Source organism: Mytilus trossulus, chromosome 4 (assembly GCF_036588685.1).
Source record: "Mytilus trossulus isolate FHL-02 chromosome 4, PNRI_Mtr1.1.1.hap1, whole genome shotgun sequence".
NCBI lineage: Eukaryota > Metazoa > Mollusca > Bivalvia > Mytilida > Mytilidae > Mytilus > Mytilus trossulus.
In genome coordinates, this window is record NC_086376.1 from 93,926,519 (window position 1) to 94,070,697 (window position 144,179).

Genomic DNA, 144,179 nt, shown 5'->3' on the forward strand with positions numbered 1-144,179 from the left:
TTGTCTCATTGGCAATCATACCACATCTTCTTTTTTATATTTACATTGATTGGTAATAAGGCATTAGCTAGGCGCTTTAAACAAAATTTTAAAATATGAATCATTTTTGTATCTAGAATGAGTAAACGAGGAATTTTAAAATAAAATTCGTTATGTTAGTTAGTTGGGCCCAAAGTTTGTCAAAATGATATTTTAAAAAAACACAGGGCTGATGTATTATGACTTGCAAGTGAATATTTTGACCTTACATAAATCTGTATTCATGTGAGCTTCAATTTAATCCCTTAGCTGTAGATGGATTACTCGTGTACTAGGCGTGTGCAAAGGGAAAGAATGTCAACAAGGAAGTGAGCCAAGAGTAAACTTTTCTGTTGGCTGGTTCGATCCACGAAAAGTTATTATTACACAAATAAAAACGATAATTAATTTCTTTTTTTTTAACCTGTAACATGAAATCAAGCAGACCATGAAAAATCGAACTGCACGAGGTCGCAACCTATTTATATTTATATATTTTTTTTATTTATGCTTATATGACCGTCAGCAGTCTTTGGTGGTCATATCGATGGTTAAGTAGATTGCATCTAGACTAAAATACACAAGAACTGCTATTATATATTATCGAGTCCACGTATTGTTATTTCTTTATGTTAGACTTATTTTAATTTGGATAGTTTATTCAACTCGCGCCATGTATACAATGTACATAATATAATTTCCATTACACATTTTATAAAATGCAAAAAAGTAAATGAAAAGTCCATGCATGAACCATATATTTAGCTCAATAATAGGGCACTCTCTATCCCATCCTCAAAATAAGCTTCTGTTAGCAACTAATTACAATCTTATATTATCAAGCTATTAAAAAAGAAGGATGATGGATACCAAAGGAACATTCAAACTCATAGATCAAAACTACAACGCTATGTCATAAAAAGAAAAAGTTAACAGATAAATAATGGTACACAAGACACAACACAGAAAACTAAAGACTAAGCAACACGAACCCTATTAAGTTATACATAAAATTTTCTTTTAGTAAATATTATTACCACATTTTGTACTTGAGTAAATTCAAAATCACATGTAGAGAACCATTTTCATATATTATCTAGTCTTGTATCTTTTCTGTAAAAACTGCATGTATGAATATGATATTCTTTTAGCACCATCATCTGTAAATTGTGAAATAACAAAAAAAATGCATTGGTTATAATCTTCTCTAAGCACAATCAAACTCATCAGCCGATGACAAGCTGGTAACGCAATAGAAAAAATACAACGACCAAAAGACAAATGTATAAAGAAAACAACACAGAAAACTGGGGATCTCTAATGTTCTGGAATGGTAATCAGATCATGCTTCACATAAGACACAAATTATTGCAGCTTTTGAAATCAAATCTGAAGTTAAGGAATGGTCTTTTCATGTATAAGAGAATAAATTTCATGAGAAAAAAGAGTAGTTACCATTTTAGCTACATCTTTGTGTTGTTCTATTTTTTTAAACTTTTTTTCTGAAAAAAAAAGCGAATCAAAGTCATCAAAAAGGGTATAACTTTGAATTAATTTCTTAACAAAAATAATAGTAGTATAATTTGTCATTTTTTTGTCACATATGCTGTTTTTCATCAAAAAGACATGGCGTGTTTCGCAAAAATTATAAGCAACCCCTGTAAATAGAACATATTTATCTATTTGGAAAAGGATAGTGAAAGAAAGTATAACTTTTTTTAAATATGTGTTTTATTAGATCATTGTTTTTTTTTATTTTCTCAGTCTTTTATTGGCCATCGTATTTTCTGTGTTTATATTGTGGTTGGCACATATGTATTGTCGTTGTCAATAATGTTTTCTCTCTGGTTATTAGACTTTCTATCAAACATTTCTGTATAAGTATTAGTGTCAGCGAGAACTGATTAAAGTTTCAATATGAGTTCCACTATTTTCGACAAAATTTTGATGAAATTACAAAATAAAGCATGGTATACTCTCGCTACATTGAAGACCTGTTGGTGACCTTCTGCTGTTGTTTTTTTATTTGGTCGGGTTGTTGTCTCTTTGACACATTCCCCATTTCCATTCTCAATTTTATCTAAATGCAACTTTTATTTTCCTAAATACAAATATGGTATTTATTTTAAGGGTTCAAATGATTTACAAAAGCTTCCAACCAAAGATAAAAACAAAACTTAGACAATTTAAAAAGTCTTATAAGAATAATACTCTTCAAAGCGGATGAGTTTTTTTTTAACATCAATTCTATCCTATTTATTGAAAAAGATTTTTAATATGATTTACGAAAATCTTTTGATTTTTTAAGGGATTAAACGATTGCAGATGATTAATTCTCATCTGACATATTATATATTTTCTTCAGATTTATTCAATTAATTACTCATGATATTATCACGTAGACTGGAAAGGGTTACACAGGCAAACTCATTTTCTGAATTAGGTTTTGGTTCAGAGTCCGGCATGCAGTTATTGCAAATCCTGATTAGTATATATCGTTGTCCAGTTGTCCGTCAATGTCCACACATCGTACACTTAAAAATACTTCAAGTTAGTAGATACTGCTTTGATCGGATTTCATAACACTTTTACGGAATATCTGAATCTGTCGACGAAGCTGTCTCTCTATTGCAAAATTATTTCTGTTTATCGTTTCAGGTGGCACGGTAGTATTTGCATTCCAGAATTTAGGTTGCTCTTTTGTGTACCCTACTTAGGTTAATGTATTTAGACAGTGTGATTGGAAAAAAATACAGTATCAACTGATAATAAAATTGAGAATGGAAATGGGGAATGTGTCAAAGAGACAACAACCCGACCAAAATAAAAAAAAACACAACAGCAGAAGGTCACCAACAGGTCTTCAATGTAGCGAGAAATTCCCGCACCCGGAGGCGTCCTTCAGCTGGCCCCTAAACAAATATATACTAGTTCAGTGATAATGAACGCCATACTAATTTCCAAATTGTACACAAGAAACTAAAATTTAAATAATACAAGACTAACAAAGGCCAGAGGCTCCTGACTTGGGACAGGCGCAAAAATGCGGCGGGGTTAAACATGTTTGTGAGATCTCAACCCTCCCCCTATACCTCTAACCAGTGTAGAAAAGTAAAAGCATAACAATACGCACATTAAAATTCAGTTCAAGAGAAGTCCGAGTCTGATGTCAGAAGATGTAACCAAAGAAAATAAACAAAATGACAATAATACATAAATAACAACAGACTACTAGCAGTTAACTGACATGCCAGCTCCAGACTTCAATTAAACTGACTGAAAGATTATGATTTCATCATATGAACATCAGGCACAATCCTTCCCGTAAGGGGTTTAGTATCATACCATCATAACATATATGAGAAGAACATAACCCGTGTCATGCCAACAACTGTTTTTAGAATAAATGTGTTTAGTTCCGACGCAAAGACCTTATCAGTGACTCAATATTAACGCCAAAATATGCAATCTTTAATGACTTGACAACAGTATCGTAATTATATCCCTTCTTAATAAGTCTATTCAAAGTTTTTGTAAGTTTATGAGGTGAATACTGACACCTTTGTGCTTTATAAAGAATATTTCCATAAAAAATTGGATGTGAAATACCTGAACGTATAAAAAGTCTGCATGTTGAGCTATATTTACGAATGATGTCTTTATACCGATGATAAAATTTAGTAAATGTTTTGACTAGTTTGTGATATCGAAAACCCTGGTGTAATAATTTTTCAGTAATACATAAATTTCTCTCGTTAAAATCTAAAACATTGTTACATACACGAGCGAATCGTACAAGTTGAGATATATAAACACCGTAAGATGGTGACAAGGGAACGTCACCATCTAAAAACGGATAATTAACGATAGGAAATGAAAAATCATCCCTTTTATCATAAATTTTAGTATTCAGCTTTCCGTTAGTGATATAGATATCAAGATCGAGGAAAGGGCAGTGGTCATTGTTAGTATTAGCTTTATTTAAAGTGAGTTCACCAGGATAAATTTCATTAATATACATACTGAAGTCGTCATTATTGAGAGCCAAAATATCATCCAAATATCTAAAAGTATTATTAAATTTGTTTATCAGATGTTGTTTTGATGGGTCTTTGCTTATTTTTGTCATAAATTGTAACTCGTAACAATACAAAAAGAGGTCCGCAATAAGTGGTGCACAGTTAGTCCCCATTGGAATTCCGATAATCTGACGATATATGGAATCCCCAAAGCGAACAAAAATGTTATCTAGTAAAAATTCAAGGGCATATATAGTATCAAAGCATGTCCAATTAACATAGTTTTTTTGTTTATTGCTACTAAAAAATGACCTAAAAGAGTTTGAACATATATATTCACATTCTGATTTTTTGAATGCCCATTTAATTAGATGTGTGAATTTTTTCTTAATGAGAATGTGAGGCAATGTGGTATACAGGGTAGAAAAATCAAAACTTTGAACAGATTCAAAATCACCAATATAAGCATGCAATTTATCAAGTACTTCCAACGAGTTCTTGACACTCCAAAAGTAATTTATTCCACTATTTTCGAAGGCCTTATTTGAACAATTTATTATAAGGTTTTTAATTGTACCAAGTGTGCTGGTAAGAATAATAGACAATTTAGTAGTTGAACAATGGCTTGAAGACGAAATAAATCTATATTTGTAAGGGGTTTTGTGTAGCTTCGGAAGCCAATACATAGTTGGAACTTTCATTGTATTTGGCTCTGCTTGTAAAGCGGTGGCTAAAAGTTTATGTTTGTTACAGATTTCGTTTTCTGAAAATGGAGTCAGTTGGAATGTTGGTGAATTGGTGATTTCCTTTTTCAGAACCTCGATGTAAAATTTACGTCAAACAATAATAATATTATTAGCAGCTTTATCGGCCGGGACAAAAACAAATTCCTTGGCTAGTTCTTTTAGTTTATGTTTGATACGAGAAATAGGTTTATTGTGGTTATTGTTAATAGTAAAATGTTCTTTAAAATGTTGAATACGTATATCAACTATCTTCATTACTGAATTAAAAAAAGAGTCCAAAGATTTTTTGTCAGCTTTTTCCCGTTTTATCCATTTCACACAGTAAGTAAGGAGTGAGTCGTGGATGATATTACGACACTCATTCCAATTAATAATTGACGGGGGACGATATTTAGGTCCTTTTAGTCCAGTCGATTTGTGCAGATTTTTGACAAAATTGCTCAGATTGTGGTAAAAGCATGAAATTTGGAATAGTGGTAGTATATGTCATGGACAACATTTTAAGCTATGGACCCACTCTGAAAGTCAAAATTTGCGGAAGAGGCGGCCATTTTAAAATGGCGGCCGTTTGATCTCTATAGATTAATAAAAAAAAATCTAAAAAAATATTAGAGAAGATATTGACATGAAACCTTGGTAATATAATAACAGTGCTGATTCCAATTGTCTTGTTGAACAAAGTTTTTGGAAATATTACCCAAATTGAATGGCGGGCATCTTGAAAAATCTTTGTTTTTTAAGCCAAAAAATGTGTCATTATTCGATGAAAATTTAAAAAGAAAAAACAATGTCGAAGATATACAAATTTATTTGTTTGAGCTATATAAACAAGACGAAAAGCGAGCCTTTGAACCCCCTGTCCGAGTCTTTCTTCTGTTTCGTAGAGGGTACAAATGACTTTATATTTTCCAACAATGTACATGTCTCTAATGTTCAAAAGTAATCGACATAGTTAAAACGCGACCACGAAGAAGATCATAAAATGAACAATTACTCTCAAAGCAATATTCCTGCCACCGCTTGTTTACCATAAAATAACAGGAGAATTTTATATTACAAGTATAAATAAAGAAAGAAAATATTTGTATACCTGTCATTGATAATAGTTGGCTGATTACAGGATAATTCGTTTTGTTGATATTGTTCATTTGAAACAACTTTCAAAAACCTTGATTGCAGACATAATGAATTTCATATCATACAAGTAATTAATGTTATAGGAAGACCAACTGCTCAAATGTTCTGAATTATATTTAACAAAAATGAAATTTACATGATTTGTCAAACCTTACTCTGTCTATCATGTTCTATCACATTGTCCTCCACATTTACATACGTAATACTGCCTTTACACATTTGCATTTCCTTAGTAACCGTGTTCACTTTGACTTATCAGTTAAGCGCTTGCTGCAGGAAGTTATTATAAAGTCATATGGTATATTCATCCCAGATGACAAGGACTGTCATCTGAGGACTTCATATGTATTGATGTTTTGGTAGCCATTTTGATTGATGGCCATTTTGAAAACATGAATTTCCAGTATAACATTATTCGCTAATCTTATTTATTCACTGTTTGCATTCACACTTTTTTTTACTAATATGCATTAGATATTTATAAAATGGTCAGATATGGCATGCACACGTATACAAAACAAAGATATCAGTATAAGAAAATCTAACTGTTACTTACACGTTTGCCTAAGTAACTTTGTAAAACAGAAATAACGAATATAACATAGTTCATGACTGAACGTTGTTGTTGGAAAATATCAAAATTGTAGATTTCCAAAACACTGGAGCTAGATATCAGAAGAAATTAATGAGCGTTTAGACTAGAAGGAATGTGTGAATCGGCAAGAGAGGATATGTGAGGGTTTGCATGCAATGGCAAGCAGATCCAAACAGAACAGACATAGACATTTGAGCTGGCAATCACTCTTTTTGATGCAGGCATACAACAATGTTGGGTCTTGAATTTGTTTTTCTTCCGCTCAATTTGAAACAGTTGAATGAGGGTTATGGAACTGCAGAAGCACTCCAGACGGCACAAATCCTGTCAAACTAATTTTCAGACCTCAAAATATTTCATCAGTAAAAGGGAAAACATACTTCTGATGTTGAAGATAAATTGCCAGTTGAAAGAAAACAAGAAGTAACTAGACACTGTTAAGTGATACTGAATCAACACAAACAATGACTGCAATGTATTTTTTCTGTGGTGATGTATCTGAAGATCTCCATGATACTTCGAAATTTAAAAATCGACAAAAATGGGACATGACTGTGCACCTGTACTACAAGACATATTTCCTTAGCCAAAGTAAGAGCTGGAGATGTCAAATCAACAGTATCCTGCTTAATGATTGATAAAACTTGACATAGCAAATAGGCAGAATAAAAGACATAGAAAGAAAGCCAAGAATCTTTTATCCTTGGAGTTGTGCTTTTCAAAATAATAAAATAGATTGACGACACACGGTCTGGCAGAGGTATTGCACCAATCTCCAAGCTTGCAGATCGCGCTAAATTGTACAATAAACGCCTGAAACAACTTGTAGTTATCATGGAAGGAAGGACTGATGCAACGCATCTAACAAAATAGGAATGTAACTAACAAAGGATATCTGCAAGCATACAAGGTTCCTTAGTATGAATGATACTGGATGGCCAACCATCGAGACACAATCCAGTAATATCGATGAGTGGAAGACAACACTCACCATTTCTCAGCTATAATAGTTAAATTGTGCAACTCGTCATCGAAGGGATGCAACTGCAACTGATCAGTCCTCCGATAGCGAGGAAGATGTCTCAAAGATTGTGGAACGGATTCATTTTGAAAGCCTACAAAGAATGTCCCTGTAAACCTTTCTATAGTAGCAAGCCTAACCCTTCAAACTATTCTAGTTACTTTGACTATTAAGAGGAATTCCCCATCACGACTTAAACATTTTGTAAATGCATGGCCTGTTTCAGAACTTCCCCAACATATTCATTGAGAATCCAGAGAAAGACGCAACCTTTCGTGTGTGCTTCCACATCATCTATGGTAGCTAGTATTCTATTTTTCATAAATGTTCTAATAATCATTCCTTCCATGACAACTAATATTTATTAAGGACGTTTAATGTACAATTTTTCCATATCATCAATTTCAAATATTAAAAACAATATCTGTTCCAGACTGTGAGCCGTCACTGTTTTACATTATTTTGGCAAGCCCCATTGCAATGGATAACAGATTTTTGACTTTCTTTCTGTGTCTCGAATTCTGTCTTATTGACTTGTTGTGCAGTTTTAACACACATTTAGCATGAGATCGGCTCCTGAAATATTAATCTTCAGCACTGTATCTGGCTAAAAGAACAATGGTTAGTAGTTCAAGTGACAGTCACATACTCTATTGTCAATCACAATTGTTGATGTTTCACGATGATAGTCAGATACCTCATCACAAAGAAATAAAGAAATATCTGCAATCATTGTTCTTGTTGATTCATCACAACTGTGGCTGGTTATTCTACTGTTTTTTTTCAATCCTTGACTCATTTTGTTTTTCCTGACTATATATATTAAGATTTGCTTTGACAGGATTAGTACCGTTTGCCTTGTTATTCTCCCATTGTATGGCCTTCATCAACGTTGAACAGTTGTATGCTTACAAAAAATTACTGATTACCAGCTAAAATGTCTATGTCTGCTCTTTTTGTATATGCTTTGCATTGTAAATCATCACGTGTCCTCTCTTCCCGTCGCGGAATTCTTTATTTATTTATTAGATTTGGTACGAGTCAACTCTAGTGATTTTGATACCTACGTATTTTTCCTGTTCAACATACAGTGCTCATAATTTTATATACGGATTTTTTTAATGGTAAAAAATTACCTAAGCCCTACATACTAAACTGCAATTAAAGAATTTACGTATTTCTTTAAATACATTTATTTGTTCACATAAGCATACCTTATTTGAGCACCTGGTGAATATATCTTATATGAAAAGCAACAGTAATTAATAAATGATTAGCGAAACTAGTTGTAAATGCATATAAAACTAAGTATTAATTCAAAAAACAATTTAGGATAGCGAATAATAATATATTGCAAATTTACGTTTCCAAAATGGCCACCATTCAAGATGGCCACTAAATACTTCAATAGTCCTCAGTTTATATTCTTTGTCATAAGAAATACGAAAGTTTATCAAAATTAGTTAAGTATCATATTTTTCATATTTTTTCTAATAATTTTTATTGACTTTTTGGACATGATTTCAAAATGGCCGCCCAGAGCCGCCATTTTGATTTTCTGAATTGGGTCCATAGCTATAAATGTTAGTAATGACCCCAACTAACACTCTGCAAAGTTTGATGCTTTTACCACCTTCTGAGCAATTGTTTCACATTTCGACTGGACTATTTACTGAGAAATGATTTTAACTCTCGGTCTTGAACGATGTTAAGATCTCCTGTTATAACATGGGAAATGGGTCCATAAATATATTCGGAATTACTGCAATTACATGAAGTAGGTGTATTTTCACTGATATTAACATCTTTACACAATTGACTATAATTAAACACAAATTTCCGGGTAGATTTCTTGTAAATATAACAAATAAGAGGTAGCTCAGTATTGTCAAAATATCCAGGAATTTGTTCTTTAACAGAATGGTCGTTAAATATACCGGCAATATTTACAAAATCAAAGCCTTTGTTGACATACTTAATTTTAATAAAATGTTTTTTATGATCTTCAGGGCGATCAATTTTGGGAAATAATTTAGAATAACAATATGCCATAATAATTTGAACAATTTCATACTTAGGACTGCTATATGAAATTGTGTTGCAATCCTCCAAAATTTTATTTAACTTATTAACCGGTAACGAACAGAGTTTTGTTAACAGATAATGTCTGCCGTTGTTTTTTGAAATAGAAATAAGGTCCGAAATATTGGTATGATTGGCCCGAAATTTTCTTTGATTGCGATTTGTTCTACAACCGTGAGAACGGTTTTTACGAACAGTTTTAGAAACAATATCCAAAATGTTAACGGAATTGGTTCTAGATATATTACCAATTCCCATGATATTATCATTTAGACCGAGAGGGTAAACTGTCTGTAATTTTTTAATCCAATTTAATTCAATTATTTTCCGTGATCGTACAAACTTTGAATGCGATTCACCAGGCTGCTTATTTACTACTTCTAAAGGTTGAACTGCTAAATATTTAAAAGGATGGTTGTGCTTCTTAAGGTGTTGGTAAATGATACTTTTGAATTTATTAGGTCTTTTAAAACGATACAGATGTTCTTGAGTGCGTTTTGATAAATATCTTCCAGTTTCTCCTACGTACTGAATACCACATCCCGGTTTGTTTCATGTGAGTAAATAAATAATACTGTTTGTTTTTCAAGTAATATCAGTTTCAAAATTTAAAGAAAATGTGCGACCATTAAACGTGGACCTTACCGTATTGTTGGTGGAAAGACGGGGACATGTAAGTCATTTTTTGGCATGACACTTATCGATAGAAGGGTAACCACGATTTTTATTGTTAAAAATGTTAGCGATGGTAGTATTTTTAGATAACCGATTTTGAAAATTGAGACGTGTAGATACCCTTTGAACAAGTTTAGTGACTTACTTTCCCAAACTGAGGGATGAATCAGGTGTAGAAAAATATGAAATATTTTTACATACAGATGAAAATGATTTTTTGAGAATTTTTTTAAATTTTGTATTCACTGCACCATAAAAGACCTAAAAGTACCAGTGGCCTTAGGTTTTTAAAAATAGCAAAAAAAGTAAACGGTCATGATACATATTCAAATTCATTTCTGAATAGTAAAATGAAAGTACTTCAGTTACTGTGAATGTAGAATTTTTTGCAATGTTAGAAAGCGGTGAAAATTCTAAAAAGGCTATCATTATCCCCTATGGGCCAGGAAATACTACCGTGCCACCTTCAGCCTTTCATCTCATTCCAAGACAGCACATTAACTGTTAAAAGAACGATAACTCTACAAATATAAGAGACTTGTATATTGCTTAAAAGATTTTTAGAGCAGCGTTTGTTTAATCTTTTCGTTAGGCATCTGTAGTCTACATTTATTTCCGTTTGTGTTTGTTTTTCGGCATCAGATACGAGGAGGATTGTTAGAGCTTTTAAGATCACAATCATAGAGTATCGTCCCTTGAATTGGTGTTTGTTGCATCTAAACAATCATTTATATTTATACATTTCCTGCAAATATTATAAAATTAAGTGAGAAATCTTTTTTTTTTAAATAAGTGAATAAATAAAAAAAATAAAAAAATTGCCACATCTCTGGAGTAGCAACTCTTGAATACTTTTTTTATTAACAAATAATTCCCTATAGACTTTATTTCAATAGTTTATTTTACAATATTATGTAGAATACTGTATGTTGTATCATGGAAGTAATATTTAGAGATCCAATATTACTTCCATGGTTGTATCAACTATATATGTTATGTGTATATGCCCCCCTGGGGACCTAATTTGGAAAATAAAATTTATCTTATCTTTATCTTATTTCGACAATCAACGTCAACGTCATTATAATTTACGGCACAATAGAGGTCGATATAAACGACGTGACGACGGGGTGTGAGGGACAAGGTAAGGTTTATTTTAAGGCGAAATGAAATTTAGTGTAGAAAGTTTACAATTTTACAGAAATAAAAACTTTCATCAAATGAAACCGTCGAATGTATTCATATTTCAAATTCAAACATTAACATACATTTGGGAAGTCTCCGCTTTTTTACTCTAAGAGACTTTCATTGGCAATCTATTTCAAACAGATCGAGAAAAAGAAATCTTCAGCATTTCTGTTATTACGCACTTTCCAATATGAGGTTTTGAAAATTCAAGTTAAGTTCATTGAAAGCTTAGCCTATTTTATGACACTTTTTCCTTTCATTAATTTATAAAACATAAAAAAATTCTCACAACGTTTCATAATCAAGTTATAAATTGCATAACTTGTTATTGGATTAACGTAAGAAGTACCATTAAAATGGTGCTAGAGGGGTATTTAATTTCATATATATCTTAAATAATACTATTGTTAATAGTGTACTCTAGACGATGTAATATTATGTTGTTAAATAAAAATATTATTGTAAGTGTTTTATATACATATATGAATAAAATATCAACTACAAAAGGATATTTATTTGAATCGCAAATGAAAATATTTAAACTTACTTTTATTATCATTGAAACATTAAATTAATGTACCTACGTTTTCAATTCACATAAGTAATTGTCCATTTATTGCGATAAATACTTTACTTATCTCACATATTTACAAGTTGAAATTTCTTTACTATCTAACATGATATGTTCTTTTTAAACTTTCAATTGAAATTAAAGCTTGAAATAGAAGGACCATAGTTTGATCGATATTTGTAAACCACAAAGTTATCCACATATGATTGCAGAGTATGTGACGCATTTGTCGTGTTGGTAATACTCGTGACTGCCAAACTCTAAGATTTGATTCTTTCAAATTATTTGGAAACGATCCTCGCAGAAGTAAGTTTGCCATGTTTTATTTAAATTATTTTCAGTTTTAAAATTTTACCCTTTTAGTGATATTCTTTTAAAACTTTTATTTATATTCAGAGTAATACTAAAATAAAATTCGCGTTTATTTCTACATGCTTACTGATGATGGCAAAAAAATAATAAAAAAATGTTAAATATGTAATAATAAAGCTTGAGAAAAACACCACCAAAGTGGTCTGAAAACAAAATAATAATTGGCATCAGTAAGGTGAAACAGCACAACACCTACATATTAGGCTGTAAATAATATATACATGTAGCTTTGGGTAGAAACCAAGATTTGAATGGTATTGTTTATTATAATGTTTAGGGTTGCAACTCTCTTTGGCGTAAGCCCGGTATCACCCGCCTCCTTCCCCCACCCCCCCCCCCCCCCCTCCCCTTTGTGTTGATCTTTTTTTCTAAATATGCACACGTGTTACCCTGGACGTATCAAGCCTTATATTTCACAAGAAGTGTTAAAGGGACCGGAAAGTTGCCCTTGACTATAGCGTGGATGCTTTCTTTATATATATTTATATATAAGTAAGGATAATTTGATTTGTGGTGCTATATAGGTAGTAGAATTGTGACATTGTCAATTAAAACTTTTACTGGCTGTAACAGTAACATTTTGACTTGAAAAATAGAAAATTTTGACATAGCAAATAAAAGAAAATGATATAACACAAGGGAAATTCGGGGTGTTTTTTTCAATTCAGAGCATGTTCATCGGAGCTATCGAGGGACATATATTTTAAAGTGAAGGAAAGGTAAAACTATTTAAGTATCTATCAATTTTATTTGATTATATAATACAATGTACACACTACATTTGTTAATAAAGTTGATTCAAACTTCAAGTTTTCCTTAGTGTTCAAACAGTATCGAAGTAACGAGTTGATTTCTCAAAACCTTTTTGTCATTAAGACGAAACACATCAAAGTGCATATCAGGCCTCGTGTAAACATTTCACAGAATAAAACATTAACGTGTAAACAAAATGAAGTATACTTCCCACTGTTTCCTGAGATACTTAAATCAATGAGACATCCAGGACTAGTATTGCATGCAAGAAAGCGATTTAATTTTGGAAGTTTTGTAAGTTTTGTCACAGGCACACCTGTGAAAAAATAAAACTATTGCACCTTCAACGATGAACAGAAAGAGCAAATAGATCCATAGAAAATTCAGAAATAGCTCTGTTTATCTATTGTTAATTTTGATATTATTTTCTGCTCATTCATTTCATGATTGATACTGAAATTTATGAATATATGTTTTATTTATATAAATGTATGATTAAATTGTGTTTAGTAAAGATAAGTTGCATTATATTCAAAGTTCTATCTTGCGAGCCTCATTTTGAGATTTGATGATCGTAAATGATTTTTTACTGACCGCTATGGTTATAACCACATTTACATATTTAATCGTATTTTTTTATAGAAAATCTGAATAAATATGCTGTTTTTCAAATTCTAATGCTTTTGAAACCGATGAAATGGTTGCATGACAATTTGTTTTCAGTTCTCTCTTTGAGTTTATTGTGGAACATAAAAACTTATTTATTTAAGAAGATTTTTGTATATAGATAACTTGGGGGTAAGCATTATATTAATCAAAGGAAATTTAATTTCAAATTATTGTTTCAGACTAATGAGACACTAAAACTTAATTTATGGAAACACAATGTTTGTTGGTGGGCATGGCTTGAACGTATTTGGTGCTTCTAAACAACAAAATGTTCCATCAACAGTAACGACTACTCTGCATCGACACAGAGGAAGCATGACAAAACTCCAGTTTCTGGGGAGCTTAGTAGAGGATGCTCAGAAGAGAAAACAAGCAGAATCCAAAAGACAAGTAAAAGGCATTCTGAAAAATGCCATAAGTATGCCAAATCTTGCCGAGAACAGTAATAATCCAAAGATTGATCATAAACAACTGCGAAATGTTATCAAAAGACAAAAGCTGGGGATTAAAGAATTCGGACCAATTAGAGCTGTGAAAAAAACAGTAAAATTCAATGACCCTGTTGGTCGCCTTGGTCAAATAGAATCAAAATATAAATTGTGTTCCGAGATTAATTCAGACGAATGTTCAGTAAGAAAGAACAAAAAAATTCAACAAATTTCTTTGCGAAATGCTCAAAACGACGACAAACAAGACAGTTCTAATTTATTAGTTACTGTTGTGTATGACTTAAAACTGAAGGATAATAAACTAATAACAAACAAAGACAGTACAAAAACCAACAACGATAATGAAAAAGCAGAAACTCATGGCGACACCAATAATGTAGACATTTGCAGTCAGGATGTGACTCGAAACAAACTTTCAGATGAACCCAGCAAGAGGGAATCATTTGATAACGGACATGCTCAAAATGGCGAATCATTTTTATCGCATACTGTTATTGCCCCGTTTCTTCATCCGGGGGAAAAACTCAATAACACCGGTAACCAGTACATAAAACAAACTCCAGTCACAGAAGAATCGTCGAACTTAAAACAAAGTGTCACCAAACCAAAAGACAGTGTTGTTGTCATGCGATCACGTGCTAAACCGGTGATGTTTACTCGTTGTGTTAACAATTCAATCCCAATTGCAGACGATCCGGTTCATAATACAACAAACTTTTGTGACGAAGAAAAGACTTCTCATATCATGCAGTGGCTTAACGACGTTAAAAATGAACAAGAACGAGAGGGGTTTTGTACTCTTTTAATGTCAGACGGTGAAATCAAGTATTAAAATAAAACTATTTATGCTTTGTATGTAGGTGTGTGCTTTTATAATAGGGAACATGAATTTGACACCGCTGTCTTATCTCAAAACATGAATTCCAGAAAAAGACGTTTAACAAAAAACCTCTTCTTTTTAAATCAACATCATCATAGTACGGGGCGCCGAATGGGACTCTTGTGGTTTTGTACAAAATTCAATTCTGTCATAACAAAATCATTTTTGTCTTACAAAACTATGTGCTACAGACTTGTTTTGTGAGAACTTCAATTTTGTGATGACAAAATTCATTTGTGTAGACAAAATTCATTTTTGTCATGACAAAATTCATTTTTGTAGACAAAATTCATATTTGTCATGACAAAAGTCAATTTTGTCTAAAAGGTATGCACATATAAACATATTTGCATACAAAATTGACTTTTGTTACCTGATATGGAAATTAAATCACAAAAGTCAATTGTGTGAGGTAAGATTCAATTTTGTGAGACAAAATTCAATTTTGTCAATTTTGTTGAGACAAAAGTCAATTTTGTTAATTTTGTTGAGACAAAAGTCAATTCTGTCAATTTTGTTGAGACAAAAATCAATTTTGTTAATTTTGTTGAGACAAAAGTCAATTTTGTTGAGACAAAAGTCAATTTTGTTAATTTTGTTGAGACAAAAGTCAATTTTGTCAATTTTGTCAATTTTGTTGAGACAAAAGTCAATTTTGTGACGACAAAATTCATTTTTGTGACGACAAAATTCAATTTTGTAACAACAAAATTGACTTTTATGAGACAAAATTGACTTTCGTGAGACAAAATTGACTTTCGTGAGACAAAAATCAATTTTGTTGAGACAAAATTCAATTTTGTTGAGACAAAAGTCAATTTTGTCAATTTTGTTGAGACAAAAGTCAATTTTGTCAATTTTGTTGAGACAAAATTCATTTTTGTCAATTTTGTGTAACAAAAGTCGATTTTGTATGCAAATTAGTTCACAGAAACCAAACTAAACTAATTTGAATACAAAATTGACTTTTGTCGCCCAATTTATTTATTTTCAAATTAGGTAACAAAATTCAAGTCTGTGTGACAAAAATGAATTTTGTCATGACAAGAGTGACTTTTGTCCGCTGATAGATAATTTTGTATGACAAAATTTTAAATTTGTAGTATGATACAAATTTTGTTAAACTGAACTTACTTTTGTTGAACAAAAGTCACTTTTGTCCGTACAAAATTGAATTTTGAGTACAAAACCACAAGAGTCCCATTCGGCGCCCCGTACATAGGACCTATAGTGTTTTGGTAAATGATTGAACATTACATATGTAACAGGAGAGCACGTATCTTCTCTACAAATTCATATCGTCACCACCGTGATTCGAACCCCGGTCGTCTGGGTGACAGTCAGTGCTTTAACCCACTGAGCCAAAGAATCGATTCCCTAGCTCAGTTGATTAAGACTGGCTATATATGTTCTACCTGTACTAAGGGGAAGCAACCCCGCTACACTATTCCCCCGCCACAAGAGTCATCATATCTTCATATATGACTCTTAACAACACAAACCCTAGCTATACTCCAGATAACCATCGTGGATTTTTTAGTTGGGCGCCAAATGTATCCGGAGAGCACGTATCTACTCTACAAATTCATATCGTCACCACCGGGATTCGAACCCCGGTCGTCTGGGTGACAGTCAGTGCTTTAACCCACTGAGCCAAAGAATCGATTCCCTAGCTCAGATGATTAAGACTGGCTATATATGTTCTACCTGTACTAAGGGGAAGCAACCCCGCTACACATATAAAGAAAACGGATTTGAGACCGTTTTTTTTATGCCGGAGCTTGGGCAAGGTCAAATTTCATTTTCAAATAATTACACCATTACAATAAAAGCTGTGGTTTGAATTGCCACGGGGTAAAATGTTTGATGAAATTGGCTGTTCTGTTTAGAGACTTTGGTTTTTGTGCTTTCCCATACATTTGATAATTTTGGCAATCAGAACGGTTTTTTTCGAGCGTAATTCACGAACCTTTAAACAAAACACGTCTTGTGTACTATTTAAAAAAATGTTGTTTCTTCATTATTAATACTTCAACTGGTTATTTCCTCATGATACATTTTTATTCAGAGTTCATCACAAAACAAAGAGCAGTTGCATGGTTTGTTGCAAAAAAATTGAACGTTCAAAGGTACATTGAATAACAAGGACAATGTTCCTAATTGATTCGAATCCGAATATACTATTATATTATAAAAATCTCTGGTTTTATGTTAATTCAGTCTCTCCATATACAGATTTATTCAACTGACTTTTTGAAATATTTCTTAAGTGAATTTGAAAGTCAAACATCACATTTGCCAATATAAAATAATACTTAAATATTTTTATTAATATTTTTATGAGAGTTAATATGGACAAGAGTACTTTCGTCACAGATAATATCCGTATTTATAGTAAGTCTTATTGACATGACATGTTATGCCCTATGTATTTTAGGATATGTATATATACATACGGTAGACATAATCGATCACATACCAAGTTTATAATATATTTATTTATGCACTGCAGAACAACATTTTATTGTGAAAAGCCAATAATGAAAGCATAATAAAATTACAATAAAAACTCTAATTTATCAGCCCAAAAAAGCTCAAATATCGATTTCAATTACGTCAACCGATTTCGATCAACAAAATAAAGTTATAAGTAAATACATTCTTTAACAATTGAAATTGTATAAATTCTTCAAACTTGATTTCCTGACATTTTTCTATGGTTCAAATAATAAGTAATAAGAATAACGAGAAAAATCATGAAATAACAATGAGAAAATGTATCCATCTAAATGACGTAGATGTTTTACAACTCTAGGTCGCCGTATGAAATAGTGAATTCTGATGCTCTCAGAGCTCTCAGACTCTACCATATGATATATTGTTCACTTATTGTCATTATTAACAATATGCATGATATATTTCACATTTTATACACTTACGCGTATCTTGACACCTTTACATGCAACCTTACAATACATACGAATAATAGTATCCATAATGCTACGTACATTTGCCAATTTTGTAATTTTTGTTTTGTTTTAATTTTCTCTCTCTGTGTCGGATGACAACTCAATTTAATTTAAGCAACATCCTGTTCATCATATTTAGAATCTTCGATGTAGAGTTGCTGGTAACTTGGTAAAGTCCCCCCCCCCCGGGGAGGAACATAAAGACTGAACAACAAATGTCCTTAACTTCTAGTACAAACAGAAAAATGATGTTTGTATGCATGGAATTTAGTTCCATTGCAAAATTATAAACCAAATTTACACCAAACTGATATAACCTGCCACCTTAACGCTTTGTTTGTGAGAAGGGAGTCGGTAATATTACATGTTGGATGTTTGATCAGTGAATCTGTTAAAAAATCTTAATTATTTCATGGATTTTGTAAAATTCCTGATTTCACAAATTTCCTGTAAATAAACTCATCATAGATACCAGGACCAAATTTTGTATATACGCCAGACGCGCGTTTCGTCTACAAAAGACTCATCAGGGACGCTCGAATCCAAAAAATTTAAAGAGGCCAAATAAAGTACGAAGTTGAAGAGCCTTGAGAACCAAAATTCCTAAAAGTTTTGCCAAATACAGCTAAGGTAATCTATGTCTGAGGTAGAAAAGCCTTATTTTTTTCCAAAAATTCGAAAATTTGTAAACAGTAAATTTATAAATATAACCATATCAATGACAATTCATGTCAGCACAAATAGTAACATACATATGATAGGTCAGTTTAATAATCATATCAGATTTTCAATCATACAGGTATATTTTTATTAACGAAAACTTAAAGTGAACGCTATATTCGGTTTGAAAGATATAACTTTTTAATATTTATACGATAAAAGTCTTAGTTAAGTTAATACTTTCATGTTTTCTGGTCTGTGTGTCCGTCCGTCCGTCTGTCTGTTCGTTTGTCCGTTTTTCCATTCGTCCCGCTTCTTGTTAAAGTTTTTGGTCGAAGTAGTTTTGATGAAGTTGAAGTCCAATCATTTTGAAACTTAGTTAACATGTTCCCAATGATATGATCATTCTAATTTGTATGCCAAATTAGAGATTTTATCCCGTTTTTACGGTTCATTGAACATCGAAAATGATAGTGCGGATGGGGCATCCGTGTACTTGGGACACATTCTTGTTAAGTTATATATTTAAACCGATTCTTATAATACAAAATACGAAAAGCGACTAAAGAACGACAATTCCAGTATAAAAACACTACATAGAACACTAAAGACTGAGCAACACGATTCCAATCATAAGCTATAGGAGAGTGTGTAGATTATATTTCAATGTCACAACCGTTTCTTTTTCATGAGAGGTTAAAATTCGGTGACAAGTCTTATTTGGTGGTGTAACAATCAATGGAAAGATGATAGGGTGATTGGAACATTTCAGTGGTCATCTGTAAATCTGGCCAATATGATTGTTATACATAGCGTAAAATATACTTTTAATAATCAATAGGAACTCGTGGTTCAATAACTTCCTTGAAAGAAGTAAATAAAGGCAACAGAAGTATACATCTGTTCAAAACTCATAAATCCATTGGGGAAAAAAATCGGGGTAACAAACTAAAACCGAGGGAAACGCTTTAAATATAAAAGGAAAACAACGACACAACACTAAAATGTAACACACACAGAAACGAACCGAGCATCAGACGAAATCCCACGAGAATAACAAATATAAACATCAAAACCAAATACATGAATTTGGGATAGACAAGTACCGTGACACGTCTTATCGCAATGTGAATTTACACTCAAAAATAAGAGAAAAACAAACGACGCAACAATATCATTCAACTGGAAAATATAATTTTCATGTACATGCATTGCATACATTAACGATACATAAAGAAGAAAAGATCACAAGGGAGATTGAAGATACCAATGGGACATCCAAACTCTTAAGTGACAAAGTCAAAATCGAAAAACGCCATAAGACAAACAACATTCTTCATACCAACATAAAAATCTAAAGACTGTGCAACACGAACCCAATAATGAACCAGGTTTTATTTCGTTTCCCTGACAGGTAATCTGATCTGCTACCTCCACATATGTGTGTTACTTAAAAAAGTTCAACTTTGGTGAAAATTCCCATTCGGTCATGTTACATTCGAGGAAATGTTCGCTTCTCAATCGACCCTCGTTTTGAGATGTAAGTCAAGATGAAAACACAACTGTATACATTATTTTAAGTTTGATAGATATATTGATGTACTAGTCACAACACTATTAAGCAACGCAAATATAAAGGTAGTCCTAACAAACACACAGCAATACACACAGTTATTAAACTTATTAATATAGAAGTCCAAGACCGATGTCTTAATAGCTTAAATCGCGAATTAATTTATACAGAATATTTAACGGGTGAACGTGTTGGCTTGTTGACCGAAAAAAATTGTCTGGGAAAAAATATATTGGGAAATGTATTTTATAACGCTTGAAGTGGATAATGAAATTAAAGATTTGTGGAGATCTATTTTTCTTCTGTGATTATCCTTCAAGAGATTTGTATATAAAAGAGGGACGAAAGATACCAAAGGGACAGTCAAACTCATAAATCTAAAACAAACTGACAAAGCCGTGTAAACTCATCACAGATACCAGGTTTTTAATTCTGTATTTACTACAAACGCGCGTTTCGTCTACAAAAGACTCGTCAGGGACGGTCAAATAAAAAAAAGGTTAAAAAGGTCAAATAAAGTATGATGTCGAAGAGTATTGAGGACCACATATTCCTAAACGATTTGCCATATACAGCTTAGGTAATCTATTTCTAAGGTAGAAAGCTTAGTATTTCAAAAATAAATTCAAAGTTTTGGTAAACAGTTAATTTATATCAATGACAATTTATGTCAACAGAAGTTCTGACTACTGGGTTGTTGATACCCTCGGGGAATTGAAACTCCACGAGCAGTAGCATCGACCCACTGGTTTGAATAAACTCATCATAGATGCCAGGATTCAAATTCTGTATTAACGACAGAATACACACGAATGAGACGAATAAGCCTGGATGAATTGCATACAATACTTTTTTGTTTAAATTAATCAACTTTTATTTCACCTTAATAAATTGCACATTCAAAAAATTATAAGTAATAAAAAGATAACATATCAAACAATTAGTGTTTTTGAGTTGACTTTAAAATAAATAAATAATAATAACATCCACCCTTTAGACGCTATGCAAGTTAGTCTCTGGATGTAATAGATTTTTGGGGTACAAAATAAGATATTGCGCCTTCATATCTGATATCACATCATTTTTATATCACTAAAACTCTAGAACCATTGGGAGCAGGCCTTCTGTTAGAATAATATAAATCACATGCGCAATCAATCTGATGAATGAGACAAAATATAATAATCATAGGTGCTATCAAAAATCATAAGTCGAATTAAAACAAACAAAATCATCAACAAGACAATGTAAAAAAAAACGATTTAAAGAAAGAAAACAATAAAAGAACACTTCACAAAAACTAAAAGTTTAGGAACACGGAGCCTTTTACAACCCAGTAATGACATCATGTGCACCGGAAGGATAAACATTTCTTGTTCCACTAGTTGCTCAATTGATGTTGCAATTGAGGAAAAGGTAAGATGTTACGACAAGTGGAACATGTCAGCTGTACTTAAAGACACAAATATTCCATAAAAGTCAACGAAATCATTATGCTGTCCGAATATTTACCAACAATTTACTCCAACTTAATAATTTGCAATCCTTCATTCGATAGATTCCTTGTGTATAGTAACCTGCTTCAGGAAATGAAACGTGGACCCTGGAATAGCTTATCAACTGGGAGATATATAGAATCATATTCAAAACAGTGTTACCGACAAACGTTCACCTAATCTGTCCCAGTCAATGGGATAAATTAGGTCGTCAATCAATGGCCAGGACCACACTGTTTTGAATATGATTCTAATCCATATCCAGTGCTCCACACAAAAAGAGGAATAAAAAAAGCACACAAGTCTCTTTTGTCGTTAACAAACAAGATTTTTTTTATCATCTGCCGTTTTTCTTTGTTCGTCCTTTTTATTTAAATGAGCTTTTATGTTAAATTTCATGTTCTTTTTTTCAGCTGGCTTTACGAAGTTAAAATGTGCGTATGTTGTTTCCCTCCGTTTTAGTAACTCTAATTTATTTTCTCTCTATTTATTTATGACTTTTGTACAGCGGTGTATTACTTTTGCCTTTCTTAAGCAAGTCTTCAATTTTATAAAGAGAACATAAAGATTCCCCATCGTATAATATGCACATACTGTAAACGTACATCATCATCCTAATCGATGTCGTTCTTTTTTCTGTACGTTTCCTTTTTTTAGTTTACATGTAGTTTAGCTACATTATATAATACATGCTCACCTGCTTATTTGTTTTCTTTCTTCCTAGAAGTTCCTGTAAAAAGTCCGCCTCATAAAGGAACAAGTCGGCAAGAAGAGGGACACAGTTTGTATCCATGGGAATACAGATTAGAAAACCCGTCAATATACCGTTGTTTTTAATGATACTTATACATTTTATGTACTTGTATCCAATACAGTGATGGCTGATTAATTTTTTTTTGTCTTTGGTTGAAATTCTAAAGAGACATGAACTTGATTTATGATTACCAAGGATTTCCTTTTAGTAAGTGTCTTGGGGTTTATGTTGAGTTTGCAAGTGAATTTTCAATATCTTACTCATTTATCAAGCAGTTTATGTAATGTAGTTTTGCACAAAAACGATATTGTTTGTGACTTAATCTGCGATGACAACACCATATTTGGTATGTAGGAAGGACAAGTGTTTTGCAACATTTGGGTGTTTAAAAGAAGGCTGTAGCATGGGTATCAAAACACCCATTCAGTTTCTCAATTCTAATGTGTATCAACCAACTAACAGCTTAATCAATTTGAAAAGAGTATCTATGTCTTTTTTCTCGAATTTAATCCATAGCTTGGGATAATCCTTGATTACGGTGTTTTGAAGTTGTATATAGAATAGATGGATTAAGGTTCAAGATATTTCAGCTATTTGAGATAACTCATTTCGGAGAGAAGTGTTAGTAACAATGTTTAGATCAAGAGTTTTGAAATCGCAGTAAGCTTTCACAGTGTTAATGTCTTGACAAAACGTTTAGGTGTATGAAAAAAGTAAAATCACAAAAATACTGAACTCAGAGGAAAATCAATTCGGAAAGACAATAATCACATGGCGAAATCAAATAACAAAACACGTCAAATCGAATGAACAAGAACTGTCATATTCCTGACTTGGAAAAAACCATTTTCAAATGTAGAAAATGGTGGATTAAACCTGGTTTTGTAGCGATAACCCTCTCACTTTGATGATAGTCTCATCAAATTCTGTTATATTTACAATGATGCGTAAACTAAACAGACCAGACACAATAAATAAAATAGTCAAAATATGGGTACAGCAGTCATCAGTGTGTTACAATTTTAAAAGGAACAATTTAACAGAACACAAAAAAATGTCGATCTATCTACAATAGTTATCAAATGTACCAGGATTATAATCTAGTACGCCAGATGCGCGTTTCGTCTACATAAGACGCATCAGTGACGCTCATATCAAAATATTTGTAAAGCCAAACAAGTACAAAGTTGAAGAGCATTGAAGATCCAAAATTCCAAAAAGTTGTGCAAAAAACTGCTAAGGTAATCTATGGCTGGAATAAGAAAATCCTTAGTTTTTCGAAAATTTCAAAGTTTTATAAACAGGAAATTTATAGAAAAAAAATGACCACATTATTGATATTCATGTCATAACCAAAGTGTTGACTACTGGGCTGGTCATACCCTCGGGACGAAACGTCCACCAGCAGTGGCATCGACCCAGTGGTGTAAATAGTTATCAAAGGTACCAGGATTATAATTTAGTACGTCAGACGCGCGTTTCGTCTACATAAGACTCATCAGTGACGATCATATCAAAATATCCACTAGCAGTGGCATCGACCCAGGAAAACACATTCATTGATTTGCGTGTCTGATGTCAGAAAATTTTATACGTCACATAACTTTGTCGTTAAATGTATATACGAGTAGGGAACTAAAAGGGTTTTAAACATGTTAAATATGTTTTATTGCAAAAGAGGGGCAAAAGAAACCAAAGGGTCATTCAAAATAAGTTGCGAAAAAAAACCTCGTCAACGCCATGACTAAACAACGATATGTACCAAAACCAAACAAAATATTCAAAACAAAACACAGAAAGCTAAAGGTTTAGCAACAATAACCCCACAAAACCATGGTTGTTCTCATGTGTTCCGGATCATGATGCTTATGGGGCACTGATTGAGTTGCTCATGTATTTAAAAAAAGAATAGTGATAAGTCCAGTTTGGTAAGTCACATAAGGAAAAGCGGACAGGATCTAGTTGTTACGACAATTCGAACATATGTGTCGTCGTCTTTGAACCCCATATTTCATAACGTTCATCCAATTTATGTTGGTGCCTTTTGAATTTTGTAAGAATTATTTCAACTTCACCAAATGCAGCTCTTGGTTTCATAGCTATCTTGTGAGCAGTTATTATCTTTCAAGTGAATAAGGATAGTAAAATCAAGTCCTAGGATAAAGTAGCAACTGAGCGATATATACTCCATGTACAAGCGCTGCTTTAATGTATGTTGTTACATAGAAATTAAAAATTCACAATTGGGATGCTCAAATCATTTCTACTGTCTTAAAGTTTTGTTCTCTATCATTTCAATTTTATATGTTTGGCGGATATGAGAATAATTTGCTGTATCTGTTATATCAATTATTTCAAGTTTGATGGGCTAAATAAGTATAAAAGTAGTCACCAAATTATTTAGAGAGAGGACATCATTTATATTGAGAAAAGTAGAGTTAATTTTAAAGATAATGCTAGCTTTATGATTTTCGTAATAAATGTTATGTAATAAAATGTGTTTGGATTCTATGTTGTACTGTAGAGCTTGTATTTAAAGAAATTAGTTCGTTTTGAATTTTCATTTAACATTCAACCTGTAAATTTTGAGTCCACACATTATTTATATTTACTAGAAGTTTTTATGCTTATATTTCAATAGTAAGTCATTATGACCTAGAATGATTAACGATGACCGAGTGACCCAAACAAAAAAAGTAAAAATATAATAACACTGATGAAATTTTACAGTAATCATTACATTGTAATTGGAACATAATAAGTTATTGTTAGTAGTTGTGATAAACTTTCTTTAAATCGCGTGCTTAAACAAAACGTGAATTCATTAGGTCTAGTCAGTCGGAAATACATTCTATCAACTTATTATATAAATGCATATTTCGATACCTCATTGTTAGTTGTTAATTGTATACATAAAACACATAAAGCAATTAAAGGTAAAACAAGATATACAAACAAATAAGCTATAACAACAGACCACGGAGAACAGCATCCACTCCCTACGCACTCAATTAAATGGTGTCTAGCATTTAAAAAAATAATATTCAACACACCATTTTCTGCACAATGCCAGGCATATGTCCATATGAAATATCGTTTCTATGCATGTTGGCATTTACTTTTGTTGCACTTCAGTGTTTCATTTTCCCATTGTTTTCTCTTATAGTTAATGTGTTTAAGGTTGTATTCAGATTTGTTTTCTGTCAATCGATTTATAACTTTTGAACAGCGGTATATTACTGTTGCCTTTATTTAGCGAATGGGTTCAGAAATTAAAAGGAAGTGAAATTTTAAATTAACATATTAGAATAACAAATCAGATTAATGATCTCAAATTATAGACGTCATAGAGTGTTCAAATAATAGTTTCTCCGACTTTCTATGATTTTAGTCGATACCCTTTTCGCTTTTTGAAATAAATTTACATCTAAAATTATACCTTTATATTTACATTTGTTTCAAAAATACAGAATGAATTGGTAAAAACCAAACATTTCTAACATTTTAAACAAACAAATCTGTAAATGTCTGTAATATCAGGCTATAATGAACGTCAAACACTTGGACTAGTGACCATTCAACACAAATAAAGGGAGCGATATCCTTACAGAGAACGTATAATACACATTATCGCTTTTAGATTAATAGTACAGTGATTGCCAAAACGTTTGATAAGCTTGGTTGCTGGGATGAAATCGTACATCTAAAAGAACTTTTCTCGATCTCTGTCTTGAGGTCGTTTTAACATAACTATAAAACGCAAGTCGATCTTTTTATTTTTTGTGATTTATTGACCCGTCCAAAAATGTGTTAAGTTTTCTTATGTAGACGTTTTGATGAGTGAATCTTCAATGCTGTGAGTTCCACTAAACAAGTAAGTATGCATATGTATTATTTATTTATTTTTTGATTGATAGATATAGAAACAGATGCGTTTTAAATACTGATTTGAATATTTAAGAGAATTGAATACATAAAGCAGATTTAATGCATGCAGATAAATAGAATTAACCCATATAAGAATGTCCTCAAAAGTAATGACTCGAAAGAGCAAATGAAAGAAAATATTGAATAAAAGTTCGAAATTGAAAATGGATTTTTATACTTGATCTCATGATCAGATGAGTTAAGGATCAGAAGATCGTCAAGCAAAATAACTTTACGGAATAATTTCAACACATACTTGTTATATTGATCGACAAGTAGTTAACCATTTAAAATTTGAAAAGTAGCAAAAAAAATGCAATTGGAATATAAACTATATATATATTGTACTAGGCTCACGGAATCGTAACATTATGCAAAGAAAGTGAAAACGTCCTAGACAAATAGGTAAATAATAGTGGTATTTTGGTACAAACAGCTATTGTATGGATAAATACTTTTTAATTACCTATCTCTACCTTTAAAATTTGCTGTACACAGTTGAGTAAAAGTGATATTTTGACAGCTTGTATTATATTCTTTACACAATACCTAATATCTTCCTTTGCATAAAGTTCGTTAAAAGTTTTAGACAGTTGTGTGTTTTCTGTGGTTGTTTTACGTTTGAACTGATTAAAGTAACATAGTGCAATATAGTCGCGCAGAGGAATTAAAATTTTCAAAGTTGTAAGTTTAATTTTAGATTTCATAGTTATTATTTTTTTAAATGATAATATGATAAATTGAAATAATGCTGTTCAATAAAGAAAGATTGATACATATTTTTTTAATAGTTTAAAGCTGCTTTAACACGACAAAAACATTTAATTTAAATAATATACTAACAATGTGATTTTTACAATTGAAAAACCGTGAAAGCATTCTCAATTTTAAACGTAAAGAGTTATTCACTAACAAACTTATGTTAATATAATTAACTCGCCATACATTAAGAAAATGACATTTTTTTTTCTGCGTAAATTTGAAGTAGATAAAGACAACAGTAATATGACCGTTGTTCGAAATTAATAAATCGATTGAGAAAAAAAAACAAATCCGGGTTACAAACTAAAACTGAGGAAAACAAATCAAATGTGAGAGGAGAACTACGACACAACAGAAACACAACATTAAAATAAAACACACACTGAAACGAACTATAATATAACAATTGCCATGTTCCTGACATGGTACAGGACATTTTAATAAAAAAAAAATGGTGAGTTGAACCTGGTTTTGTGGCATGCAAAACCTCACGCTTTTATGACAATGTTAGTTATAACATTAAAATGACAACATTACATGATAGGACTACAATACAAATAAATGGGAGATCATAAAGGACAGAGAAAACACACGAATAGTAGTAAGTTACTGCAAATAGACTTTTACATGTAGTTTGTTCGACGAATTATGATGTTACGATTGACTAATTGTTGATTACTTGACGCCCAGTGACAGGTATGTCATGCATATACCATAAACATATATACTATGTAAATTCTCTGAAAAGTTGACCAACCGGAGGTGAAGGACAGAACATCTGGTTGGCTCAGGGTATACTAGATAAGGTGAAGTTATTTACCTTTGCACCAAGCAAACTGCAGACCCTTGTCTAGTTTCTTTAACATGCAAAGAGCGTAGCATTTCATCTATACTATGCATTGATTTAACGACACTATACCGACCGGACGTGGCTGCGTACAAGCCGCTCATCACCTCGGACGTCCTCTTTTAACAAGGGTAAAATGCTAAGCCTTGCTGAAAGAATGCCAAGTTGATCATAGTTCTATGCCCAGCTACTACGAGATGGGTGTTTTGCAGTTATGTTTAATTGTTCATTAAACGATAAACGTTGGAGAAAAACAGATAATGTACAAAAAGAAATGAGAATGGAAATGGGGAACATGTCAAAGAGATGAAACAACCCGACCAAAGTGCAGAAAACAGCCGAAGGCCACCGATGGGTCTTCAACCCAGCGAGAAAAAATCGCACCCGGATGTGGTCCTCACCTCCAAACATATGAAGGAAGTAAATGAAAAAAACAAGACCAATAAATGCCAGAGGCTCTGGCATCGGACAACCCAAAAATGCGGCGAGGTTAAACATGTTTGTGAGATCTCAACTCTTCCCCTATACTTCTAGCTAATGTAGCTATAATATTTCAATAATTAAGAATATTTGCTGCGATCACATTTTATTTTACGTCAGGCAATTTTAAAGACATTCATTTTACATTTTTTCCACATTTGAATACTGAAGAAAGTAATTGGTAACTTGATACGTTAAATATTTGAGAGGCGATCGTTTAAATGAGGATTAAACGAGATTTTCAAACATTTACGAAACTTCATATGCACACTAAACCTAAATAAGATTGTTAGTCTTTTTATCGAAGTGTTTGTATTCTATTTTATATGTTCTTGACAGTTGTATTACTTTTGGAGTGTGTTTGTCAATAAGAACTCATTATTAAACTTTTAGCTAAGATCAAAACTACCAAACTTACTCATTACATTAATTATAAATTACGGATTTAAATGCCACCAAACACAGTTTATCTGACGATAGTTGAATCAGATCTATCAATTGATTGTTGTTTGCCGGGGGAAAAGACTTTATCGCGGCAGTTTAGTCCAGAGAGTGCTGTGACGAATTTCTTCCTTTTCCTTACTATTTTAGGTTTTTCTTATAGGATTTAAATTTTTAAAGAAATTTTATTGGTGTATAAACTCGACCAATTCACTCATAAACAAATAAAGTCCGAACACAGTTTTTTATTTGTATGATGAAATGATAGATCAGACATTCCTATATCTATAAACTTCATTCCCTTGGATTGTAAACAGTTAATGAAAATAAAATAAGAGTATGTCTTAATTAGGACCCGAATGACCCCGCTCTCAAACTAAGAAATTTACTTATTACCTATTTTACGATAAATGATTTGCAGCCCAAATTCCAACTCTTTGCGTTATATACGAGTTTCATAAAATTCTGTTACCTTAAACCAAATACATATATTTCTATTTACATTTTTGTCATGTTTTCTTATTACAGACATGGCAACGTCAGCATCGTGGACTTTATGGAAGAGGCTACCACCAAGATACCAGCTAAGTGTTCGAACATTCGTTGATGAAGACGATCTAATTCGACATTCACCACCAGGATCGCCGAAAACACAGAGACGGGGATCTCCTCGACATCCTCGAAGTGAAAATAAGTCTCCAAGACCACCAATTACTTCGCCCACACCTGCCAATAAACGATCAATTCAAAATATACCTGATATCTCAGAGAATGAAAACCACATTGAAAGACCCGTTAGTCCGTCAGGATCTTATTTTCCATACAGAAAATCTGGATATATTGATCATTTCAAAACTCAACAGAGAGTTAATTCAGCTCGAGCAATGATGGTATCAGACGACCGGTCTCGTTCTCTCTCGCCAAACGGTAGAATGAGTAAGACGTCTGCTGCGGAAGCAAAAATCAATAAAGACAGTTCAATGACAACAACGGAAATCCAGCATTCAATAAAACGTTGTGAGCACCACAACAAAGTGAAAACTGGTGACGAAGATCAAGATACGTATCCCCAGTACTCTAACAAAATAGAACAAAGGAAATACCTGGTGCGAGAAACTGATGAGGGAACTATGTATATTGACAAAGGGAAAATCATCTATTTCAGAAGATATAAATCAAGTCCAGTGTCACAAACGTCCAATTTTACGCGCTATAATGATGGCGGATACCTTGCAAGTATTCGAAGAGAATATCTGACCAAACCGCGATTATTGGCCATGGGACCAAAGCGAAAAACATTTAAAGACGAAACAAAGGTGTTCGAAGAGAGAGAGAATTATAACAGAAAAGTGGCAAATATACTCGACTACTACAGCTACCCGGATGAGGATAGTATTTCGTTAGATGACCTTACTAAGTACACATCATCTGGTAGAAAAGTCAATTCTCCGCGTAAACACGCTAATATGTCGCCAAAAAATGTTAAACGGATATACTTTGCCTATCCTAAATCGGAACATGAAGTTCGTCCTGTACCAATTCCAGATATGCAGACTGATCCCGGGTCGTATTTCAAAGTCAACCAGCAATCAAAACTTCACGACAGAAATTTTTATTTGAAGACTCCCGGTCACAAATCTTCTTTCCGTGAGACAAACATACTAGATTGTGCATGTGGTATGTGTAGAATAGAAATGCAGCTCGCTTTAATGGCTCAAGCAGAGACAGAAAGTCATGCAAAGTTTCAACAATCAAAGATGCTTAAAGCTAAATCTATTAATCAGGAGAATGATGTTGCTAATAAAACTGAGATGACCGAAAGTGAACTTAAACTTGACCTTTCGTCCATGAACACAGAAGCTTCTAAAGCATCTAACATTCAGATACAAACGGACAAAAATACTACCAAACAAGAGCAGTCAGAAGCTGGGAAAGAGGGAAAGGAAAACAAACAAGAGCAAACATTAACTGTTACTATTCCCAAAATGGAAACCAACAGAGAGATAAGCGAGGTGGCGCGAGAAAACGAGGTTAATACTGAAACGGTTTAGCCATTGGAGTAGTGATTAATGCTCATCTTCCATTATGGTGGCAAGCGAAAACGAGGTTATTACTGAAACGGTTCAGTCATTCGTGTAGTGTTCAATGCTCATCTTCCATCTGATATAAGAAATACTCATAGTAACCTATACAAGTGCTATAATTGTATATAAACATTTGCCGTTTTAAAATAGTTTGTGGGAATTCGAATTTTAGTTTTGAATCATACTTGAACTATTTGACATGTGTGGATATTCAAGAAAATGATATTCAGTTAACGCTTTAAAATTCATCAGTTTTTTTACAGTGTGATGCTGCTAAACAAATAAGTAGAATTTGGAATGGTGTTCTTACGTTGTTAAATTTTGTTAGAGCTAGTGCTATTCATTTAACTGTATTAACTGATTTTTGTTATGGCATTGATCATCTTGAAATTGGTAAATAAAAAATAGGTGGAAATTTATAGGGAGAGGAAAATAAGACAGCGTGGATTTTTATTTTTATTTTATGATTTTTGTTTATTGATTTAAGAAAAGAAAAAAAATGTTTTGCCAAATTTTATTATGGTTTATTTTTGTTAGAGGGGAAAGGGGGGGGGTCAAAAATCATGAAACGTATCCGTAAAATGTAAATTACACTGCAATAATTTAACAAAATACAGCTCGTGTTTACATATTTTAAAACAAAAAAGTTATGTATTTCTATCGAATGGAAAAATACGTCCACAAATCTGTATTATGACTCAAAAAGTGGCACATGAAGGTATATTTGTTATTACATCTTTGATTTATTAATCAGGCAAAAAATAGCCATTATGCAAATTGTCAGCAACATTTCAATATGGGATCAACACTGTATAGTATGCTCTTAACGTCCAGTGGCAAATATCAGCTTTATACGTACCAACTTTTCCCTTCACTAGACGATCTGATTTTCCAATAATATTCGAAGAATTATAGAAATTTTTGTTGGTATTCTCTTCTAAGTAGCTATGTGAAAAACTGGCTTGCATATCTAAGCATTAAATCGAAGATTTATTTTGTCATATATTCCTTAAAGTTAATACCATGGCAATTAATTCATTGCTTTTGGTTGTTTTACAAAAGTGAAGATTATACGTCATTTTTATGATTTGAACTCCTACCACTGATTGTTACGATTTCAATCTTAGTTATAAAAGAAATTGAATAAGGGCTGATGGACCACAGACTATGGGCCAGTATGTTTAAGCCATTTGTAGCGAATTATTCTCCGATTCTCTGTGATTCCTTTTTTGCTACCAAATTATTAGTCTTTTTACAATTTCGGTGGTCTTGAACTTTTATATAGTATACTTATTCTGTGTAGATGTTTTTTTTTCTTATTTTGCAACGGTTTGTTATATATTATAAAGAGATTTGGCTTTATGTATTTGTTATAGTGATTTTGATCTCTCAAGAAATGTTTTCAAATGAATTTTAGTTAGTAACAGCACTACGATGCCTGTATAAGCGAAAACAACAGCTGGTACAGTCGTCATAACATTTCTCATATGGTTTAGCAATCAGTCATCTTCTTGTAGTCAACTGATAAAAATATTTAGTTAATCTTAATGGTTCCCTAATATAGATGAATATTTAAGATGGCATATAATCTATAGAAAATGATTCCAAGGTTTTTGAACATGACCTCTAATGGGATGTTTTCATATGATGACAGTACAAGAGAAAGCTGGCAGTCTTGGGAGCGTTAAATATCCATTTGCAAAAACTGTCTTTATAGAAACACTATTCCTACAAAAAAGAGAATTAAAAAGACTGTTTTGACAGAATGCATCTTTTACTGGCCAAGGGTTACGATCCACTCCACTCCTCTCCAGCTAGGAGAAGAGTGGATCGTAACCCTTGGCTAGCGAAGATGGACAGAATGATGACCTTGAAGAGAGAGGGACTTGATAATACAAGGTCAAGTGTTCATACTTGTAAGTCTAGTTACGTTCAACAGACACTAAGATCATTAATGTGAAGTGTTTACGACGTATATATCTATTTCTTCATTTTCCTTTTCCTGGTTTGGCGCATTATAGAATGTATTACAGTCGAACTTTTATCAAGTACATGTATTAATACATGTTATAAACTATGCGTGTTATTTATCTTGTGTACAAGATTTAAGTTTGTACAAATTATAATTTGTAGTATTTTTATCCAAAGCTAGAAATCTGACCTCCAGTGGCTTTCATTGGTCGGTTGATGGCCACACTGTGTGATTGTTCGCATATTTGTCATGATGTCTTTATGGGTAGCTGTTTCATTTGGCAACTATATCACATCTCCTTTTTTTATATGTTGATTGGACAGGTGCCTTGAAATTTGTGATGTTTTTATGTGACGTGGTCTGAATTTTATTTTTTTAATCCTTTCATCTTGTTATTCTCTATAAAAAAAAATTGTAGAAGATATGAATCCACAGCCACAGGTACTTGTTTCAGAATTTATTTTTCCTATATACCTTAATATAACTATGTTTATAGGGGGATCTGAGACAAGTGCCTGTGTTCACGGTCCTGTAGTAGTGGATCCAGAACTTTTTATAAGTGGGAGGGGACATTGACTGCCTTAAGAGGAGGGCCGCTCCAATCATGCTTCTGTTATTCCCTATGTAATCAACCAAAATTTCCCCACAAATGGGGACCAAGCCCCCCGCAACTCCCCTTTGGATTCGCCTTTGTCCTAAACCTTAATAATCCTGACTGCATGGCAGAGATCTATATATTTTGTCAGGTGTGTGTGATGTTCTACATATATGAAATTGAGATAAAATGGTCATATACATTTTCAAATCCATAGCTTATAACCGTACTAGATACCACTAAATCATGCATTGCTTAATTGGTTTTTTTTACCGAATACGTCCGTCTGAAATCCATGATATAATTTAACTTGGCAAATAAATATAAAAAAGAAGATGTGGTATGATTGCCAATGAGACAAATATCCACAACAGACCAAAATGACACAAACATTAACAATTCCAGGTCACCGTACGGCCTTCAACAATGAGCAAAGCCCATACCACATGTAGTCAGCTATGAAAGGCCCCGATAAGACAATGTAAAACAATTCAAACGACATATTTTACATTTCTTTGTTTTTTAATTCTGACAATTATTTTTTTTCATTAAAAGCTCATAGGAGGCTCACATGACAGGGGGTCGTGATATATTTATGCAATATTGATATTTATTGTATCATGATTGCAATATTTTTGTTATCTTCAAGGAAATGCATCTAGTGTGTTCTAATGAAATACATCTAACTGTGTTCTAATGAAATCTTCTGTGTTTGGTTAAAAATTGATTTTATTGTTAAAATAAAGCTTTTTAAGGATTTTCGCTACTTTTTTTTTAAATAACAAAAAGGACTGCTATAAATTGATAGTATATAAATAAAGGAACGATTAAAGTAGAAAAAATGAAGGATCAATGTGCTTTTTTTAAGATAATGGAAATTGTAATTTTGGCGGGAAATGATTCTCTCTATATATGTACAAAATAGCACAAACACTATGTGAAATTCATCTATACCCTTTATTAACTCTCGCACACACAATAATATAGTTTATCCCAATATTATTGACCAATGGCAATGAAATAAATTTGCTTAATCAAACAAGCTGTCTTTCAATTTTGCATTGCTCATTGCTCACATCTTGACCTTCTGAGCATACTTCCCCTAGTCAAAATTCCCTATCTACTACCACGTTCAAGATAGAATTTGTGTCACGCTTGGCTTATATTGGGTCGGTATATTTGGACAGGTTATGGCTAAATTAAACAGTCAATATTTTCATAGATTGTAGTTTTCATAATTTTGGCCAAATTGCTTAACTGCATTTTATCCTTTTACTATTGTTGGCAATGGCGGAGGTGATAGTCATATCATAAAAAATAAGAGTAGATGCCGTAAGGATCTCTTCGGCTGGGTCTGGTTGAAGAGGGTCAAGCAGTTTCAGAGTTGCATAGTCTTCATTTTTACGATGATGGAGTTCGTGTGACGAAAATAGCACCATGTGAGCAAAATGACCTAAATTTTAAAATATAGTATTTCGATTTGTCAAGTTAGCGCCTTTCTTAAATTTTGATGAAGGGTTTCATTAGTAAGAATAAAACATATGTGTTTTATGTATTCAGTTATAATTGAAATAGAGATAACTTTCGGCAGGCGGACATGTAAAAATAAACTCGGTATAATTTCTTGTCTTTGGACTAGCCTCTTCGTTTTTCACCATACCCTTTTCAACAGGTTCAAATTTATATGAAGGTTTCCAGTCTTCAGAACAACAGACATGACAGATGAGCCCTATATTCAGAAATCTCTATATCACGTGAAGATAATCAACATCATTTCCAGTCACCTGTATACACCTTTCAGTATTTGTCGGATTCTCATACCTGAAATGGGCGAGCTTTTTGAGGGGAGGGGGTGAAAAAATAACCAATAGTTTGACCTGACGTGTGTACAGAACGTTCCTTTTCCGTCCGATTTGATACAAATTTGTATGAATTTTTCTATTAATCAATACATTGAAGAACGAGTTCAATAATCAGAAAAACGTATAAAAGAGGGATTGTTTCTCCATGGAAAATGAATTTAAATAACCAATAAAAAAAATTGTCGTCATGATTGAGCCAAAATTTATAATCCGATCAACTTCACATTTTGATGAAGGTTTTCGCTAATCATGTTAAATGGGGTTTCTTACGTTTATTAGTGTATTTAGAGTGTCCTCTTATCATTATATCATCCACTTAGAAAGGGTCAAAATATATCAAGGCCCATTGCAATCCAAAAAACATAATCATGATAATATATATTTGAACAACCAAATTTAAGGCAAATTTGAAATATATGTCGGATCGTCTGAAATTAACGATACCACTTTAGTACTTGTCATAATACATGTAATAGTCTGAAGTTCATGCAATGGTAGTCACCGTATTTGATCAAACAAAAATGACATGCAAATACGAATAAGATGAAATAATATCGATTTAAATTAAAAAATATTTCAGCATATCAACTGGCATGACTGGTCTTCGTCAGTGTCGATATTTTATTTTCAAATAGAAATTAAATAATCAGATTTTGTTTTCTACTTTCACTCACATATTTAATGTTTACTGTAGTTAATACCGCTATCCATATAAGCTACCTTTTATTTTTATCAATAATTTATTCATCACTTTATAATACTGAAATTTGGTGAAAATACTAATAATTGGACAAAGGTTTACTTCGGTTAGTTGTTTCAAAATAATTTTGATCACTTTATCATGCTCATGAATAAATAGTTTGTTTCGTGTTATATAATATAACGGAAGTAACAATACTGCCACCCAGAGATGCACCCAGAACATGGCAATGTTTACAATACAAAACATCAATAAAAAATTAGCAATTTATTAACTTTGAGTTACGACTTCATAAATCATTCACATTTACATACCCGCTTTTCACAAATATATAAAGATAAATATATTATATGCACACATTTATCACATTTAAGACACAATTCAGTCATTAATCACTTCATCTGCTGCTCAGCAAGTAGTTGCCTCCCACCGAAATCAAATAAATGTCCTGGAATTGATAATCTGGAATCGGAACTTGGCGAAAGTTTATGTTTGTCTCTACGTGAACGAGACGGATGTGGCTTTGGCGATGGATGTCTTCTAGGATCATCGTACCATAACGTATCGTCTGGTACCTCCAATTCAACCGTGTCAATGTCTAAAGCGGAAGTGTCTGTCCCTTCCGGAGGACCACATACTTCTATACTTTCTAACCATGTTTGACATTTTTTCGTCGTTTCGTCTATACCGTCCTGGGTCCTCAAGCCTATATCCTGTGGATCAGTGTCTGCTAAACTCAATGTCATATCACAGTCTGGCAGATCCTCGGTCTGAATACAATATTCACTTCTTGTTCTGTGTATTCGCGCTCGCGTTCTTTTCGTTGGACGACTTGAACGTACATATGAACTTGGCTGGGGTCCAACAGGGGAATTTTTCGATCCTCCTTCATCTGATGACGTTTGAACTTTCAGATCTAACCAACATGGAGGTTTAGGTCGTGTGTTGGTCATACCGATTGATATACCTGATCTTGATTTCTGCATTATATTTACATGTTCTTTTGATCATTTACTCCATTTTATTCATTTTTAACAATCCTGTTTACTAAAACATGAAATGATGTAATACTCCTTTTTGTGAAGAGGTTAAATCCTCTAAAATACTTGAATACAGCGGATATGAACTGACATTTGTAATATAAACAATTGTTTATTTCAAAGATAGATGCACCATTTTTAAGCAAATGATAATTCTAAAAATAACACTGTGGATGTGAAAAGTTGCCAGTACATTACTAAAATGTAATTATTCCAGGTTAATCATACACAACGTTGAAACGTTAATCCAATACTCATTCCCAGTGCCTCTGTTAATTAATCCCATAATCTCGATGTGCGAGTGAAGGTGAGCAATTAAACTGTTGTTGTCAGAAATCTGGGTCATTCCCGTTCGTGCATCAATCACATGGGGCGATTAGGGTTACACGTGCGTAAACAACACTGATTTCCATACATCCATTCACAAAGATTAATTAACTACAATCTATTTCTGCAACTTCTGTTCTCATTTAACTTTTATAGTAAGTGTGGTGTTTATAAAAGGTGTGCAGCGGAAGTGCAGACGTTAAAATTGGCACCTCCTCGCCTGAACAATACATGCGTATTAGTTTACACACTTCTGTCTTTATCATTAAGTCTTTGTCTGTTCTAGCGATATATTTTGTTACCACTGCAGAAGTTGATGATTTACCGACTTCTTAGTTATTTATTCTCTCCTTCGCGTCAATTTTTTTCACCTCGATATTTTTTCTTTGTTTTCTTGTGGTTTGTTGTAGACGTGATTTTCGACAAAGTGGATTTAAATTAATTGCATTAGTACATGTTGCAACTGTATTAGATAAACGAATAGGAATCGAAGAACATCGCCAAATGATTCATTATTCTATGGCTAGCCTAATCGTGCACAATGGCTGTGTATGCATATTTTTTTCCTATATTCTCATAATTTGTTGATTGAATTTGTGAGTTTGAATAAAAACAGTCGTAATTCATATCATGGGTCAATAGAAAATTCCTCATTATTGTCATGTTTCAGTTTTGATTTCGGACCTTTCAAATTAAACTATTAAACGTGGAACAACTCTTGATGATGAAATGTGAAGAAGGGCTTCTAGAATATAGACAACAATTTTTGGTCATTTAATATGTATTCGGGTTCAGGCTCGTGAAATCATTTCAAAATCAGGTTGATGATTATAAGGTTATAGATAACTGCCTTTCTTCGTTCCTTTAAAGTAGATGTGCGATTGACGGCTTAACAGAGATAGATGTTTTTGATGGGTGCCAGAATTTATTTAGAACTGAACTTTCATTTTTTTCATTTTTTACAAAAATGTAGTTTTACCCATATGTGTCATTTGAAGTAACAGCAGCAATTTATTGATTGATCGATGGTTGTTGCTTTTAACATCCAGTGGCAAATATTTCATGCATGTTCGGGACGATAGGGCAATGTAAGGTTCACGAATGAACCAGTGACCTACCTTATTGACTAAAGATCTCACAAGGAAATTCACATTAAGGTTGTTTCTAATCTGTTCAGCCGTTTTAAAGGAGAGTATTGTTTAGAACAATAACGCAAACTTATAGAAAAATAAGTAGATGTGCTATAATTGCCAATGATCGAGACAACTCTCCAACAAAGATCAAATAAAATAGATGTTAGTAATTATAGGCTACCGAACGGACTTAAAGAATATATAAACATTCGTACCGTTTATTCGGCTATAAGTATTCCGACTTGAAAAATGTACAACTATTCAATGTCTCGCCTTCTTCACTACTCCTTGATACCATCTTGATAGACCTAAATATAAAGCTTTATTACAACTGTACATAAACTCAACATTAACCAAGAAAATGAAACATTGATCAATGAACCATGAAAATGAGGTCAAGGTCTGATGAACCATGCCAGGCAGACATGTACAGCTAACAATTCTTCAATATTACAAATATAGTTGACTTATTGCTTATAAATAATGAAAAACAGACCAAAACACAAACACTTAAAACTTAGCAATGGACCGTGAAAATGAGGTCAAGATCAAATGAAACCTGCGTAACCGACACATAGATCATAAAATATTTCCATATACCAAATATAGTTGATCTAATGCATAAAGTATTAGAAAAATAGACCAAAACTAAAAAACTTAACTTTGACCACTGAACCATGAAAATGAGGTCAAGGTCAGATGACACCTGTCAGCTAGACACGTACACCTGACAATCATTCCATACACCAAATATAGTAGACCTATTGCATATAATATAAGAAAAACAGACAAAAACACAAAAACTTAACTATAACCACTGAACCATGAAAATGAGGTCAAGGTCAGGTGACACCTGCCAGTTGGACATGTACACCTTATAGTCCTTCCATACACCTAATATACTAGACCTATTGCTTATAGTATCTGCGATATGGACTTGACCACGAAAACTTAACCTTGTTCACTGATCCATGAAATGAGGTCAAGGTCAAGTGAAAACTGTCTGACAGGCATGAGGACCTTGCAAGGTATGCACATACCAAATACATTTATCCAATTACTTATAATAAGAGATAATTTAACATTACAAAAAATCTTAACTTTTTTTTCAAGTAGTCACTGAACCAGGAAAATGAGTTCAAGGACATTAGACATGTGACTGACGGAAAGTTCGTTACATGAGGCATCTATATACAAAGTATGAAGCATCCAGGTAATCTACCTTCTAAAATATAAAGCTTTTAAGAAGTGAGCTAACATCGCCGCCGCCGCCGCCGCCGCCGCCGGATTACTATCCCTATGTCGAGCTTTCTGCAACAAAAGTTGCAGGCTCGACAAAAACCATATACGGAAAACATACCGGTAAAACAAATATGACAGACATGAACAAAGGACAACCACTGAACTTTATACAGGCTTTTGGCTTGGGACAAACACATACCAAATGTATTTAGGCAGAGTAACATTTCATTTGCAATGGGCCTTACTGACAAGATCGGTACGAGGCACCTAAAAAAACATTATAGAGCACCAATTCTATAGCTTTATTGTTGATATTCATCCCCACGTGTACTAAATTAGTTTTAGATTAGTTTTATTGGTATAGAAGAACATTCTTGGTATTCCTAAACAGAAGAGTATATAGACAACAAAATTTTCATTTACCTGAGTGTGTATAATATGACGTATTTTTTTTCAAAGTTGATGTTTTTTTTCTGAAATTGTTTAACACTTCACAGCGGTATAATACTTTAACTTTAATTATTCCTCCCTTATTTTTATTACCTTTTTATTTAAATTGAAATATAGATCAAACGTATTCGTTTATTGTGTGTTAATTTGACTGTGTTGCTACGTTTTTTGATTGAGTTAAGCCATTCCAATTGATATTTTATAGTGTGTCTTTCTATGATGTTCAGATAAGGGTGAAGGTTTGGTACAATTAAAACTTTTAATCCCGCTGCAATTGTTTGCACCTGTCCTAAGTCAGGAATCTGATGTTCAGTAGTTGTCGTTTGTTTGTGTGGTTAATAAATGTTTCTTTTTTTATATATGGATTAGACCGTTGGTTTTCCCGTTTGAATGGTTTTACACTTGTAATTTTTGGGGCACCTTTATAGCTTGCTGTTCGGTGTGAGACAAGGCTCCGTATTGAAGACCTACCTTGACCTATAATGGTTTACTTTAATAAATTTTGACTTGGATTGAGAGTTGTATCATTGGCACTCATACCACGTCTTCCTATATCTATTAAAACAAAAGAAACATGCATAGCACCGAAAGAATATTTCTCGTAGTTAATTACTGAAATTTAGTTCAAAGTCAATAACAATTAACGAATAAAAAGTATCATTCATTACACATCCAAAGGGTTTAGCGTAAACGCACCGTGAACAGTCTGATAAAAGCTAGACCTTGTGTAATGCCAAAATATCAGTACGGTATCGACATTATGTAGAATTATTAGTTCTCATTACTTCACAAATATAGCTAGCCTGATGTCAACATTTCCGAAAACAAAATCTATGTTCATACCAATAAAAACAATATTTAAAGTCATATTAAACGAGTGACCGGTGAAAAATAATGTTATTCCAATTCTTGAACCAATGCATACAAACATCATAAACTTAGTCTTCAATGCACGATTTATCATTTATTTCCCATAAACGTGTTTAACATGTACAATCAGATAATAGTCAGCTTATTTTAAGGACCGTCCATGCGTATTGCGATCACCGGATTTTTACGAGATGGGTAACACTGAGGTCAATTCTTCTTCTTCTTCCAGTAAGCGGCCACCGTCAACTGGTTGACTATTCTGCCACATTTATGGAGTGCGCGCATGTATAATTTTTTAAAATTTAACAAAAAACAAAAACTAGGTGAATTTTATTATATACAAGTGCAAATAAAAACATGTCAATTTAATTACTGACGGACCTGAGCCTTGAAAGATCCAGGACTCGGAGCAGAGACCTAAGTTACAGTTGGGCAAGGTATTCCACTCTCTTAATTGTTCTAGGATAGAACGACTCCTTCCGAACTGTAGTTTTGCATGATGGAATTCTGAATGCTTTTTCGTTGTTATTCCTGGATGGAAGTTCAGTTGGTATCAGTTTATTTGATGTATCAATTTTTACAAAGTTGTTATTAAGCTTCTACATCATTATCAGTCTGCTCTGTTTTCTTCGTTCTTGTAGTGTAGTCCATTCTAGATGTTCAAGCATGTCACTAACAGATGAAGTGTTGTGGTATCTGTTAGTAACATACATTGCTGCGGCCTCCTTTGGACCATGTCCAATATATGAATATCATTTTGCTGGTACGGGTCCCATACTGAACTAGCATATTCCAATGTTGGTCTGACGAGGGACACATATGCTTTTTCTTTTATAGACTTGCCAGTTAGAGATGTTTAACCAGAGACATGTTACTGTATATATATATGTCTCTGGTTTAACATACGGAAAATATGTAGTGGAATTGCTTGCTGGAAGCAATTAAAATAAAGTAAACTTTTCTTAATATGAACAAATTAAAGAATTTTATTCAGAATAAAGTATATGTATATATAAGTTTTATATTGAAAACTATCCATTGAGTTATAAAAAACATATCATTATTTTTTTTAATTTGAGGTTTCTTATGACTTTAAAGATTTCACTACGGTAACCTTTGAGTACATTACACTAAGGACAAATACTTCAAACAAATAAATCACAAATGAATCGTCTGATTTTACTAAAATTCTCATGAGAGATACATCGTGTTCCGCTTATAATTTTTGAATTCGAGCAATGACGGATTTGTTTATTACGTTGTCGGTTTTTGTTTTACTATATTATGCACACTTCCTGTTGTTGCTTTCCTGTTATTATTTATTTTAGCCGATGATCATATTACATTATGGGCCTGTTTGGAAAATCAAATGAAAAATCGCCAAAAGATATGGTATAACAGGTTTACTTTTTCAAAGATTTTTTCAATATCGTCTTCTTAATGACTGACAATATCTATACATGCTAGAAAATATCGGATGACCATTTTGAAGGCTTTGAAATACCGTACCATAATTTTGAGATGGTTAATCTGCCTATAGTATAACATGTATAATAATCATAAAGTAGTCTACCTTGGCGATTTTCGTATTTGTATTGTTGAATAATGTGAGGCAAGCATTACCTGTGAATGGCGACGACGTCTATGAATTATATTTTTTGTAACTTAAATATTTGTTAAAAAAAAGAAACGGAAATATATACCTTAAGGTTCATCATAACAAATGGACAAATATGGCCGTATTTTTACCTAAAAAACTACTCTGTGTACAGACTTACCTGTGCTGTTTGGAAAGTTTTAATGCCTAGCATCCACTAGATATATAAAAGTTAAATGCATTTTGTGTTTAAGAAAGATAAAATCTTTCTTGGTTTTTGATGGGCATTTTTTCCCTTTTTTCAGAAGGTGCAAAAATAAACAAACACCTGAATTACTTTGATACTGTCCACTCACTGACTCAGATAAACTCTTTAACTCACCTATAGTTGTGAAGATACCTGATGTCCATGTCAATTAAGGACAATGAAAACAATACAAACCGTTTTTTTTACCTGAGGGAGCATCTCATACAAATGTAGTTGTTCCACAACTTAGTCAATTTTCACACCTTTTGCATGAAGGAAAAAAAATGCCCATCAAAATCCAAAAGAGATTGTATCTTTCTGAAACACAAAATGGATTTAACTTTATTATATTTAGTGGATGCTAGGCATTAAAACTTTTCAAACTTTACAGGTAAGTCTGTACTCAGAGTAATTTTTGGCATGTAAATACAGCCATATTTGTCCTTTTGTTATGATGAACCTTAACGTTTACGATTTTGGTTCTGTTGTTAGGGATTTTACTTGTGACGTTAATTAAGTTATGACTTCATGTTCAATGTTAACAAAGAAACGGAATGCATCAGGTAACGTCAGTTCAAAGACAAAGAATTATAAAAAAAAGGCATATTGGTATTGTGTTCCTTGAGTTCCTATATTTTACTAGACTACTCAAAGTCTCACGACAACAAGACCAGAAGAAGGAAGTAAATTTCTGCATTCTGGGCAAATGCAGGAATTAAAAAAAGCGACATAAAAAGTTTCTTCATTCTAGTACAAATTATGAAAGTTTCTGGAATTTTTCCCATTTTTTTTTTTTTATTATTGACTTTTCTACTGTAATAGGGGACTTCGTCCCCATATTAAGCAAACAAGCATGACATGACACACTTTATATATATATAGGAAACCATGGGACAAAATGCCCAAGTAGGCTTTTATAGAACAACTTGGGGCAAAATGCCCTAATAAGCTTATTCATTTGTAAAAATCAATCCGTTATCTGTATTATACATACATGTATGTGCTGCCAGTCAAGGCAAAGTTCCAAAATCTGGAGTGCTATAGCTTCCACTACACACAAATTATTGACATGTATGTGTAACAGCCACTATGTTCCGTCAGTTACTTTGTTCCGGTGGAACTTTTCAACTACATTGTAGTTATTATTCCTAGTGCAGTCGAAAAGTTACGGAAAAAGTAGCTAGTTGAAAAGTCCGGGAACAATGTAGCTAGTTGAATAGAACTTTATTTTTGGGGAAATTATAATGGAAGTGTATTTAAATTTTGATGTACTGAGGGGGAAGAATAAAATCCCCAAGCAAAATTTATTAAGTTGTATTTCATAGCTCACATAAATTAAAAAAGTTGCATTATCATGCAAATTTAGTATTCATACTCGTTAATACATTTGTAAGTTCTGTTGGAACTTTTGGGCTAGTTTGTTTGTTCTGGTTAAAAAATATAAATGATGTCATATTTAAAAATTGGAGTCATCTTACTTTGTCCAGAATGGTAGTTCAATCAACTAAATGTGCAATCAATGCTTTATACAATGCAATATTCAATTTTACTTCCCACTGATATATTAAAAGCAATCTTTACCACTCAGTGCTTAACAAATGGAAAAATGCTGAATTTTTTTTCATTCTCTAACTTAAGTTTGCCTCAACTAGATTTAATGAAATGTAAATATAATGATTATTACAACTAAAACTCGGTTTAAGTTCAAATTTTAGAAGAGTCTCTTTTGCAGTTCTTGAGTTATGTCCCTGTATAGTGTTATATGCTAGAAGGGGCATCATCTGTGTCCCTATAGACACATTCCCAATTTATTGTGTCCAGTTTAAAATTGTTTTCATGTGTGCACTCCAAAATGTGAAAGGAGAGTGAATTATTTAAAGCTGGCTGATTACAGTGAAGTTACTGGAAGAAGAAAACTTGTTTGTATAATCATGATAATACTGCTTCCCTTGATAATAATGACTAAAATTATGAGATATTAATTTGTCATTGTTACCTAAAAAAATACAGTTTACAAATGTAACTTCAAAGGAATTCAATTTGTGTGACTTTTATGGAAGTTCCTTGTTAAAAAAAATATGGTGGACATAATATTTTTCTAATGGTAGAGAAATACTATTATATACAAACTGTATATGTTTTATATTTTGACCATACAAATATTTATTTTGATTAGAAATATTTTGTACTATAAGAATACCCTGCACAAGCCATTGACACACTTTACACAGTCTGAGATTAAGGATGAATGATTATGTGGTCCAGAGTAGTCGAGTACAGATGGGACTTTTATAAAAGACACACAAATCAAATTCTTCAAGTTGAATTAAACTTTTTTTTACTATAAAAAATGATGTATATTTCAAAATTTTTGACTTTATAATATTTATAAAAAAGTAGTATTTCTCCTTATACAGAAAAGTCTTTGGGTCATGCCTATGGTCCTTGGTTCATATTGGGTATTAGGGAGTTCTAGGGAAATTGTTGTATGACTACAACCATGACAACAGAGATATTTTAATAGAAAACAGTCTTATTTTTCTTGCTATTTTGTAACTTTAACAGAAATTGCAAAACGCTTAAGACATATTTTATAAATACCTAATGATATAATAATAATTAATGATGATGTGTATTAATTTTAGGTGAATGAATGGACGCATAAATTACGTAAAGAAGGTTTTAACATAGACAGACAGATCAAAGGTATGACTGATAAATATAGAATAAGTGTACACAAATGCATTCTTAAAACCTGTATCAAGCTTGAATATTGTGTCTATTTTTGCCCCAACTGTTCAGGGTTTGACCTCTGCGGTCGTATCCAGCCTATCTTAGCATAGCAGTTCATTATTATTCATATGGTAATAATTTTTATTGTCATAAAGCATATAAATTAAAGCTTGTCACTTAAAAATACAATTAACTACAACCCTTGCAACAAATAAAATTTTAAAAAGTCATTATTTGGTAAGGTATACTACCCTTTCCCTACACACTCTATGAAATCAGCTGTAAAAGTTAGATTTGTAAGTTTTTGCTTGTAAAAAAAATAGTATATTAACCTTGCATGTTATTTTTTCTAAGGTATACAAAGAGAGGAAGAGAAGGCAAAACGGCATATGAAAGATGCAGCCAAAAAAGGAGAAAAAGGAGCTTGTAAAATCCTGGCTACTGAAATTGTCAAATCACGAAAAGTTGTGAATAAACTATATGCATCAAAGGCACATATGAATTCTGTATCTATGAACATGAAAAATCAACTAGGTATTTATTTCATATTATCATAATTGTTCACTGCTTGCAAATGAATCATTATATTTATATATCTTACATGTATCTGTATATATTTTTGTTCATGTCTCCATCTCCTTATCATTTGTAAATGTATAGACAAATAAGATCATTTGTTCTTATTTATTATATCTTCTCATTGCGTTTTTTTTGGCATATACATTTACTAACTGTTTTTACTAGTACTTGCATGCATTGTAAATCAATAATTGAACTTGTCATCAATAATCATATGATAAATTGCAAAACATTTTATAGAGACATAATCATTAACTTACATCCTTTTTAGCAACATTAAGAATAGCTGGAGCTCTTGAGAAGAGTACAGATGTGATGAAAAGTATGCAGGCATTAATTAAACTACCAGAAATACAACAAACCATGATGGAAATGTCAAAAGAAATGATGAAGGTACACTACATATACAAATTTACTACTTAAAACCAAGTGACAATTTTGTATGAAAAGTTTATTTCCACAATTAACCAAAAAAAAACAGGTATGTTGAAAACCCGTCGGGTTGTTGTCTCTTTGACACATTCCCTGTGTCCATTCTCTATATTAAGAAAAAAACAATTTTAGTTTAATTTGTATATTTTATATGACTTATCTTATATGAAACCTGTGGGTTTGTTCAAACCTGGACCTAAATGGTCACTACTTCTTATTAGAATTTTAGCTAAACCTGTTATAGCAAAGTTTATATGACCCTGTATGACAGTTCAGCATACCTGTAGCATACAAGAATGTGAAGACATTGGGTCCTTATGAAATTCTTGTCAGCCTCGTACAACATACATTATTTCAACATTACAATCATGGGCCAAATTAGTTTTTATAGTTTACTTACTTATAAGCTTATATATATATATGTTAACAAGGATACCAAATTTCAAAGAGACTATAATGCTACAGTTATCACTTGGAGAGACACAGCCGATAAATCAATTTAGGAAATTTAAACGTTTAATGCCGCAGACAGACCAAACAACTGATTACCATGTTTCTAAGCACTAGATTGTATTTTTGTGCTGTTTTTAAGCACTGTTGTACATGTAACGTTATAGTAAAGATGCTTAAAAAATGGAAGAACTACTAACTTAGTTGAGTTGTCTTGCTTTTACAATGTTTGAAGTCCTTATTAAATAATGTGTCCATTCCTTTTCCCTTATAAAAATAATCAGTGTAAGTCAATTAAATCCATCTTAAATATATACAAAAATAGGCTATTCCCTTTTCAAAATGTTAATAAAACCAATCGAACAGTTTTTATACATTCAACATAAAAAGATGAAAAATGAATTTTCCATTTAAATGAGCCAAACTTGGAAAAAAATCTTTTGTACTGACTTGTTAAAACATTTACTTCTTATGTACTCAATGACATAAAGGCTAACTCTCTAGAAATTTGTTGTTATTGTTTTACAGGCAGGTATATTGGAGGAAATGCTAGAAGATACAATGGAAGGCTTAGATGATGAAGATATGGATGAAGAAATTGACACAGAAGTTGCCAAAGTTTTAGATGAACTCACCAGTGGTAATTTATTTTATAATCTTCATTTCAACTGATATGTAATAATTAAACAGACTTTTGAGGCTACATAGGAATCACAATGTCTATCAGTCTGTCTTGTCCATGTGCCATGTATGTGCAATTCCTCCTTCTTGACTGGATAATAAGAGATGCACCTTAACACAGTTGTAGAACATTAACTGTTCATGTGTTTGTCCTATCTGTTGAAAGGGGAGATAATTTAACTAATTCTTCAATGTTGGAACATGTTGTTATTTGCTAGTTAGCTTAACTCCCTCTGAATGACAGAAATGATATAAATGAAATTTTACACATTTGATTACATTACACACAGATGAGTGGAAAGAAATATAACAATATTCCTACTGTGATCCTTGTTCAAAATGATAAATGGGAGATAATCGAACTTAATTACTCCAAATGTTGCTATATGTTAGAACATCTCCTTCTACACACCTGAACAAATATTGAATTATCTTTACACAGTCGAAGAGAAGGACCCATGTATGCACATAACAGAATATAACACTGATCTAAATCTTGTAGGGATTACCTTGAATAATAGATGTAAGAAGATGTTAGACAATTCTCCATCCAAGTCACAATTGATGTTCCTATATCATGTATAATTATGTAGTAATAATTTCTTCTAAGCACTTATCTTCCTACACAGCTTTACAGATAGTTATGAAACTTTACACAGTTTTAGAACCCCTAATGTAAGATGTGCTTAAAGGAATATAAAATTGTTTTACATATTTAAGGGGAGATAATTTGTTAGCTTGGCCTAACTTGTTTAAGGGGAGATAACTGAACTAACTTACTTGGTTCAACTTGTTAATTCTTCTTCTTTGTTTTATAGGTGTACTGGATAAGGCACCTGATGCCCTACATGACACACTACCATCAGCAACAGTAGAGGCAGAGGGCGCCACTGCATTAAGTGAAGATGAGGGAGAGGAAGATCTGACGAGTCGATTGGAAGCTTTAAAGAGTTAATGTTGATCATGGGACCTATTTGTTATTGTGATATTTTATACTTGTTATTTATTATACCATTATTGATAGCATGCCTGGCTTGGGTCATATACACAAGTTACATCCTCCACATTAACTTCAGTAACACTGTTTTCAATGTGTGATATACCTGTTTTATAAACTTTTGTAGGTCATGTAGGTAGAAATCCAATTACTGCCAGTAAAACAATCACTATTTGCTTTATGTTTCGAAACCTTGTATGCTACCTTAGCTAGATATGTCTAGCTCTATTGATATATCTTCACAAGTCTTATCGAATTGCAACAAGAATCAAAGTCGAAGAACAAAAAATATTTCTGTTATTAAATTGTTAGATGATTTTAAAATGTTTATTTTGTGTTTTGTTATTTTATTTTAGTCTATTATAAAACAAGAAAAATTCTTTTGTATATGAAATATAATATTAGATAAATCAAATGGTTTATTAACATGACTGTCATAATTAAATATTATGAACAAATGCAGTAGATACCAATATATGAGTCCAGTGAAAATGATCTACACATAGTTTTTGTATTTTACTTTAAGGGAGGGAGGGACCTAGAGAGAGTTAGACAATTTTTAGTTATTATATTAATTTCATATCATAACTTTGTAATATTGCAAACAAATGACTATTGGAAAACTTTGTTGAAAGCTTCTTTTATATTTGTAATAACTGAGAATATATCGGTCTGTATAAAGCAAAGGCATTATGGGTTGTGTAGTATATTAGCAAGAAAAGCATAAACCATCAATTTATAAGTAAATGTAGTATTTAAAAAAAGCTTTATAACGTAAAATATTTTTTAGAATTTTTTTATTCTCTTCATTTGTGTATAAAATCAAAAAGTTTATTTTATATAAAATTGTGTTATAATGACATAATTTTTTTTCAGGAAAATTTCTCTTGAAGTGAGCTTATCCCAAAAAAATCACATGAAAAAAAGAAAAATAAATACATGTTTAATTGATTTCTTGTGAACAAAATCGATTCTGATACGCTTAAGCTTATTACACATGAAATATGTAAAATCTTGTGAATTTCATGTGAGTGAAATTTGTCTGTTAACACAATGTCAGTATTCTATGTTTATAATATGAAACTGCTAGGTTCATCAAATATCATTACTTATTACAAGAAAAATACCATTTGTATTATAGAATAAATCGTTTTATAACATTTTTGTCTTTTCACTGTTTTTCATGCAATTATAAAGATATTTTGAACTGTTCAGAATATGGAGTACCAAACAATATTTCTGTTTAATTTGAATATAATGTGTGGGTATACATCTAGGAAACAGTAAACCCAAGTTAAACAAAACATAAGAAGATATCAAGGTGTAGAAGTAGACATGTGTCTACAAATTGTCAGTGTCTAAATTGTCCTTACATTGCTAGAAATTTTACAAAAATGAATATGGGTCATCCTGACTTTAAACTTTTGAAAAATAAAAAAGAAGGCCAACCAGATATTTGGTGTTGGTTTACCTCCAACCATTTTAGGAGTAGGATTGAACAATAGACACAGTCATCAAACTTGCTCATGCATTAATGACTGTTTAACGTCCATTGACTATTAAAATGCATATTCAGGACGGTTAATTTGATATGAATATGAACCCAGCATTGTAATTGATTGACATACAGAGTCTTGACTATTTTCGTGCTACTGCATAAGGTAGTAATCTGCAGGACACATAACTTTTTACTCGATTCTGCTCAGTCTACTCATACTCCTAAATGCTGAATGCTTAGATGAGAGATAGCAAATATCATTTTGTTTTTAAAGGTTTTGGTTTGACCCAGCAGCTGGGAAGCAAATCCTTAACATCCCTAACTCAATGTGAGCATGCCTCGAAACCACTAATGCGGTTCTGTCTGGACTCTGGAGGTTCACTTTTCATCCCATTTTCATAGTTTTTCATAGGCATCAAGTTTTCAATCTAAGTTCAGTTATTTAATAGGATTGAAATTGATTTTTGTAACCAAGTAAGATGACAACATTTGTATAGTAAAAAAAAATTAAAAAAAGATTCATACTAAATCGGTAATTTTCTCAATTTAACCACATTTTATGAGGTCAATTATATTTGGTGTACAAAATTTATATTTGGTATATATACAAAATCATTGCAAATTGCACATTTTTACGTAAAATGTATAGCCTCATTTAGAGGTTATTATCATGGTTAAATAATAAAGTTAACTTTTTATGGTTTTAGCACTTCCTCTTTTATTGCACAGGTCATCTCTATTTATATGGTTAATAGAATCATTATAAGGTGAACATGTTTGATCTAAGAAGAATTGTATGACATCCTCTTTTTTGTGGTTCACTGATCAACGTTAAGCTTATTATGTATATCTCAAACACTTCATGTGATAAATCATGTATATTTTCCAAAAGCTATAATGCTATTTGCTAGGAGTCATCTGATGATGTGCTCTTGTTTCTATGGTTCATTGGTCAAAATCTCCTGATTAGACTGATCTCCAATGTTTTATAACTAATGGTGTCATTCACAATGTTTGGTCTACAGAGCAGTGTACATGTTACTTGATCATCTGAGTTAGATTATGTCATCCTACAGTTTGATTTGATGCCTTTCATTCTAATATATCTTAGACTTTGGTTTATAATGGTTTACTTACAAATTATGACTTGGATGGAGATTTATCTCATTGGCACTCATGCCTTATCTTCTTATATCTATTGTAGTAGTGTTTTACCCTACTTAAACTTTTTCATGGCCAATATAATGAATCTTTGTAAATGGTCTTTTGTAAAAGAACCCTTTTTGCCTCTCTTCGAATCTTTGTAAATGGTCTTTTGTAAAAGAACCCTTTTTGCCTCTCTTAAAATCTTTGTAAATGGTCTTTTGTAAAAGAACCCTTTTTGCCTCTCTTCAGCTCTTTTAGTTCTTATACATCTTTGGCTTTCAAATATTTGACCTTGAGCCTTCCTGACGAAGGTTTATACAAAAAAGAATTTTGACACATGAAACTCATATTTTTTTGTGTACACATGAAAAAATTAGGCCTCGAAAAGAAGTAATTTGAACAACAAATATAAATAAATGATTGTTTCTGAGAGACTTGCTTTTTAAACGATCATGCATAAACATGTATCATATAAAAAAGAAGATGTGGTATGATTGCCAATGAGATAACTATCCACAAAAGACCAAAATGACAAAGACATTAACAACTATAGGTAACCATACAGCCTTCAACAATGAGCAAAGCCCAATCAGTTCAGTATGTGATATGGTATACAAAAGCATCTGTACAAACACATTTGTTTTTACATTTTATTAGACTTTCATTTTTTCTAAACCCTCAAGTTTAAACATGATTACTATATATGAAAATATCTATGAATAAATATATAACTTCTATGATTGACTACATGTAAACAAAATGAAATGACAAGTATTTCTTGTGTTAATGTACAAAACAAATAAAATTCAATTAGCATATTTGTAAGGTTCATAATAAAAAAATCACAAATCTATCAAAATTGAAAATTTTCACTTATCATGCTTATATTAAATTAAATTTATAGTTTCAAATATTTCAAGCATATTCAGAAAAATTTGTAAAAAAATTTACAAATGTAATTTCTCTGAAATATTTTCGAAATAATGAACTTGTTTTACATGAATTATTAGTTGCATTATTCACATAGCTCTGATAGTTTAACCTCATATCAATATGTTGAAATCATAAAAAAAATGAGAACGGAAATGGGAATATGTCAGAGACAACAGCCTGATCATATAACAGCTAAGCATTTTATACAAAAGGCATGTACATGTACAGATTAGTTTCAGGATGATTGAAATTCAGATAAAGAATGTGAGAGAACAAATAAGGGGAAGGGGGGATAATGTTTAAAGTCAAGTTATCAGAACCAAAATCAACTGTTTATAACATAAAATAAAATCAGAATCAACTCACATGATGTCAGAAGAACAAAATGGCTGAGAATGTTGCTTCTTTCAAACTTTCTATATAATTTACTTTCTTTCAAACTTTCTATATTATTTAATTTCTTTCAAACTTTCTATATTTTTTACAAACTTATGCACTTTGTTGTAAATTCATGTACTGACTACATTTGTGATGGATTCACCAAGGCTTACTCCCCTTGTTATTATATTAAGCATGTTAAGCAGATAACTAATATTTTGTATATTTTACGACAACCTGTCTTCCATTATTATAACTGAGTCATGTTCATGTGCAAATATATTATGGACATGTAAATATTTTTTCTTTAATACAAAAAATGTTCTGTTTTATGTTCTATACAATTCTACCATCTTGATAAATTTTGTTCCTTGCATGACTGAAACAGGGGCGGATCCAGCCATTTTAAAAAGGGAGGGTTCCCAACCCAGGACAAAGGGGGGGTTCCAACTATATGTCCCCATTCAAATACATTGATCTTCCAAAAAAAAGGGGGGGTTCCAACCCCGGAACCCTCTCCCTGGATCCGCCACTGACTGAAATGAGTTAATAGCAGCTTTCTAAAAATCTCTACAGATTATAAAGTATATACAATAACAACCTGGTACCAGAAGATGTTTAACAAAATTAACAATTACAATAAAATATGTACTGAACAATTCTTCATTCAAAACAATCATATACTTAAAGGAATATTTTGAACAATGAGTTTTGTTTAGATGATACTATGCCTTTATCATGTTTATATGACATTGTGTAAACTTGATGAACAGTTCTTTAAAAATTTAAATATTCTAGATACAAAAATATTTTTCAAACAGATGATCATTTTGAAACCCCACTTAATTCTGTGTTTAACCATTCTACATGTTCTAAACTAAATTTTTATACTGTAGAACATCTTTAGAGTGTTTTAAATATATATATAGGTAGATGCGGTGTGAGTGCCAATGAGACAACTCTCCATCCAAATAACAATTTAAAAAAAAAAAAAAAAAAATATTTATATTTAAAACTGACTGGTTTGCACAATCGTCCATTAATGTTAATTACGTTTAAATCTTAATTGTTTATTCATTCATTCACAAAAACAAGTTACAATTAACACTTAAGATTTAAACATTATGTATTGTTAATTGACATTTGTGCAACCTTTCTTCAAAAATGACACATTTCAACAATTTAAATATTGTGGTGCTGAACTCTAATTTATAGTACTGAACCAGTCCATGTTTTATATGTACCTTAACATTAATCCGTAATGTAGTACACAAAATGTAACAGATGTAGTACACAAAATGTAACAGATGTAGTACACAAAATGTAACAGATGTAGTACACAAAATGTAACAGATGTAGTACACAAAATGTAACAGATGTAGTACACAAAATGTAACAGATGTAGTACACAAAACATAACAGATGTAGTACACAAAACATAACATTCGAAATTCTTCACCTTTAACCACATGTATTGACATTATTGATTGTGTTGATTATTTCTATTTGCCTTTTCAGAATCTAATGCATTCTGGGTAATATTTTCAAAAGTGTACACCAAAACGTTGTGATTGGTTAAAAACTTCCTATACAATAGAAATTCAACCAATGACATAACGTTATTTTCATTCTGGAGTACGAACAATGAAATTACCCATAGTCCTTTAGATTCTGAAATGGCCAATTATAGCTGTATGTTGTGTATTAATTGCTGTATCACATTAATAAACCCTGGTGAGTTTCATATATTGTTATTGTATTATTATCATATGCTCCTATCTCACGACAATATTGCACAAATATGTTTTTGAATGAATAAAGTTGACATTTCTGGATAAGGAAGTTTTCCCTAATGAATAGCTCTTCACTTATGAATTACAAATTTCCTTTTGAAAATCAGAAATGAATGAACATGATGAAATCAGAATTTTGTTCATTATTTTAGACAACATCGTAAGACATATACTTTATGCATGACTTCTGTTCTGAACAATAAAATTACGTTACCATCATATATGTATGTCCTTAGCAAACTTTGAAACACCACAGAATTTGTATTTAGCTACATTCAAATGTTACTGACCGTCAATGATTCAGATTTGTAAAATTATAGGCTTCTTCGCGATGTGGAACATTCAAAACATTCTCTTACGTTACTATTTCACCTTATTCATGATACATTTGATAACAAAATGTTCCTAATCATAGATAACAAATGTGGTCAACTGATTAATAGTGTCAAGTCTCTTACTTCCAGAACTAACTTTTTCTCTAACATAAAATGGTACTCTATGCAGAGTATGACAGTATTGAGTATAGAACTCTGTTCTTTAAAAGTATATTTAGGTTATACTTTAATGTTGATTTGAACACTTTTAATGAATTCCACCATTCTTAATCTCCATCAGTCTTCATCTCCATCATTAAACAATAAATAGTCTTTTAATGTATTTGGTATTTTCAATGTACGAAGCTGGCCAATTCTTTTGACTGTGATTGTTTTTCTAACAGAGTATCGACACATATGCTGGAGTGTTCTGGGTGTTCGGCACTCATTCTTAAACCATCTGACTTTCTCAAAATGATTTTGTGAATCAGCCATCATAAGACGTCGTCTTGTGGCTAAATCCATGTGCAGGCCTACAGTCGAGGGACCAATCATTCTCACAGTGTCTGGACTAGGTAGAACTTCCATTGTTTTCACTATATATTTCAATATTGATAAGTCAGCAAATGGACTTCTTAGTTCTTGTGTTAGAAGAGTAGCACGGTCAGCACCTGAAATCTTGATGTCTACATTGGCACCATATGCAATTAGTAGCCTGGCCACCTCGGGTCTACGTTCCTGCATGTTGTTCTCATGGAAACAAGCATAATGTAAAGGAGTGTACCCTGGAATGAAATAAATGTTATTTATATAAAAAAAAATAGTAAGGGTTCAGTGTCTCACCTACCAGGGTACTTATGCTGTTTATCGCACACTCAACAAAAATGAGGAAAAAAATCAATAAAAATATTTCTCTCCATACTCTCCTTTGATTGTAAGAAGCTTCTGTCCAAGTTTGGTAAAAATCCAGGATAGTTTATGAATCTTATAATGTTTTAAAAACTTTTAACTGCAGACTGTATGTAATGTTAAATGGAAGAAAAACTAAGTCCATTTATAAATAAAATACGGAAAAAATGGAATATTTTTTTGAAAACTAACTTCTGTATACTATCTTATGATCATAAACAAGCTTCTGTCCAAAGTTTGGTAAAAATCCAGGATAGTAAAAGAAAGTTATTAAAATTCTAAAAACTAACTACAGAGTGAATCAGTAATGTTTCCTGGCAGAAAAATTAAGTCCATTTATAAGTAAAATACAGAAAAAATGGAATTTTATTTTTACAAAATTTACTTCTGGATACTACATTGTATCTTATGATCATAAACAAGCTTCTGTATAAGTTTGGTACAAATCCAGGATAGCAAAAGAAAGTTGTTAAAATTTCAAAAACTTAAATCACAGAGTGAATATTTGTGGAAGCTTTAGACAACGAAATGTAGGATCGCTTAGTCTCGTTTTTTCGACTAAAGTCAAAGGCTCAACAAAAAGAAGTTTCATAAAGTTCAAAATATATTCTTATTATTATATTTACATAAACCTTTTTCCCATCACATTAACCTGTTCCATTTCAGCATAATTTGTTAAGTGAAAAACCTATTAAAATTGACTTAATCCTCAATTACAGGTGTATGTTCATATAAATTTGTATGTGAGTCAGAAATTAAATGCTCAACTTTGTTGAAGTCAAGATAGTGTTGCCCCTTCTAGCAGAGGTGTATTGTGATATCTTATTTATATTTTTGCTGAAAAGATATAATGCACATTTTTAGTATGATGATTACAAAAAAAATATGTTTATATAATATGTTTTAACATTTTATTTGTTTTTTTGTACTCGTTATTGTGGAAGGTTTTTCGATTATTTCATCCACCTCTTTTGGTATATCCTATGTAGTTTAATTGAACTGGATTATTTACCATGTGAATCTGGAATATTAACATCTGTGTTGTAACCATTGGCTACTAGTTCTCGTAAAACTGGCATAGAGAATCCCTCCCCAGCTTTAACAGCAAGATGTAGTGGACTGAAACCTGCAGCATTCAAATGATTAACATCTGACCCTCTTTTTAGCAGAGCTCTTATACAGGTGACCAGTTTGTGTTTCACACACTCATGTAATGGTGTGTTACCTGAAGTAAAAAAGCAGAAATTATACAACCAATGAAAAGCCATAAAAATAAAATATTGTGTACAGAAGAAATTTTTAGTCATTTTTTGTTTATTAAGGGGGAAGCATTTTCAGTAACAATATGCATGTGAAACTGCTGAAAAAATCCAATAATTCCACATATAAATGCAAACTAATGTGCTTACTTTTTAAAATTAGAAATATATATATATGTCAACATTTTTTATGGCACAGATATTGGTATGGTATATACCAGTATTTAATTTTATTTGAAAACAGAACCTCATATACTATCCTTTTCTTTAAAGAATGAGGAGAAAATATAAATGTAATATAATTCACCTAAAGTGCAATTACTGTGAACTAACTAATTTTAAACAATTAACCCTTTCTACATATTTTAATATTTTCTTGATGTTTTTGTATAAGATTCACATATTCACTTTTTTTCCTACTTTTTAATTGCAAAAAATAACAAATTTCATACAAAAATAATTGGTTTACAAAATGAAATAATATTTTACCAATTTCCTGTCCAGGGCCTGCACCTGTTCCTTTCACTGGCAATGATAAAATGTCCTTCCAGATAGCATTATTTAAATGAGCATGAACACAATCTTCGAAGGCAGCCGCTGCAGCTAAATATAGACTGGTCCTGCCATACTCGTCCACAGCATTGTAATCAGCGCCATGCCATATCAATGCCTTCACACATTCTAGATGGTTGTGAACGGAGGCTAAATGTAGTGGTGTTGTGCCACCTGGGTGTGGAAATGCTACAATGTTAAAATACAGTTTTAATCAATTATCTTTAATAATTGCTAATAATGCATCCTATATTAATCAGAACTTGCTAAAGATTGTTTCTCTGATATAAAGTCTATGGAAATTTAAGTAGAATCCTTTGAACATGTATAACATTACATGTATGTATGTATAAACTTGTACATTGTAAATTATTACTTTTGTCCAACAAAATCTGCCATCATGAACAAAATTTCTGTAGTATTCTGAAAGCATCTTTAAAGATAAGACTAGGGAATGAAATAGACACATTTTAAAGAAATAAAGAGCCATATACAGATGTAGCACATTCTTAAAGCATTTTTATAGATATACAATGATAAAGCTAGGGAATGAAATAGACACATTTTAAAAGAAATAAAGAGCCATATACAGATGTAGCACAGAAGGCTGAGAAGCCCTACTAAGAAAAATAAACATATTTTTTTTACAAATGTCAAGTTGAATAAGTATTAAAATAAGAAAATTATTTAGCAGGCCATGTTTTGAAAGAAGATGGGGCAAGCACTGCAAAATATAATATTATTTAGCCATACAAAGTCACCTTATTTCAAATTTCACATATATCATGTATATAGTTTAAGTTGTTAAAGGTAAACAGTTTTTAAATGTTCTGCTGTTATATGGACTTTTTTTTTCATTTAAATGTATGGTTATTGCATTGACAATTTACAAGGAGCCTTAGTTCCCCCTCCATTCCCTTAAAAAATATTGATACTCAACTGTGCAAAACAGGTCAGGAAAAGTGCTAGTTCAAACATTTGTTCAAAACACAACTTTAAATTTCTATAGATTAGCAACATGAGCAATACTAACCAGTATATGAGCCATATTTCGAGTACTTAGTTCCAATGTTACAATCAGCGCCACCTTCTAACAACAGTTCTACACATCTAACATGGCCTCCTTCAGCTGCCATGTGAAGGGCTGTTACATCAAATCGGTCCCCAGCATTGATATCAGCTAAAATAAAAAATATTTATCCAACAATGACGCTTACAACATTGTATAATGCATGTAATGCTCAAGACACTCTACTTTATTTACATTGTATTTGCTTAACCAGAAAACATGCTTAATGTTACTTAATTAAAAGTTAAAGTGACAAACGATTCCATGACAAATCGCCCCACTGGCAAATCACCCCACACCTAATTGCCCCACTTTTTCACAAACTTGCCCCACTTTCTAATAAATCGCCCCACTATTGTTTACCAACTCGCCCCACTTATGCAAAAGGGTAAACTTCCATTGCAAATAGGTATGATAACATGTCCCACTTATGAAAAGGGTAAAAATCCCACGCTCTGTAACGGTCTGTCAACTCACCCCTCTCATGTCACTCATGACAATTAGATAAACCAAGAGTAAATTATAAGTGCCAACTTGCCCCACTTATATAAAGATGCAGTCCCATTGTATATCTATGTCCCTGTCCCACGTCAATACTTCTGAAAACCTCAGTGAAGTGCTTTAAAATCAAACTGCTGCTTTGTTTTTGCAATAAAGTTGTATCTTTTAATTGAAATCCTTCAATTGTATGATTATGATACAATCAACAGGACTGGTTTCTTTTCAATTGTTATCCAAATAACTAAGCTCACAAGTATAAAGTTATTTAAGGAATACCTGATAACTGTTATATTTTCTCAGTCTATGAAGAAATAACATAAAAAATATGGTGCACACTGTTAAATAACCCGCACATTTTTTATGTTATTTTGAATAGACAAATATATATAATTTAATTCTAAATTCCATTTTAAACCATTTTAAACCATGAAAAAAAATTGATGACGTCACGGTCACATTTGGCAATTTTTTTAATAGTAGTGCGAGTTGGTGAAAAAGTGGGGCGATTTGGTATGGGGCTTTTGCCAGTGGGGCGATTTGTCCTACTTCCTGGACAAACTGTTAATTGGTTCGACAAAATTATCTCCCAAAATGAAATAGGAATTTTCTTCAATAAAAAATTATGAACAAGTAGCATTGTAAAAAATCCACAAAAAGTCAGCCTCATGTTCAAACTAAAGTTTTGTGCTAAAACTAGTTGTGATTTGTTTCACTTGTATATAAAACAAAAAATCAATGGTATTGGACTTTTGCTGCATATAAAGCACGCAGGTGGAGGATATTACTGTTAGACATACTGGTGCCTATGAAGACACTGGTGTGGTTCTCCTATATAGGAGGTTAAAGATACAGAGGTAAGGTAATGATTATCTCATGTAGTCAGTAGTCTCAACCTGTCCAATTTGCACTGCAAAATAGTAAAAGCGGTTTAAAAACTGTATAAAGAATGAATAGTTACAGTTTAGATTTAGATAATTTAAAAACCATACAACAGTAAATACCTTCATTTTCAATAAGAACCTTTGTCATTTCGTGAAAGCCTTCCGATGCAGCATTTTGCAGGGGTGTGTTGTAGTTTTCAGAAGCATAAAACAGACTTCTGTTATATTCCTTGGCATCAGGTGATGCTCCTCTTTGTAACAGTTGCTTGACTCTCTCTATTCGGCCTTTTTTTGCAGCAACCACTAAATGTTTTTCTAATTCCTGCTTTCCCATTGATTCAAAGTCAATATCTTCTTCGTTTTCATTGTTTTCGCTTTTGTTGTTATTCTTATTTCCTTCGGTGTCCTCCATTTTCCCGAAGTTGTGTAAATCACAAAACCAACACCGACATGACGATGGTTTCTCTCCGGATTTTGCTTCTGGCTACAATGCTTGAGTGCATTTTATACCACTCAAATCCAGAGGCGGATTTAGGGGGGGGGGGGGGTGCCAGAGGGCCCGCCCCCCCTTGTTAGGGAAAAAATTGGGTGCTTATATAGGGAATCACTGAAGCGTGACCGGAGCGGACCCCTCTTAGGTCAGTCAGTGGGCCCCCACTTATGAAAATTTCTGGATCCGCCACTGAAATCTGTTTGTCTTTCAAAACAAAGGTTTTACAGAAGACATGTAACGGTTTATTTCTTCCTCTGTGATATTTGATTCTGAGGATAATTTGTCCCGGTAATCGTTTTCCTGGCATGGTATTTCACAAGTTGATTTTTTCCAGAGGAGTGAAAATCTATCTATTTTATGCGGATAGTATGTACCAGTATGTATTTGCCGTACTATATTTCACAGAACCGAATGAAATAGAGACCCATTAACTACTATGTAAGTTACTCACAATCAATATATATCTGACTATAATTATATAATGTTTCACAAAGGCAGAGACATATAATACATATTATTATATGTCTCTGACAAAGGTAGACCAAATTTGCATAATTTATCAAAGGGAGGTAATTATGAGCAATTTATATTTTAAAGATATTAATATAATATATTTCTGATTCTATTTCATAGTGACATTTTTCCTTGAATCTTATTGTTTATATATTCATTTATCATGTTTATATAAAAAAAGATGACTTACAACTTGATTTAATAAGACAGATAAAATTTCACAAGTAAATACTATCCAGCTGTTAAACATGCTTTTGTTCCAATATATTGTTTTGCTATGATTTATCTGATTTCCATATAATCAACACCTACATCTCTGTCCCCAGACAAAACTATTTATATAGTTAAAATATCATGATACCTTACTTTTAAATTTATATTTGTACTGAGATCTGAAAACAACTCACTTTGACATGTATTTCACTTACCTTATAATATTTATAGTTATGATATTATTTTCACAATTACTATCTTTGAAATTACTTCTGGTTTTCTTCCCTATGTTTCATGATAATTTTCTTTTTAAAAAGATGATACTGACTTGAATATTTAAGGATTTTTTTTCAAGGAAAATTTGTGAAATTATTTCCCATTATAATACATTTTTTTTTAACAATTTCGCTATATTTCAAATACACTATTATTATTTCATAGTATTTTTAAAGGATAAGTTTTTTCAAATAACTATTCAATAAGTTAACTACCCAGATAGAATTTCACGGCAAAGGAAAAAATATCCCAGGGAAATATTTTCCTCCGGATAAAAAAATAACAACAACTACTGTGACATTTTTTCCTCGGGATCAAATTTCACCCGGATGTAATTTTGCTTTACATATACAAATACAAATATTTTATTAACACAACCTCATCAACAATAAATGGTTAAGGTTCATGGTATATCAATACATAGTTGGACAGCTGTCCGGCTGGATTTTGAGAAAAAACATTCTTTCATACAGCACTCATTAAAATAATTGATAAATGGTTAGAGGAATTGAACAATGGAAATTTTAGCGCCATTCTCTTTTTAGATTTTAAGAAGGCTTTTGATACGGTAAATCACAATATACCGTGGCTTTTATCAAAACTCAAGTTAATTTATACAAATGTGATGACCACTCTGTAAAATGTTTTTCATCGTACCTTTCTCAGAGAATGCAAAAAGTTAAGTTAGGAACCACTGAATCAGAAAATAAAACTGTAACTTTTGGAGTTCCTCAAGGTTTTATACTTGGACCTGTATTGTTCCTCATTTATATAAATGACTTACCATTAACCTTAGAATATACAGAATCTGATCTATATGCTGATAATACAACTTTACATTTGTCATCTAAATTTATTGTAAATTTAGATATATGTTTGAATAAAGACTTAGACAATGTTATTAAATGGTGTAAAGAAAATGATATGACGATAAATAGCAAGAAATCCCAATGTATGCTTGTTGGATCAGTCTCAGTGTACTTATTACCTGAATAAAAATGCACTTGACTTTTGCAAGTGGCAACTCCCAAGTGAGAGTTTTGTATTATATTGATAAATGTTTAATGCTCGGTTGAGGTTACGAATTAGAACATAACACAAATACTATGTCATACTATTGACTCTGTTAGCCTTGCCAGTTGAGTCTTGCAGTTGTTAGAGGGTTATAACTGCTTATGTACATTTGCTATTTATAACTATGGACTGAACTGTGCCTATTATTGCTTATAATGTTTTATGTTTCATTACAGATGACCGTGGTCATTGTTCTACATTAAAGACATGTGTGAATAAATAGACATTGTTCTTATTTATGACCACGGCCAGTAATTAATGAAGACCTGTGAAGAACAACACTTTTACGACAATGCCTGCAGTACAGTGTCCAATACCTGGATGTGATTATGGCACTGACGATCTTGATGCAGCAATCGTAGCTGTACTCATCACTGTTCACAGTACAACACACGCTCCGGGACCAGTCACAGCAGCGAAAATAGAAAAAGTAAAAAGACCGGTTATATCAACAGCTGGAACTAGTGAGGAATGGGCATATTTTGAATCACGGTGGTCCGATTATGTTGAAGCAACGAAAATTGCCGGCCCTGACAAGGTAGTTCAGCTTCTAGAATGCTGCGATGAACAGCTACGCAAGGACTTGACACGATCAGCAGGGGGTAGTCTAACAAACAAACCTGTGCAAGAAGTGTTAGCTGCAATCGAGCAACTTGCTGTTCGTGAAGAAAATACGATGGTTGCCAGAGTCACACTTCATAATATGCGCCAACACCATGACGAACCAGTGCGTAGCTTTTGTGCACGTTTGCAAGGACAAGCTGGTGTCAGCAAATTCTTCATACAGTGCCCTCTATGTAACACAGATGTGAACTATACAGACACAATTATTCGTGACGTGCTTGCACGAGGCATTTCTGATCCAGAAATTCAACTAGATCTCCTCGGTGACAAAAATCAAGACATGACCCTCGAAGAAGTCACTCAATTCGTTGAAGCAAAAGATTCAGGGAAACGTTCTGCATCTAGATTACTTGATTCGCATACAGTTCAAGCAGCTAGCAGCTCTTATAGAAAGGCAAAACAGACAGCCGTGAGGGACAAAAATGAAATTTGTACATATTGTGGCAAAAAGGGACAAGGCAAAAGTTCACAAGGTCGTCTCCGAAAATCAGCTTGCCCTGCATATGGCCATAAGTGTGGATACTGCAACCGTGAACACCACTTTGAAAAGGTTTGTAGGAGCAAGGACAAATCAAAAACTGGTACGGCTACTCAAAATACGGACGATTGTGAAGGTGCTGTTTTTGATTCACTGTGTAGCATGTCCAGCAATTCATATAAAATAAATGGTAGAACGCTAGCCATAGACCATCATCTTTATGATAATCTGTCAGATACCTGGATCAGCAAGGCATCGCAACCACAACCCTTCGTCAACCTTGTTTTAAGAATATTACCGAAGATTATGAAGCATTTGGTTTCGACATGACAAAAAGAACAAATACTGTTGCAATATCTGTCATGGCGGATACAGGATGCCAGAGCTGCCTAGCCGGTATCAAGGTCATCCATCGTCTAGGAATAAATCAGACTGAATTAATCCCGGTCAATATGAAAATGCATGCTGCCAACAACAAAGGTATCACGATCCTTGGTGCAACCATACTCCGCATTTCAGGCAAAGATGACCAAGGCAGACATGTCGAAACGAGACAAATGACATATGTTACTGACAACTCTGATAAGCTATTTATCAGCAGAGAAGCTTGCATTGCTCTTCGAATGATCTCCGACAGCTTCCCAACAATTGGTGAAATTGACGATACGCAACAAACTCTCGGTACTGTAAACTCTCACAACATCACAAACAACACCGGAAGTGTTAACAGCGTAGATACCACATGTAACTGTCCTCAACGGAAACTGTCACCTCTAATGCCAAAGAACTTGCATTATCCAGCAACTGAAGACAACCTTAAAAAAATAAAACAATTTCTCATGGACTATTATAAATCTAGTACTGTCAATATAGTCCAGTCAATCTAGCATAAATTTGACCCTAACCGGAAAGTAATTGCAACAGAAGATTTTAAATTGCAATCTTTAGCATTATACCCCAAATACACACAGAAAAAAAGTCCTATAAAATCTAACTTGAGGAAGACTAAAAAAATCACCATTTAAAATTCCTATGGAGATTTGCATTGAGAAGGGAGATAACTCTTGCAAAAAAGACAGAAATATCCATTAAAATTGATACAAAATTATATTTTTACCGCTTCTGTTCATCAGAATGTATTTATTCTTGATTTTTAAGTGGTCTTTAGAGTATAACAAACAATTCTAAAGGTGTTTTCTTATCTTTTGTCAAGCTATAATCTCGATTTCGTAATTAATTAGTTTACCATTTATTGAATTTTTCAACATGTAAAGGTTGAGAATCGCAAATTTAATTAAAATAATTAAGCATGTATTCTTCTTTTTGTGGTTTTAAGTTTCTTAAGATAGGTAAGTTGCTGAAAAAATTTAATATGCAGGTATGAACAATACCAAATTTTCACATTATTTTTTCAAAATGGTCACTAAGCTTCAAATTTGCAATTTCTTTAATGAAAAATACACGAAAAAAATAAAACTACCATAACATTTCGGTTTTGTACATTTAATGAGTAGAAGATTATATAATTAAGTCAAATACAAACTTACAACCCCATCAAAGTAACATACTATTCCTAAATTTCAAGAAAAACAACCAAAAACTTACCTAAAAAGACTCATTTTTGTAAGAGTTATCTCCACTTCCAATGTTAATTTCCATAGGAAATTAAAAATGTTGATTTTGAGTTTTTCGCAAGTTAGATTTTTTGGGACTTTTTTCTGTGTATATAAAGGGCATAATGCTATAGATTAGAACTAAAACATTTTCTGTTGCAATTAGTTTGAGGTTAAATCTTAGTTTGACTGGACTAATACATGTGATCACCAGCCATTGCCACTGATGGATAGACCACCAATGCGATTGATGGTGGATCCCGAAGCTGAACCTGTGGCTCATCACACTCCAGTTCCAGTACCAATCCACTGGAAAGAGGTAGTCAAAGCTGGTCTTGATCAAGACGTCCGACTTGGCGTATTGGAACCTGTTCCAGTTGGGGAACCTGTCACATGGTGCCATAGAATGGTCGTATGTGCTAAGAAAAATGGAAAACCAAGTCGCACTGTTGATTTTCAACCCCTTAATGTGCATGCACTTGAAACACACCATACGCCTTCACCTTTTCACCAGGCTAGATCAGTACCGAATGGAAAGAAGAAAACAGTTTTTGACGCCTGGAACGGCTATCATAGTGTACCTGAAGAAGATCGCCATCTGACTACCTTCATTACACCCTGGGGCAGATATCGTTACAAGACGGCTCCGCAAGGTTACATAGCTTCAGGCGACGCCTATACAAGACGATATGATGAAATTGTTGCCGATTTTCCAAACAAAACCAAATGTGTCGATGACGTCCTCCTATGGGCTGATTCAATTGAGGAAAGTTTTTTCAAGCTGTACAATGGCTCGACATCTGTGGTCGTCATGGCATCACTCTCAATCCTGAGAAGTTCATATTCGGTCAAGATATTGTAGAATTCGCTGGATTTGAGATCAAGTCCAACACTGTCCGTCCTTGCATGAAATACCTTAAGGCGATCCTAGATTTCCCAACACCTAGAAATATCACGGATGAACGTTCATGGTTTGGTCTTGTTAATCAAGTCTACTACGCCTTCAGAATGGCTGATAAGATGCTTCCCTTCAGGCAATTATTGAAACAAGGAACACCATTTTTCTGGGATGAACACATCAACATACTGTTCGATGAATCGAAAGCTGCTATTATAAGCGAAATAGAAGAGGGTGTTCGCATCTTTGATAAAATTAAACCGACATGTCTTGCTACAGATTGGTCAAAAACTGGTATCGGCTTCTGGCTATTTCAGAAACATTGTTCCTGCAAAGGAAGTGAACCATTCTGTTGTAACACAGGATGGCGATTAACTCTTGTCGGGAGTAGATTTTCACATCCAGCTGAATCTCGTTAAGCGCTAGCCGTCGTCGACGCTTTGGACAAAGCGAGGTATTTTGTACTGGGATGCGACGATCTCATTATAGCAGTTGACCATAAACCACTCCTGAAAATATTCAGTGACAGATCTTTAGAAGACATCTCGAATTCACGCCTTCGAAATTTGAAAGAGAAAACACTCAGATATCGTTTCCGGATGATTCATATACCAGGCGTCAAACATCATGCTACTGACGGTGTGTCACGTCACCCAACTAGGGATCCTGAAAAACTTATTCTCTTAGATGACATAGCAGCCACCAAGAATAGTACACTGTCGTTGCCACCTGCTACATCTTTTTTATCAGACATACATCATCAAGATTCAGAATTGGATGCTACTGAAATAGATAACAGTGTCTTTATATCAGCCGTATCATCGCTTGATTCGCTTGCAGTCAAATCTGTCACTTGGGACAGAGTTCGTACCGCTACAGCAAGTGACGACAATATGAATGAACTTATCAACTTAATTGAGTCTGGTACACCTGAATTTCGTCATTTATTTCCTCCGCAATTACGGGAATACTTCCAATTGCGTGAACACCTTCACACTATTGATGGTGTTATAATATACAAGGACAGAATCGTCATTCCCCCCAGCCTCCGAGATGAAGTGTTGTCTGCTTTACACGCAGCTCAACAAGGAGTAACAACAATGATTTCTAGAGCAGAGTCATCAGTTTTTTGGCCAGGTATTACCCCTGCTATTTCAACACAAAGAGCCGGATGCAACCATTGTAATCGGATAGCACTTTCTAACCCGAGTGTTCCATCTACACCTCTAATGTCTAACTACCCGTTTCAATGTGTTTGTTCTGATTTTTTTTCAATACAAAGGGATTTGTTATCTGGTCATAGTTGATCGATACTCAAACTGGCCAATTGTTGAAAGATCATCAAATGGAGCAGCCGGACTCATAACCTGTCTTCGACGCACATTTGTCACTTTTAGAATTCCCGACGAACTAGCATCTGACGGTGGTCCTGAATTTACCTCTACTGCTACAAGACAGTTTCTTCGTGACTGGGGTGTACACCATCGCCTATCGTCAGTGTCCTTCCCTCATAGCAATTGCAGGGCGGAAGTTGGAGTAAAAACCGTCAAACGCATGATTGCTGACGACACTGGTCCTAAAGGTGATCTCGACACGGATGCATTCCAACGGGCCTTGCCTCAGTACAGAAATACACCTGATAGAGACACAAAACTTTCCCCTGCAATGTGCGTCTTTGGTCATCCAATCAGGGATTTCATTCCCATTCCACCAGGAAGATATTCTCCTCATAATACTTGGAGGGAAACGTTAGATGCCCGTGAAGAAGCTTTAAGAAACCGCCACATCAAACAGGGTGAACGCTAATCAGAACATACCAAAAGATTGCCTCAACCTGCAACTGGCGATTGTGTGCGTATTCAAAACCAAATACTAGTAGGGCATTTCCCACTCAAATGGGACAAAACTGGCATCATCATTGAAGTCCGCCAATTTGATCAATATGCTGTGAAGGTGGATGGCTCTGGGAGAGTAACTTTACGCAACAGGAAATTTCTCAGAAAGTATGTTCCTGTCAAGGGCACCAAAACAACAAAGACCATACAAGATGACCTTTTTTATAAGAATGTACCTGTCCCGTCATCATTGGACACAAAACAAGTACCACAACCGACGTCTGATACATTAATAGACACTCCTAAAGATTCTACTCGTGAAAAGTATTATCCACTTGGTCAGACAACTTCAGACTCCAAGGACAGCTCTACACCAGAATTCAGCTATTCACAAGATTTGCCTAGCGAGCAAAAACTTCACATTCCGGAAACGCCCAAGACAGGACTTTCTTCATTCAAAAGTCCTACAGTTGAAAACACATATCATGAGCGCCGTCGTTTGGAATTCACGGAAACGCCACTAGTGAACAAAGGAACACAGCCGACCACCAACACTCCTCCTTTGATTATTACTCCGACAGAAATTACTCCACAACGTAAATCTAGTCGTGCTAGTAGACCACCTGCCTGGCATTCAGATTATAGTATGGATTAACAATCATGACATTGACATTTTGAATTTTGAGTTCGCATTTCAACTAACGGAGATTAGTGTGATATCATCTTAGTCATATTACAGTGTACAAGTATTTGCCACCTTTAATGGAACATTACAGGAACCAAAAACTTAAGGGGAGATAGAGGGTTATAATTGCTTATGTACATTTGCTACTTATAACTATGGACTGAACTGTGCCTATTATTGCTTATAATGTTTTATGTTTCATTACAGATGACCGTGGTCATTGTTCTACATTAAAGACATGTGTGAATAAATAGACATTGTTCTTATTTAGTTGTGAGAGATCGTTTTCTGCCATAACGCGCCTTAAAACATGGAGCAGGGCAATAATGACGGAAAGCAGATTGTGTCTGGCTATGCTTCACATACAAAGAAGTGAACATGTTGGCAATATTGAATTCATAGAAGTGCTAAAGAGATGGGATTCGTCCGGACACAGAAAAAATCGCCAAAGCATTTGACAAAGCCTAACCGAACAAAACTGTCAGTGCAACACGTTACTGGTTATAATAATTTGAATTAGAAAGTTATGCTTATTAAATATGCATTTTCATTTTAAGGTTTGAAAATTGTGTCTCTGAAACGAAGTCAAAATAGGTCGATTGGGACAGCCAACAAGCTTGACTGATAAACCAATGACAAATGTTCAACTTTAGAGGGCCTTTCATTTTAAGTTCGCAAATTGTAGCTGGTGGAGTCATAAAACAGGATAAAGCGTAAAAAGAATCTTACTTTACCGGCTCACGTAATCTAACCTCTGGTTTTTAACTAGTTTCAGTATATTCCAGGGGCTTATTTATTGAAATATAACAAAAATTTAACAAGTGATGAATTCTGGAGAGCTACATTGCATACAAGGAAACTGAGTCCCAAATTTTCTGCATAAAACGAGTTCGCATGGCAAACTGAGAACAAAATGAAAACATGAATTAAATTCGAGATAGTAGTGCGGGATGGATTAAGTCACATAAACCAGAGACCTATATACGTCTCTGCATACACATTGGTGCAGAATGCATCTAAAATCGCATTTGTTTCCAAAATAGTTTAAAATCCTCAAATCTGCAATGAAACATTCATTGCAAAACTGCAATTTTTTTTTCCAAAAACATGTATACGTAGCAGATACCTGAACAACTGTCTGTTTAGAAGGAGTCAATTTTGTAACAGGGATTATGTATTGTTAATCAATTCTTTGACTATACTACAGTCTCAGATCAGTTTTATAATAAACAGTTTCTGTAGCTCTTAATCTATCATTAGAACACATATTATACAGTCACTTGATAAAAGTCATCAGACATCTTCGAAGGTTGTAATGTAAAGCAAGTTCATTATTACAGTGTCTGTCAAGCTATCAAACATTTAGGCTGGTGTTAGTTATAAAGCTACAGATTTTGTGTTGCTGATTGTTGTTGCTGGTAACAATATCTCTCTTTGTAATGCAGTTTTTCAGAAACAATGCTGAAATTGATGAACGTTTTTCAATTCAAGGCAATATGTCTTACAAGGAGTTATTTGGTGATTTCAATCGTATAGAATTGTGTCAGTTCATTGCAAACACACAGATACCTTTGAATGAAGAACAAATAGAAATTTGACCCAAAAAAAGTGAAACAAATCGGTAAATACAGAGAAAGCACTATATCACAACCTTGTAAGATCAGTAATGGAATATTGTAGCAAAGCATTGTTAACAACAGAGCCAACAGTACTACTGAAACTTGAAGCAGGGAAAAAAGAAAAGGAAAATAATAAAAATGCTGAATCTAAGAGAAAGTTCAATTGACGGTCACACGAATAAGCAAAAAACATGAATGTGTGCAAAGTACACGGATGCCCCACTCGCACTATCATTTTCCATGTTCAATGGACCGTGAAATTGGAGTCAAAAGTTTAATTTGGCTTTAAATTAGAAAGATCATATCATAAGGAACATGTGTACTAAGTTTCAAGGTGATTGGTCTTCAACTTCATCAAAAACTACCTTGACCAAAAACTTTAACCTGAAGCGGGACAGACGGACGAACGAACAGACAGACGGACGAACGGATGCACAGACCAGAAAACATAATGCCCCTCTACTATCATAGGTGGGGCATAAAAGCAATCACCAAAATACTGAACTACGAGGAAAATTTCGATTAGGAAACTTCAAATCAAACTGAGAGCAAAACAACTGTAGACAAGACCAAACAATATCGGTTTCCGATGGATCCTTATTAGCCTGTATGTTGAACCTGATTCTAGAACACGCCTTATATTCAACCTGCATATGCAAAGCTACTAGCTCCTTAACACAGGACAGAGACTTTAGCAGTCAAATTTAGCTAAATATACTCATCATAGATACCAGGATTTTAAGATATAATTATGACAATTAAGTAGTACTTGTGTGTGGGATGAAAGTTATTACTAGTATTATAAATAATCTTAAATTCCATAAATAAGACTTGATGTGTGATTCTGGTGATGGAATATATGGACATATCTGAATAGTGTACAGACTATTATTATATTTGTGTTTGGATATTATTACTTCGTACTGAAGGTGTGCCTTCACTGGTAGAATATATAAAGACAGATTTATATACATGCCAACATATACAGTAATACAGATGCTGACATCCTTGACACACACTTGAGCAAATGAGACACATCATAAAAACGCAGGTGCCTTTTAAGGAAACAATATCGAACAACAAACGAAAGTTTTACATATTAGCTCAGCTTAGGACAGGAATTAATTTGAGAAACTACAGCCAGTGAATTATACAAATAGAGAGCACATGACACCTCATCCCCAAGTGTAAATGCTTCATAAGTGCACCAGGGATGGGGTAATCGTAATCGATTGTAATTGATTACATTTTTTTCAAGTAAACGACAGTAATCTGTAATCGAAGACATTTTCGATTACATGTAATCGTAATTTAATCGATTACAGCAAAAATTTGGATGTAATCATCGATTACTTTTCGATTACATTTCGATTACTTTAGTAAAATAGTTTGATGAAAATTAATCTATTTCAGAGGTAAATATGCATGTTATCACTTTGCAGTACAGATAAAATATTATGCATCAACAATACTTGAGAGTTAAGCAACTGCCTTATTTTTATCTATTGTCTCAAGCTGCATTATGAGTAACCAGATCCCCTACCTAAATTTACTTTTATATCTAGTGTTTGAAACAAATGGATGTATGTGCTTGTCAATAATTCTAGAGCTTTAATATTTAAATAAGAAAATAGATTTGAAATGATAAAATAGATCTTAAATAAGAAATGTGTCTGTCTTTGGTTAAGTTCTGTACTACATTTTTAAAAGTAGTAAGCTTATTTGTATTATATTTCCTGAAAACATCATTTTCAATCAGAGTTGAAATTAAAGCTTAGAAAAGATAAACAGTTGATTTCTTAAATGTTATGATATAAATGTACATTTGTATATAAATTAAATTAAAAAAGAGCATAAATCCCTTTAGCAATGAACCAATGGCAACGCATAGCAATTCTTTTCAGAAATACATATACATGTATCCCTTTGACACTATAAATATATATTTTTTATATAATTTGATTGAAGAAGTTACAAATCTTAACAAAATTGCCTTTACTAATGAGATAATCAAAGTCGTCTAATCAATAACAAACATACTTTGTTTTTATTTCAATTATCTTATGTCTAATTAAGAAGGAAATTTACAATATTTGGCCCCAGGTTATAAATTGTACTCCAGTGGCAGTTAAATAATCTGTAATTAGTGTTGTTATCCAAACAAAAGGATTAAATCATGCATGTCATTATAAAAATAAATTTTGATCTTAAAAATTAGCTGAACTAATTAATTATGGTTATTTTCATATTTCCATTAAACATTATAATAAACTATGCTAATTGTTTTTGTTATAAAGAGTACAAACAAAAAAGCTAACGTAAGTCAGTAAGATAGCTTAATTTTTGAAAAACAATTATTTATGAATAAGCGATTATTGCAATGCGATGACATATCTTTCATTTATGTTGAAAGTCAAAATTTCAAGATTTTTTAAATATTTCTAATCTTCATCAAGAGATTTGATATAAAAAGCAGCTATTAACTTATAATTTAGAAACATGCAATACTTTGAATGATGCATTTTGTAAAGATCTTAATTTCCACTATTCAAATGTTGAGCAATATAATTGTGTTTTACTCATGTTATTTTTTGTTGAAATGTTGAAGTATGTAATCGACAGTAATCGAAAAGTAATGTAATTACTTTTGATAAAGTAATCGATTGTAATCGATTACATACTAAAATTTGAGTAATCGATTATTAATCGATTGCACAAAAATCCTTCATGTAATCAGTAATCGTGCCCATCCCTGAAGTGCACATGGAATTATATGTACCACAAAATTACTTAAGAAGTCGGGGAAACATTACATCATTAGCAGCTCTACGAGTTGGTTGACCGTTATGGAAAATAAGCTTCACAGATAACGAAAGATATGACCACGGTCCTCTTCACATGGAATCTGACCTACCAGATTGGACTTATCACCAGCTTTGTATAAACATGAGCAACATGAGAGGTGACACATGTGATGCAAGACCTCTTTGCACCTCAGAAGCACCTGATACCACCACCATAGAGACAAGGCTTTAAACTAATGGTTAAGAAACACCAGCATATTGACGTCTGGAATTCAACACAACTATACAATTATTTAGGACTTAACAATGATTCTCACTATACTATTTCTTTATGAATAGGACCAGACAAGAATGATTAAATAGGACAGCAGATAATAATTTTGACAGGTAAACTCTGCATATTACTGCAAAGAAAAATATTGGCGTGTACAGATTGTCAAAGTTGTAAAATAAAAAGTTTTTAGGTAACAGATCTTTTCAAGTGCATTTGGAAAATCTAATTCTATAAAATGTCTATTTACTTTTTAATATTCATCTTTGTATTTGTAAAATAATCAATTTGAATTTCAAGACATATATCAAAAATAATGGCTCAAAGCGATAATAGCTCAGCAACGTATCAATATATGAAACAAATGAACAAATTGTCACATTCCTGTCTTTATAGGCACATGTAGGTCAAATGATTACTTTTAAAAAGACTTAATGTTTAGTGTTTCAACTCTCAAACCTTTGTGACAATCATATGAAGGTGCCTCCCTGTGACTTTTAGACAAATAACAGCAATGAAAGTGCTGTACCTTTGCTTTATGAGGTTGTTTTTTTAACTTTTGTTGTGCGTGTTATGATTTAGTGTCATGGATGAATATCTTTTATCCTTTGTTTTTCTATTAAGGTTGTTGCCTCTTTGACATTCCCCATTTCCATTCTCATTTTCATTATAGGAACCATAACTGAATCTTCTTTAAAGATGTAAGTAAATGATCAGTTATAATCTATTTTTAATGCAGTTTATCCTTGATTTAGGAACAAGTATATATCACACACACTTGAACTCAACTCATCATTTAGAAAGGATTCATTTACCCTTATTTCTTTCAGTTAATTCATCTTACAAGAACAAAACTTTCAGTGCAGTAAATTTTTCACATGTGAGGGAATAAGTTCATATATTACCATTCCAATTCAATTAAGCAAATGCAAAGTTTTTTTCATCTGTGAGGTGCACCACATCAACTGAAATCTTTGTTTGTAGAATGCCACCGTTTGGTGTATATCTTTTTTAAGTATATCAAAATATTGTAACTAAATGCTAAACAAGAATACATGTGTAATTGTAAAGTGTATAAAATAGGATGTATGTGGCTGAATAAAGACAAGAAAAACTTGGGACAACAATGTTTCCGTGTATGATGAACGTTGTTAAATTTCACACTATCAACAAGCAGGAAGTGGCTGAACAGTAGATTTAAAATTTGATAAACATGTACAACTCAATATTGTGAAGCTTCAGACAAAGTATATCTTTCCGTCAGATGGGTTAACTGAGTCTGTCCATTACTATACCTGTTTTTGCCTTTATTCTCTGGAAAAATCTATTCCCTAATATTAAAAATATAATGAACACTTTATTACTCCTTTATTTAGTTTTTTGTCAAATACATGATTTAGTGAAAAATATAACAACATTAAAAGTTCACACATACAATAACAAATGATCATTAATTAAAGAATGCCTGATATTCCCTACAATATATTCAATAATCATAACTTAAAATCTCCATAGAAATGTGGATACTTCAATAATGCATCATGAATTTGTCAATAAATTCTACAAATAAAAGAAAATTTATACCCATAATCTTAACATTTTACAACTGAAATTTGACTAGAATTTGCTGGTCTTAATTAAACTTTTTCACAAGTTGACATCCCTGCAAATTAAGGCAAACACTTTAGTAGACTTTGTTGAAGTAAACACAACAGCATTGGTTCCACACATAGAGTTATACTTCATGTTTGTTTACAAATTCTATCATTTTTTCCTGAGATATTTTGTTCCAATTTTGATAAAAACAACTTGTTTACAAGTTAAGGTTACCATTTAACTTAAATATATATACCATATTTCAAGGATCATGAGAATTACATGTAAATATTTTTTTCTATAAAAATCTTGTCCATAAATGAAAAACAATAAATACCATAATAAATAAAAACACCTCATTTCATGTTATATAAGAACAATATACAGCTATAAAGCTATTTTGGCATGAATTCTGTCCATAAATTATAAGAGCACTGGCTTGTAAGTCTTTGATCATTTATTTGACCTATGCCATGGTTTGATTAAAATATAATAACAATTGTTCCCCTTCAAAAGGAAGTCAACAAATATTACAGTTAATTCACAGCCCTTCTAGCAAATTCACAAACTTAGCTTTATAGTTTTTGACACATATTGAAATGGATTTACTGTAACATACACACACATACATATCACAGTCTAACTTTATTTAAGAGATTCAGTGACAGATGAAATTAAACCCAGTCTTTTTTCTGTAACACACAATCACTGTAAGCTGTGTCTTGATGCCAATCTGATGTCAAAGTTCAATGGAATATTCACAATCCCATCAAGATTCAGCTTCAATACATTTAGCAATAGTGTTTAACTGAATGTTTGATGTTCCTTCATAAATAGTTCCTAAAAAGAGAATGAAGATATCATAAATTTAACTCCCTTATACAAGAAACCCATGATAGAAAATAATTATCTTGAAAACTATATTAAAAGATAAAGAAACTTTTACAAACTTTGGAAATACTCAAATAAAAATGTTCAAATGTTCAACCATCTGTTGTAGAATTATAACTATGCTTCTGCAAATTCAGTAATAATTGTGTGAAGGATAGACTTAAATGTGAAATTAATTATTGCAATATTGTCCAACTTGTTTAATATGACATGAGAATGCCGATGCAAATAATAAATTAATTTAGAGAGTATTATATATTACCTATTTTACAGTCTCTATATTAGAGAGTATTATATATTACCTATTTTACAGTCTCTGTATTAGAGAGTATTATATATTACCTATTTTACAGTCTCTATATTAGAGAGTATTATATATTACCTATTTTACAGTCTCTATAATATTTTTCTATGGGGTAATCTTTTGTAAATCCAACACCACCCATCCACTCAATACACTTTGTTGTTGTTAAAGAAGCAACCTGTTAAATTATTTCATCAATAAAGATTAATATCAACAAAAGTAAACACACTGCTTTTTCTTGTAAGGATAAACAATTATTCAATTGTTTCACAAATCATAATGTTTTCCTAAAATTCTAAAATGTATAAAACTATGTCTGTGTAATTGAAAAATTCTAAAAAAATATACAACAGGAAAATCATTCTTGTTAAAAACGTACTTGAAACTCTACGTTTCAGATATAAAGTATCATGTTTCAAATCAAAAATGCATAACTACTAATATAGCTTATCTAGAAAGGAAAGAAATTTGTTCAAAAGTTTATAAGACTCATATTGAATACCTCTGAAGCATAAAGTTTTGCCATAGCTGCTTCTTTTACAAATGGTTCTCCTGCTTCTTTCCTCCTTGCAGCATTATATACCAGCAGACGACAAGCCTCGATCTGAGTTGCAACATGAGCTATCTGATGCTGCATTGCCTGTAAATGATAAATCATTAATTTCAATACAATGTTGGTGATTTGAGTGATGCCAAAAGCAAATATAAAATTTGTCTTACATGAACTTTCTAATTTTAAATCCATAGATTTTTCTTAATATTTCATTCAGGGGTACTACTTGTACAAGTAATTTGTATTTACTTGAAGATGTAAATTTTTGTATACTTATATAAGTAAATTTGTAGGATACTTATATACCGTCTTTTGGTATGTATAGCGCGCATTGATGTATTGTGCGCACCCCCTTTCTGGTCCAAGAAACGAGAGAAAAAAAGTTTCTTGTTTGTATAATACTTCTAGACATTTTCGGAAAAGTTACAGCTCCAAAATCGGCAAACAGGAAGTTTTCGGTAAACAGGAAGTTTTTTAAATGGACACCAATGTCGGAGAATTCTGTACGGAATACTTAATTTATATGAAATTGAAAGTATTCTAACAAATGAATAAGAATTTTATTAGATTGAGATAAATATTTTAATCCAAATTTAATAAATGGTTTGAGTATCAAGGACAAGATTAAATGTCCAAATTATTGTTCTGATTCAAACAATTTAATAATTACGAATCAGTCTAATAATTATAATTAATGTCATTAGTGCTGTAATAAATTGTTAAAATCTCATTGTTTTCATTTTTTGTTTGATGATTCTAGCTGTTAATCTGGATTATCACACCTCAATCAACAGGTCTAATCGATGTCAAAACAATTCAGTGACAGGTTGACCTTGTTCCTAATTAAATTCGTTCAGGTGACAATTATGGGATTATCATGTTTTCAATCATTATTTCTTGAACAGTTTTTAAAAAGTTGTTTAAAAGTTTAAAAGTTACAAAGTAAAAACGTATTTATAAAAATAAACTTCTCATAGAGTAAATCATCACTTTACAATACTTTGTATTAAGTCACATGACTGACCCACATGACTTGCGATCACCTGATCAATACATTAGAAAAAATGGCGGTTTATATTTTCAAAACGAGCGTGGTTTATTCAATTTTCATACACTTTTCTTCAACTCTCTATGATGAACACATACAAAAACAGTAAGTTATGACAACAAGGAACACAGAGGCTAATTTAATCGACAGCAAAAGCTTTATTGTGTCTTTATTAAGACTTGGCAAATTTCCGGATTGCCAAACAGATGGACAAATTTACACAATAAACCTATCAACAAAGATATAGAATGTATTTTATTTGAATAAAACATGACAAATCAAGAACAATGCGATACATATTACAATTATAACATGTAAAACATAAAAACAATCTAGGTTTTAGCAAAAATATTCCGTACTCTTCACTTCACTTGGAAATATCTTTGTCGGAGTATGGACCTGAAAAAAAGACTAAGAAATTGTTTGTAGTCGTGTATAACACGCACCCCTCTTACAAGAAACATGACCTAGGGTATAAATGTGCGCGTTATACATACCAAAAGACGGTAAATAAGAGAATTTTATTAACTTGTATAGGTAAAAAAATAATTGGCTAAGTTCTGTCCCTTAGATAATCAGGGTTTTTTTACTTATATATGTGAAAAAGTCATCCTATCTTCTTTTCTTAAATTCTTAGGATTTCTTTGCTCTAATGAAATTTTAAATTGTCTGCCCTTTGCAGATGTCTTTACTAATCATTTGAGTGTAATTTCATGGACAAGAAAATCTGATTTGTCATTAACAAGCCCCCAAGGAGCAATTTTAGAAGGCCCTGTGCAAATACTTCAGATCTTTGCACAATCAGTTTCAGATGAATTAATGAGATGAAACATTGAACTCCATAAACTTTGTAGTTTATATGTTGTATGCCTATAGTTGTTATGACTTTGGTAAATAAAGATATATAATAATACAATAAAAAATTATAAGCTAACTTGGGAAAAATCATTAAAGGCATGTTTTACATTTCAAAATTTGAGAATATTTGTGGGATTGTATTTTTTTTTACTTATACAAGTGAATTTTTGAGAAGATTAAAGGGAGATTATTCAAAATTATAATTCACTTATATAAGTATATATTTTTTTACCTCTTCAAGTAAATAAAATTACTTGTACAGGTAGCACCCCTAACTGTATTTTGTTGATACAGAAATTCCTGTTTTATGAGTTTCGAACAGCAGTATACTACTGTTGCCTTTTTTAATAATTTGATTTACCTGAAAGTCCCAGATTCTTCTACCAAACTGTTTCCTCTCTTTAGTGTATGGAACTGTGTTGTTAAAGCATCCTTCTGCAAGACCTAACATCTACAAAGAACAAAACAAAATATAAATATTTATACTGCAGGCAGTGGTTGTCATTTTATTTCTAAGTGTTTATGTCAATACTGGTGGTGCTGGTAGGACTTTAATAGTCTCTATTAATTCATCTTCTATTTTTTTTACTCTGGACGATGTTCAGTTTGACATATATTGCATACACATTTGTCTTTTGATGAAGATTGCATGATTAACTCAAGACATTATTACCAGTATATGTTACTTTTTACCTAAACATAAAAAAGTTTAACCTAAATGTACCTGAGAAGCAATGCCAATTCTTCCTTCATTCAATATTTCAATAGCATATCTGTATCCCATTCCAACCTGTCCTAATACATTACTGGCTGGAACCTTTGAATATAACATGTTACAGGTACAAGATAAGTAATACTGAAAGTAGTTTGCATATTTATAAACAAAATATTACAAAGTCTCAACTGGAACACTTTCCAGCATATAGATACCATTGTTATCGGCACAAGTACCTATTGTGACAAGAACACATCATCCTCTGATAAATCAACATGACATGATACATGTGTATTATCATGATTTGGTGTTTAGTGAACTGAGCAGATTGAAAAAATTATGTTTTAGTGCTTTGTTTTTATCTGACGAGTTAAGCCTTTTCTAACTGATTTTAACCAGTTGTTGGAACAGCACTATCCTCAGCTAGGGAAGGGGTTTAGGCTGTAACAAACATTAACCCAGACACATTATGTATGTGTTTTATGTGTTTTTCATGTCAAGGGTCAAAATTTAATGTTTGTTGGTGGTTGCCTTCATTTAGTCATGTAAATGAGGCTTTAATATATACTTGATGTTGTGTGTTTTTCTCATTGGTTAAGGCCAGATGGTTACCTTTTTAAAAGGGTACAATAGCTTACATTACAATGGTTTAATTACTTATGTATACAATGTGATATTGTAGATTACAATGGTTTAATTACTTATGTATACAATGTGATATTGTAGATTACAATGGTTTAATTACTTATGTATACAATGTGATATTGTAGATTACAATGGTTTAATTACTTATGTATACAATGTGATATTGTAGATTACAATGATTTAATTACTTATGTATACAATGTGATATTGTAGATTACAATGGTTTAAGGGCATACGATACAGTTACAGGGGAGGTAATGACGTTGCTAACCTAAAATGTTCTTTTCGCGACTTCAAACTGCGACACATCGGGAAAAGATGTATTTTTGACTGATTTTTATCATTCAAACTGATTTAATTTGAAAACGAGTTCATGGACCCCTTTTTTTTAAAACGGCAATTTGTTTAATTTTGCAGGGCGATTATGTGACCCAAATTTTATAAATCTGTAAATAGAGGATTTTTTTTTAATTTTTATAAACATGCAGTAAAAAATGACGTTTTTTCCTCAATTCATGAACATTGGATGAATATGAGTTATTTCTGAATAAAAAAATGCATATTTTTTAGGATACTTATAAAAAACAGAAATTACCGATTATTTAACAAAAAAAAAATTATGTTTATCTTCTATAACAAAAAAGTTATGTCTTTCTTCCGAAAAAGAAATTAAGCCACAAATCTGCATTTTGAGTAAATATACCAAATTTCGACCTCATTTTACTCAAAAAGTAGCACATGAAGGTATATTTTTTATTACATATTTGATTTAAGCAGGTAAAAAATAGCCTATATGCAAATTTTCATGAACTTGTAAATACAGGTCAAAACTGTATCATATGCCCTTAATTACTTATGTATACAATGTGATATTGTAGATTACAATGGTTTAATTACTTATGTATACAATGTGATATTGTAAATTACAATGGTTTAATTACTTATGTATACAATGTGATATTGTAGATTACAATGGTTTAATTACTTTTGTATACAATGTGATATTGTAGATTACAATGGTTTAATTACTTATGTATACAATGTGATATTGTAGATTACAATGGTTTAATTACTTATGTATACAATGTGATATTGTAGATTACAATGGTTTAATAACTTATGTATACAATGTGATATTGTATATTACAATGGTTTAATTACTTATGTATACAATGTGATATTGTAGATTACAATGGTTTAATTACTTATGTATACAATGTGATATTGTAGATTACAATGGTTTAATTACTTTTGTATACAATGTGATATTGTAGATTACAATGGTTTAATTACTTATGTATACAATGTGATATTGTAGATTACAATGGTTTAATTACTTATGTATACAATGTGATATTGTAGATTACAATGGTTTAATTACTTATGTATACAATGTGATATTGTAGATTACAATGGTTTAATTACTTATGTATACAATGTGATATTGTAAATTACAATGGTTTAATTACTTATGTATACAATGTGATATTGTAGATTACAATGGTTTAATTACTTATGTATACAATGTGATATTGTAGATTACAATGGTTTAATTACTTTTGTATACAATGTGATATTGTAGATTACAATGGTTTAATTACTTATGTATACAATGTGATATTGTAGATTACAATGGTTTAATAACTTATGTATACAATGTTATATTGTATATTACAATGGTTTAATTACTTATGTATACAATGTGATATTGTAGATTACAATGGTTTAATTACTTATATATACAATGTGATATTGTAGACTTTACAGGCTTGACTACTTTGAATGAAAATACATTTATTTACCTTTACATTATCAAAATGTACCGGACATGTGCTACTTGCTCTAATACCAAGTTTGTCCTCCTTCTTACCAAGAGATAAACCTTCAGTATCACGGTCAACAAGAAATGTGGTTATTCCTTTATAACCCTGAAATAAACATGTGATCCATCATAATAAATAAAGGATGCACAATATTCCGACTTTGTAAAATACAATTGGTTTCAAATTTACTTACATAATTAATATAAAAAAAACATAAGAACATATACTGCATTGGTGTTGTAATAAATCCCAATAAAAATCTTTAAAGATATGTTATTTTATAACAAACAATTGGTGGAATAAATAAATAGAACTAGAAACTATGAGCTTAAAATCTTAATAATGACTTTATTTCTGATAGCAGATGAATTGTATTTTATAAATACCTTTGTAGGGTCTGCATTAGCCATGACCATAAACAAGCCAGCATGTTCAGCATTAGTTATCCAGATCTTTGTTCCATTTATTGTATAGTAATCTCCATTTTTCACTGCTGACGTTTTCATTGCAAAAGCATCCGACCCTGATTCTGTCTCAGATAAACAAAAACTACCAACCTGTTTAAACAAAAATAGTGCCATTAATTTAAAACATTAAGGCTTATAATTGGGCATCTCTGGTATAACCTGAAGACTTATTGGTAAACAGTTGAATAATATCCAGAGCATAAAAATTAAGACAATGATCCGGAATCATCAGGAATCTTCTGTGCTTTGTTGAGCATTGTCTAAAGAGGCAAAGACGCTGTTTACGGCTCATACAATAAAATCTGTAAACTTAAATGTTAAAATCTATGTTAATAAACATCATCCATCATAATTAAGGTTGTGATTCAACTACATTTGAATGTCACAACTCAGCAAAAAAATATTGCCTTGTATAAATCATGGAATACAATTAAATTTAGCAAAAAGTCATGCTACTTTATATGAGCAATCATACACTTTATCACCAAGTTTTCATTGTGACATCGTGATACATAATAAGTGGAAAATTAAACAATCATTTTCTTACCCCTCATAATTAATCATAACTCACTTGGCTTTATTAATATTTATAAAAACCAGATCTATTAGTTTTATTTAATAATGTCTATGATATTCTAATAATATTCTAACTTGTCTAGAAACAGGCAGAATAACACTAGATAATTGACAACGTAGATACTGTCTATTTGAAATCTACAAGTTGTTTCCTGAAAAATTTGTTTTTTTCTATCATTATCTCTTAATCTAGCATCTACCTATTCTTATGTCTTTATAATATTCATATCATATACATTAGTCTCAGAATGCATTTTTTTTTTTATCATTACATGTAATTGTTTTTGGCTTTTAACTAGCTTTAAGTACTCTCAAATCATTTTTCATGTTAATTTGAAACAATGTCATACAATTTAAAACAAGGTCATACAATTACCTGTTTATACAAGGTCATACAATTTGAAACAAGGTCATACAATAACCTGTTGATACAAGGTCATACAATAACCTGTTGATACAAGGTCATACAATTTGTATTGCTTTTTTGTTATTTAATATTATATCTTGTCTCTATATTTTTAATATATTCTAGCTTTGATAATTGTTTAGTATGACTTTACATTTTCACTCCTGTTGTTGAACCACGAACAACAAAATCATTTATATTTTGTAAAAAATATTTCCGTTCTCCCATACTGTACATAATTATTTTCATTTATCTGTGTATATTATTTTTAAATTTGGCAGCATATTATTCAAAGTTATAGTTGTTTTCCTGAAATTATTTAACATATCACCCCTTATTTTATTGATTTTGTATTTACATTCTGTCATTGATCAAATTTTGTTCAGTGTATATTAATTTTTATGTTATGTCTTTTTTTTTTTTTAGTAAAGCCATTTCAATTGATATTAACATATAGTGTGACTTTCTATGTTGTGATATTACACTAGTGTGGTCATAAACAAAACATACAATAACCTACAGTGTCAGTTGCAAGTCGAGGAAGATATTTGTCTTTCTGTTCCTGTGTCCCCAATTTTTGAATCAAGTTGTTTATCAATGTATTATGTACATCTACTAATACACTGACTGAGGCATCCACTTTAGCTAATTCCTCTATAATCAGATTGGCTATAAAAAATGTTGAACCAGTGCCTCCATACTCTGGGTCGATTTCTATACCCATCAGCTAAAAATGAAAATAATATAACGTCATAATTGTTCAATTGTAAATTAATGGGATACAATCCATTCAAGATCATGCAATATTTTTTTTTCTATTTCATATACACATGTGCGGTAAATAACTAAATTCTTTAAGCTTGATGCTCTCTCTTATATGTACTTGTTGTAGGCATTCCCCATTTCCATTCTCAATTTTATATAAAAGTGGTTCACTTTTACATTACCATTTTTATTAAAATCTTAAATGCACATAACAACCCAAATTAAGCTTTTCAGATAAAATTTCATACATGTACGTAAAAAGATATATTCAAAAGTTTTTTAACATGAAGTAAAAATTGGGAATCATGTATACATATGTTTTACAATTACCCCATTATCAAACAAAGCTTGAAGCACCGATGAGTCCAAATGGCTGTTTGCATCCATCTCTCTGACCAAAGGTTGAATCTTTTCTGCTGCCATTTTAGCCACTAAATATAAATTTTTACTCAGATATAAGAGAAGAACTTTTTAATTACATTAATGTTCTGAACAATAATTTTAATGCATTTAACTCTAATGAAAATTTGATTTTATTATGAAGTGTGTTCATGCTCAAGTTTTATTAGTGAAGACATTGCAACTTATGTTTAATAGTAGGAAGATAAATCTGTAAATTTTTAATCTTTATTGATTGTATAAATGAACTTAAAGGAGTTTTTAAACATTTTAGTATCATGAAAAGTTTTATTATTTAAATATTTATTTTACATTATAGTATATATTTTTTAGTTTGAAAACGATGAAAGTGCATGTCTTATATGTCTTAAAGGCAGAGATTTCAATTTTATTTTTGTTAGTGAAAGATTGACATTTGTTTTTTATGACTGACTATTTTTTGGTTAAGAGAGTCAAACATACATGTGGCCAGAGAACACAGTTATTACGTAGTGCATTTCTATTAGACAATAAATTAAAATTAATAAGAACACACCTGTTCTTTCTCAAATAGATGTTTACAGTGTACTGTGTAGTGTACTTCTAGTGGGGCAAATAATATCAAATTTATAGAATTTCTACCAGCTCTAACTCAAAATATTGACAATTCTGTGTTAAGGGGGTATAAAATTCAGTTTGACAGCTTCAGATGTAATAAAATTTGACCTTTTTAAACTGGACCAAATCACTACTTAACATAAAGATTCAACACCCAATTGTTTGTTAACCTGTTGTTTCATCCCCCAACTTTATATTTCATGCATTAAATATCAAGAAATAAATTGGGAAAGTATATCAAATAAAAAATGCAAGTTATACACAGTTCACACTAGGGACTATATTGGTAGACAACAAAAACCAAAGGATGATAACTGTGTCCTCGGACCATGTACAATGAAAGACAAACCGGTTTCCTTCATCATCTTTTCTTCGTCAGACAACAAGTCAACTGGCAGATTTCTTTGTTCACCTCCATGTGAAGATGGAACTTTGTGACCTGAAGCTGACATGCTGTACAATCTTTGGCTCCATCCTCTCGGACACTGTTGGACAGCTCTTCTTAGAAGTGACTGAAAAACATGAATAATACTCTAAGAGCATGGCAGCTACAAAAATATACATATAATCATAATTTATATTTGAATATGTTAACTCCATTATTGTTTTTGATTAGACTGTTTATCATGTTTAAAATCATATCAGAAGAAGAAAAACAGGTGACAGTAGACAGAATATTTCCAAATAGAGAGGGCAAATTCATTGCAGCACCATATTTGCAATATGATACTTCACATACATTTTTGTACATGTCATTTGCATGTAGGACAGTCATGATGGTACATGTAAGAAAATTTAAAACCAGTAGATTGCACATCTTCAACTGTCACAGATGAGCTATCAATTTACTCCCAACATTTAGAGAGTGTTGCTGGAGTAATTCTAGTATTTTGATGTGACACCAGGTGTTTGGAGTATGATAATCAGTACTTTATGTGTGTATGGTGTGTACTCAGTACAGTGCTCTAGCTAGAATTCAAAAGGGGCAGGGTGCCAGTGGAGGGCAGGGCACTTTTTTTATGATAGGAGAGGCACTGCTCATTTTTTTTGTCTACGCGTTGCGTGCATCACAATTTCACATATTTTTTTACTGTATATATTGTTAATAAGATGCATAAGTTGTTGTTTTGATTATTTATTCTATAAAATTTGCATAAGAAAAGTCATTCATACTTTTTTTGTAATGAGACAGTTTATATCTTTAAGGTAACATTCTTATATTATTTTGTATTCAATTTAAATTCAATTTGTTGTTTTTTCCTATTTCTAGTGCTAGATAATATTTTAGGAGCACAATTTTGTAATAAGCTTTTTCAGGGGAAATAACTCCAAAATTATTTTCCATGTTTACGTCTGCTTGTCGCTTACAAGTTGAAATGGACGACGTTTCTGTGAAGGCATAGTTTTATTTTGATTACCTCAATTCTATTCTAAATTCATGATAGTCTTCATTCATATCATCTTCCATTTTGACTTGAAGATCGAAAAGAAAATGCAGACACATTCATCATATTTCTGACAAAAAGGTACATTGTCTTAATTAAATCACCTAGTAATTAACACCTTTGAAGTCTTATCCACAATAATTGATTGTAATGACATGATTAAACTCGTTACCTGGGGGCAATCACCAGGAATCATACAAGTATATGTAATTTAACTTCTGATTAGCAATCGATGAAACAAAAGGCAATTTTCACAAAACAGCACAAGTTTTTTTTTTCCGAAACGATGTCAGGGCAGAAGGGCACGGCTCAGGGCAACCAGGGCGCTGCGCCCTTTTATTTTGGGCTAACAAGACCACTGCAGTGTATGTTTAGAAATAAAAGTGATAGGTTTTCTTACTCGAAATTAATACTCCCACTTTGCTGTTTATGAGCAGGGGGTAGGTAAATTCTTGTTCGTTAATCATATGTTTATAGCAGTTTTTAAAATCATATCCCATCAGATCTGAACAACTCCATGATCTCTGACCTCTGAATTCCAAAAAGGTACAAGAACACAATCTACATCTACATCTACATCTACGACAAAAGGGTACTTCGACCCATCACTCAAGTATGGTTTAACTTTTGACGTCCTCCAACATGACAATAAACTTTCTATATTTACAACCAATGGTTCCAAAATTGTGCTAGAAATTTATATACAGGTGCAGGTTAAAAACATTTTCTACCAGTATCGACTGTCTGTGTTGCTAGCCACTACAGAGGAGCTTGGTGAGTTTGGTCTTGAATTCCTCACTGCTCTCGATCTCTAATAGTTCATCTGGTAGTTTATTCCAGTCTCTGATGGTCCTAGGGAAAAAGCTGTATTTGTAGATATCTTTATTTGGCCTTATTTGTACATATCTTTTAGTGTTCGGTTGATGGAGTCTCGACGTTCTTCTTGGTTTTATAATGTGCGTTGGAATAGGTATAGCAACTCTTTCATGGATGGCTTTATGAAAGAGTGTTATACGTGCTACTTTTCGTCTTATTTCTAGTGGTGTTAAATTTAATTCTTCTAGAAGAGTTGTTACTGTTCCAGGCTCTCTTGAGTAATTGCTTTTGATAAAGCGTGCTGCACGGCGTTGGACCATCTCAATCTGATAAATATGTTTTTGTAAGTGAGGGTCCCATGCGCTGCAAGCGTATTCAAGGTGCGGTCGGACAAGGGCAAGATAGGCTTGTTTTTTAACTTCCTCTGGACATGATCCAACATTTCTTCGTATGAAGCCTAGTGCTTTATTTCCTTTGGTGACAACTTTGTAAACTTGTTTGTCCCATGACATGGTGTTGGTGAGTTCAGCTCCTAGGTATGGGTTTGATGCAACTGATTCCAGGATATGACCATTGATGTTGTAGTTGAAGTTGATGGTTTTCCTTTTTTTGGTTATTGTAAGGACATAGCATTTTGAAGGATTGAATATCATTTGCCAAATTTTTGTCCATTTTACCATTTTGTCGAGATCTTCTTGTAGATGTTTGCAGTCATCCTTTGACGAGATTGCTAGGTAGAGTAGGCTATCATCTGCAAACAGGCGAATTTTTGATGTTATGTCATTCCCGATGTCGTTTATGTATAGGAGAAACAGCAATGGTCCTAAAACTGTTCCCTGTGGTACGCCAGATTTTACTTTAGCAGTACTTGATCTTTCTCCTTCCAGTGTGACTTGTTGTTCTCTTTTTGTCAGCCAAGCTTCTAACCAAATGAAAATGAAATACATTTCTGACTATGTTTTTTTCAAGGAATTATTATTTAACTGTTATGCTGTTCCGCTATCTAATTTTTAAGATGTAATTGGTGATGATGATGTTGCTGTTTAAAGATCCTGAAAGCAAATTATATAACCAAAATCAAATGAAGCCAAAGTGTCATTTAAAAATCTATTGATATAGACGTCATACCTTCTCTCATAAGAAATATATTGAACAGATAAAACAAAAGAAGGTATCCCAGTAATAATGGGTCTCATAGAATATAAAAACTAACATAATTCTCAATTTTACATAACTTTCTTACCGAGACAGACTTTAAGTACGCCATGATTCTAATTTTCGAAATCAAATCAGTTTGAACAAAGCGATTTCACTTACAAATAAAATAAAAACATATTATATCATGGCACCTTCTTTATAAGTGTGTATTTATCTAGGTTATGTGCAACCTAAATAAGTAATATTGATAATTATGTCAAAATATAACAAATAATATGGTTAATTTTAAGTTCGTATTTCATATATTTTGCGAAATTCAAATCTGGTCTATTACCGAAAAGAGTACAAGAATAAAGGCGGGATGCGAAGGCCCCTCTGATTGCTGATACAAATGACGTATGTTTCATCGACCACTCTAATTAACTTACTTTTATGATATCAATAGTAAAACAACATTATAATGAAATCATAGAAGTGAATTAAAAGAAAATGACCAAACCAGCAGTTAGTAATCAAAGAAGAAGAAGACATGAGGAGATGTAGTCGGAGATTACTCTGACGTCCGACGGCTGTTTTGCAAGACAAGCTGGGGCCGTGTGTCTCAGCCGTCAGACGTCAGAGTAATATCGGACCAGAAAAGATTCGCGAATAACATTTTTTATCATTTTTTTAAAGGGCGCTATCTCCGAGATATACAAAAAATAAATTGTGATTTGTTTTTGTTCAAATCATTGAAGAAAATGAGAGAGAAAAAATGGCAGCCATGGTTAAAAATAGAGCATAGGGATGAAATGAAGATTTTGGCATATATCTCTGTAACTAAAACATTTATAGCAAATCTGACATTGGGGTAAAATGTTCACTCAGGTCAAGATTTATCTGCCCAAAAATTTAGACAAATCAGACACCCAATGTTTCCCCTTTTTAGGTTATAAGCTTGAATATTATTATAGATAGAGATAAATTGTAAACAGCAATTATGTTCAGCAAAGTAAGATCTACAAATAAGTCTTCATTACAAACACATTCAATTGTCCCTTTATGGAATTTGTGCCCTTTAATGTCAATTTTTAACTTTTTTTTGTAATATTTTTGTTATCTTCTTCTCTGAAACAGATATGACAAATTCGACTAAACTTATCCACAATCATCATTAGAGTATCTAGTTGAAAAGATGTGACCCATGACCTCGCCTTTCAACCAAGATGGCTTCTATGGTTAAAAATAGTATGTAAGGAGTAAACTGCAGTTTTTCACCTATATCTATGAAACAGTTGTACTAACTTTACAAAGCACGAAAATGTCAGTATTCACATCAAAAGCTTTAAACAGACTTATTAAGAAGGGATATAGTTACGAGACTAATGTCAGGTCATTAAAGATTGCATATTTGGGCTTTAATAGTGATTCACTTATAGGGTCTTTGCATCGGAACTAAACACATTTATTAAAAAAAAAAACAGTAATTGGCATGACACCGGTTATGTTCCTCTCATATATTTAGGAGATAACTGTATTGTATTTAAAGCTCCGACGGCATCAATTGGGGATTTGATGGTCGCAAATTAAGTTTACTGGCGACGCAATAAACGCGTATTTGCGACGATCAAATCTCAAATTGATGCCATCGGAGCTTAAAAAACAATATTTTTATCTCCATTCTAATGAAACTGACAGAAAACAACGTTAAAACATATATTTAAAATCTGTCATATGCCGTCGGCGTTTGCGCGTACGTCCCATAACGATAGTATGATACTAAACCCCTAACGAGAGGAATTGTGCCTAATATTCATATGATGAAGAAATAATCTTTCAATCAGTTTAGTTGAGGTCTGGAGCTGGCATGTCTGTTAACTGTTAGTGGTCTGTTGTTATTTATGTATTATTGTCATTTTATTTATTTTCTTTTGTTACATCTTTTGACATCGGACTCGGACTTCTCTTGAACTTAATTGTAATGTGCGTATTTTTATGCGTTGACTTTTCTACATTGGCTAGAGGTATAGGGGAAGGTTTGAGATCTCATAAACATGTTTAACCCCGACGCAATTTTGCGCCTGTCCCAATTCAGGAGCCTCTGGTCTTTGATAGTCTTGTATGATTTTTAATTTTAGTTTCTTGTATATAATTCGGAGTTTAGTATGACGTCCATTATCACTGAACTAGTATACCTATTTTTAGGGGCCAGCTGCAGGACACCTACGAGTTCGGGAATTCTCGCTACATTGAAGACCCATTGGTGGCCTTCGGTTGTTTTCTACTCTATGGTCGGGTTGTTGTCGCTTTGACACATTCCCCATTTCCTTTCTCAATTTTAATACTAAAGCAAAATAAAACAGTTGCATTATTTCAGGTATCAATTTTATACATAAATCAGATGAGCGGCACACGCTCCTCTAGTTAACATATGTTACACTTAGAAATGTGAGCTCCACCTTCCTTCCAACTTTTCAGATTCCCCAAAATGTGTCAACATGACATCACTGAACTATATAATATGTCTTAATGTAAAAGGGCATCATCATGTTTAGTGATGCTTGTAACTTTAAATTGAAAACTTGGTCAACAGTTTATCATTTAAAGAGCTTTTAAAAGAGGAGCTTTATTACAACTGTCACATAAACATAACAGTGACCAAGAAAACTAAACATTGACCAATGAAGCATGAAAATAAGGTCAAGGTCAGATGAAACATGCCGGACAGGCATGTAAAGCTAACAATTCTTCAATACAACAAATATAATAGACCTAGTACCACATGTCACATATCACATGACCCATCATGGATCACTGGTCATATGATCCACCATAGATCACATACCACATGATCCATCATGAATTACTGTTCATGTGACTCACCACAGATCACATATCACATGGCCCATTATGGATCACTGGTCATGTGACCCACCACATATCACATATCACCTTCAGGATCACTATCATAATTTTATAAAATCTATCAAACAAATTATTTATGTAAAATTACACGTAGGTGTTTCTGTTCAAAAATGCATTATAATCTTATACAAAACTGGCTTTCGACATTCTTCTTAGTGAAATTCAAAACATGATAAAACATGAACAAGTGTATTCCAGAGTTACTCACAAATCAATTAAATGTCTATCTGTAGTATTGAAAATGTATTTTTCTAAAGCGTATATACGGCTACAGTAGCAAAGATATTAAACTGCAAGGAAAATTCAAAACGGACAGTCCATTATCAAAATCATAACACATTTAACGGAAAGCACACACTAGAACATACAAGCAAGGACAATCAATGTTCAGTGCAAACATTATTTACTTTTTTTTAAATCAAAGGGATATAAACTTAGATTACTCTTTTATGTCTATCCTCTTTCTTCAGTATTCATAATATTATTGGTTTAATTATTTTACTAATAACCCGGATGATTGGTTTAACATTTTGTTATCCGATATTGAAATGGAGCAGCTTTTTTTTTATTAAATATTGTCGTCCTTCCTGACATGATATAATGATTCTACAAAGTAGACATCAAAAATAGATAATGATATCAATTACGTTCAAAGTAAAATGCTAGATTAATAAGCCGAAGCTACTTAATATATTCCAACTCTGATTTCGTCATACTCCATACGTTATATTGAGTATAAAGAAATTAGTGTTCTCTATTTTGATCAGATTGACTTACTCGCTACAATGTTACATAACTTGATTGCATTTGCTAGAGTGAAAATACATTACTAGAGTTAACTCATCAAAGATACCGTGCAGTATCAGCATTGTGAACGCCAGACTCGCGTCTCAGGGGTGAGAAATTTACCAAATTATATTAGGATATTATTGAAACGCTTATTATGAAGAATTCTGTCACTTCTATTGCATTTTCTCAATAATTACTGAAAGTAATAAAGACAATATACATTTGCACGCATTTTCAAATCACATTTTTGAACAGACAATTTTTAAAATATTTATTTATTAGTATGGTTATTGAAGTTAACATATAAAATCACAATAAAATGTACTTTTCTACCATAATATCGACTCCCCAGATGTTACAGTGACATGCTTTATTAAATATAAAACTGCTAGAGATGACATCCTATTAAATGTCAATATGAAACCTTTACAATTCCAATTACAGCGGACTTACGTAATTAATGTTTGACCTACATTTCATATAGAAAGCCGATTTCCGTACGTTGATGGATAATTCTTTTTTTTTTTTTTATTTTATCGTTTTTAACAATAAACACATTTTTGTGAAAAGGTTATGATCGATGTTGGTCGAAAAAAGTTCTATTTATCCAAAAAAGTTCTATTTATCCAGATTTGAGTTTTTCCATTAGGTTGGTTTAACGTCCGAAAACAAATATTATCGAAGAAATAATGTGAACATGATAAATATAAGTTAAGGTTTCACTGATTTCTGCTTGTTTACCAAATTTCCAAAATATCTGTTGTATCAATAAACCTATAGTTGGTGCTACTTGAACTTTTCAATCGACTAAACCATTTTTTTTTAACGTCACCCGTTATCTTTTTAGACAAAAAATACACATGTCATACACTTATTACTATTAAAAAAACCAGTAATTGCATATAAGGACAGTCACACTATTATATTAAGAGGGGGACAAGAAGTTTAACTGTTATGCTGTTATTGGGCAATTTAATTCTTTGTTATCTGTTATTTTGAAAATATATTTGCTGTTAGCTGTTATTGTCTCATTCTTTGTTAGCTGTTATTGGGCTTTTGTTTTTTTTGTTATCTGTTATTGTGATAATGTATTTGCTGTTAACTGTTATTGAAAATTGGAAAGTTAGATTTTTTTTGACAGTCAATATTCGGTATAAATTGAAGATCATTGGACATTGGGGTCTTCCACTACTGATATGTTTGTCGGGTATTCAGAGAAGGATTCCATTAGCATATACCCATCACAGAAGTGAGTCCCAGGACAATTCAAGTATATCTTATGATTATCCTTTGTAATTAATTCCATTTTTTTTTATGAATGTGTATTAGAATTATCTTAATTTTTTGTATGAGAATAATGTTCCTTGTTATGCGTATGAACATATTAAATTAAAACAATTCTCAATATGACAAAAAGGAAAACATATGGCCAGGATTATCTGACAAGGATCTCAGTTAAGGACTAGGTCCTAACAACCACTTAACCTTTTATATAATATGGTACATATATAGACTCAGCTCTGTGATTCTTTTCAAAGCAGAACCAAATGCACTGTACAATGAAAGTTCCAACCATGTACTTTGGTCCGAAGCTGCACATAACTCATTACAAACAAAGATTTATTACTAAACTATGTATTCTACTTACTAGTACACTTGGTACAATCAAAAACATCAGATGATAAAAAAAAATTGTTCTAATAAGATCATTGAAAATAGTGGAATAAATTGCTTTTATAGTGTCAAAATTCGTTCGAAGTACTTAAGAAATTGCATGCTTATAATTGGTGCTTTTGATTTTTCTACCCTATGTACCACTTTGTCTGATAGTCTTATTAAGAAAAATTCACACACCTCATTAAATGGTCATTTAGAAAAATTCAGAATATTCAAACTCTTTTAGGTCATTTTTTGTATTAGCAACAAAGGGAGCTTCAGTCAATATATACAACAATACACCAACGTTTCATGAGAACTGCTAAAAGCATTTTTGAGTTATTTTTGAAAAACTAGAAAATACCACCTTTTTCTAATGAATAACATCCCTTAACTCAATAACATTAAATCGAAAATTCATAAAAATCGAAAGGGAGTTTACAACAAAGATATAAACATTTCAGCAAAGTTTCATGAGAACTGCTGAAAACATATTTGTGTTAATGTCTGAAATCTGGAAAATCCACCCTTTTTAATTAATAAAACCCGTAGCTCGGAAACGTAAAATCTAAAATTTACAAAAATTGTAATACCCCATGTTTATAGATATAAACTATTCACCAAAATACCTTGCTTTGTGAAAGCATTTTTGAGATATTATCAGAAAAACTGAAAAAAAACCACCAATTTTATTGAATAAAAACCCATTACCCAGAAACTTAAAATCTAAAATTTATAAAAAAAAAAAAAACCAAAAAGGGAGCTCACGTCAATAGATATAAACAATTTCCAAAGTTTAATGCAACTTGGTTAAAGAGTTTTTGAGTTAATGTCCGACATGTTGACAACAGACGGACAACAGTATACCATAATACGTTCCGTAAACGAGCGTACATTTGTATAAAAAAAAATATAATAATATATTGAGTAGTAATTTAAACACATTCTAAATACATAAATAAATAGTATACTAAAAACATAGTCATAGAAAATGGAATGCATTACAAAGGATTATGCCCGTAATAAGAAATACTGATTTGTCAAAGACCGAATTATTTTAATATTTCATATACTGTTATCTGTTTTTGTCCATTTTAATTCCTTGTTATCTGTTATGAGACAAATCAATTTGCTGTTTTGCTGTTATTGGGACCCCCTTGCCGCCCTCTATTAACGCAGTGCACTTTCAAAATGTCATCATAGCACGACAATGATTAAGTTCGTTAATTGCAATATTTGGCAAACATTATAATGTTAAGTGTTTTAAGATAAAAATGTTTTAAGCTAATGAAAAGACACGTGAGAAAGTTAAATAGAACTATTTTTGTCAAAGTTTCTTTTTTTTAAATTTATTTCAAAACGTTGATTTTAACATCCCAAATAGGTCAAACCTAGCATTACTGCGACATTTGACAAAATATATCCGACTTTAAGCATTATAAAGTCCCAAGATACAATGACATAGTGTAGGCGTCGACAAACTAAATATTCAAGTCAGATATGTAAAATGAGATGACGAACATTATGGTCCATGTGAAAAGATTTTTGTCGAAGTAGGTGGTCTATTTGACATGTTCAAAAATGAATAGAAATCTACTGGTTTTCGTTGAATTTTCATTGCAAATCAAAATGAGTGATTTTCATGACCTAACGGATAGAACGCAAGTACGTAACTTTTTAACAAGAAGACATATTTTCAATCTAGTCATTGTTCCATTCTCAAATTTGTTGTATTAACTATGATTGGTAGTGATTTTACTCAACAAATTCTATTTAAAATTTGAACTAAAAATAGGGGGCATTTGAGGGCCTTATTGAACATACATAACATGAAAACTTTAACAAAAATTGAAATCACAAAAATACTGAACTCAGAGGAAAATCTAATCGGAAAGTCCATAATCACATGGCAAAAGTAAAGGACAAAACACATCAAAAACGAATAGACAAGAAGTGTATTATTCCTGACTTGGTACATGCATTTTCAAATGTTGAAAATGGTGGATTAAACCTGGTTTTAGAGCGCTAAACCTTTCACTCTGTTGACAGTCTCATCCAATTCCGTTATATTTACAATGATGCGTGAACTAAACAGACATACCAAAATAAAATAGTCAAAATATGGGTACAGCAGTCAATATCGTGTAACAATTCTAAAAGGAACAATTTAACAGAACACAAAAACATCTATCAACAAACACATTCATTGATTCGCATGTCTGACGTCAAAATAATTTATACGTCACACATTTTTTTCTCGACAGAGACTATACACATGGAAGCTATATAAGACTGCCATTGTAATTGGTAATCCACCAGGATTGGAAAAATCCGATGACATAAGTATTTAATAAATAATTCGGGGGAATTCAGTAATTGGCAGACATACATACATGGTGGCAATACAGGGGAGCTGCCTCTTGTTTCTTTCAAGGTCTACCATATGTTTTTTGTTAAATGTTGTAGTTTAAATTAGGTCTTGGTTTTTTCTTTCTTTTGAGTTGTTTTACAATTTGTTATCTCTGAACCATTTGTAGCTTAGTTAATGATTTCCATACAGTTACAGATAATACTGTATAGAGATATACATACAGTTACAGATAATACTGTATAGAGATATACATACAGTTACAGATAATACTGTATAGAGATATACATACAGTTACAGATAATACTGTATAGAGATATACATACAGTTACAGATAATACTGTATAGGGATATACATACAGTTACAGATAATACTGTATAGGGATATACATACAGTTACAGATAATACTGTATAGAGATATACATACAGTTACAGATAATACTGTATAGAGATATACATACAGTTACAGATAATACTGTATAGAGATATACATACAGTTACAGATAATACTGTATAGGGATATACATACAGTTACAGATAATACTGTATAGGGATATACATACAGTTACAGATAATACTGTATAGAGATATACATACAGTTACAGATAATACTGTATAGAGATATACATACAGTTACAGATAATACTGTATAGAGATATACATACAGTTACAGATAATACTGTATAGGGATATACATACAGTTACAGATAATACTGTATAGAGATATACATACAGTTACAGATAATACTGTATAGGGATATACATACAGTTACAGATAATACTGTATAGAGATATACATACAGTTACAGATAATACTGTATAGGGATATACATACAGTTACAGATAATACTGTATAGAGATATACATACAGTTACAGATAATACTGTATAGAGATATACATACAGTTACAGATAATACTGTATAGAGATATACATACAGTTACAGATAATACTGTATAGGGATATACATACAGTTACAGATAATACTGTATAGAGATATACATACAGTTACAGATAATACTGTATAGGGATATACATACAGTTACAGATAATACTGTATAGAGATATACATACAGTTACAGATAATACTGTATAGGGATATACATACAGTTACAGATAATACTGTATAGGGATATACATACAGTTACAGATAATACTGTATATGGATATACATACAGTTACAGATAATACTGTGTAGGGATTCCATTAGGATCATTGAAGACCTTACGATGACCTATGTTTATTTACATACAGTTACAGATAATACTGTGTAGGGATTCCATTATGATCATTGAAGACCTTACGATGACCTAAGGTTATTTACATACAGTTACAGATAATACTGTATAGGGATTCCATTATGATCATTGAAGACCTTACGATGACCTCAGGTTGTTTACATACAGTTACAGATAATACTGTATAGGGATATACATACAGTTACAGATAATACTGTATAGAGATATACATACAGTTACAGATAATACTGTATAGGGATATACATACAGTTACAGATAATACTGTATAGAGATATACATACAGTTACAGATAATACTGTATAGGGATATACATACAGTTACAGTATTACTGTATAGAGATATACATACAGTTACAGATAATACTGTATAGAGATATACATACAGTTACAGATAATACTGTATAGAGATATACATACAGTTACAGATAATACTGTATAGGGATATACATACAGTTACAGATAATACTGTATAGAGATATACATACAGTTACAGATAATACTGTATAGGGATATACATACAGTTACAGATAATACTGTATAGAGATATACATACAGTTACAGATAATACTGTATAGGGATATACATACAGTTACAGATAATACTGTATAGGGATATACATACAGTTACAGATAATACTGTATAGGGATATACATACAGTTACAGATAATACTGTGTAGGGATTCCATTATGATCATTGAAGACCTTACGATGACCTATGTTTATTTACATACAGTTACAGATAATACTGTGTAGGGATTCCATTATGATCATTGAAGACCTTACGATGACCTAAGGTTATTTACATACAGTTACAGATAATACTGTATAGGGATTCCATTATGATCATTGAAGACCTTACGATGACCTCAGGTTGTTTACATACAGTTACAGATAATACTGTATAGGGATTCCATTATGATCATTGAAGACCTTACGATGACCTATGTTTATTTACATACAGTTACAGATAATACTGTATAGGGATTCCATTATGATCATTGAAGACCTTACGATGACCTATGTTTATTTACATACAGTTACAGATAATACTGTATAGGGATTCCATTATGATCATTGAAGACCTTACGATGACCTAAGGTTATTTACATACAGTTACAGATAATACTGTATAGGGATTCCATTATGATCATTGAAGACCTTACGATGACCTATGTTTATTTACATACAGTTACAGATAATACTGTATAGGGATTCCATTATGATCATTGAAGACCTTACGATGACCTCAGGTTATTTACATACAGTTACAGATAATACTGTATAGGGATTCCATTATGATCATTGAAGACCTTACGATGACCTAAGGTTATTTACATACAGTTACAGATAATACTGTATAGGGATGCCATTATGATCATTGAAGACCTTACGATGACCTCAGGTTATTTACATACAGTTACAGATAATACTGTATAGGGATTCCATTATGATCATTGAAGACCTTACGATGACCTAAGGTTATTTACATACAGTTACAGATAATACTGTATAGGGATGCCATTATGATCATTAAAGACCTTACGATGACCTATGTTTATTTACATACAGTTACAGATAATACTGTATAGGGATGCCATTATGATCATTGAAGACCTTACGATGACCTATGTTTATTTACATACAGTTACAGATAATACTGTATAGGGATTCCATTATGATCATTGAAGACCTTACGATGACCTATGTTTATTTACATACAGCTACAGATAATACTGTATAGGGATTCCATTATGATCATTGAATACCTTACGATGACCTAAGGTTGTTTTCATACAGTTACAGATAATACTGTATAGGGATTCCATTATGATCATTGAAGACCTTACGATGACCTATGTTTATTTACATACAGTTACAGATAATAATGTATAGGGATTCCATTATGATTATTGAAGACCTTACGATGACCTATGTTTATTTACATACAGTTACAGATAATACTGTATAGGGATTCCATTATGATCATTGAAGACCTTACGATGACCTAAGGTTATTTACATACAGTTACAGATAATACTGTATAGGGATTCCATTATGATCATTGAAGACCTTACGATGACCTATGTTTATTTACATACAGTTACAGATAATACTGTATAGGGATTCCATTATGATCATTGAAGACCTTACGATGACCTCAGGTTATTTACATACAGTTACAGATAATACTGTATAGGGATTCCATTATGATCATTGAAGATCTTACGATGACCTAAGGTTATTTACATACAGTTACAGATAATACTGTATAGGGATGCCATTATGATCATTGAAGACCTTACGATGACCTCAGGTTATTTACATACAGTTACAGATAATACTGTATAGGGATTCCATTATGATCATTGAAGACCTTACGATGACCTAAGGTTATTTACATACAGTTACAGATAATACTGTATAGGGATGCCATTATGATCATTGAAGACCTTACGATGACCTATGTTTATTTACATACAGTTACAGATAATACTGTATAGGGATGCCATTATGATCATTGAAGACCTTACGATGACCTATGTTTATTTACATACAGTTACAGATAATACTGTATAGGGATTCCATTATGATCATTGAAGACCTTACGATGACCTATGTTTATTTACATACAGTTACAGATAATACTGTATAGGGATTCCATTATGATCATTGAATACCTTACGATGACCTAAGGTTGTTTACATACAGTAAAAGATAATACTGTATAGGGATTCCATTATGATCATTGAAGACCTTACGATGACCTATGTTTATTTACATACAGTTACAGATAATAATGTATAGGGATTCCATTATGATCATTGAAGACCTTACGATGACCTATGTTTATTTACATACAGTTACAGATAATACTGTATAGGGATTCCATTATGATCATTGAATACCTTACGATGACCTAAGGTTATTTACATACAGTTACAGATAATACTGTATAGGGATTCCATTATGATCATTGAAGACCTTACGATGACCTATGTTTATTTACATACAGTTACAGATAATAATGTATAGGGATTCCATTATGATCATTGAAGACCTTACGATGACCTCAGGTTATTTACATACAGTTACAGATAATACTGTATAGGGATTCCATTATGATCATTGAAGACCTTACGATGACCTAAGGTTATTTACATACAGTTACAGATAATACTGTATAGGGATTCCATTATGATCATTGAAGACCTTACGATGACCTAAGGTTATTTACATACAGTTACAGATAATACTGTATAGGGATTCCATTATGATCATTGAAGACCTTACGATGACCTATGTTTATTTACATACAGTTACAGATAATAATGTATAGGGATTCCATTATGATCATTGAAGACCTTACGATGACCTCAGGTTATTTACATACAGTTACAGATAATACTGTATAGGGATTCCATTATGATCATTGAAGACCTTACGATGACTTATGTTTATTTACATACAGTTACAGATAATACTGTATAGGGATTCCATTATGATCATTAGTTAATAATTTACATACAGTTACAGATAATAATGTATAGGGATTCCATTATGATCATTGAAGACCTTACGATGACCTAATGCTATTTACATACAGTTACAGATAATATTGTATAGGGATTCCATTATGATCATTGAAGACCTTACGATGACCTATGTTTATTTACATACAGTTACAGATAATATTGTATAGGGATTCCCTTATGATCATTGAAGACCTTACGATGACCTCAGGTTATTTACATACAGTTACAGATAATACTGTATAGGGATTCCATTATGATCATTGAAGACCTTACGATGACCTAAGGTTATTTACATACAGTTACAGATAATACTGTATAGGGATGCCATTATGATCATTGAAGACCTTACGATGACCTATGTTTATTTACATACAGTTACAGATAATACTGTATAGGGATGCCATTATGATCATTGAAGACCTTACGATGACCTATGTTTATTTACATACAGTTACAGATAATACTGTATAGGGATTCCATTATGATCATTGAAGACCTTACGATGACCTATGTTTATTTACATACAGTTACAGATAATACTGTATAGGGATTCCATTATGATCATTGAATACCTTACGATGACCTAAGGTTGTTTACATACAGTAAAAGATAATACTGTATAGGGATTCCATTATGATCATTGAAGACCTTACGATGACCTATGTTTATTTACATACAGTTACAGATAATAATGTATAGGGATTCCATTATGATCATTGAAGACCTTACGATGACCTATGTTTATTTACATACAGTTACAGATAATACTGTATAGGGATTCCATTATGATCATTGAAGACCTTACGATGACCTAAGGTTATTTACATACAGTTACAGATAATACTGTATAGGGATTCCATTATGATCATTGAAGACCTTACGATGACCTATGTTTATTTACATACAGTTACAGATAATACTGTATAGGGATTCCATTATGATCATTGAAGACCTTACGATGACCTCAGGTTATTTACATACAGTTACAGATAATACTGTATAGGGATTCCATTATGATCATTGAAGACCTTACGATGACCTAAGGTTATTTACATACAGTTACAGATAATACTGTATAGGGATGCCATTATGATCATTGAAGACCTTACGATGACCTCAGGTTATTTACATACAGTTACAGATAATACTGTATAGGGATTCCATTATGATCATTGAAGACCTTACGATGACCTAAGGTTATTTACATACAGTTACAGATAATACTGTATAGGGATTCCATTATGATCATTGAAGACCTTACGATGACCTATGTTTATTTACATACAGTTACAGATAATAATGTATAGGGATTCCATTATGATCATTGAAGACCTTACGATGACCTATGTTTATTTACATACAGTTACAGATAATACTGTATAGGGATTCCATTATGATCATTGAAGACCTTACGATGACCTAAGGTTATTTACATACAGTTACAGATAATACTGTATAGGGATTCCATTATGATCATTGAAGACCTTACGATGACCTATGTTTATTTACATACAGTTACAGATAATACTGTATAGGGATTCCATTATGATCATTGAAGACCTTACGATGACCTCAGGTTATTTACATACAGTTACAGATAATACTGTATAGGGATTCCATTATGATCATTGAAGACCTTACGATGACCTAAGGTTATTTACATACAGTTACAGATAATACTGTATAGGGATGCCATTATGATCATTGAAGACCTTACGATGACCTCAGGTTATTTACATACAGTTACAGATAATACTGTATAGGGATTCCATTATGATCATTGAAGACCTTACGATGACCTAAGGTTATTTACATACAGTTACAGATAATACTGTATAGGGATGCCATTATGATCATTGAAGACCTTACGATGACCTCAGGTTATTTACATACAGTTACAGATAATACTGTATAGGGATTCCATTATGATCATTGAAGACCTTACGATGACCTAAGGTTATTTACATACAGTTACAGATACTACTGTATAGGGATGCCATTATGATCATTGACGACCTTACGATGACCTATGTTTATTTACATACAGTTACAGATAATACTGTATAGGGATGCCATTATGATCATTGAAGACCTTACGATGACCTATGTTTATTTACATACAGTTACAGATAATACTGTATAGGGATTCCATTATGATCATTGAAGACCTTACGATGACCTATGTTTATTTACATACAGTTACAGATAATACTGTATAGGGATTCCATTATGATCATTGAATACCTTACGATGACCTAAGGTTGTTTACATACAGTTACAGATAATACTGTATAGGGATTCCATTATGATCATTGAAGACCTTACGATGACCTATGTTTATTTACATACAGTTACAGATAATAATGTATAGGGATTCCATTATGATCATTGAAGACCTTACGATGACCTATGTTTATTTACATACAGTTACAGATAATACTGTATAGGGATTCCATTATGATCATTGAATACCTTACGATGACCTATGTTTATTTACATACAGTTACAGATAATAATGTATAGGGATTCCATTATGATCATTGAAGACCTTACGATGACCTCAGGTTATTTACATACAGTTACAGATAATACTGTATAGGGATTCCATTATGATCATTGAAGACCTTACGATGACCTAAGGTTATTTACATACAGTTACAGATAATACTGTATAGGGATTCCATTATGATCATTGAAGACCTTACGATGACCTAAGGTTATTTACATACAGTTACAGATAATACTGTATAGGGATTTACATACAGTTACAGATAATACTGTGTAGGGATTCCATTATGATCATTGAAGACCTTACGATGACCTATGTTTATTTACATACAGTTACAGATAATACTGTGTAGGGATTCCATTATGATCATTGAAGACCTTACGATGACCTAAGGTTATTTACATACAGTTACAGATAATACTGTATAGGGATTCCATTATGATCATTGAAGACCTTGCGATGACCTCAGGTTGTTTACATACAGTTACAGATAATACTGTATAGGGATTCCATTATGATCATTGAAGACCTTACGATGACCTATGTTTATTTACATACAGTTACAGATAATACTGTATAGGGATTCCATTATGATCATTGAAGACCTTACGATGACCTATGTTTATTTACATACAGTTACAGATAATACTGTATAGGGATTCCATTATGATCATTGAAGACCTTACGATGACCTAAGGTTATTTACATACAGTTACAGATAATACTGTATAGGGATTCCATTATGATCATTGAAGACCTTACGATGACCTAAGGTTATTTACATACAGTTACAGATAATACTGTATAGGGATTCCATTATGATCATTGAAGACCTTACGATGACCTATGTTTATTTACATACAGTTACAGATAATACTGTATAGGGATTCCATTATGATCATTGAAGACCTTACGATGACCTCAGGTTATTTACATACAGTTACAGATAATACTGTATAGGGATTCCATTATGATCATTGAAGATCTTACGATGACCTAAGGTTATTTACATACAGTTACAGATAATACTGTATAGGGATGCCATTATGATCATTGAAGACCTTACGATGACCTCAGGTTATTTACATACAGTTACAGATAATACTGTATAGGGATTCCATTATGATCATTGAAGACCTTACGATGACCTAAGGTTATTTACATACAGTTACAGATAATACTGTATAGGGATGCCATTATGATCATTGAAGACCTTACGATGACCTATGTTTATTTACATACAGTTACAGATAATACTGTATAGGGATTCCATTATGATCATTGAAGACCTTACGATGACCTATGTTTATTTACATACAGTTACAGATAATACTGTATAGGGATTCCATTATGATCATTGAAGACCTTACGATGACCTATGTTTATTTACATACAGTTACAGATAATACTGTATAGGGATTCCATTATGATCATTGAATACCTTACGATGACCTAAGGTTGTTTACATACAGTAAAAGATAATACTGTATAGGGATTCCATTATGATCATTGAAGACCTTACGATGACCTATGTTTATTTACATACAGTTACAGATAATAATGTATAGGGATTCCATTATGATCATTGAAGACCTTACGATGACCTATGTTTATTTACATACAGTTACAGATAATACTGTATAGGGATTCCATTATGATCATTGAATACCTTACGATGACCTAAGGTTGTTTACATACAGTTACAGATAATACTGTATAGGGATTCCATTATGATCATTGAAGACCTTACGATGACCTATGTTTATTTACATACAGTTACAGATAATAATGTATAGGGATTCCATTATGATCATTGAAGACCTTACGATGACCTCAGGTTATTTACATACAGTTACAGATAATACTGTATAGGGATTCCATTATGATCATTGAAGACCTTACGATGACCTAAGGTTATTTACATACAGTTACAGATAATACTGTATAGGGATTCCATTATGATCATTGAAGACCTTACGATGACCTAAGGTTATTTACATACAGTTACAGATAATACTGTATAGGGATTCCATTATGATCATTGAAGACCTTACGATGACCTATGTTTATTTACATACAGTTACAGATAATAATGTATAGGGATTCCATTATGATCATTGAAGACCTTACGATGACCTCAGGTTATTTACATACAGTTACAGATAATACTGTATAGGGATTCCATTATGATCATTGAAGACCTTACGATGACTTATGTTTATTTACATACAGTTTCAGATAATACTGTATAGGGATTCCATTATGATCATTAGTTAATATTTTACATACAGTTACAGATAATAATGTATAGGGATTCCATTATGATCATTGAAGACCTTACGATGACCTAATGCTATTTACATACAGTTACAGATAATATTGTATAGGGATTCCATTATGATCATTGAAGACCTTACGATGACCTATGTTTATTTACATACAGTTACAGATAATATTGTATAGGGATTCCCTTATGATCATTGAAGACCTTACGATGACCTATGTTTATTTACATACAGTTACAGATAATACTGTATAGGGATTCCATTATGATCATTGAAGACCTTACGATGACCTCAGGTTATTTACATACAGTTACAGATAATACTGTATAGGGATTCCATTATGATCATTGAAGACCTTACGATGACCTATGCTTATTTACATACAGTTACAGATAATACTGTAAAGGGATTCCATTATGATCATTAGTTAATGATTTACATACAGTTACAGATAATAATGTATAGGGATTCCATTATGATCATTGAAGACCTTACGATGACCTATGTTTATTTACATACAGTTACAGATAATACTGTATAGGGATTCCATTATGATCATTGAAGACCTTACGATGACCTATGTTTATTTACATACAGTTACAGATAATACTGTATAGGGATTCCATTATGATCATTGAAGACCTTACGATGACCTAATGCTATTTACATACAGTTACAGATAATATTGTATAGGGATTCCATTATGATCATTGAAGACCTTACGATGACCTAATGCTATTTACATACAGTTACAGATAATACTGTATAGGGATGCCATTATGATCATTGAAGACCTTACGATGACCTCAGGTTATTTACATACAGTTACAGATAATACTGTATAGGGATTCCATTATGATCATTGAAGACCTTACGATGACCTAAGGTTATTTACATACAGTTACAGATAATACTGTATAGGGATGCCATTATGATCATTGACGACCTTACGATGACCTATGTTTATTTACATACAGTTACAGATAATACTGTATAGGGATGCCATTATGATCATTGAAGACCTTACGATGACCTATGTTTATTTACATACAGTTACAGATAATACTGTATAGGGATTCCATTATGATCATTGAAGACCTTACGATGACCTATGTTTATTTACATACAGTTACAGATAATACTGTATAGGGATTCCATTATGATCATTGAATACCTTACGATGACCTAAGGTTGTTTACATACAGTTACAGATAATACTGTATAGGGATTCCATTATGATCATTGAAGACCTTACGATGACCTATGTTTATTTACATACAGTTACAGATAATAATGTATAGGGATTCCATTATGATCATTGAAGACCTTACGATGACCTATGTTTATTTACATACAGTTACAGATAATACTGTATAGGGATTCCATTATGATCATTGAATACCTTACGATGACCTTAGGTTGTTTACATACAGTTACAGATAATACTGTATAGGGATTCCATTATGATCATTGAAGACCTTACGATGACCTATGTTTATTTACATACAGTTACAGATAATAATGTATAGGGATTCCATTATGATCATTGAAGACCTTACGATGACCTCAGGTTATTTACATACAGTTACAGATAATACTGTATAGGGATTCCATTATGATCATTGAAGACCTTACGATGACCTAAGGTTATTTACATACAGTTACAGATAATACTGTATAGGGATTCCATTATGATCATTGAAGACCTTACGATGACCTAAGGTTATTTACATACAGTTACAGATAATACTGTATAGGGATTTACATACAGTTACAGATAATACTGTGTAGGGATTCCATTATGATCATTGAAGACCTTACGATGACCTATGTTTATTTACATACAGTTACAGATAATACTGTGTAGGGATTCCATTATGATCATTGAAGACCTTACGATGACCTAAGGTTATTTACATACAGTTACAGATAATACTGTATAGGGATTCCATTATGATCATTGAAGACCTTGCGATGACCTCAGGTTGTTTACATACAGTTACAGATAATACTGTATAGGGATTCCATTATGATCATTGAAGACCTTACGATGACCTAAGGTTATTTACATACAGTTACAGATAATACTGTATAGGGATTCCATTATGATCATTGAAGACCTTACGATGACCTATGTTTATTTACATACAGTTACAGATAATACTGTATAGGGATTCCATTATGATCATTGAAGACCTTACGATGACCTCAGGTTATTTACATACAGTTACAGATAATACTGTATAGGGATTCCATTATGATCATTGAAGATCTTACGATGACCTAAGCTTATTTACATACAGTTACAGATAATACTGTATAGGGATGCCATTATGATCATTGAAGACCTTACGATGACCTCAGGTTATTTACATACAGTTACAGATAATACTGTATAGGGATTCCATTATGATCATTGAAGACCTTACGATGACCTAAGGTTATTTACATACAGTTACAGATAATACTGTATAGGGATGCCATTATGATCATTGAAGACCTTACGATGACCTATGTTTATTTACATACAGTTACAGATAATACTGTATAGGGATGCCATTATGATCATTGAAGACCTTACGATGACCTATGTTTATTTACATACAGTTACAGATAATACTGTATAGGGATTCCATTATGATCATTGAAGACCTTACGATGACCTATGTTTATTTACATACAGTTACAGATAATACTGTATAGGGATTCCATTATGATCATTGAAGACCTTACGATGACCTATGTTTATTTACATACAGTTACAGATAATACTGTATAGGGATGCCATTATGATCATTGAAGACCTTACGATGACCTATGTTTATTTACATACAGTTACAGATAATACTGTATAGGGATTCCATTATGATCATTGAAGACCTTACGATGACCTATGTTTATTTACATACAGTTACAGATAATACTGTATAGGGATTCCATTATGATCATTGAATACCTTACGATGACCTAAGGTTGTTTACATACAGTAAAAGATAATACTGTATAGGGATTCCATTATGATCATTGAAGACCTTACGATGACCTATGTTTATTTACATACAGTTACAGATAATAATGTATAGGGATTCCATTATGATCATTGAAGACCTTACGATGACCTATGTTTATTTACATACAGTTACAGATAATACTGTATAGGGATTCCATTATGATCATTGAATACCTTACGATGACCTAAGGTTATTTACATACAGTTACAGATAATACTGTATAGGGATTCCATTATGATCATTGAAGACCTTACGATGACCTATGTTTATTTACATACAGTTACAGATAATAATGTATAGGGATTCCATTATGATCATTGAAGACCTTACGATGACCTCAGGTTATTTACATACAGTTACAGATAATACTGTATAGGGATTCCATTATGATCATTGAAGACCTTACGATGACCTAAGGTTATTTACATACAGTTACAGATAATACTGTATAGGGATTCCATTATGATCATTGAAGACCTTACGATGACCTAAGGTTATTTACATACAGTTACAGATAATACTGTATAGGGATTCCATTATGATCATTGAAGACCTTACGATGACCTATGTTTATTTACATACAGTTACAGATAATAATGTATAGGGATTCCATTATGATCATTGAAGACCTTACGATGACCTCAGGTTATTTACATACAGTTACAGATAATACTGTATAGGGATTCCATTATGATCATTGAAGACCTTACGATGACTTATGTTTATTTACATACAGTTACAGATAATACTGTATAGGGATTCCATTATGATCATTAGTTAATAATTTACATACAGTTACAGATAATAATGTATAGGGATTCCATTATGATCATTGAAGACCTTACGATGACCTAATGCTATTTACATACAGTTACAGATAATATTGTATAGGGATTCCATTATGATCATTGAAGACCTTACGATGACCTATGTTTATTTACATACAGTTACAGATAATATTGTATAGGGATTCCCTTATGATCATTGAAGACCTTACGATGACCTATGTTTATTTACATACAGTTACAGATAATACTGTATAGGGATTCCATTATGATCATTGAAGACCTTACGATGACCTCAGGTTATTTACATACAGTTACAGATAATACTGTATAGGGATTCCATTATGATCATTGAAGACCTTACGATGACCTATGCTTATTTACATACAGTTACAGATAATACTGTAAAGGGATTCCATTATGATCATTAGTTAATGATTTACATACAGTTACAGATAATAATGTATAGGGATTCCATTATGATCATTGAAGACCTTACGATGACCTCAGGTTATTTACATACAGTTACAGATAATACTGTATAGGGATTCCATTATGATCATTGAAGACCTTACGATGACTTATGTTTATTTACATACAGTTACAGATAATACTGTATAGGGATTCCATTATGATCATTAGTTAATAATTTACATACAGTTACAGATAATAATGTATAGGGATTCCATTATGATCATTGAAGACCTTACGATGACCTAATGCTATTTACATACAGTTACAGATAATATTGTATAGGGATTCCATTATGATCATTGAAGACCTTACGATGACCTATGTTTATTTACATACAGTTACAGATAATATTGTATAGGGATTCCCTTATGATCATTGAAGACCTTACGATGACCTATGTTTATTTACATACAGTTACAGATAATACTGTATAGGGATTCCATTATGATCATTGAAGACCTTACGATGACCTCAGGTTATTTACATACAGTTACAGATAATACTGTATAGGGATTCCATTATGATCATTGAAGACCTTACGATGACCTATGTTTATTTACATACAGTTACAGATAATACTGTATAGGGATTCCATTATGATCATTGAAGACCTTACGATGACCTCAGGTTATTTACATACAGTTACAGATAATACTGTATAGGGATTCCATTATGATCATTGAAGATCTTACGATGACCTAAGCTTATTTACATACAGTTACAGATAATACTGTATAGGGATGCCATTATGATCATTGAAGACCTTACGATGACCTCAGGTTATTTACATACAGTTACAGATAATACTGTATAGGGATTCCATTATGATCATTGAAGACCTTACGATGACCTAAGGTTATTTACATACAGTTACAGATAATACTGTATAGGGATGCCATTATGATCATTGAAGACCTTACGATGACCTATGTTTATTTACATACAGTTACAGATAATACTGTATAGGGATGCCATTATGATCATTGAAGACCTTACGATGACCTATGTTTATTTACATACAGTTACAGATAATACTGTATAGGGATTCCATTATGATCATTGAAGACCTTACGATGACCTATGTTTATTTACATACAGTTACAGATAATACTGTATAGGGATTCCATTATGATCATTGAATACCTTACGATGACCTAAGGTTGTTTACATACAGTAAAAGATAATACTGTATAGGGATTCCATTATGATCATTGAAGACCTTACGATGACCTATGTTTATTTACATACAGTTACAGATAATAATGTATAGGGATTCCATTATGATCATTGAAGACCTTACGATGACCTATGTTTATTTACATACAGTTACAGATAATACTGTATAGGGATTCCATTATGATCATTGAATACCTTACGATGACCTAAGGTTATTTACATACAGTTACAGATAATACTGTATAGGGATTCCATTATGATCATTGAAGACCTTACGATGACCTATGTTTATTTACATACAGTTACAGATAATACTGTATAGGGATTCCATTATGATCATTGAAGACCTTACGATGACCTAAGGTTATTTACATACAGTTACAGATAATACTGTATAGGGATTCCATTATGATCATTGAAGACCTTACGATGACCTATGTTTATTTACATACAGTTACAGATAATACTGTATAGGGATTCCATTATGATCATTGAAGACCTTACGATGACCTCAGGTTATTTACATACAGTTACAGATAATACTGTATAGGGATTCCATTATGATCATTGAAGATCTTACGATGACCTAAGCTTATTTACATACAGTTACAGATAATACTGTATAGGGATGCCATTATGATCATTGAAGACCTTACGATGACCTCAGGTTATTTACATACAGTTACAGATAATACTGTATAGGGATTCCATTATGATCATTGAAGACCTTACGATGACCTAAGGTTATTTACATACAGTTACAGATAATACTGTATAGGGATGCCATTATGATCATTGAAGACCTTACGATGACCTATGTTTATTTACATACAGTTACAGATAATACTGTATAGGGATGCCATTATGATCATTGAAGACCTTACGATGACCTATGTTTATTTACATACAGTTACAGATAATACTGTATAGGGATTCCATTATGATCATTGAAGACCTTACGATGACCTATGTTTATTTACATACAGTTACAGATAATACTGTATAGGGATTCCATTATGATCATTGAATACCTTACGATGACCTAAGGTTGTTTACATACAGTAAAAGATAATACTGTATAGGGATTCCATTATGATCATTGAAGACCTTACGATGACCTATGTTTATTTACATACAGTTACAGATAATAATGTATAGGGATTCCATTATGATCATTGAAGACCTTACGATGACCTATGTTTATTTACATACAGTTACAGATAATACTGTATAGGGATTCCATTATGATCATTGAATACCTTACGATGACCTAAGGTTATTTACATACAGTTACAGATAATACTGTATAGGGATTCCATTATGATCATTGAAGACCTTACGATGACCTATGTTTATTTACATACAGTTACAGATAATAATGTATAGGGATTCCATTATGATCATTGAAGACCTTACGATGACCTCAGGTTATTTACATACAGTTACAGATAATACTGTATAGGGATTCCATTATGATCATTGAAGACCTTACGATGACCTAAGGTTATTTACATACAGTTACAGATAATACTGTATAGGGATTCCATTATGATCATTGAAGACCTTACGATGACCTAAGGTTATTTACATACAGTTACAGATAATACTGTATAGGGATTCCATTATGATCATTGAAGACCTTACGATGACCTATGTTTATTTACATACAGTTACAGATAATAATGTATAGGGATTCCATTATGATCATTGAAGACCTTACGATGACCTCAGGTTATTTACATACAGTTACAGATAATACTGTATAGGGATTCCATTATGATCATTGAAGACCTTACGATGACTTATGTTTATTTACATACAGTTACAGATAATACTGTATAGGGATTCCATTATGATCATTAGTTAATAATTTACATACAGTTACAGATAATAATGTATAGGGATTCCATTATGATCATTGAAGACCTTACGATGACCTAATGCTATTTACATACAGTTACAGATAATATTGTATAGGGATTCCATTATGATCATTGAAGACCTTACGATGACCTATGTTTATTTACATACAGTTACAGATAATATTGTATAGGGATTCCCTTATGATCATTGAAGACCTTACGATGACCTATGTTTATTTACATACAGTTACAGATAATACTGTATAGGGATTCCATTATGATCATTGAAGACCTTACGATGACCTCAGGTTATTTACATACAGTTACAGATAATACTGTATAGGGATTCCATTATGATCATTGAAGACCTTACGATGACCTATGTTTATTTACATACAGTTACAGATAATACTGTAAAGGGATTCCATTATGATCATTAGTTAATGATTTACATACAGTTACAGATAATAATGTATAGGGATTCCATTATGATCATTGAAGACCTTACGATGACCTCAGGTTATTTACATACAGTTACAGATAATACTGTATAGGGATTCCATTATGATCATTGAAGACCTTACGATGACTTATGTTTATTTACATACAGTTACAGATAATACTGTATAGGGATTCCATTATGATCATTAGTTAATAATTTACATACAGTTACAGATAATAATGTATAGGGATTCCATTATGATCATTGAAGACCTTACGATGACCTAATGCTATTTACATACAGTTACAGATAATATTGTATAGGGATTCCATTATGATCATTGAAGACCTTACGATGACCTATGTTTATTTACATACAGTTACAGATAATATTGTATAGGGATTCCCTTATGATCATTGAAGACCTTACGATGACCTATGTTTATTTACATACAGTTACAGATAATACTGTATAGGGATTCCATTATGATCATTGAAGACCTTACGATGACCTCAGGTTATTTACATACAGTTACAGATAATACTGTATAGGGATTCCATTATGATCATTGAAGACCTTACGATGACCTATGCTTATTTACATACAGTTACAGATAATACTGTAAAGGGATTCCATTATGATCATTAGTTAATGATTTACATACAGTTACAGATAATAATGTATAGGGATTCCATTATGATCATTGAAGACCTTACGATGACCTATGTTTATTTACATACAGTTACAGATAATACTGTATAGGGATTCCATTATGATCATTGAAGACCTTACGATGACCTATGTTTATTTACATACAGTTACAGATAATACTGTATAGGGATTCCATTATGATCATTGAAGACCTTACGATGACCTAATGCTATTTACATACAGTTACAGATAATATTGTATAGGGATTCCATTATGATCATTGAAGACCTTACGATGACCTAATGCTATTTACATACAGTTACAGATAATACTATATAGGGATTCCATTATGACCATTGAAGACCTTACGATGACCTATGTTTATTTACATACAGTTACAGATAATACTGTATAGGGATTCCATTATGATCATTGAAGACCTTACGATGACCTAATGCTATTTACATACAGTTACAGATAATACTGTATAGGGATTCCATTATGATCATTGAAGACCTTACGATGACCTAATGCTATTTACATACAGTTACAGATAATATTGTATAGGGATTCCATTATGATCATTGAAGACCTTACGATGACCTAATGCTATTTACATACAGTTACAGATAATACTGTATAGGGATTCCATTATGATCATTGAAGACCTTACGATGACCTAATGCTATTTACATACAGTTACAGATAATACTGTATAGGGATTCCATTATGATCATTGAAGACCTTACGATGACCTAATGCTATTTACATACAGTTACAGATAATACTGTATAGGGATTCCATTATGATCATTGAAGACCTTACGATGACCTAATGCTATTTACATACAGTTACAGATAATATTGTATAGGGATTCCATTATGATCATTGAAGACCTTACGATGACCTAATGCTATTTACATACAGTTACAGATAATATTGTATAGGGATTCCATTATGATCATTGAAGACCTTACGATGACCTAATGCTATTTACATACAGTTACAGATAATATTGTATAGGGATTCCATTATGATCATTGAAGACCTTACGATGACCTAATGCTATTTACATACAGTTACAGATAATATTGTATAGGGATTTCATTATGATCATTGAAGACCTTACGATGACCTATGTTTATTTACATACAGTTACAGATAATACTGTATAGGGATTCCATTATGATCATTGAAGACCTTACGATGACCTATGTTTATTTACATTCTTTTCCATTGATCTTTGTTAGATATAGTTGTCATATTGACAACCTAACCACATTGTCTTATCAATATATTTTTTCCTCTTTTCCCGGCAATATATTTCCGGCAGTTAAAGAAAACTGTCATCTTTAAAATGATTCGGTTATAACCAGATATAAGTTCATGTCCGATGAAACAAAAAGCAGTGATAACAAACGGTGTGTGCAAAAATAAATGTTTGAGATTATTGAACGAAATTTTCTTATTATTTGTGTCATTGTTAAATTTATTATTAGTTTTACTATTTACGTGTTACAATGGGTGACTTTTATTTGTAGACTTTAGTAATTTGCATGTCTAACCACCTTGTTATATTACAAGTATGAGTTTAGTAAATTTTAATTTGGTATGAATTTTATAAATTTACTGTTGGCAAAAGTATGATTTTTTAAATACTAAGGATTTCGTGTCCTAGGCATAGATTACCTTACCCGTATTTTGCATAGCTTTTTTTGAATTCTAGATCATCAATGCTTTTCAACTTTGTACTTGTTTGGCCTACCTACTTTTTTGATCTGAGAGTAACTGACGAGTCTAATGTCTGGCGTATCAAATTATAATCCTGGTACCTTTGGTAACTATAAGCATGTTAAAATGTACTATTGTATTGTTTATTTGTGTATTTATCTTTACTAAATGATTTCTTATTTAAGGATACTGTAGGCCTGTAGTGAAATGTTGTAATTTTAGTGTTATATTTAACTTTGCCATAAATACGTGAGGTTTTACCAACCATAAAACCAGTTCAACCCACCATTTTTTCTTGTCTTGCATTGTCTTTTTTTGTTGCACTTCAGCGATTCTGTTGTTTCGTTGTTGTCCCATTAAACTAGTAGTTGATGTGTTCCCCGCGGTTTTAGTTTGTAAGCCGGATTTGTTTTCTCTCATTCGATTTATGACTTTCGAATAGAGGTATAATACTGTCATCTTTATATATTTAAGCTATGTTACTTTATTTTGTTTACAGCAGAAGATGCGAGTACCCACAATGCCAATATCTTTAAACCTGCGTGAGCAGAAAATTATATCCAAATAATAAAAATACAGTGACCTAGTGTTTGTGGGCTATATAAAAAAGAAGATGTGGTATGATTGCCAACATGTCAATACCAACAAAGCCAGTATCGTGTTCTGGTGATAGCAGAATGTTATGATAAGCCAGTGGATAGGAGCGTTCGTACATTTGCTCTTGACAGCTTAAGGTACTAAGCTGCCTTCATCCAATCTATATCTGGCAAGATTAATATTTTTCTTACCCATATATTTTCTAAAACAGATGTCTCTGCGAATCTAGCTTACGAGTTTTCGCTTCATTTTCTATATCTGACCTCTTCTTAGTGATGACACGAAAACAAGAGGCTTAACCTGTAAAACCACTGGTTTAATGTGAAATAAGCAGGGTTTACATGGTTTAATTTTATTAGGTATTACCTGACATTTTAATACAGAAGGGTGTGTAATTAGCTTAAGGTGTTCGAATAATTGATTAGAATCATGTTTTCTCTGACATGCAGATTAGAACTAGTTCTTCTCCTTTTATAATAAACGTGAATATAGAGATAAAAACACACCATCATCATTTTATATGTATATGAAGCAAATAAATCTAAGAAAAAAAAGTGGAAATGTAGTAAAGATGGCACAAATCAAACGTTTGTGTTGGCTCTACCATTAAGAAAAACCCTTTCTGTAATCTTGTGGGTCATCAGAAAACTCTTAATAACATGCACACAGGGGAAATAAATAAAGGCAACAGTAGTATACCGGTGTTCAAAAGTCATCAATCGATTGAAAAAAAACCAAATCCGGGTAACAAATCAAAACCGAGGGAAAACACTACAATTTTATTGCAATTGGCTGGTAACAGAAGATGTCTACCATTGAAATTAAATATATATAGAAAAAAAGTCAAACCACAAAAATACTGAACTCAGAGGAAAATCTAATCGGCAAGTCAATAATCTAAGGCAAAATCAAAACACATCAAAAACAAATGGACAAGAACTGTCATAATCCTGACATAGTAAAGGCATTTTCAAATGTAGAAAAGTGTGGATTAAACCTGGTTTTATAGCACTAAAACTCTCACTTTGATGACAGTCTCGTGAAATTCCGTTATATTTACAATGATGCGTGAACTAAACAGACATAATAAATAAAATAGTCAAAAATACGGGAAAACAGATGTACTAGCGGGCTATATTACCTTTTAAATTCACCCTTAGAAAGCTCGGTAGTAACAGGAAGGAGATATTTATCCAATACTAGTAGATACAATATAGAACGCCGATATAACATCATTACTAAAGAAGATATTTAACTATAGAATTCTATTTACAGAACGCTGATTTTTGCTGTTTACAAGCGGGACAATTTACCTTTAAATGCACTATATAGAAGAACGCTGATGCTAGCTCAGTACTAGCAGGATATATTACCTTTAAAATGCATTATATAGAACACCATTGGTAGTATAAGTACTAGTTGGATATATCTACCTTTTAATTGAACTATATAGAACGCCGATGTTAGATTAATACTTATTGGAAATATTTCCTTAAAAATGCACTGAATAAAACATCAATGCTGGTTCAGTACTAGCAGGGAATATTTAAAATTGAGAATGGAAATGGGGAATGTGTCAAAGAGACAACAACCCGACCAAATAAAAAAACAACAGCAGAAGGTCACCAACAGGTCTTCAATGTAGCGAGAAATTCCCGCACCCGGTGGCGTCCTTCAGCTGGCCCCTAAACAAATTTATACTAGTTCAGTGATAATGAACGCCATACTAATTTCCAAATTGTACACAAGAAACTAAAATTAAAATAATACAAGACTAACAAAGGCCAGAGGCTCCTGACTTGGGACAGACACAAAAATTCGGCGTGGTTAAACATGTTTGTGAGATCTCAATCCTCCCCCTATACCTCTAACCAATGTAGAAAAGTAAACGCATAACAATACGCACATTAAAATTCAGTTCAAGAGAAGTCCGAGTCTGATGTCAGAAGATGCAACCAAAGAAAATAAACAAAATGACAATAATACATAAATAACAACAGACTACTAGCAGTTAACTGACATGCCAGCTTCAGACTTCAATTAAACTGACTGAAAGATTATGATTTCATCATATGAACATCAGGCACAATCCTTCCCGTTATGGGTTTAGTATCATACCATCATAACATATATGAGAAGAACATAACCTGTGTCATGCCAACAACTGTTTTTAGAATAAATGTGTTTAGTTCCGACGCAAAGACCTTATCAGTGACTCAATATTAACACCAAAATATGCAATCTTTAATGACTTGACAACAGTATCGTAATTATATCCCTTCTTAATAAGTCTATTCAAAGGTTTTGTAAGTTTCTGAGGTGAATACTGACACCTTTGTGCTTTATAAAGAATATTTCCATAAAAAATTGGATTTGAAATACCTGAACGTTTTTAAAAGAAGTCTGCATGTTGAGCTATATTTACGAATGCTGTCTTTATACCGATGATAAAATTTAGTAAATGTTTTGACTAGTTTGTGATATCGAAAACCCTGGTGTAATAATTTTTCAGTAATACATAAATTTCTCTCGTTAAAATCTAAAACATTTTTACATACACGAGCGAATCGTACAAGTTGAGATCTATAAACACCGTAAGATGGTGACAAGGGAACGTCACCATCTAAAACGGATAATTAACGATAGGAAATGAAAAATCATCCCTTTTATCATAAATTTTAGTATTCAGCTTTCCGTAAGTGATATAGATATCAAGATCGAGGAAAGGGCAGTGGTCGTTGTTAGTATTAGCTTTATTTAAAGTAAGTTCAGCAGGATAAATTCCATTAATATACATACTGAAGTCGTCATTATTGAGAGCCAAAATATCATCCAAATATCTAAAAGTATTATTAAATTTGTTTATCAGATGTTGTTTTGATGGGTCTTTGCTTATTTTTGTCATAAATTGTAACTCATAACAATACACAAAGAGGTCCGCAATAAGTGGTGCACAGTTAGTCCCCATTGGAATTACGATAATCTGACGATATACGGAATCCCCAAAGCGAACAAAAATGTTATCTAGTAAAAATTCAAAGGCATATATAGTATCAAAGCATGTCCAATTGACATAGTTTTTTTGTTTATTGCTACTAAAAAATGACCTAAAAGAGTTTGAACATATATATTCACATTCTGATTTTTTGAATGCCCATTCAATTAGGTGTGTGAATTTTTTCTTAATGAGAATGTGAGGCAATGTAGTATACAGGGTAGAAAAATCAAAACTTTGAACAGATTCGAAATCACCAATATAAGCATGCAATTTATCAAGAACTTCCAACGAGTTCTTGACACTCCAAAAGTAATTTATTCCACTTTTTTCGAAGGCCTCATTTGAACAATTTATTATAAGGTTTTTAATTGTACCAAGTGTGCTGGTAAGAAGAATAGACAATTTAGTAGTTGAGCAATGGCTTGAAGACGAAATAAATCTATATTTGTAAGGGGTTTTGTGTAGCTTCGGAAGCCAATACATAGTTGGGACTTTCATTGTATTTGGCTCTGCTTGTAAAGCGGTGGCTAAAAGTTTATGTTTGTTACAGATTTCGTTTTCTGAAAATAGAGTCAGTTTGAATGTTGGTGAATTGGTGATTTCCTTTTTCAGAACCTCAATGTAAAATTTACGTCAAACAATAATAATATTATTAGCAGCTTTATCGGCCGGGACAAAATCAAATTCCTTGGCTAGTTCTTTTAGTTTATGTTTGATACGAGAAATAGGTTTATTGTGGTTATTGTTAATAGTAAAATGTTCTTTAAAATGTTGAATACGTATATCAACTATCTTCATTACTGAATTAAAAAAAGAGTCCAAAGATTTTTTGTCAGCTTTTTCCCGTTTTATCCATTTCATACAGTAAGTATGGAGTGAGTCGTGGATGATATTACGACACTCATTCCAATTAATAATTGACGGGGGACGAAATTTAGGTCCTTTACTGAGGAATGATTTTAACTCTCGGTCTTGAACGATGTTAAGATCTCCTGTTATAACATGGGAAATGGGTCCATAAATATATTCGGAATTACTGCAATTACACGAAGTAGGTGTATTTTCACTGATATTAAAATCTTTACACAATTGACTATAATTAAACACAAATTTCCGGGTAGACTTCTTGTAAATAAAACAGATAAGAGGTAGCTCAGTATTGTCAAAATATCCAGACATGTTTTCTTTAACAGAATGGTCGTTAAATATACCGGCAATATTTACAAAATCAAAGCCTTTATTGACACACTTAATTTAAATAAAATGTTTTTTATGATCTTCAAGTCGATCAATTTTGGGAAATAATCTAGAATAACAATATGCCATAATAATTTGAACAATTTCATACTTAGGACTGCTATATGAAATTGTGTTGCAATCCTCCAAAATTTTATTTAACTTATTAACCGGTAACGAACAGAGTTTTGTTAACAGATAATGTCTGCCGTTGTTTTTTGAAATAGAAATTAGGTCCGAAATATTGGTATGATTGGCCCGAAATTTTCTTTGATTGCGATTTGTTCTACGATCGTTAGAACGGTTTTTGCGAACAGTTTTAGAAACTATATCCAAAATGTTAACGGAATTGGTTCTAGATATATTACCAATTCCCATGATTACCTTTTTCATTCACCATATATAACTCCGATGCTAGTTCAATGCCAACAAGAGATACCTAAATTTCAAATCCGCAATATAGAACGCCAATGCTACCAAAGGACTAGTAGTATATGTCTCTTTTGAATTCATTATATTGAACGCCGATGCTAGTTCTGTTCTGGCAGGAAAAAACTATCTTACAAATACAATATGAAGAAAGTAGATGTTATCTTAGTACTAGCAAGCTATGCACACTTTAAATTCACTAAATAGAACGCCGTGCTAACTACTAGCAGGAGATATTGTCCTTTTATATTCTTTATATAAACGCCGATGTTAACTTAGCACTAGAAGGAAATATCCATCTATTATATCCACTAAGATAGAACCAGCTCAGTTACTAGCAGTCAATGTCATATTCATGACCCATCTCAATCTTTCAGGATTTTCTTCTATGTTTTATTTAATAAAAATAGTATTTCATTGGATTATATCTCGGTATCTAAATCTTGACCTTCCGTGCTTTTTTTAGTGGTTTTGAAAAAGAGACGGATTCTCATTTTCTATTTTAGTTTTTAAATCTTCTTTTGATTTTGTATTTTGTATAACCACCTGCACCCACTGTTTCGTCGCGGAGATAATTGTTATTCACTAGTAACAGATTATATAACACCAGTCTAACAATAAGTTGTTGGATCATGCAATGATGCAGTGTGATACTTTCCGTCAACAAATATATCTAGATTACACGGTTTTTTTAAATGACCTAAACAAAATTGAACAAACAAACGCATTAAAATATCATTAGAGACTTTGACTCTTTGATCCCAACACCGAATGAACTATAGCAGGCAAGTAAACGGTTACACTGTCTTTTGTTATGTGACCTCTTTTCCAGAAAACTTGTGTTAAGATACTAAGATTGTAATGCGGTTCATGTCGTACAAGTTATTATGGTGAAACTGAGATTTAAACCACATGATGCCTTTCGGTTTTAATTCTGCTTAGAAAGCCCGGCACATGTCGTCTTGCATACAATCATATAGATAACTAGATATTTCTTAAGGTGTCATGTACTAGAAACATTATACGTCTCTTTAGGAACTTATAACATTCTGAAGACAAACACAGCACGATGATCTGCAGATCTGATCAGCCCCTGCTGGCTGATTTGTTTTTGTATTCGTATAAAGCAGAATTTATTCAGAACCTTCTAAAAGACAAAAAGAAAAAGCACCTTGCGAAATTCTTTAATTTTACTTTCCAATATATTGATGATGTTTTATCATTGAACAACCCATACTTCAGCCAATACTTACATCTCATATATCCCGGTGAACTTAAAATTAAGGATACTACTGATACTAGAAGGACTGCTTCATACCTTGATCTTTTCCTCAATATTGACGTAGATGGACGACTTCACACGAAAATCTATGATAAACGGGACGATTTCAACTTCCCAATTATCAATTTCCCATTTCTCAGCAGTAACATACCCTCTGCCCCTTCGTATGGTGTTTACATATCACAATTGATACGTTATTCACGTGCTTGTTCACACTATACGGACTTCATATACAGGAGTGTGCTCCTTACGCAGAAACTGCTCCAACAAAGTTATGAGGAGGACAGATTAAAATTGACACTCCGTAAATTTTATGGAAACCATCACGAATTGGTGGATCCATATGATGTCTCTTTAACCAAACTAGCTAAGGACATTTTTACCACATGGTAGATTGTGGTTTGTCATTATGTCGTGTAATCTTTTAATTACCAAACGTGACTTATTCCCGATTGTGACTGTTTTGCTGAATGTGAATTCGCATTACTATAAGACGTGTTTCTGTACTTGTTTATCCCAAATTCATGTATTTAGTTTACATGTTTAATGTTATATTTGTAATTCTCATCGGATTTTGTCAAATGTGTTGACGTCTTTTTATTATATTTAGGTGTTACGGATGGAAAAATTAATCACCGCCTTTATTAATTATATTAAATTTTGAACGATTATTTACGTTTGAAGTTGGATTCATAACAAACTGGACATATATATATATTACAGTTAATTGCTATTAATAAGTATATCAATATGCATTTTGTTTAAATGAATTATCAGTATTTAGTTCTAATATAATCTTAAATTAATCCTAATTCTGTCTCACTTTGATATTGTTTCATATGTGACGTCATGCTGTTTCTAAATTTCATAAATTCAAATGTGGCATAACGTTTGTGCCGTTTCGCAATCGTATGTGACGTCACATTTTTTTAATTACGTTGACGCCTGGACTGATTCGGTTGTGTCTATTCTGTGTTAAACTTCAATAGCATTATGTATTCGGGTTCAGTTTTCTGTAATTAGTGAATACTTCAGTTTCATTATGTATATCTCTTTCATATTCATTTGTTAAAATTTACTGTTTGCAATAGCATGAATTGTTCTATATAATAAGGATGTTCTTATCCCGGGCATAAAAACAATGCCGTATTTGGCAAAATCTTTTCAACTTTTGATCTTCAGTGCTGTACAACTTTGTACCTTTTTCACTTTCGATCTTTTATATCTTGGCGTTATGTATTCGGGTTTAGTTTTCTGTAATTAGTTAATACTTCAGTTTCTTTATGTTAACTCTTTCATATACATTTGATAAAATTTACTGTTTGCAATAGCATGAATTGTTCTATATAATAAGAATGTTCTTATCCCGGGCATAAAAACAATGCCGTATTTGGCGAAACCTTTTCAACTTTTGATCTTCAGTGCTGTACAACTTTGTACTTTTTTCACTTTCGATCTTTTATATCTGGGCGTCACTGTTGATTTTTGTGTGAACAAGGCGCGTTTTTGGCGTATTGAATTTTAAACCTGGTGTTTTTTGTTATCTATTAATCATGTTTTTCTTTGTCTAATATGTTCTCCTATTAATTTGTATTGTAGTCCTGTAATATTATGTTGTCATCTCAATGTTATATTTAACTTTGCCATTAAAGTGCGAGGTTTGGCATGCCACAAAACCAGGTTCAACCCACCACTTTTATTCCCCTTTAAAAGTGTCCTGTACCAAGTCAGGAAGATGGCCAATGTTATATTATTGTTCGTTTATGTGTGTTTTGCATTTTAACATTGAGTCGTTTGTGTTTTCTCTTATTTTTGAGATATTGAGATAAGACGTGGCACGGTACTTGTCTATCCCAAATTCATGTATTTGGTTTTCATGTTATATTTGTTATTCTCGTGGTGTTTTGTCTGATGCTTGGTCCGTTTCTGTGTGTGTTACGTTTTGGTGTTATGTCGTTGTTCTCCTCTTATATTTAATGCGTTTCCCTCGGTTTTAGTTTGTTTACCCCGATTTTGTTTTTTGTCCATGGATTTATGAGTTTTGAACAGCGGTATACTACTGTTGCCTTTATTAGATCTACAAATATATCCAATATTTTTACGTCAAATTGCATATAGTAAGCAATTTGACGTCACATTTCAATTCTTAGAAAACATTGTTCAGGCAATTTTTCATTTTACTTGTTAAGATGCTGTAATTGAAATTAAATTTTGTTGATGTAAATAAACAGATTTCACGTGGGGTTCGTCTTGTTTATTCTTTAGTTTTCTATGTTGTGTCATGTGTACTATTGTTTGTCTTTTTCATTTTAAGTCATGGCGTTGTCAGTTTATTTTAGATTTATAAGATTGACTGTCCTTTTGGTATCTTTTGTCCCTCTTTTATTCGTTTTTTACTGTGTAAAACCGTCAAGTATTTATATATACATATATATAAAAGCGCAGAAAAAAAAGATTTTCACGCACATTTATAGTAAAGACGTCGCACTTTCTTGGAAATTTATGCCAATTTTTCACGCTGTCTAGAACATTCAACTTACTGTATAAACCAATTTAAATAAAAAAATATGACTCTCTATGAATGTTATCGGCAATATCATGGACGAATAGAATTAACAATGACATACTTCCATGGTTATTAAAATATAACGAAACTAATATAATATTTAACGTGTGAATATAACACATATGACAGGATTGCAAGAAATTTTGATTCAATGACTAAATTGATGTTTATTTTGGCGATATTTGCGTTAAATTCATTATACATTTTTAATTTTATTTTCCGGATAAATTAATTTTGCTAAATATATCTTGGAAAGTTTTACAAATCCTTATAACATTTTTAGTCTTTATTCATATGCAGTTCCTCGTGCTCTGTTGCTTGCAAATGTCATTAAAAATCAATAAAATATATAGCTCAAATAACTAAAGACTTATTTACATTTTTGTAAATACTAGAAGAGTCTTCCTTTCTTCTCTTGACTGTAATTGTCTCAGGTGTTAGTTGTCAGACCACAACTTGCTCCCTCCAATTTAGAACGTAAAAGTAGCTCTACTAGTGCGTTTGATGTCATTATTTACTTAGACTTACCAACAAATTTGCAGAAATGAAACTTTTGATGAAAGAGAAATATATTTAGACCATTTTGACCTGAAGTTTACTTGACTATGAGATTGCATTAATTTAAGGTTTCTAGATAACCAGGGGTCATTTTGTTAGTATCTGTTTTCCCAAGATCAGATTTTCTTATAATACTTCAAAGGTAGGTTGAACATTGACATGTCGAAATTGGATACACGTACGATTCAGGATATATCTGGTTTCTATGAAGTTACACTTAAGATAACATATTTAAAAAGCTGTGAAAATTGCAAAATTTTGTTGAACAGATCGGGATTTCTAATCGGTGGTCAACCACTTTTAGAACTTTCTTGAAACTCATTTCTGAAAACAAAAGTATACTTACGACCAATCTTAGTTGTAGGCTTTTTGTGAAACAAGAACTGATTTCAAAATTGAAATTGAATTCGGGTTATATCCCTGGTTCCGAAATAGCCAACCAATGGTGAGAAATCGATTTATCAAAAACAGGGTTAATAAATAAACATATCCGGGTTTATAATCGAGTTTGAATACATGTATGTTGGATGCAAAAAGACCATTGATAATTTTTAAATTTGTATAAATCAAATATCAACTTTGAATTACATTTTACTTTGAACGTTTACCACAGAGTCGTCTGCTCTTGACCAAGGTATTTAAACTTTTGCAAGTTTACCTGTCCCATTGAATCAATAGAATATCTATTGTTCTCTATGTAGTTTATTCACTGAGACCTTTAAATTTCTTCTAGGAGAAATCTATCGCTCATTGATTAATTTGCCTTACCAAAAACATATCTTCTTTGTTGATTGAGATACATAAACTGCATGTGATACAATATTTATTCAATATCAATAATTATTTTCAATCTGTTAAATATAAGTACTGATTCAATTATAAAAAGTTTATTTTAACTACTACATGCATATATGTTCCAAAGAATTTGCAGGTTTTTTGTGGTTGTTCAGTTACAAAGAATACATTTATGAAGTCTTGAATTTAAACATTATCATTTCAAGTTTTTATTTGTGAACACACCTAAAAAGCAAATATTAATAGGTAAAATATTGAAATTTGATTAGAAATAAATTTTTAATTTTAAAATCAGTGTTTATTTATATATAAATTAAAACAAATTGAAAATGTGTTATTGATATTGAATAAATTTAACATCACATGCAGTTTTATAATTCCTTATTTGTACATGTATTTCCATCATTGACAGTTCAATTTTTTTTCAGGTAAATTAATCAGTAAGTGATAGATTTCTCTTGCATGAAATTTAAAGGTCCCATTGAATAAACTAAACAGAGAACAATAGCTATTGTACATGTTAGATAGGTCAAAAGAACTTACAAAAGTTTGAATCGACAGGTAGCTTACAGGTGAATCTGTGGGAAACTAAGATAGGGTTCGCAATAACAGGGATTTAAAACCGTTAATCGTCGACTTTTATTATTTTAGGATAAGAGTTCAATTTGGCAATCCAATGAATAAGTAAACACAATACTACCTTACAGGTGAGGTGTTCAGCATGGAAACCTTACCATTGAGATCCTATTCATTTGAATTTTGATGAATAATTGTCTCATTGGCAATCATACCACATCTCCTTATTGCTACACAGATATCTATTACTTTTTCAAACTTTTTGATCAATATATGATTTATTATCACGTAATTATTTTGATTGGAATAGAATAAATTTCAAATTGGCAGAAACTGCACATTAAACACTTTTTTTAAATTTGATGGCATATTTTGATTTCTTTGAATGCGATTCTGATTCCTGTAGTGGTTTTTTTTGTGATGCTTGATGTTTCCTGAATCGATTGATGATATTTGAATATCGGTGTCTTTATCTGCCTCATATGAAATTCATATTATAAGTTATCTGGTTTGCTGCTGCCCCCTCCCTTACGGATCCATAGAGGGTTAGTAAAACTCGGGAGTGAGGTCGTATTCCGAGTCCTGTATGGATTTAAGTAACCCTCTAGATTCGAAGGGGGATTAGTAGTGAACCGTATAACGAATTTATCGCACGGAGGACTTTTTTCTTCTGCGTTTTGAAGAAAAACAAACAATGAAATACAACAACATCAATAAATGACGTCACCATTAACAATAGACGAGTAGGCATGCACCCCTATAAAATCTACTTCCCGACTGCGCATTCATAGGGACCACCACGTGACAGTGTTTAACCAATCACAACGTGATAATATACCCGCAGTGTGATAAATCCATATATATGAAATTCCTCATTCGTTGATACAGTTTAAAAACAACATATGTACATTTGATATGCATCTTCAGCACTGTATATCAAGATGACTTGTAATAAAGTAGCTGTGTATTATGATACTAGTAGTTTTACGTACATATCAGAATACGCGTACAATCTATCAGTTAATCAGAATATGCTTATCCGGTCAACGCAACTGCTCTCAATCTTTTTGAAGTTCCCTCGGTTTTTGTTTTCCACCTTGCTTTGATTTTTCCATAGCGATTTACCAGATTTACACATCGATAAATAAAGGCAACAGTAGTATACTGCTGTTCAAAACTCATAAATCCATGTTAAAAAATAAAATCGGGGTAACAAACTAAAACCGAGGAAAACGCATAAAATATAAGAGGAGAACAACGACACAACACTAAAATATCACACACACAGAAACGGACCAAGCATCAGACAAAATCCCACGAGAATAACAAATATAACATCAAAACCAAATACATGAATTTGGGATAGACAAGTACCGTGACACGTCTTATCGCAATGTGAATTTACACTCAAATATAAGAGAAAACACACAAGAGGGGCAAAAGATATCAGAGAGGCGAAAGATATCAGAGGGACAGTGAAAATCATATATCGGAAATAAACTGACAACGCCATGGCTAAACAAGAAAAAGACAAACAGACAAATAATATTACACAAGTCAAAACATAGAAAACCAAAGACAAAGCAACACAAACCCCATCAACAACTTGGGGTGTTCTCATGTTATCACTGCTTTTACCTTTAACCATATGTTAACATATATGATATATAATTGCATACTATCCCAAACCGTCTGATGATGAAAAGTATCTAACGTCTCTTCAAAATCGACAAAGTTACATACTCATTTCATTTCTTTTCACTTAACATGCTTAAGTTCAAAAAAAAGATATTTCATCAAACATGGTACGATTTTCAGGATTTCACCTGGATATTCTTTCTACAAAGAACCACTTCAATCTACAACTTTATTGGGTTTCCATTTAAAGAGGCATACACAAATCCAGAAGAAGCTCACAACTGCAAGCAGTCAGATTATATTTATCGCCTAATTTTACTTAAGGTATTAGTAGTTCCTATCTACCATGGCCCAGGAACTCTCATAGTTTTGAATACCATACAGACATTTTGTTATATACAAATTAAGAAAATGTTTTCGTATATTATTTTATACCCAACTCTTGTCTTGTATTTTAAATATTCATTACTTTACTTCTTTATTATTTTAGCACTATGTTTCGACAGGTAATTACTATGATCGATGCAGTTTGTTTATTCAATTCTCCAATGTTGTTTTTTAATACTGAACACGGTAAATACGGTTTCAATATCTTGTTGTTTCGAATATTGACGTTTACTTAGAAATTTTACACTCTTTCTTAATTTTAAAATGATATCCATTTGTTTCCGAAATTGCTCACGGTTTGTACTTTAGTTGAAATAGATGACTTTGTTTCTAGGAATAACAGCGAATACATGTGTATGTTTCAGCAACAGCTGATCCTTACTTCTTTGCTGTCTTTGTTGTGTAGTGACGTATTTTCAGATTTTACTACGACCAACGCTGCATTAAGATATCGCTTTCGTTAGGGGAGTGGTACCTTTCATCGTCAGTTAAATCAAGGTTGTTATACAATTTCATTCAACATAAAAGCTTAAAGATTTTGAGGTCATGTTTTGTTGGCAAGATATTGTTGGGCGCTGTTGGCTTAGTGGAATTGAAAAAAAAAATCGACCCTCTTCTAGGTACTAGTATCTGCATTAGAATACATTCTTTATTCGATTAATAAATGCTTTATGTCTAAAAACTATAAAAAAAAACGATAACGTTAACGGTAAACACATGAAAGAGGGATCGAAATATACCATTAGGACAGTCATGTCATCCACTCATGGATCGAAAACAAACTGACAACGACATGGCTAACAAATAAAAAAAGACAAACAGACACATAATAGTGCACAAGAGACAACATAGAAAACTAATGACTAAGCAACATTTATCCCACCAAAAACTGGGTATGATCTCGGATGCTCATGCAGGGTAGGCAGATACTGCTCTACATATGAAACATGTCGTGTTGCCTATGCTATTACACCTTCCAATTAACATCCTTGTGATCAACAACCCTATATCAAGGAAATCATGATAGGAAATACAAACCCGTGAATATCGTTTCAATTGGGAGATACATACTCTGTATGCAGGCGCTGCTAGAGTGTTACTACATAAAAAATGGAAAACTCCCATTGTCAATTTCTAAATTGGAAAACTTAAGACTAACTTTTTTGTATGCTTTGCCAACAAAAGCAAAAGAATTTGTTTTAATTATTTTTTTTATGTAGACGAAACGCACGTCTGGCGTACTTAATTATAAGGCTGGTACCTTCGATAACTGTCTGCTTGTGGACTTTTCTTCCCCTATGTATCACCAGCCCAGTAGTCAGTACTTCGGTGTTGACATGCATATCAATTATATGGTTAAATTTTTTATCTAAATATCCTGTTTACAGAATTATGAATTTTTAGAAATGCTTAGGATTTTCTTATCCCAGGCATAGATTACCTGAGCCGTTTTTGGCACAACTTTTTTTGGAATTGTGGATACCCCAAGCTATCAAACTTTGTACAACATGGCGTTGTCAGTTTATTGTCGATTTATGAGTTTGACTGTCCCTCTGGTATCTTTCGTCCCTCTTTTATCTTTATAACTATTTTAATCTGAGCGTCACGTATGAGTCTAATGTAAACGAAACACGCGCCTGGCTTATCAAATTTAAAGCTTGGTACCTTAATAACGTTTAACTATTACGTGCCCATCTTGTGTGATTATTGGCTGAATATAATGGAACATTTTTAATAAGCAGTCCAAAGACGCTAGTAATTATAGTTATACCTCGTTATTTACATTGATGCACATACCTATCGGACATATCCATTAACAATGAACTCTTGCTTTGTAATCGTGCTTGTCGTTATAATATAAATATATCAATGAACAAAACAGCAGATTATACGACATCACGCTGTAATTGGAATCTAGACTCTTGAAAACAATAGAGTTTCCTAGAATACAGGAAGTCGAGCTTTCTAGTAATTTTATTGGAATAAGACGATTGTTTACAAATTTTAAATTCTTACAAAACTACGGAGGCGACTGTGATTAGAAAATTCTTGTTTAATTATGTAACTCCACTGGTCCGATAAAGATGTACATGACTTTCTTGTCTTGTTGCGCAGTCGCAAATATCTGGATTTATTAGGAAATCGTATTGTTGTTTTTGGTATTTGCTAATTTACATAGTCTTTTCATAAAATGTAATTTGATTTTATATATAGCAGAACAAACAGATCAAGGTAAGAAAAGTATAATTAGTATTTTATTCATCTATTTTCTTATTAGAAATTCTATGAGATCTAATATATCTTAATTTGAAATTTAAGTTAATAATTACATACGTGACTCTTAATCAATACCTCAATTAATTTGTGTTTTATCTGACTATGTCAGATAAGTAACAATAAAAATTCCATCAAAAACTTAAAACTAATTTAATTGTGAAAAGGTGTTTTGTTATAAATTATGGTATTTTGTTGCAAGACCAATTAACAATTATTTTCATCACAAAAATCTATTCAATTATATTGTTTATCCCAGGCATAGATAACCTTAACCGTATTTGGCACAACTTTTTGGAATTTTGAATCCTCAATACTCTTCAACTTTGTACTTGTTTTGGCTTTATTACTATTTTGATATGAACGTCACTGATGAGTATTATGTAGACGAAACGCGTGTCTGGCGTAGTAAATTATAATCCTTTGATTACTTTCCTCGGAGTTCAGTATTTTTGTGGTTTTAATTTTTTTCAATACATGTTGTGAATGCTATTTGTTCTTATGGACCCTTAGCCTTATTTCTGTTTCACTTTTTGTGCTTTCTTATTATTTTTTCTAACTGATACCTTAGTGGGTATGTTTGCATGTTATAACTACAATTCCGTTTCCTTTTTACGAATGTGACCTTCCTAATTAGACTTATTAATGTTTTTGTACTAAAACGAGAAACACGACGGGTGCCACATAGCAAGCAGGATTTTCGTACCCTTCCAGAGCACCTGAAATCACCCCCAATTTTTGGTGGGGTTCGTGTTGCTAAGTCTTTATTTTCTATATTGTATTTTGTGTCCTATCATTTGTCTGTTTGTCTTTTTTTTTTCAGACATGGCGTTTTCAGTTTATTTTCGATTCAAGAGTTTGAATGTCCCTTTGGTATTTTTTGCCCACTCTTTAAGTTATTATGTGTGTTTGTTTATGTATGCATGCTTATCCCAACGGTCGTCAACGTTAGCAACACTCTCAGAGGTAAGCATTTCATGTTCAGAATAGTTTTAAATAGTTGTGTTTCTAGAGACCTTCAAGTTGTTGAACATTCATTCCATGCTTTTTGTTTGATTTATGAGATGTTTCTGTCAAGTAAAATTCATTTTATATGTATTATCACAGATTTTGTGTTAATCAGATAATATTGATACTAAGTATGTTATCAGGTTCCGGATTTCTCCGGAAGCCTATACTAAGTCTGTCAACTAATTGAAGGCTAACGTATTCCCTTAGTAGTTATTGAATTTTCATATTCCAAATCAATTGGCATCAAGTTGAGGATACATGAAGGTAAGACTGTTTCTGTAGCATGTTTCCTTATAAATGCATATAGGCAAAAGCCAATACTTGAGTTTCTATTTTGAACTTTCCTCGGAGTTCAGTATTTTTGTGATTTTGTTTTCAACCGAATCTGTTCTTTTATAACTTCATTTCCAATTGGTAATTTGAAAGCCACATTACTTATGATATCTATATAATTTAATTATCTCTTATCATATTTAATATTAATATCAATTTAATATAAGAATTCATCATAGATACCAGGCATATTTGTTAATATCTGTGTCATTTTTGTTTCTTGTGGAGAGTTGTATCATCGGCAATCATACCACTTCTTTTCTAATATATAATTTGTTACACAAGATAAGCGTTTTGTCGTCATTGGATTCAACAGTGGCGCTCAAATAAATAAAAAAAAGGTAAAAAGGCCAAATTAAACACGAAAAAATTGTTGATAAATTCGTCTTTTAATGTTTTGTCAGTACAAGATTAAATCATTTAAAACATACACACTCAAATTATCAAAAATATCAGGCTTTATAACACCAAACGAGATTTGTGTCCACATAAAACTCAGAAGTGCCGCGAATAAAAATACTTAGCAAGAAAAATTAATAAGAAGTTGAAGAGCATGGAAATAAGATTTCAATTAATAGTTGATAAAAAAAAACTGAGCTAGAAAATATATTCTATCAACAATAATTGACAGAAAATGACTGTATTAATGGTATGTATTGTCAGTGCAATAGTAAAGATTACTGAAATCTCTAAACCTATAGTAATATAATTACCAAGTTGAAAAGCAAATTATATGTGTTCAATGTAGGTCTCGTTTTCAAAGTTTGTAATTACCTTTCATTGTGTTGTTTTCGCTTTTGTTATTGATCAATATTTTCTTTGCGGTTCTGTTCATGTGTGCTCTTAACTTTTTCAGTTTATGCTGAAGTTTTAGTATTTTTATAGAGTGCCGTACATTTGTTTGATTGAATTTAAGGTGTTTTCCCGGGAATTGTTTTCTAGAATTATTGTTTTATTTTGTCGCATAGTCTTCCGACTGATTATTTTTATCAAATATTTCTTGGACCTTATATATGTTTGGACAATTGTGAAAAGTTATTTGTCTAGACAGGATTAAAGATATATTAGTAATTCGTAGCCAATTTAATTAGGTATATTTGTCGTCTTATTATACAAATTTGTTTTTGTTTTCCGGGAAACAAAAGACAGTATCCGATGGTTAGTGACATTACCCATTTGATAATCATAAAACCTTATACGTCTTAAAAAAACCTATGTAACAATGTCTTCGAGTACGTCTTTGACTGAAAATAGTCATAGTCTTTTATTAATCATGCATCATGACATAAATTTCGTCGCCGATAAAACCTTCCGGATTGAAGGCCAACACAAATGAACTTCCATTTTTATTTATATCATTTCGAGTCCGAACTGTCAAACATGCTTTAAAATATATGTCAAACTGTGAATATTTAAGGCTTGCCCTTGTTTTAGCCTTATATTTGGAAGATTTCGGATTTAGTTTTAAACACAGGATATTTCATGTTAATTAAAACTACAAAACATTTTGTACGCAAATACAGTTGCGTTGTTTGTCTGCGTGATATTTTACACAATGATGGTTGCTGATTAATTTTCACATCTTTTGTCTCTGTTGGTTTCTTACCCAATTTTGTGAATATAACGGAGCTATTAAAATCTCCCATACAAGTGACAGGTTTTTCAACATATTAAAGCAGGTTTAACTGACCATTTTCTTCGTTCAATTTCTTTCTTAAGTTAGGAAATGGCAGCTTTTTTATATTCGTGTTCTGTTTATTTATAAAGTCAAAGTTTTGATTTTAACTATCAGTTTCCATCGGTCCCCCTATTTGCATTGGGGTTCGGATTGTTTGTTATTTTTTTTTTCATATGAGTGTGATAGTACTAATACTCTTGATTTTATTTCAATAAGCTTAATTACATAAATTAATTATCTATATTTCCCTTGAAGATTAAGTATTATTCATTGATGATGAAAGGAGTAATCGCTTTAGTTTTAGGCCTTTATAATCTTTGCATTATATTTAGATCATTATATATATTGCTTTATAATGATTAACTGTCAGTTGGTGCTTTATATCTGATATTTTTGAAAATAAATCTTTTTCGGTTGTGCCAACAGCTAATAGATATGACAATCATATACTACTTTTGACATTACACAACCATAGGCAATAAAAATGAATAGCTAATTGGGAAACATAATATTACATCACTATTATGTCTGCACGGAAACAAATAACCTTCTCTGACCATTAAACAGAACAAAATGTATCTGTAAAAATGTAACAAAAACACACAACCATCTAGTCTTTATGACACATCCTGTTATTAACGGTTAGAAAAAAGCAACAACACAGAAAGATAAATATAACAGACAGCAATCAACAATAACAAAAGACATATAAGTCCCAATTTATGAGTAATTTACTGTTAAGGTCGACTTGATCATGGGTAAAGACAAATAATTCATAATCGCCCAAACTAAACAATTTCAAATTTGATATGAATTTAATGGATTGTTTGTAAAGTCGTACAATATCAAAATATAAGTACATACTATTGACAAGATTTTGAAGCATAAGTCATCTCAAATGTATTACAAAACGAATTTTGCTATGTTTTAATTTAAAAACAATTATCGTACGTATAAACACTAGATTCAGAGATCTCAATGCGTTATAAATAAAGGCAACATTAGTATACCACTAATCGATTAAGAGAAAATGAATTCGGATTACAAACTAAGGAATTTTTAGAAAGCTCTAAACATAAAAAAGGGCAGACTAAAAAGTTCAACTGCTGAATACTAACTGCTCTATATAACACACACTAATGAAGTTTTTATGAAGGTAACTATATTTAAGATCCATTTGAAAAGTCAGTCGTTAAGTTCTTTTAAAAAGCAAAATTACAAAAATACTGCAACTCCGAGGAAAATACAAAAAGGAAAGTCCTAATGAAATGACGAAATCAAAAGCTCACACACATCAAACAAATGTATAAGAAACTGTTATATTCCTGACTTGGTACAGGCATTTTCTTATGTAAAATATAGTGGATTAATATATAAAAAAGAAGATGTGGTATGATTGCCAATGAGACAACTATCCACAAAAGACCAAAATGACACAAACATTAACAATTATAGGTCACTGTACGGCCTTCAACAATGAGCAAAGCCCATACCGCATAAAGTCAGCTATAAAAGGCCCCAATAAGACAATGTAAAACAATTCAAGCGAGAAAACTAACGGCCTTATTTATGTAAAAAAAAATGAACGAAAAACAAATATGTAACACATAAACAAACGACAACCACTGAATTACAGGCTCCTGACTTGGGACAGGCACATACATAAATAATGTGGCGGGGTTAAACATGTTAGCGGGATCCCAACCCTCCCCTAACCTGGGACAGTGGTATAAACCTGTTCTTTAGCTAGTTAAATCTCTCACGGGAATGACAGTCTCGTCATATTTCATTATATTGACAACGAAGTAAAAGGTTTTTTTTATTGAAAGAAACCTACTCTCTGGATTTTAATGATAGTATACCAACTTGTAGCTTAAATATGCGTATTCTTATGATTTCAAAGTTATCGGCATTGATAGACGGATAAATATTTGCTGAGCTATCAATCAATAGTTGATATGATATTGTTTTTGCCCGACTTGTCTTGGAAATTAAGTGATTTTTATTTTTTCATTTAAACTGCGATGCAGAAAAATAAGCACTGAAAATATTGTTTTCACGGAGGAAAAGAAGTCATTAAAAATGACATCGAAACTAGTCTACAACAACTGACGAAAATAGCTTGTATTCAAAAAGAGAGAAGGGAGATACAAAAGGGATATTTAAACTCACAAGCAGAAACGGACTGACAAGAATACATTTTATGGCAAAAAACAGTAAAAGCATCCAAAGACAAACAACAGTCTTTAAACCTTGTCATAGAAAACTGATTACTGAGCAACACGAACCCACTAACCACTGGGGTTGATCTCAGATGCTCCAATAGTATATCATAAACTGCCCCAATTGTGTAAACCTGTCGAGTTCGTGATGAAAGTGCAAATTTTGTAACAAGTCTAACTCGGTATGTCACATTCAAAGGAGAAAAGACGGGATTGTTGTTACGATAATTAGAATATATCATTTGTCATCTGTGAAACAGGTATTTTAAAAGAGTCAACCTACTCGTGATGGCGTCCGTACACAAGTTTGCACTTAAAATGTGACTAAGAAATAGTTCTGCAAAGTTTCTGGCTTAACTTTTGATAGTACATTTGATCATAACTCGTAGTTCTTGTTCATGTTAGTTATAACTATAAACTGTTCAATTAATCTACATAAAAGTATAGAGTACATAGTGCAAAATAGAAGATGGGCAATTGATTGTCGTCATGTAATTGAACTGCAATGTTTACCTAATTTTGATTTTAAGGTATGAAAAATAAAGATATGAAATAAGATTGTAATGGAACCAACTATCCACATGAATCCACATGGTGTTTTCAAATTAGCGGTAACAATAATAAGTTTATATAGTTTGTATTTAATTTTCAAACTCTGTGAGCGACTTCATCAAATAAGAAGGTAATATCCAATTGCAATACTTTTTCTTTATTACAGTCAAACGAAATATTTGTACTTATCACCAAACCATTTTCTACATGAAAATGCCTGTACCAAGTCAGGAAAATGAGTTGTTATCCTTTTGTTTGGAGTGTTTGATCTTTTTGATTTTTCCATTTGATAAGGGACTTAATGTTTAGAATTTCCCTCGTACTTCGGTTTGCTTGTTATTTTACTTTTTTATTATATAAAACAACCCACATGGGTATTATTTACATACAGATGTATGTAACGTACATATGCGCACATGTATAACTTAAGCCAACAGAGCGGTGAGAACAAGAACATTGAGTTCTGTTTTATTTCTTATTCTTTGCGATGACTTCATATTTGCAAAATTTGCGACAGATAGATTTCGTAGAAATAAAAAAACTCTCATATTAAATTTTGTTAACATTTATATTTAAGTTGTGTTTTCTAAAAGCTCAAAACTTACGAAAACATTTTATGTATTATATTAAAACGCCGAAAATCTTTATTACTGTAAAGTTGAACAGTACAAAAAAGAAATCATTTAGTATTATATAATACTTAAGAAATGTCCCATTAGGATACATTTAAAGGTCAGAATCACAATTCTTATTTTCTTCATAATGTTGATTTAATTAAAATGTTATTTAAAGCACAACATCTCTTTCTGCATTCCGACACAAATATGCTATTCATATGTTAAAAAAAATCGTATTTATTTCTGACAATATTGGTTGCTTTGATTAAATACAACTTGTTTTAGCATATCACATGTTTCCGCTGTGGTAATTAGGACAATAAACCTGCATGGACTCGCTCTCTTTGTAAACATTGTAATATTTTTTTTAACTGCATTCATGCTGATTTATTAATGTCAATTATGTGTAAAAATAACATGGAAAACCCAGAAAACAAGTCATATTCAATATTTCCAAGAATTTATTTTCATATAGCATTTACACAATTTGAAAATTTAAATTCATTATGTAAAAGTGAATACCTACTCCACTGAAATTTGAAGATAGCCGATATGACAATTTACCTCACTTCTGCTATATCTGTACTCAACTGATGAATTGTAAGTTTACTTGTACCGAATTCTGGCAAAACAATCTGAAAACACAATATAGAAAAACTAAAGAATAGCAAATAAAACTCCATTAAAAGCAGGTGCTCGCCTTTATAACTCCTAATGAGAAAGCAGGTCCTGCTCTTCTAGTAACACTCTCGTGTTGTTCATGCAAAGTAAATGTCATTGCTTAGTTGTCAATTTAATGGGCACTTTTGCGGCGGTCGTACAGGTGAAAGAGTGGCCAGTTGTGTCCAGGTTTGATCCACTATTTTGTTCTACATAGGAAGGAGCCTGTTCCAAGTCAGGAATATTACAGTAGTTATCAGGTCATTTGATGAGTTTGAGATTTTGGTTTTGTAATTTGATGATGAACATTCTGATTTCAATTTTTCTTGGAGTTAGGTAATTTTGGTATTTTACATTTTGTATTCGGTGACCAAACAGTAGAATACATAAGGACTGGCTTGTGCCAACTTCATTTGGAATATATTCGTGGTCATCTGTGACATAAATATAAAATGACAATTGACCAAATTATAACTTTCGAAGGAATAACTTTAATCATCGTACCAACTGAAAGCTATGAGATACCTTGTAGTAGAAGTTAAAACTATACACTCAAGGTAGTCTGTCAATATAACGTCAAGTTATAACCGCAAGTGCAGCTTTTGATTTTTCCACATTAAAATAAGACATTTAATCTTAATGGATTGAAAGATAATACTTTTTCCGGAAATTAAAGTTTAAATGACGCTATCATGGTTCTGTTGGTATTTTATGGATTACCAGTGTCATACATTCGAGGAACACTGATGAGTCGTATGTTAACAAACAAAAAACACTTGTCTGTCGCACTAAATTATAAGCTTTGGAGGACCGTGGAAATGTTTAATTTGTCGTAACTTTTATATCGTCATTCTCTCAGTCTTTATAATGGTTTTAATCTTTGCAATTTACAACTGGGTGGTTATTTTTATTGAGTAAAAGGACCAGCGACAGTAGTGAGACGGGACAACTTAATCGATGGGAATATCAAAGGTTCCATTCTTTTAAGATAAAAAACGATTTGATTAATAGTTTTCTTTGTTATCATCTAACTGAAATCAACTATCAATAGTTCAGATGGCATTAAATAATGGTTGTCGTTTTAGTTAAAAAAACACCTTCAAGTTTTTTTTCGAGCCATATGCAGTCTTACCAACTGTCAATACTTCGCTCATCTGGCGTATATACAAAATTTAGTCCTGGTATCTATGATGAGTTTATTGTCATGGCCTATTTATAATGATCATCCTTAACGACAGACATAAAACAGCCGATTGGCAGGATATACTAAACGTTATATTTTTTAGCCTAGATATTTGAAACATCTAAGGTGCTGGACAAAATGCAGGCGTTGTTCCCACTATGTCTCAGATCAAGGGTTTCGAATCACGTTGAGAGAAATAAAATAATTTTGAGAGCAAATTTGTTGACCTAACATTGTTGCACTAAATCTGAGACAAATTATGTATATATATATCGTTCTGTAAGGCGGTGTTCCCACTATGTCTCACATTCAGGGGTTCCAATCACTCTGACATTGTTGTGCTAAATTTGAGACAAAGTATATATATATAGTTCTTTAAAAACATTATATTTTCTATACATTCTAGCAAACTAAATCAAGAAAGAAAAATCTAAATACAAAGAAAACTTTCTAGCGAACTGCCTGACAATGCACCGCCGTTATATATTCCTACGCCTGACCGAAGTCAGGAAGTGCGTTAATAGTTTTCACCGCTTAAGTTATTTCTTAACATTGTCGTATCTTATGTACATGACAGATGTTTGATGTAGTCTGTGAAATTTATTCACTGCCTGTCTAGACCCGGACGATTAAGAGCTTTGGAAATTGTATTTAGACGTGTTTTTTTTTAAAGCCAGCATATTGATCTTTAGAATGTTGTTCTTAGAAAAGAAAACGATTTTCATTAATGTTCCTGTCTTTTTCATACACACACCTTAATATGAAAATATAAAACACTTTCCTTCACTTCCGACTAATACATGATAATTTTGTATAATGTTGACTAGAGTGAATCATGTTAATTGAGTGTACCATTGTCGTCTGTAATGATTTTAATTGGATGCTTGATTGATAGTAAAAACAGGTTTCCGATAGGAAACACAGAAAGGGTTAGCGACCATACTTTTTTATTTAATGGGTTCTCTGTTGTTTGAGTAAATCATTAGGGACTCGAATAATGAAATAAATCTCAAAACACATAAAAGACGTCAGCAGAAAAAATGCGGACAAGGACATCTCACGGTTCATGTTTCAAATCATTCGATCGACCATGAATTGAAAACATAAAAAGAAAGGGAAATCGCACAAGACGTTTTACATAAACCCGTGAATGAAACGTCGCATGTATTATTCGTTTTTGATATGCACATTGCTTTACTCATATCCACTAAAGTCGTACTGGGAGTAGAAACAGCTTAAGTAAATTTCATAAATAATCAGTGAATAGTATTGTACAATCATAATCAAGTATGTTCTGGACCAAAATAGTTTTAAAGTTAAAGCAAAATAAATGTGACAACACACCGCAATAACAAGACTAGAAATTTATGAGAAACCACGGCACAACAATAACACAAAAAATAATGAAACCCTTCTGCAAATGAGTTGCGTTGAACAGTTTAAAAAGTGAAATGACAAAAATACTGAACTCCTAGGAAATTTCAAAACGGAAAGTCCCAAATGACAGCATCAAAAGCTCAAACACATCAAGCGAATTGATCCCAAATGTCATATTTCTGACTTGGTACAGGTCTTCTTTAGTATTATTGATTTACCTACGGAGAAACGTGATTTTCTCATTCGACACAATATCCTTTAAGGTATACCTTGATATCAATTTAATTTAATACCATATCGATGCGTTGTAAGATATAATTTCATTACATACATATCAAATGAAGTAGGAATTAGAAATATTACTTCTTTAACTATGTGGTGGTATCATTTTATCTCTTAAATGTCATCAGTGTTCGAAGTTTTATTTTACAATGCTGTAAGGGATTTACGAATTTTATGACTTCAATTATATATAACCAAAGTAGTACTAGTGTAAGGCGTGTATGATACACGTATGATAATACCATATTTAATTGAAATTACTTAATATTGGTACATCAGACACCAATGCAATTACTGTTCTTTTTCCAGGAAAGTATATGACGTGTCTGAGATTACTTTTTTAATTACATAATTCTTGTCAACAACGCATTATAATTTTCAATCTTAATAGTAAAATTCTAAAATGTTTTTACACTGGACTAAAAGAATACATTTGTTTTTGTATCTTAATTTTACTAAAAGTACAACATGTCATAACTAATTTGTTCTGGAAATGCTTGATTTTTTTTCTAATCGTTTCCTCAAAGTGAGAGGGTTAGCGCTATAAAACCAGGTTTAATCCACCATTTTCTACATTTGAAAATGTCTTTACACAGTCAGGAATATGACAGTTCTTGTCCATTCGTTTTTGATGTGTTTCGTTATTTGATTTTGCCATGTGATTATGAACTTTCCGAATTGATTTTCCACTAAGTTCAGTATTTTTGTGATTTTACTTTTGACCTTTTTTTGTTATTTTTTTTGTAAATTTGCAATACATATGATTCTGCAATTGTGATTGGCAGAGGTAATTCGAAAGTTCTATCTTTATTTTCAAATAAATGCAACATCTATGACTAAAAGTGCTTTCCGTTAAACCGTTTTGATAGACAAGCACGAACACCCTAGCTGATTTTACCCATTATGTCATGTTTGTCGTATTAAAAAAATTATTTATCAGAAGTAAAAGGATCTAATTTTATAATTGGTTTTAAAAGTTTTGAAAACGCGAGCATTTTTATCACGAAGCGATTGGAAATTTGGAAATTAGTATGATGTTCATTATCACTGAACTAGTATATATTTGTTTATGCGTCATTTAAAATATCCTGCGTTCAATGCTGTACTTCTGAATAAAACAAGAAAATTTCGATTCTTACATTATCATAAGGTGTCTAATCTTGTACTTGCCACATATTGTATGATGGACATACGGTAATATCAAATTCTTGGTGTTTTCTATATAGAAATGCTCTTGTAGAATGACCCTTGCCAATGCTCTTCAACTTTATACTTGTTTGACTTTCTAACATTTTGTGCTGCTGCAGGTCACTGATAGGACTAACGAAATTTACGTCTAGTGTATCAAACTATAAGCCTGGTAACACTTTGAAAAACGATGACCATAATTATTTGAAAGTCAACGATGTAATATTAAGATATAATAGGTTCGAACGAAAAGACAAATAAATATCACATAAACTTTACAATCAGTGACGATTTCTTTTTGTACTGTAGTGAACTCAAACAACCAATGACGATTAAAAACACAAATTTCACCTGCCTAGTAGTCAACCTATCGCGATGGCTTGAAATCATTTATATAGTCATGTCTATAAATTACTTTCTAAAAATACTTCTAATTGTTTGAAAAACGAAGGATATCTACCACAGGAATAAATTAAATTGGCTGTATTTATCAAAACCTTTCGGAATCTTTGGTCCTCAATGTTCTTCAACTTGGTCTGGTTTTTTTTCACTTCGTTTATCCAAGCGTCACTTTTGAAGACGAGACGCGCGTCTGGTGTACATACTTTTAAGTCATAAATCTTTTATCCTGTTTTATCAACGATAACAGGATTATAAAAAAGTCAGGGGGAGGGTTGATATCTCATAAACATGTTTAACCCCGCCGCACTTTTGCGCCTGTCCCAAATCAGGAGCCTCTGGTCCTTGTAAGTCTTGTATTATTTTAATATAAGTTTCTTGTGTACAATTTGGAAATTAGTATGGCGTTCATTATCACTGAACTAGTATATTTTTGTTTAGGGGCCAGCTGCAGGACGTCTCCGGGTGCGGTAATTTCTCGTTACCTTGAAGATCTGTTGGTGACCTTCTGCTGTTGTTTTTTCTATGGTCGGGATGTTGTCTCTTTGATACATTCCCCATTTCCATTCTCAATTTTATTATATACTAAAACCAGAACAAGTAGAATGTTCACACGAAATTTGCTATGTCCTTGTATTAATGCTTTTGTTTTAAAGTAAAATGATACTACATTCAATACAGCTGTAGGGCTGCACGATCTTTCAGCAAATAACTTGCGGGTCAAATTATTTGACAAACATCCGAGGGAAACCCTGCGTGATGCTTTCATTAAACGACTGCCTCAATCTTCCCGACGGTAATGCATACTTTTCATTTTATAGGGAAGTAATCATAACAATTATAACGTATTTTAATCCCTTAAAAGACATTTGTCATTAAACAAGAGTTTGTTTAGAGTATTCTATTGATCTGTCTATAAAAAAATTGAAATACAAAGTTTATTTAGTGTATTCTATTTATCTATCTCTAAAATAATTTATATACAGAACTGTGATATGTCAATTGTAAACAACATTATTAAACTGAAGGAAAATGTATTGTTTTTATTAATTAAAAACAAATTGAATCTTTGAGACAAAAGTGTTTATCCATACAAGTAGTACAATTTAATGAACATATCCGATTCGTGTTATCAGACCGA

At 32.1% G+C, this 144,179-nt stretch overlaps 6 protein-coding genes across 11 annotated transcripts; 3 read left to right on the plus strand and 3 right to left on the minus strand.

Moving 5' to 3' along the window:
- Positions 1–11,392: 11,392 nt before the first annotated feature.
- On the plus strand, positions 11,393–15,152 carry LOC134716360 (uncharacterized). 3 transcript variants are annotated; one of them, XM_063579321.1, is made up of 2 exons: positions 11,393–11,437; positions 14,026–15,152. In XM_063579321.1, exon 2 carries the CDS (start codon positions 14,063–14,065, stop codon positions 15,125–15,127), a length of 1,065 nt encoding a protein of 354 aa, XP_063435391.1. In that variant the 5' UTR covers positions 11,393–11,437; positions 14,026–14,062; the 3' UTR covers positions 15,128–15,152. The 3 variants fall into 3 exon arrangements, with proteins under 3 accessions (XP_063435391.1, XP_063435390.1, XP_063435392.1); XM_063579320.1 differs by lacking the exon at positions 11,393–11,437 and adding an exon at positions 12,074–12,358 and having other exon boundaries at positions 14,026–15,151; XM_063579322.1 differs by lacking the exon at positions 11,393–11,437 and adding an exon at positions 13,093–13,143.
- Positions 15,153–26,298: 11,146 nt separating this feature from the next.
- On the plus strand, positions 26,299–31,653 carry LOC134716362 (uncharacterized). Of its 2 annotated transcripts, none has more exons than XM_063579323.1 (2): positions 26,299–26,501; positions 29,613–31,653. In XM_063579323.1, exon 2 carries the CDS (start codon positions 29,615–29,617, stop codon positions 31,133–31,135), a length of 1,521 nt encoding a protein of 506 aa, XP_063435393.1. In that variant the 5' UTR covers positions 26,299–26,501; positions 29,613–29,614; the 3' UTR covers positions 31,136–31,653. The 2 variants fall into 2 exon arrangements, with proteins under 2 accessions (XP_063435393.1, XP_063435394.1); XM_063579324.1 differs by lacking the exon at positions 26,299–26,501 and adding an exon at positions 27,098–27,238.
- Positions 31,654–36,549: 4,896 nt separating this feature from the next.
- LOC134716363 (uncharacterized) lies at positions 36,550–37,890 on the minus strand. The gene has a single exon (XM_063579325.1). It carries the CDS (start codon positions 37,281–37,283, stop codon positions 36,690–36,692), a length of 594 nt encoding a protein of 197 aa, XP_063435395.1. The 5' UTR covers positions 37,284–37,890; the 3' UTR covers positions 36,550–36,689.
- A 4,746-nt stretch (positions 37,891–42,636) lies between these two features.
- LOC134716364 (charged multivesicular body protein 3-like) lies at positions 42,637–49,426 on the plus strand. 2 transcript variants are annotated; one of them, XM_063579327.1, is made up of 6 exons: positions 42,637–42,751; positions 45,849–45,909; positions 46,291–46,470; positions 46,787–46,908; positions 47,926–48,037; positions 48,897–49,423. In XM_063579327.1, the coding sequence occupies exons 1-6, from the start codon at positions 42,707–42,709 to the stop codon at positions 49,031–49,033; spliced, it is 657 nt and encodes a 218-aa protein (XP_063435397.1). In that variant the 5' UTR covers positions 42,637–42,706; the 3' UTR covers positions 49,034–49,423. The 2 variants fall into 2 exon arrangements, with proteins under 2 accessions (XP_063435397.1, XP_063435398.1); XM_063579328.1 differs by lacking the exon at positions 42,637–42,751 and adding an exon at positions 42,861–42,883 and having other exon boundaries at positions 48,897–49,426.
- Positions 49,427–54,425: 4,999 nt separating this feature from the next.
- Positions 54,426–60,776, minus strand: LOC134716365 (serine/threonine-protein phosphatase 6 regulatory ankyrin repeat subunit B-like). Its single transcript, XM_063579329.1, has 5 exons — positions 60,429–60,776; positions 58,891–59,037; positions 57,795–58,046; positions 57,059–57,271; positions 54,426–55,922 (listed from the first exon to the last, which is right to left on the minus strand). The coding sequence occupies exons 1-5, from the start codon at positions 60,718–60,720 to the stop codon at positions 55,435–55,437; spliced, it is 1,392 nt and encodes a 463-aa protein (XP_063435399.1). The 5' UTR covers positions 60,721–60,776; the 3' UTR covers positions 54,426–55,434.
- Positions 60,777–75,055: 14,279 nt separating this feature from the next.
- On the minus strand, positions 75,056–88,983 carry LOC134716366 (short/branched chain specific acyl-CoA dehydrogenase, mitochondrial-like). Of its 2 annotated transcripts, none has more exons than XM_063579331.1 (11): positions 88,852–88,983; positions 85,697–85,859; positions 84,682–84,782; positions 84,107–84,313; positions 82,524–82,694; positions 82,117–82,242; positions 79,679–79,771; positions 79,316–79,405; positions 76,998–77,135; positions 76,574–76,673; positions 75,056–76,140 (listed from the first exon to the last, which is right to left on the minus strand). In XM_063579331.1, exons 1-11 carry the CDS (start codon positions 88,873–88,875, stop codon positions 76,070–76,072), a joined length of 1,284 nt encoding a protein of 427 aa, XP_063435401.1. In that variant the 5' UTR covers positions 88,876–88,983; the 3' UTR covers positions 75,056–76,069. The 2 variants fall into 2 exon arrangements, with proteins under 2 accessions (XP_063435401.1, XP_063435400.1); XM_063579330.1 differs by having other exon boundaries at positions 88,822–88,890.
- Positions 88,984–144,179: the final 55,196 nt, after the last annotated feature.

Excerpts from the sequence above, each read along its gene's own strand:
- LOC134716363 (XM_063579325.1), bottom strand. The coding sequence starts at position 37,283 with ATGCAGAAATCAAGATCAGGTATATCAATCGGTATGACCAACACACGA.
- LOC134716366 (XM_063579330.1), bottom strand. The coding sequence starts at position 88,875 with ATGGCGTACTTAAAGTCTGTCTCGGTAAGAAAGTTATGTAAAATTGAG. Across the intron at positions 79,406-79,678 it reads GAATTGGCATTGCTTCTCAG|ATGTTAGGTCTTGCAGAAGG; the intron begins GTACATTTAGGT and ends TGTTCTTTGTAG. Across the intron at positions 76,141-76,573 it reads TTATAGAGACTGTAAAATAG|GAACTATTTATGAAGGAACA; the intron begins GTAATATATAAT and ends TTCTCTTTTTAG.
- LOC134716365 (XM_063579329.1), bottom strand. The coding sequence starts at position 60,720 with ATGGAGGACACCGAAGGAAATAAGAATAACAACAAAAGCGAAAACAAT. Across the intron at positions 58,047-58,890 it reads GAAATATGGCTCATATACTG|CATTTCCACACCCAGGTGGC; the intron begins GTTAGTATTGCT and ends TTAACATTGTAG. Across the intron at positions 57,272-57,794 it reads AGGCCCTGGACAGGAAATTG|GTAACACACCATTACATGAG; the intron begins GTAAAATATTAT and ends TTTTTACTTCAG.
- LOC134716360 (XM_063579321.1), top strand. The coding sequence starts at position 14,063 with ATGTTTGTTGGTGGGCATGGCTTGAACGTATTTGGTGCTTCTAAACAA.
- LOC134716364 (XM_063579327.1), top strand. The coding sequence starts at position 42,707 with ATGGGCCTGTTTGGAAAATCAAATGAAAAATCGCCAAAAGATATG. Across the intron at positions 46,471-46,786 it reads GAACATGAAAAATCAACTAG|CAACATTAAGAATAGCTGGA; the intron begins GTATTTATTTCA and ends CATCCTTTTTAG. Across the intron at positions 48,038-48,896 it reads TTTAGATGAACTCACCAGTG|GTGTACTGGATAAGGCACCT; the intron begins GTAATTTATTTT and ends TTTGTTTTATAG.
- LOC134716362 (XM_063579323.1), top strand. The coding sequence starts at position 29,615 with ATGGCAACGTCAGCATCGTGGACTTTATGGAAGAGGCTACCACCAAGA.